At 34.5% G+C, this 107,528-nt stretch overlaps 7 protein-coding genes and 1 long non-coding RNA gene across 14 annotated transcripts; 5 read left to right on the top strand and 3 right to left on the bottom strand.

The window, feature by feature from the left end:
* Positions 1-567: 567 nt before the first annotated feature.
* LOC148617917 (zinc finger protein 423-like) lies at positions 568-36,261 on the top strand. Of its 3 annotated transcripts, XM_088585575.1 has the most exons (12): positions 568-1,168; positions 5,629-5,738; positions 7,732-7,758; positions 8,816-8,971; positions 24,729-24,964; positions 25,269-25,408; positions 26,116-27,501; positions 28,153-28,332; positions 29,065-30,800; positions 31,469-31,594; positions 32,746-32,873; positions 33,418-36,261. In XM_088585575.1, exons 4-12 carry the CDS (start codon positions 8,902-8,904, stop codon positions 33,661-33,663), a joined length of 4,248 nt encoding a protein of 1,415 aa, XP_088441701.1. In that variant the 5' UTR covers positions 568-1,168; positions 5,629-5,738; positions 7,732-7,758; positions 8,816-8,901; the 3' UTR covers positions 33,664-36,261. The 3 variants fall into 3 exon arrangements, with proteins under 3 accessions (XP_088441701.1, XP_088441699.1, XP_088441698.1); XM_088585573.1 differs by lacking the exon at positions 5,629-5,738 and having other exon boundaries at positions 24,732-24,964; XM_088585572.1 differs by lacking the exon at positions 5,629-5,738.
* On the bottom strand, positions 25,408-38,733 carry LOC148617916 (uncharacterized). Of its 2 annotated transcripts, none has more exons than XR_015922564.1 (3): positions 38,677-38,733; positions 27,823-27,928; positions 25,408-25,554 (listed from the first exon to the last, which is right to left on the bottom strand). It is a non-coding gene; the product is annotated as an uncharacterized LOC148617916 (long non-coding RNA). The 2 variants fall into 2 exon arrangements; XR_015922565.1 differs by lacking the exon at positions 38,677-38,733 and adding an exon at positions 33,477-33,672.
* On the top strand, positions 37,916-43,435 carry LOC148617915 (uncharacterized). Its single transcript, XM_088585576.1, has 4 exons — positions 37,916-38,073; positions 41,605-41,687; positions 42,256-42,510; positions 42,813-43,435. Exons 2-4 carry the CDS (start codon positions 41,606-41,608, stop codon positions 43,085-43,087), a joined length of 612 nt encoding a protein of 203 aa, XP_088441702.1. The 5' UTR covers positions 37,916-38,073; position 41,605; the 3' UTR covers positions 43,088-43,435.
* Positions 43,436-46,339: 2,904 nt separating this feature from the next.
* On the top strand, positions 46,340-56,358 carry LOC148617914 (uncharacterized). 2 transcript variants are annotated; one of them, XM_088585567.1, is made up of 2 exons: positions 46,340-46,571; positions 55,018-56,358. In XM_088585567.1, the coding sequence occupies exon 2, from the start codon at positions 55,061-55,063 to the stop codon at positions 55,790-55,792; it is 732 nt and encodes a 243-aa protein (XP_088441693.1). In that variant the 5' UTR covers positions 46,340-46,571; positions 55,018-55,060; the 3' UTR covers positions 55,793-56,358. The 2 variants fall into 2 exon arrangements, with proteins under 2 accessions (XP_088441693.1, XP_088441694.1); XM_088585568.1 differs by lacking the exon at positions 46,340-46,571 and adding an exon at positions 53,602-53,738.
* A 548-nt stretch (positions 56,359-56,906) lies between these two features.
* Positions 56,907-73,270, bottom strand: LOC148617913 (uncharacterized). Of its 3 annotated transcripts, XM_088585569.1 has the most exons (6): positions 72,962-73,268; positions 72,256-72,481; positions 60,589-60,691; positions 59,798-59,950; positions 59,141-59,290; positions 56,907-57,382 (listed from the first exon to the last, which is right to left on the bottom strand). In XM_088585569.1, exons 3-6 carry the CDS (start codon positions 60,627-60,629, stop codon positions 57,187-57,189), a joined length of 540 nt encoding a protein of 179 aa, XP_088441695.1. In that variant the 5' UTR covers positions 60,630-60,691; positions 72,256-72,481; positions 72,962-73,268; the 3' UTR covers positions 56,907-57,186. The 3 variants fall into 3 exon arrangements, with proteins under 3 accessions (XP_088441695.1, XP_088441697.1, XP_088441696.1); XM_088585571.1 differs by lacking the exon at positions 72,256-72,481 and having other exon boundaries at positions 72,962-73,270; XM_088585570.1 differs by lacking the exons at positions 72,256-72,481; positions 72,962-73,268 and adding an exon at positions 64,083-64,272.
* Positions 73,271-88,842: 15,572 nt separating this feature from the next.
* LOC148617912 (uncharacterized) lies at positions 88,843-92,678 on the top strand. The gene is made up of 3 exons (XM_088585566.1): positions 88,843-89,704; positions 90,068-90,136; positions 90,347-92,678. Exons 1-3 carry the CDS (start codon positions 89,425-89,427, stop codon positions 90,475-90,477), a joined length of 480 nt encoding a protein of 159 aa, XP_088441692.1. The 5' UTR covers positions 88,843-89,424; the 3' UTR covers positions 90,478-92,678.
* On the bottom strand, positions 92,596-98,988 carry LOC148617911 (uncharacterized). The gene is made up of 5 exons (XM_088585564.1): positions 98,727-98,988; positions 98,005-98,107; positions 95,560-95,713; positions 94,904-95,053; positions 92,596-93,883 (listed from the first exon to the last, which is right to left on the bottom strand). Exons 1-5 carry the CDS (start codon positions 98,904-98,906, stop codon positions 93,688-93,690), a joined length of 783 nt encoding a protein of 260 aa, XP_088441690.1. The 5' UTR covers positions 98,907-98,988; the 3' UTR covers positions 92,596-93,687.
* Positions 98,989-101,913: 2,925 nt separating this feature from the next.
* LOC148617910 (uncharacterized) lies at positions 101,914-103,991 on the top strand. The gene is made up of 3 exons (XM_088581660.1): positions 101,914-102,625; positions 102,954-103,022; positions 103,241-103,991. The coding sequence occupies exons 1-3, from the start codon at positions 102,232-102,234 to the stop codon at positions 103,366-103,368; spliced, it is 591 nt and encodes a 196-aa protein (XP_088437786.1). The 5' UTR covers positions 101,914-102,231; the 3' UTR covers positions 103,369-103,991.
* The last annotated feature ends 3,537 nt before the right edge of the window (positions 103,992-107,528 follow it).

The raw sequence follows: 107,528 nt of genomic DNA, 5'->3' as shown, positions 1-107,528 counted from the left end.
ATATGTTGTTACTTGTATTTTGCAAAGAGTGTCTATGAATACAAACATTGATGGATGTTGTCAAGACATAGTCGGAAAACTTTTCAACTGCATTACTTGGCTTTTATGGAACAAGATCTTACAAAGACTACCACTAAGTACCAGTCCACATGAAATTCAGACACTGCCAATGGTACAGTGATTCATGGTAAAGAAAAACACACCAAACAAACGAAGCTTTTCCAGTCTACACAAGCTATACTTTCATATCGATAATCATTTCTGCATTCAGATCTGCAGTTTTAAGAAAATCACGACTATGGCCGAGATGGGCTATGGCCGAAAAGTACTGAGGTCAAAACGAGATGACTAGAAAGTGTACAGTTCTATCATAGGCGGGATGGGACTTTATACAAGCTTCAAGTTTCAGTTTTAGAATGATACATGTAGTATATAATAATTGAATCGGTTAAACGTCAACATTCTGAAAAAAAAATGTTTGAAAATTTGTTTCATCGAAAATTTGGCACGAAATTCAGGGGAATTCACTCTAACCTTCCCGCGGAATTAATTCGTAACTTCTCTGACTTTATCTATCGAAGTCAAACAGTGCAGACAAACAAAGCAAGACGATTTATCAGAAACCTGACTAGAAGTCCCGCTGGGATTTGTTCATCGACGAAACAGCATGAAACTTCTCCCATAGGAAAACGCTCAATACTTAAGTGTTATTAATGAATACACCCATCTCAGTTATAATTTTACCTGCGCCAGTATTGGTCGATATCTAAAATCAGCTTGGCACAGCTGCCTATTGAACACGATTCTAAAAAGAAACTCCCAGCGGGGAGCACCCCTGGGGATCTCTTCGCTACAAAGCAATTCAATATTAATACATTGACGTAGCCAAGCTCCACATGGTATGCTTTTAACTTTCTGAAATAACATTCATCTCCCAGTAGTGTATAAGTTTTAGTTGAGCTTAAGATTGGAAAAAATTTAGGTTTGATATTCAAAAGTGGAGTTTTTGGCAGGCATATTAAGGACTTTGCAGAAAAGGATAGGAGAATTGTTCATATTCAAATGTTTGTGAAAAGATGAACTATATTACATTTGACTTTGTTTTCGATTTTCATTCAATCTTAAGTCATGTCAAGAAGGAAGCAGGCCAGGCCAAGATCTTTTAAAAGTAAGTTAATAATTTAAGTGTTGTCAAATTATCGTGGATCATAAAATTAAAAGAAAGCCCTTACAAGTAGAAGCTATAAGTAACTTATTAACATGCTTCCCCCTTTTTTTCTGAATTATGTACATGTACATGTATTAGTGAAAAATGAAGATTACTGAACAACTATTTGTTAATATACAGTGGTACCTTTATTAACTGACACAACTTGGTCTGAAAAAATGTTGAATGTTGAAAAAACTGTTTGTCTGAATTAGAAAGTTAAAAAAAATTGTAATATTCAGAATACTCAGATGTCAGAATAGATGGTATTCACTTATCATTTGGCTTCAAGTGAATGAGTTTCTATTTTGTTGGTATACTAGCAGTAAATCCTCTATAAAACTTAATATACAAGTAATCTGTCTATTTTAATGCACTGTTCAAAATACACACAATTTTAATCTGTTAAGTAACATTTGGAAAAGCAAAGGGCTTGCTTTAAATATATTTTCCTGTTCATGTAAATACATGTGTATTAACTTCCAAAAGGTAACTTAAAAGTTTCAGACTGGAGTCCAAATTTACATTTAGAACTTTTACACGTTTCATATCAATGTTCCACTTGAGTGATATCACTAGTGATGAACCCAGACCTTGGTATATGAAATTTCTAAGTCAGAATTATGAATCCTGGACCTGAGACCACAGTGCTCATTTGAACCTCTCTTTAAATTTCAGAAAATATATTATTGACTTATTAAATTCACCAATATTTAGATGAATATAATTGACTTATTTAATTCACCAATATTTAGGTGAATGTGACTTGGCTTATTCAAACAATCTAATCACAAATTACATCTATACCTCTTGGAAAGATAGGATTATTGAAATAATTGCTAATTTTGAACACAAAGTGATTAACTTGCGGATAACATCATGAGCTTGTAATCACATAGTGGTCAGGGTAAGAAATTCACTCAAGTTCTGGCCAGTCCTGAATACAATTTTTCAATATATTTACTAAATGGTTTTATAGATTTTGCTAAAATTAGTCAGCACTGCCAAAAATGGCCAGTCTTGGGCAGGCTACTATTTCTAACTTTGTAGTGGTTCAGTTTTAATAGATATTACCTCACATCTTTACTCATCACTATTGTAGATCTCAAGTAGATTTTTCCAAAAAAAATTACATTTATTAATTTTTAATTGTTTTAAAAGGGTTCATTTTTCAGGGATTGGTCATTTAATTTAACATTAGTATGCTATTGATAAGTTTATCACCCCAGAGTATGATAATGGTATAATGTGAAAGTACTTTTATTCATGGTTTCAAATTTTCTTGGTTTTGGGGACAATGATTAGTTTTTAGATTCTTGACTTTGTGGGTTAGACAACTCTATCATACAAACGAATAAGAAATTTCCTTTTCTTTGGATACCAAATTTTGTGGTTTACTGAACTCATGAAATCCATGAAAATTGATACCCCATGAACAATAATACTTCAATTGTGTAAAAGTAAATTATGCTTTTTGTGAGATGAGTAAAAAACCAAGATGGCAGTTTGGATTAGACAAAAAAAATTGTTTAAAAGGACCATTTTTGACAATTTTCTCATTACCAGTAGTAGACAACCAAAATTTGTGTGTGAAACTGTTTTCTATGAATCCATCTGCATGTAAATTTTTAAGTATTTTTTATGATTTGTGTGGGGGTTATTGCCCTTGGAATTTGTCTTTCATTGCAAAAAAAAGTAAATAAAAAAATCAGGAAAAGACAATGATTTTTTTTTTAATTTAAAAAATAATTCATTCTTCATATTTTAGTCTCTAATTATTACAAACAATCACTCAAAACATGGTAGTTTCATACATGCAATGCATGATGTTATTTAAGATACACTGTTGATGTTTATTTATTATTCACAAGACATGTATTGAAATCGAGGTTAAAGGTAATTGAAAACTCCTTCATACCTTTATGTTGTTTGCATATGTGATTAATTCAAAGGTGTATTATTTTACTGACAAAACAAAACAAAATAACTGGAAGCCTGTCCAGTACCAAACCCACAGGGACCAGAAAAGGGTTAGATGTGACAGATGGTAGATAGTCCAAGTTGAAAAACAAAAAAAAGTGTTAATTTTAGTAGCAACAAAAATTGTGAATTTATAAAAGATTCTCGAATACTCAGGGTTTAAGATTATGCAGGGTCTAGCTTTACTGAAATGAATACATCCTTAGTTAGGTTGTAACCCTGCCATTCTATACAAGATATGACACAATAAAAGTCATAAGTTGTTTACAAAACTATCCAGTATCAGAATAGACAGGCTTCCATGTTAAGGATGTGCTTGATAATTCAGGTTTCTGTTTACTTGGTGTCATGGTACAGGCAACTTCCATTCCACAAAATTTGTTTAATTATGCAAGTTTTTAAATATACATTGTGATTTTAGTTTGTTCTATTAGGCAGGTTTCCATGTTAAAGCTGTTTTCAGTAATACAAGCTTTAAAGAATTTGGTTTGTGTGCTTGAAAAGTTTGGATCCCTTGTAAAGATGTGATGTTTTAGGCAGGTTCCAAAAGACAAGTTGTGGTTGATTAGGCAGGTTCCAAAAGACAAGGTGTGGTTGATTAGGCAGGTTCCCATTTGCAAGGTGTGATGGCAAAGTCAGGTTCCCAAGTACAAGGCAGATTTAAAAGACTGTTGATGTGTTTGATTTGGCAGGTTTCCATTTTACAAGATGGTTTAAAATGTTCCCATGTACTATGTGTTTTGTAGGGCAATTTTCAAAGACTTACCGGTACATGTAGGAGTGTTTGATTAGGCAGGTTCCAACATATTGGGCATGCATGTATGATAAGCTTGTATAAGGTGTATTCAATTAGTGAGTGATTTGGGATTGATTCATTGAAGAATTGGAATTGATTTTACATACCATGGGGATATAACATTTTATAGGTTTAAACTGATCTGGTGCTGGCATGTCAGTTAACTGCACTGATCTGGTGCTGGCATGTCAGTTAACTGCACTGATCTGGTGCTGGCATGTCAGTTAACTGCTACAGCTATTAGTCCTTAGTTTGTACATTTGTGTAATTTATTTTCAGTTTCTTTATTTTTGTTGTAACAAGGGACTCAGGCCTTTTCGGACTGATTTTTAGGTGTGTCTATTGTGTAATATTTTTTCCATAGCGGCCAGTTTTTAAAAGGGGAGGGTTGTGATCTCGCCTAAGTACTTTAACCCGGCAGCATTTTTTTGTGCCTGTCCCAAGTCAGGAATTTTGGCCTCTGTATGTCTTGTTTCATTTTCGCCTTTAGTTTATTTTTTTATGTTACTTGGGTATATAGGGGCAGCTCTTCTGTTGTATCTGTGTATAATGATGTTTTGGGACCAGCTGCAGCCTATCCTTTATTAATTGAAGACCAGTGAGCGGACTTGGGCTGACATTTTCATCCCGGTGGGGTTATTGTCTCTGACATTTACATGATACCTATTCTCGTTATATTTAATTAAGAAAGTTCCAATGTACAAATAGTGTTTGATTAGGCAGGTTCCCACATACTGGGCATTTATGAAAAGCTTGTTCCCATGTATAAGGTGTTTAATTTCATGAAGAAGGTTTCCATGTATAATTTGTGATAGTTAAGGCAAGTTCCCATGTGTAATGTGTGTTTGATTAGGCAAGTTCCCAAGTATAAGGTGTGTTTGATTAGGCAAGTTCCCAAGTGTAAGGTGTGTTTGATTAGGCAAGTTCACATGTATAAGGTGTGTTTGATTAGGCAAGTTCACATGTATAAGGTGTGTTTGATTAGGCAAGTTCTCATGTAGTTTGTACAAGAAGTGTTTTATTAGGCAGGGTGGTACATATAAGGTGTGTTTGCTTACACAGGTGTGTTAGAAAAGGCTGGTCTCTATGTGACAAGTATGATAAGTTAGGAACCCATGTACTAGACATAATTTCCATGTATTAAGTGTGTTTAATGGTTTTGAAATTTGAATTTAAGTTACATCATGCCTATATAAGTAGTGCAATGGTATATTTTAAACCATTGGGAAAACGTGTATTCAACATTAATTACAAAATTATGGAAAAAATTTCTTTATGTATATACAAATGACGGATAACTTTTCCAGTAATTATAAAATGGTGATATTGATTTTCTATGGAGAAGTCTCCAAGGAGTTTTCCCAAGTTTAGCACTATACATCATAAAGAAAACCCCACAGCAAGTCTGTTCTATGACTGACGTCCCGTGGTGTTACGCTAAATCCCCGGTGTCATTTTCCAATGACATTGCTTCTATCTCTGTAACCATGGTAACCATGAACAATTATATTTCTCACCAACAGGGAATAAAAGATAACATTGTAAAGTTGTAGACAGTGTTAAAGAGTGTTATTGAATTAAATTTAAATTGAGTACTTGTAATTTAAGTTTGTTGAAGGCTTGTAGAAATAATGAACAATTTTAGGTTGGATGTGTGAATGATGAACAGTTAAAAGTACAGCTGTTGGATGGAAGCTTATTGTAATCATATCCGGATACGGTGATAAGGGAGGGATCCAGATATTTTGAAAAGGGGTAGGGTACCAGAAAAAAAAGGAGGGGTTCCAGACTATCATTTGCTATTTTATGGCCAAAACCTTGTATAAATTTGATTTTTGTAAAAATTTTAATAAAGGGGGTTACAGCTCCTGGACCCCCTTGATCCTCCACTGATGTTAACCAAGATCTACATTATTTGTTGGGTAAGCAGTGACAGATCAAGGAGGGTACTTTGGGTTAGAATAACCCCTTACGTTGTAAAATTTTATTAATTAAATGCAAAAGTTTGGCAAAAATGTGCAAATTATAGCCAGGAAGCCCCTTCTTAGAAGCTTCTGGATCAGAACACTCTCCTTCCCTTTTAGAAATGCTGAGGTCTGTCCCTCAAAATGTGTTTTTGTAACCTCCTCCTCCTTATGGAGCCACAGTGCATCTGTATATATATATGTTTGTTTTATACTATAGAATGAACCTATGCCTTTGCTTCGGGATCACTGCGCAACATACAACTTGTAAAACAATTTAAGTGCAATAAAGATGTCTTTATTCCTTTATGCTTGCTTAAAAATCTACTTGCTTAGAGGTCAAAACATGATGTCCCTAACTCAATCAAAAGGTAATAAGATATTGGTCAGAGGTACGATATAAATTTGAATTGCATTTATCACTTGTCGTCCATTGTCTTCATCATCATCATCATGAACAACTTAACCTTGTATAAATGTTCCTTAGGGTATTCTACATAGAACTGATTTGGGGATTTTTGATTCGTCAAAAAACATGGCTGCCATTACTGGAAGTAGAAGAAAGGAGTCAGACAGAAGTATTTTGCATATATCTCCTAAATCATTAAGTTTAGCGAAATTTTGACAGGGTAGAAATTTTAAGCATGATGAGGTCTATCTCTTGTAGAATTTTAATCTTGTTTTAATTTGTTCAGCCCTTTTTTCAATGTTTTTTTCCCCTATTTTAAGTGTTTTTTTCTTTCAAAAATCTTCTCCTCTGAAACTTGCAGACCTGTTGGGACCAAACTTTGTATGAATATTCCTTAGGGCATTCTGAGTAGATATGATGTGGGGATTTTTGATCCGTCAAAAAAACATGGCCATTGTTAAAAAAAAAAAAGAACAAAGGGGTGAATCAGAAGCTTTTCTCATATCACCAAAACTGTTAGGTATAGCCAGATTCTTTCAATTGCCAAAATGATCCTTATTATTAGGCCTTCAAAAGTTTGTGGGGATCAAAGTTGTCAGAAGACTCCTTGTTAAAGTTATTGCCCTTGAAAGGAGAAAAATTATATTTTTAGCAGTTGTTCAGCCAATATCTTGAAAACTATAAGAGACAGAAAGAAATTTTCAATTAATGAAATGATCCTTGTGATAAGTCCTACCAAAGTCTTCTTTTGAGTCAAAATTGTCGGACAACTCCTTGTTAGATTAATTGCCCTTGAAAGGCAAATCAAGGTGAGAGATTCAGGGCCCTGGGAGTCTCTTGTTCTTGTTTTTCTCAATAAGATTAATGGCTCTAACTACAAATTCAAGATTTTGTATTGTTTTCCAAAATTTCAAAATTTAAAGCACTGACACATATATTTTCCTAATAAAATAGGATTGGGTAGTCTGAAAAAGCCAAAAATACTGTTAGATTCGCGTCATTGATTTTCTAGACCTGATAAGAATATATAAAAAAGTCAAGACATTGTTTTCTATAAAAGAGTTTTGAGAAAATTTTTGATTTAAATTTTGAGTTCAGTGAATTGAAATTTCCTTTTTAAAGCCCCATTGAAATGAAATATGTCTTTTTTTAACCTAAGGAGATAGAGAATCTACATTCAATTTTATTTTCAAATAAAGCAGAATTTTTAAATAAAATATTTTTCAATGAAATTTTAGATTTTTAAAATTTGAGAAAATTCATAAAGTGGTTAAACAAACTCTCACTGTTTATTTAATATGTCTGTTTTGCTGTATTCTATGTTAAGATGTATTTGTACATATATATATATATTTAACTGTTAATTTTTTTGTAGGGGAAGATGAAGATGACAATGAGGCTGGTAAGAATATAGTATAAATGTATTATATATCTTGTGTTAATTTTGTATCATTTTTACAGTGAAATCTGTCTAAACTGAACTCTTTTGAAAGGGGGGGTCACTTTTGTTAAAATTTGGTACGGGGGTGCAGCTGGAGCTGGAAAAACACTCCCATTCATATATTTGTCTGCAAGAAATACATACCCATTCATATATTCTACTACTGTGTACCAGGGACTTTATATATTGCACTCCCTGTGTGTACCTTACTTCTTTTTGAATTAAGAGACCATTTAGGTCTCCAGCAGGTTGCAGAAGATAATAAACAATGTATTCAATTGTAGAAATATGGTAGAAAAATGACCTATTGATAAATGACAGCCCATTGACATAGGGAAGAGAAAAAATTTATGACCCAATCATATACTTCAACTCTAGAAAAACAAACCCATTCCAGCGGCAAGTCTGTATATACATGTACTGGTATATAGGAAGTGACCCCCCCCCTTCTGTGGAATTTGCTTGGTTTAGACAGATGTTCAGTTTTCCATGGTTCAAAATACAATCACATAATCAGATATGAAGGGACTTCAAAGGTGTCTTGTTTAGACAGGTTTTCAGTTTGTTCAATGTTTGGTCTTCTGCCACAGGTTTTGATAACACCAACTCAAATAGGGGAGATAACTTATTAAGTTACTAAGTGTCGGATTGGTGTGTTATTTTTTCTGGCATACTGTACTCTTAGCTGGGGTATTTGTGAAGAAATTAAAGCCTTGAAAGATCAGCTGTGATGGATTAGCGTTGACATCCCTCCACTACTAGAAAGGGGGAGATGCATATTTTGCATGAAATCTTGATTTTATAAAGATTTTACTCCCTCTTCTTCCAGAATTTCTAAATATTTTTAGCAAATACATGTATATATTTATTGCATGAAACTGATTTTCTCCAGCATTTACCTCCAAAGACTTTGAGCTTGTCTCCACTGGGCAGTTGATTAAGTTAACACCACCCCCTTCCCCCCAAATCTGAAATCTTCTGTCCCTGATTAGTGCTCATATTCTCTCTGTTTTAACAGATAACTGTGATGATAGGAAGGTCATCTTTGAAGATACTGACCCTGGGGTCAGTCTCAGGGACACATCCTCCCATTTTAACTGTGACATGTGTGGTGATAGCTTTGAAAGTATGGACCAGTTCATGGACCACAGAAATACCTACTGCTTAGCTGTTGGTATGTACAATATATCAAGTATAATTATGTAGGAATAAAATAAAATGGGGGGTGAGAAATCATTGATGAAAGGCTGCAAACACAATTGTTTTCTACTTTTACACCTTATTAAAATATGGTGTCAAGAAAATTCATGTTGCAAGGATTTTGTATGGGGTAGTAGCTGACAGATGCGAGCAATTAAAATTTAGAACTTTTTTCAGTTGAAGTCAGGGGGTTGGATCTGTTGGAAAAACAACTCAAATTTTAAAGAAAAGTACAATCATGAAAAATTAAGCCTTTTCAGGTAGTTAGTGAATATACCTCTTTGAAGTAAAATGCCTTATTAGTTACTAAGCTAGTTAAAAGCTGAAAATTCATGTATATTTCATAATACTGTAAAACAATTCTGAAAGTGGGTAGTGGATTGAGCTTCCACTCGATACATGTAATTGCAAAATGTAAAACCAACAAAATTTAACCATCATTCCATGTCCACATTTTTAACAAAAGCTGTTTCAGTTGGTGGGGGAGGCAGTGGGCAAACACAATGTACCTGAAAAAGGTGGGGGTGATAGTCATACACAATGTATCTGTAGGGGGTGATAGCCATACACTATAAACCTGTAAGGTGGGTTGGTGGGGGGTAGCCACACACGATGGACCTTTTAAGTTAATAAGGATGTAAGGGTTTAATAGAACATTCATATTATTCAAAACTTTCTACTTTCATCTGTAAATGAATACATGCATTTCTCAGTAGAATACCTATGTAATTTTAAATTTGAATGCATTTTAACACATTACTAGGGGTCATTTATCTGTATCTTCCTCGATGATTGTGGCATGCATGCAGAGGAGAGATTGATAAAAACTGTTCTTACTGAGTAAAGAATGATTAAAGTGAGATCAAGGCATTCAGGTGTCAGTTTTATAAATACATACTTCACTGTTTGAGATAGTGAGGAAAACAGGTAAAAATCACATCAAACTTGGCTGGCTTTTTTCCACCTGGGGTGTCCTGCTGTGTATTGTAATTACAGCCTTGGCTGGATAGATACCCACTTAAAGCAGACTTAGCACTCTACTCAGTAGGATATCGTAGTTGCTGGGGAGATTTTATTTTGTTGTATGATCAATCCAATACCTGCCAAGTTTTCTCACACCTTGTTTTGGAATACTCCCTAGACGCTTCAACTGTTATGCATGATAAAATGATAAGCACTTAAAGAGAAAAACAATTTAAAATTTTTGTCTGAGTCAATCTAGTTTTCCTGGCTTATTATAAAGATTGGAAGAGTCTTTTAAAAGGTCATTTATTTTTCTGACATTTACATGTAAATCAAGGATATAAAAGACCATAGATCAAGAGGTCAAAAGTTAAAGACATTTTTACCTTTGGTATATTTTTGAATATTTGACTTCTGTTTGATGATGTACTATGGTATGTAACAGTTTGTCTGTCCATCTGTCTTTCTTGTTTGTCTGTTCTGTCCATATTTCTGTCTTTTCCATCTGTCTGTGCAGTCCAAATTTATGTCTAGTCCATTTGTCTGTTCAGTCCATATTTCTGTCTTGTCCGTCAGTCTGTTCTGTCTTGTCTGTCTGTTCTGTCCATCTGTCATTCAGTCCAAATTCATGTCTTGTCCATCTGTCTGTTCTGACCATATTTCTGTCTGGTCCATCTATCTGTTCTGTCCATATTTCTGTCTTTTCCATCTGTCTGTTCAGTCCAAATTTATGTCTAGTCCATCTGTCATTCAGTCCAAATTCATGTCTTGTCCATCTGTCTGTTCTGACCATATTTCTGTCTGGTCCATCTATCTGTTCAGTCCATATTTCTGTCTTGTCAGTCTGTCTGTTCTGTCTTGTCCAGTGTCTGTTCTGCCCATATTTCTGTTTTGTTCATCTGTCTATTCTGTCCACCAGTCTGTTCATTCCACCTACCTGTCAATCTGTCTGTTCTGTCCATATTTCTGTCTTGTACATCTGTCAGATTTTTCCCTCTCTCTAATCTGTCCATTCTGTCTATCTTGTCCATTTGTCCATCCTGTCCACCAGTCTGTTCATTCCACCTGCCTGTCCATCTGTCTATTTTGTCCATCAGTCCATTGAGTCCGTCAGTCTGTCCTTTTCACTTACCTCATGTTGTGTCCTGTCCATCAGTCCATCCTGTCCACCAGTCTGTTCATTCCACCTGCCTGTCTGTTCTGTCAATCTGTCTATCTTGTCCATCAGTCTGTCCTTTTCACCTACGTCATGTTGTGTCCTGTCCATCTGTGTATCTTGTCCATCAGTCTGTCCTTTTCACCTATCTCATGTTGTGTCTTGTCCATCTGTCTATCTTGTCCATCCTGGCCATCAGTCTGTCCTTTTCACCTACCTCATGTTGTGTCCTGTCCATCTGTCTATCTTGTCTTTCCTGTCCATTAGTCTGTCCTTTTCACCTGCCTCATGTTGTGTCCTGTCCATCTGTTTGTGGTATGCCCACACCTTGTTTGATAGGTAACTATTGATTTTTTTAAAGTTAATCTGGATGGAAGTTTTTTACATTATTTTACAATTTTGGATTAAAGAGTTATGTGACTTTAAACATAAAGAAAGAGAGGGACATGTTTACTGTATTATATGCAGCTGTGTATTTACAATATACATGTACAACATGTAAGAATCTACAATAGTATTGTATGTATCTGTGTATGTACTTTTTAAATAGTTAAATGTAAGAGTAAAAATGAAAATTCATCAATTTCAACATATACTTACATATATTTCTTTATATTGTTCTTTACAGAATATATTGATTTTGTTTTGTGAAATTTAACAAAATAGTACAAGGACAATGAAATTACTGGTAAATGGTAATGATAAATGTATTCAGGAAGATATTAAATGGGAATTGCATCAAATCTCAATTTATCACAAATTATACATGTACCAAAAAAAATCTGTTATACTCCACACTTAAGAAAAAACTGCTCCAACCTGATTTCCTTGGTTTGCCATGATATTGGTATTGGTGAATAAGTTAAGTAGCACTCCAGATAAGAATCAAGCAAAATGTTATTCATGGTTGGAAATCCTACGTATTTTTATTTTTGATATTTCTTGTTAAAATGTTATTGAAACAGAAATTAACATGTGGCTTTTCATATAACCCTTGTTTGCAGTAGATAACAATTATACAGATTGCATTGTAGAATTCAAAATTAAGGGAGACAGCTCTGCAAATGACACAAAAATACAAAAGAAACTGTTGGATTTTCAATGTGTGTTATCTTTTAAGAGCAGACAGATTGGAGTGAATGATTATATATGTCAACATACAGAACTATTGAATAATTTAATAACAAAAATAAAAATATGTAGCCTTTTTAGGGTGTATCACATATTACTGAATTTGCATGATTCTTACAAAGACTACTACTTAAAATATTTATCACAGTAGTATATACAAACCTTATGATAGCAGTAAGGAAGCAGTCCATCAAATGATTTCACAGGAGATGCAGCCACAAAGTGTAGTGGATGGACAGATCATTTGATGCTCTGTATGGAGGGGGCAATTTTTTGGATTGGTATTATCATTTTCTTTAGTACAGCCATTACTTTCAATTGATTTCAGGAAAGAAACACCCTGACTACCTTAAGATTAGGGGACTTTTGACATTCATTACTGCATACCTGTAGGTGAAGTTCTGAAAAATTTGGTCCAAATAATCCCCCTTCAAGCCTTGTTAAAAAATTCAGACTACAGGCCTGTACTGATAAGTGCCATTTGTAGAGATCTACTACTGTAAAAGTACTATTATTTTTTGGGGTACCAATTTTTGTGGTTTTTGTAGATAGACCAAAACAAAAAGATTTATTACCAATGAAAAGGAGATTCCCATTGATGTATATCTTGAAAACCTCAAAACTATGAATTTGAGAATCTGCAAACTTGTGTTCTTCCATAATCCACGAAAATTGGTATCCACAAATTGAGGAACTTTCACACTTGAGTGGTTTTCTTGGGTCAATCAAACACTGAGGAAATAGATAATTTCAATTGAAAATTATGATGCTTCATGAAAATCTCCAAAGTCATACTAGTATGCTTGCAGGTACCAATAAAACAAAATTCCAAAAAAACATGAGGTCATTTCTTTCTGTAATCCACAAAATTTAAAGACCATTGGTCAATTTCACCAAAAAATTGTAAATGTAAAATTAGTCCTGATTTATAACTTTTTTATGTGTGTGTGTGTGAAGGTCTGCTGGTATTTTAATAATTAATTGAAACCTTAAAAGTGATCATTCATGACCTTGCTTACTACTGGTTTGTTCTCATAAAATATATTTAATATCTGCAAAACTAAATTCATAGAAATTTATATAGGAATGGTTTAGTACTGTAATTCACCTTCATTTATAATGACACATTTGTATAGAACATTGATGAGATGAAGTCCCATCTGGTGGGAAGTTCATCAGTGAACTCTGTTGCTGATCCCATGGGAATTCTTTTTTATGTATAGAAGTCTAACTGCTACCAGGTTTCACACAGGAAAATTGGTGGGCAGAAAGGAGAATTAAAATTAAAAATGAATTCTCTTACCTACAGTAATTTACATCAGTTGGAAGGCAAGGGCAGATCAAGAGGTCTTGAGAAGTGTTTTTTCCTTAGGGGGTCTAAGAAAAAAAGCGGGGTTCAGGCTATTATTTGCTCATATTGACAAAATTCTGCAGAAGTAAAAAAACATTTCCAACAAAAGGGGGTTCCAACCCCCAAAAATTCTCCGAGGATCTGCCACAGGAAGGGTGGGTATGCGGTAAGGCTCCTTAAATCCTTACTTTCATTTAAGGTTACTTTTAAGAGGATGATAATTAAGTTTATTTTTCAGACAAAGTTGTTAAAGATGATGCTTTAAGTTTTCTTACAAATTCATAAAATATTTTTGTCTCCCTGATTTTGGGTTACATATACATAACCTTTTTTTTTTTATTAAATTCATGGAAAGAATTTTTATCTCTGTGATAAATGAGATACTCCAATAAATCTTCATGTTTCACAAACATTCACAGACATTTAAAGTCATCAGATGATTTAAGATAAATTGAACAATAAAAAATAATTTGCAGCTTAATTTCGATAAAATTTTTAATCCATGCTTTAAATCGCTCTTGTTGTCATGATGAAAGAATCTCCATATATAGGAGTATACTTTATTGACATGCCATAGAACCAGAGTTAATAGAGAAAGTCGCAGGAAGTTTCATGACATAAAATTTTCCCGCTGTGTTTTTGTCATGTGGTAGAATTAGATAGAACATAACTTTCTAGCTCCCGGAGGCATTTTCATTCGGGAAACGACGGGACACTCCAAGTATTTGCTACCACAATGCAATTACGTTGCTTTATAGAGTAAAAATGTACGACTTAAGGGCATCCTGTTTCATGATCAAAAATAGCACTGAGAATTTCACACAGCAGGGTCTAATTATAGTGCTCCACTGAATGTTTTATATTTGAAATTAAGAATCAGTGGGTGGTTTCAAATTGCAGACAGGAAAAAACTTTTTAAAAGTTGGAAATAATAGGTAAATGCACTAAAGCATTTGTTTTTAAATGCATTTTAATGCATGTTTTTTAAAATACTGTCAGTAGGTATTGTCAAAATACTTTGATTTATGACTTCAGTGAGGTGTGATATATCCTAAATTCTTAAATAGAATATTTCTTATGGTCTTAAAGGACCTTTAACCTTACCTAATCTGAATTTTTCATAATGGAATTTACTAGAGACCAAGCCAAACCCACGTCCATTGACCCCTCATATTTTGTGAAAACTAAAAAAAAACATCAATCGTCCATTTTGTCAATGCAAACATAACAGTACTTGTTTCTCTGCATCACTTCAGGAATAAAATTCCCAAAAGGAGAGGTTACTACTGTTTCTATAATTTAGTATTTAATTCCAAAGCTTCTAAAGTCTAATGTGATAAAAAGAAGACCTAAGGAATGCTTCGATGGGAGTCATTGTTATGTTGTTAAAGTATGAATGTAATTTACATCTTTGCTTGAAAATTCACAATTAAGTGCGCTAATGCTTGCAAAAATTTGTCAATTCATAATTCGAGTAAATGAATGATGTACTTCTACTTAAATAAAAGATAATTATTATGAAGTATTGTTAATTACATTTGTTCAGATGTGTCATATCGAAATTAAAAAAAAATTTATGAAGATAATAAGTTTCAAGGTAATTTTGAAATAGATAAAGGACAAAGTAGGGTAAGGCTCGTGATCAGAAACTAGAAATTTAATATGGAGAACATTATGGTACTTTTTGGAATATTTTTGAAATTTTGTGTGCCTCTGCCAAATTGACCAAAAATTATTGTTTATGATTTCTCAATGCAACTGATAGTCCAAATCAAGGTTTCCATTGGTTACATTGGTGGAGACCTTTGAAAATAACAATATTAGCATTGAAAATTGACAATTTTCTCCATTTTGTTGTTTTTGGCAAATTTTAGACTTCGAAAAAAATTACAATAGATGTAATTGAAAATTTAAAACCATTTTAAAACAATTTAATCATCCATTAAACAGTACATATTGCATTTTTGTAATTTATTTCAAACTTTTTTTTCTTAAAATAGGGGGCCAAATATGGCCCTTATCATACCTTATCCTTTATTGTGAGAGTTCTTTTGTAGATGGATACCAATATTTATTATTTACATAGTTTAGTCAAACCACAAATTCAAGTTTCCCTCCCATGAAATGTAAACATTTCGCAGAAAACTACAATACTTTAAAGAAATCTACAAATTTCAAACTCACTACCTACAAATCTCCATGAACCATGCAGTACTTTCTGATAAAAATACCGTAAGTACAGAAAATTTAAAATGATGAAAATTAGAAATGAAGATTCAAACAAAAGATTTAGTATAAATGTCAAAACTATTTGTTTTACTGATGTTACTCCTGTTTTTTTTCTGTAGGATTCTGTTTTGTAGTTGGTTTATTTTTTGTGTTGTCTTGTTTTCCTTTTCTCTTGGTTTTACACGTATTTATATTTTATTCTACATTGTGTACACAGCCAAATGTTCTACATATGATAATCACATAGGGTTTAGAACATAAGATTATCATTTGAATCTAGCATGATAATTATATTTATCAATTTTCACATTATTATCACAAGATTATCATGTGCTTATTATATGTTTTCACAAATATATGACTATCATTTGTTTCCATGCCAAAATTACCATATGATTATCATCATGAATTGAGCACCAAGTGATAATCTTTTCGGCACATTTGCATGCCTATTTAGATCATGTCTGTTATTTGGTTTTTCTGTGTCTCTGAGTCGTCCTGTTTTTGTCTTGTTATGTCCACAACGAATTGACACTTTGGTATGGTTGCATACTTTTGCTGATATTTAATGATGTCATGGTGTTTTTCTAGAATTTTCATGCAGCATTAGATAAAGTGAAGCTACTTGCTTAGACTTGCTACAAGTCCCTCTCTTTATATTAAAGAATATATGAAAAAGTTTCTTGATTGCATGTATCCCTCTGATAGCAAATCTACTAATTATTACAGGAGAGAGGCCTCTTTCACAGAAATTAGTAGCGGTGTTATTAGAGAGGTTAATTACATAGATTTTCTGTGTCATATAAATAATAAAGAAGGACTTGTAGCAAGTCTAGTACTTGCTTTATGCCGCAAATATTTTCACTTCTTGAAATTCCAAGCAAATGAATTTATTACAAGCAGTACTTGAAATCTGAAGGTTGTTTATAATTAATTCAAAAGATTTCTGCCTTACTGTATGTTTAATACATATGAAGTATCTTGCTTTTAACAAATGAAATTCCCCAGAGATAACACACTAAAATAAAATCATGGCAAAGTAAATGGCATTACAGTCCCAGTGGAAAACTGCTAAAATTCTAAAGGAAATAGCTTTAAAAATGTACATTTACTTCAACCCTCAAGGGTACCTGTAGAAAAGGAAAGCAGTTTTAACATCAAGTCATGTGACATATCCCATGAGCCTTTGAAGGGATAATTATATAAGCAGAATTTTAAATGATTGTTTTAACTTTTCTAATTCTTTCTAAAGGATAGAAAATTACTACTAATTGCAGCATAATGATTGGATGGAAGAAAATTAGGACATCACAACATATTGAAATGATACTAATTTGATAAATAGAGTCCTGCATGTCTTGATAATTTGCTTTTAAAGGCTTACAATTTAGTTACATTGCCCACATAGCAAAGCGATATGTATGACTAAAAGATCTTGTTGAGTCCCATCTAACTAAGTGCAAATTGTGCTTGTAGTCCGAGTGTGTCTGTCAGAAGTTAGTATGTCTGCCTTAATGAATGGCCTTGTGGATAACAAGATTCACTCAACCTATAATTTTTTTTCTGATGCAGTGGGTATAGTTTAGTTTTTTACCCTTTGACCTTGAGGACGCTCTTCTATGGAAACGCAAGTCACCTGATTGCAGTTTTGTTTCCCGATTGGCCAAATACTGATGACATAATTGTTTCCTGCTGCCAGCAGGGTAGGTAGGGTAGGCAGGTAGAGAACTATTTTATTTTTTTCAAAAACATTTTACATGAAGTTAAAAGGGGAAAAATCTAGATAACTTTGATGGAACTTGAGCCAAAATGGCCATAAATGTTTAGGGTAGGTATGTTAGCAGGAAACAGACCTATTATTTTGGGTCTTATAAAAGGTGACTAATTATATTTATTTGACACCTCTACCTATTTCTCCTATTTTCTAGTGGCAGTCCACGTAATTTTCTATTTTTATTGATTCTTCTGTAAGTGCAAGTGCATGTAAGAATCAGGCAAAATTGAAAAAATCAGAAACATGCATGTCAAAACCCTACCGATCTGACAATGTAATATCAGTCAATAATATTTTCTCTATTTGAAAAGACTATTATTTGATCTCTGCATCACTGGCTTTGCGCTGAAATTTTTTCAATAGAACCTTAGGAAAATGAGATTTTTTTTTACAGTTGTCTGCCCTTGAAATGCTCATTTTCTGTGCATTTCAATGAAATTTTAACTCAATGGTCCAGCATGATATGGAAAATCTGGTGTGTTTTCCTTGATTCTGATGGTGCAAATACGATATTACACTATCAAAATGAAGGGTTTTTTCATACCATGTTTCACCAACTGCCTGATTCTTACAGGGACTGACACTTAACTAGTTCTTATCCTGATTATACATGAAATATTTGCGACAACAATCATTTAATCAATTAATCAATCATCCCTCCTACAATCGATAGATTTCAATCAAATTTTGCATCTGCTTTTTGAATATATCTGTCCTGGTTTCACCTGTGGCCATGACTTTGGATTTTAATGTGTTTGAATCACCTTTCTATTTTAATGTTTTGTGTTCTCCACTACTTTGTGGATGTGTTTTGTAACAGACAATCAGCATTCCAATGGGATCAAATTGCTCTGCTACTCACTAACCATTACTTTCATTCTTATGAAGCTGACTTTATATCTGATCATATCTGAAAAAAGATATTGTTTAGCCATATCCTTTTGCTTTCAGTTTCTGTTATAAAGTTGATGTTTTGTCTTTAAATAATCCTAGATTCAGGGATTTTAAACATTGCATGTAGTAATTTAAGTTCAAAAGACACTACAGCCACTATGTAAAGAAAGGATATGGTGAAATGTAACAAATCCACCAGTGTATAACCTAAATACAAAACAATAAACAATTTCAGAGATCAACAAAAGGTCTTCAACAAGTGTAAACACACCTATAAGTCAGCTCTGAAGGGCTCTGAGAAAGAGTAATAAAATTCACGGCAAGGTGACGATGATACTTCCTCAAAATCAAACTAAACTGTAATATAAAAACACGAAGACACATTAATGACAATCATCTCCTGATTCTGGACAGTTGCATTAAATCTGTGGTGGGGTTGAACTCATTTCTTGGCCTACTCTTGGAAATGGATGGAAAGGGAAAACTATATGACATTCCTTATTGTCAATTATCCGTTCATCTGTAGCATCATCCCTTCAGCACTTGTGTATGGAGTTTTTGTACCATGCTAGACTTCTCACAATTAGACTTCTGAAACAGGTTTATGTTGCTACAAGATTAAAGTCATTACTAAAAAGGTTTTATGGTTGTCATCATTAACTTGTGGATCGTTATGGTGTACCCATCTGCATCGTTAGGACCGATTCATTCATTATATCATAGTTTTCCTTTCCTCTTTCCATTACCCAGATGTGACATTTATGAGCAAATCAGTGGATGTTTTTAGAAAAGCAGAGGATGCCTACCTTATCAGTGCACCTGGTCCATGCTCCTTTGTACATGTTATTTTGGTAATTCCTTGTTCATTGTTGTGTGCGTCTATTTTCCCAATCTAGTTGTTAACCTTGGGTAATATTCTTTTTATTACCTTTCTAATCCTGGTTCCCTTGATATTCCCTTAACATTTTTCAATTTTCATTTTTAAGATATTTTACTATAAATGCAAAAATAAGGAGGACAGATTTATTAGGTGCTTTATCACAATATTTTATATACTGCATATAAAATTATAAGTCTAGCCTTTTAAGGCATTAAAATGATAGTCTTGTTTCCTGCCACCAGTAAGAAAAAAAAATATGGTAGATAAGTACGGAAATTATCTTAATATTTCAAAAACACTCTGCATTGAGATAATGGGGAAACAATCTAGACCTGAAGGGTGCATGAGCCAAAATAGTCATTAAATGTTTAGGGTTGGCACAATAAATTTGGGTAGGTAGGATAGCAGGAAACAGACCTATTATTTCTTTTGGCCTAACTGAAAATGCAATGTGAGGATGGCTCTGACAACATATTGGTATGCACATTCAAGTTAGTTTATTGACATAAAAGGTGACATCTGCTATAATTTTGTATTTTTAAGACAATAACCTGCTTATTTTTTATTGCATGCATTTTCAGATGGTTTTTTTTTTCAAATATATGTGTGTCAAATTAAAAATAAAAAACAATTCAGCACTTCCTCTTGAATTTCAATGGTCAGGTTTTAACTATTGAAGTGATATTTACGATGTATGTGTTAGAAATCTGTAAATGGATTCCATAAAAGGAAAACCACATATCAATCCATTTTGTTTTTCCCTTGGGATTCGGAGAAAACAGGATGGCGGAGTTTCTGCCAGCCATTTTATATTTCCCTTGGGTTTGTAAAAATAATTACCATCGCAACGACTATACTTCTCTCTAGTATCAATCAGAGATTTGAACTCTCACATCGGTAATAAATTGGCATTTCTAAAGCCTGGAATTTCAGGAATTCTATGTATGGTCATTATATCTTTCATGATTTTGGATATTTTAAGAAATCGTGCAGACTTATTCTATGCCCAATGGAGCAAAGGATATTGGTCTACTAGAATTACTGCATTTATCATTAAAATCTCAGACTGAATTTTAAAGGATATGTGATGTCTATTTTTATCTCTATAGGGATTTGTGAGTAATGGTTTAGTAAAGCCAAGTTATTAGTCATGGGATTCAAATCCTAATTTTTTTTCTTTACTTAGAAAAAGAAGAAAACAAAAATCCTTAGTTGAGGTCAGTTTCCAGTATTGTGGTTGCTATAGTAACCAGATATGTTTGGACCAGAAAATTCAGTTGAATACATGTTTACAGGATGAAACTTATATAGATTCATACACATTCACTGGTCCATCTTAGACATTGTTTTGGAAACACAATTTTATTGTAAACGGGCAGTTTTGCTTTGACGACAAGGTCACATGCTTTCCTGTTTACTTGTTTTGTGATCCAATCAAAACATTAGGGCCGTCTGTGTTGTGGATTATAATAATTTTGCAATTAGAAATTTTTCCACTTGCTAAAATTTGCTAGTGGAATTCTATACGTTTTATAGGTAAAGTCCAGAAATAACCCAAAAACTTAACATTTTCATTACTTGCTAAATTTAGTTAGTGGAATAAAATTCCATTGACTTTAAGTAGGGTGCTTATTAAATGCAGCATTGAATAAAAGAAATATAAACTTACACTCGTCATTATTGAATCGGAGATTTCTTGAAAATATTTCAACAATTTTACACTAATCCCACATAGCTTGGACAAGAGACATAATTTATCACCATTTGAAAAAGAAAATACTGGTAGGATATATGGTATGAGTTAGAAAAGGCATGCATTGACATAAATGGTCAAAATTCCTGATTTAATTGATCTGCATAACATCTGTGAACACCTAAAATGATTCAGAGTTCACTGTCTAGACAAAAACAAAGTTATTCATTTATTTTTCATTAAAAAAAAAAAAAAACACCTAAAAAACTTATGTTTGTCATATGCTTTTTTGTGTGTTTGGGACAGCCATGAAAACAAATGTTGACAACTTATGGATTAATTTAGGAAAAACAAGTGAATAGAAATCATATGATAATCATGTATGCTTTTCTAAAATGTATTTTTCATGTGTTTTTATATGCACAAAAACATAATATGTGTTTTCATATGTGTTCAAGCATATGAAAACATATGTTACAATTTTGCCTGTGTAAAACAGACGAAGTCATTATATCAGATCCCATAAACAAGCTTTAATTCATCAAAATCTTCAGTTCAAAAGGATTCAAGACATATTTCACTTTACTACAGCATATGGTGTATTTTTTAACTTTATGGCAACCAGGCCCATTCTGTCTTTGACCCATCTTTTTGTCTAAAATTTGTTGTAAAACATGATTTATTGCACAAAAAATATGTATTTTTTTCCATAGTTTTCATTTTCTCTTTCCTCTACCCCTGACTTGACTTTTTATGGACAACTCGGTGGATGTTTCTAGAAAAGCAGAGTTGCTCATAAAACTGGTGCACCTGGTCCATGCTCACAGTTTTTAGTGTAGTTGGAGTTGCTCATTTGCTTTTGTTATTTTGTATGTATTATTTTAGTTACTTTATGCTCTTTGTTGTGTATGTCTGTTTTCCATCAGTGTTCTGGGATTTTTCAGAAATTGAGGTTTCCTCAGGAAAAATCCATATAAAATCAACTTTCTCACAGTCAATGACTGCTTTCCTAACAAAACAAATCCTTACAGCATATGAAGTTTTCAACTTGCCACAGGAAAGTGAAACTAAGTACCTAACTTTCCCTGACCCAAATTTCACTTGCCCCGGGTAATGGGAAATAGGAATCCTAAAACACTGTTCCATGTCTGGTTTTGTCCCTGGATTACATTCTTTTGATTACCGCTAGATCCTTGGTTCCCTTGAATACTCTTTCACCAGTTTTAAGGTTTTGAGAACATCCCCCATTGCCCCCTCTAAATCTACGCTGTATTACATATTACTTAGTTGCTAGCAAGAATCTATTTGTTAGTCTTGGAAATCAGTTAAAATTTAATTTAAATAAAACACTTAATTTATACTTCAAATCCATTCATGATGCATGTACCAATTTTCAAGGTTTTAACCATGTTACCATGAAATTTAAACCCAAATGAAACATTTAGTTTTCATTGATGAATAATACATACATCCAATCATGAATTCATAATAAATGTACCAATAGATTACTGAAGAACTATGAGCATTACTGATGTAATAACCATAAATAATGGAGGACATTGTAATTGTTATAATCTATGGAAATTTAAGAGTAAACTTGATTATTGACACATTTTGTCTGCAAAGATAAGTTTTTATTTTAACAAATTAATAATACATGTACATGTACTAATTTTAAACATTGTAGCAATGAAATTTTCTTCAACCATCAGGTTTCTTTACTGCTAGAGATAGTCTTTTATTTACCCTGATCGAATTACAAAGACCTAATGAAGATAGAGGTTTTTACAGTCTTGACCAACCTTTTTGGCTCTTGAATGACCACTCCTCACAGGGATTCTGATAGTTGATATTTACAGGAGAGCCCAGCTTTAGATAGCTGACCAAAGAACTGTGTTATAGTGTGCCCTACTAGCAGCTGGGGTGCTCTGTTGACACTCTTGTGTCCTCGCAGACCCAACATTGGTCTTGGTTCATTTCCTAAAACTACCTGTCTTTTAGGAACACCAATTGAATAGTCAATCACCAAATGAACTGTCTTTGGACAATATTTAAATAGGCAATTGGCAAGATCTTCCAATCATTCCATAGGCATTTGAATGTATCTGACTAATGATCAAAAGTTTTATGTTTTTGTTATTTTGTTGATTAAGTATTTTATCATATGAGTTTCATTATATCATGTGTAGGCCAGTTCTATTACGTGAACATCATCATTGTATTCACCGTAATAGCTTGGAAATTCTTAAAAAATGTTACATAATTTTATCTTTAACTTTTTTTTTTTGTAGATATGATCATAACTTCCTAGTATAGATGATAAATTTTATGACCACAGTTTTAAACCAGAAATCGTACATTCCCTTACAATTTTACCATTCTTATACCATTTTTTTTCTAGTGCTAAATATATCCTGCCACAAAACTTTTCACATTCTTTCCCATTAAATAGGGGGATTTCAGAATTGTGCATAAATCCTTAACTTTTGTTCTTTAAGAGAATTGAAATTCAAAAACATTGATGAAGTCTGTTCAAAAAGGTTATTGAAATTTTAAAATCTAAACATTTGATTTTCTTTTTTTAAAAAAAAAAAGAGAAATATTGGGGTATCCTTTCATTAGTTTAAAAAAAATGCAGAATGATATGGATTATTCATTGATTTAAGATAAGAATTTTTATTGTTTGTTGTTTGTCCTAGTAGGTATGATTTTTTATACAACAGTTTTTTGTCAGACTATGAACATGTCACTCAGTTCTCACATTATACCATAACTCAAACCATATCAATTTTTAAAAATATAAATGCTATGATGAAAAAATGCTCCTTTATTTGTCAATTGTTTTCCTATATTTTTCATCCTGAGTTGTGGGACTTTAAATGGCAAAACTTGGAAACTGTCTTTGTGTGTGCTGTTCAAGGTTTCTTTAAATAAACCTTGATCTAATTTCCAAGGAAATGAAAATCATGGTTTTAAACCCAATGAACTATCTATGACATTTGCAAAACCTCAAAAGTCAATAAATAAATTTAGTTTCAAAAGATTAAGTGGGTCAAAGGGTTTTGTTATCATGGGACTGAGAAACAAAAACTAGAATAGAATGATGACAAAATTCATAGAAATCTGAAACGTGCAATTTTTTATACCTCCACTCAAAGAATATATGGTAAATTGGAATTACCTCGTCTGTTTCTCGTTCTGTCCATCCATCTGAATTTTATTACAATTAGTATTTTGTGTCCAATGGATGGATTGATTTTAAACTTGTTACGTGTCTTCATATAGATCGGGCATGTATTGTTCAGCAATTTTGGTTGCTTTCTGATATCAACTTCCTATGCAACTGTGGGTATGCCTAACACGACAAGGTGAGCAACTTCATGTTTTTTTTTCTCGGATTCTGGTGAGCTGAAACCTTGTTTTGATATCGTCAAAATCTTTAAAAGGTTGATGAATTTATGGCCTGCTTCACTAAGTGCAGAATAAACAAGAAAAAGTGACAAATTAATAAGAAACAATTACTTACAAACAGATTAGGACGGGCAATTCCTAAATAATAAATAATTACCAGTATGTTTATTTATTTTTTTGGATTGGGATTATCTTGAATATAAATCAGGTTTAAAATTTAATTCAATGTCATTTTTTGATATTTTTTAGGAGATCAGAATGATAGTAATTGGTCAACTAATGATCTCCACGACAACAAACCTGATGATCTTGAGGGGTCACCAGAAGATGGAGATGACCTTTCAGGTGAGGAGGAGGCTATGGACATGGAACTCACCCCAGAGCAAGTCCCAGGAGTTGATGGTGTGTCAGAAACTAACCCCTATGGTTGTCAGTTCTGCACCAAGGCATTTCAAAAACTCTCCTATCTGAAGGTTCATGAACAGGTATGTTTTGAAGGATAAATGTAAAACATAAACAAACACAAAGCAAAAAAAAAAAAAAAGAAACCAGGTGTGAAAAAATAAGATGGAACCAAATTTGATTCATGCTTTTGTACTGTTTTAAGCCGATGAGGACTTTCAAAATTCTTGTGGCAAAACAAAAATTGTCTAAAGGGAGATAACCCAAAATTACTTTTTGTTTTATTAAAAAGGAAAGGAAAAAGTTTGTTTTTTATAAATTTTTTGTATTATATACCATATATTAATATTTGTAATAACTAATGATAAAGTATTATTTCTTTTTCAGATTCATGATGATAAACTCCCATTTAAGTGTGATATCTGTAAGCGATTGTTCCGCCATAAGAGGAGTCGGGACAGACATGTCAAGATGCACACTGGTGACAAGAAGTACAAGTGTCATCAGTGTCCTTCAGCATTTGCTAGGTGGGTCCCCATCTGTGTACTATTTAGATCTTTTTCATATGGGTAGCAAAATACACAGGTTTTCTTCATATATATAATAGGCTTGATGTCATGCATCCTTACAGCCTGCTGGGTTGATATGGATTGGCTGATATCCATTTTCATCCCTGAAAAAGATCCATAACACATCCCAAATGGTTGATTTCACTTAAATGACATTTAATTATGTCCAGATTATAAATCATCCAGTAAATATTATACATAATTTGATTATTTCTATATCACATGCAATAACACCCACATCATCCATATACCATATAGGCCCTCAATCAAACCCACATCATCCATCTACCATATAGACCCTCAATCAAACCCACTGGTTAAAATGGGTGTCCCAAGAATGTCCTGGCTCTTGAATATAATAAAAACCCATGTGATAATTTATGCTTCAGAGTTCAGTTCCATAAGATGGATTTATGTCAACGAAGAGAAGACATTGGAAATAAATTTTTATATGTAAAAAAAATAGATAAATCCACAAATTTGAAAAAAGGGAGAATCTACATACAAGATTTCATTTGGTTTTGAATGTTTAAAAGGACATTGATTGATGTGTTTATTTTTAAAGCAGGATAGATGAATTTCGAATTCTTACTACATTTCATAAATATCAATTAATTAAGAAAATTTGCAATGTAAAAAAGTTTGTCTTTTATAATATTTTACAGGAGTGACCATTTAAAAAGTCATATGAAAACCCATGATAGTACAAAGTTATACCAGTGCCCTTTATGTAATCGAGGATTTACATCTGCAGCTGCCCTTACAGCTCATCAGGTCACACATAAGCATGAAATGGAAAGTTTACAATCAGTACATTGTGTCAAGTGTGACAAGATCTTCCTATCAACTATTGAACTCCAAAGACACATGATGGATCATCATTGTGAGGGCCCTGCCTCTGATAAAGTGGTGCAGTGTTCGTACTGTGGAGAAATTTGCATGGGAAAGAAAGCTTTGGATCAACACATTGAATCCTGTCATTTGAATACACAAAGGAATCCGTGTCCAGTTTGTCAAAAAAACTTTTTATCTTATGAAGCTCTTTGTAACCATTTAAGTGTCAATCATAGAGACAGCCCAGGTTTCCCTACTGAAGTAAGCCCTGGCAAGTCTAAAGAGATGTTGGTTTGCCCCTACTGTTTCAGCAGTGATTTTGACACCCTTGAATCATTAGAACTGCACATGCAGAGTGTTCACAATGTAAGATCAACAGAAGTCTACACATGTAATTACTGCAATGCCCCCTATCATAACTTATACAGTCTACATGAGCACATGAGGGCAGTTCATCAGAATCAACCATGCATGGATATCAAATACCCATGTACACTTTGCTCTCGTCATTTCTCAAGCATTGAGTCACTTTCAATACACAAGAAGGTTGCTCATTACAAAGACAAAGCAGGTGATAAAGGGTCTAGGACAAATTCTATGAGTTCAGACAAGGAGAAAAATAATAAAGCCAAACCAGATATAAGACTGGACAAGACTTCTGAAAGAGGAGTCCCATCTTTCTTGAAAAAGGAGCCTTTTGAGATGGTTGAGATCAAGGTACCAAGTTACCCTGCCAGCCATCTGAGGACACCAAGTAGCAGCAGTAACCATTCGTTCAGCAGTCAAAATGAACAAAGGCCATCTCCTGGTGCTGCTTTCCTTTCTAGCTCTAGTGACTCAAGGAGGACCCCATCTGACACAATGTCTCGTAGCCCAAGTCATAGTCGATCATTTGATAATCAATTATCAAGGAGCCCAAGTCACAGTAGAACACAGCACCAAGATTCTATCACATGTGATCACTGTAATGCTACATTCTATGACATAAAAAACTTCCAGGCACATGTAAATCTACACATTTCTTCAGCCATGGTGCAGTACACATGTAAGGTGTGTAAACAACAGTTTCCAACAGAGGAGCAGTTAGAGAAACATACATCATCTCATTTCCTCAGCATGGCAACGGAGTATGGATGTACTACATGTATGAAGTTGTTCTCTAAACCTGATGAATTACAGAAACATTTGATGGATATCCACGCTCATCATCTATTTAGGTATGATAACTTCAGGATTGGTAGTGAGGTGGAAGTTAAGGAAGTAGACCTAGGGTAAGGGATACAACTCTTAGAAATCATATGAATGTTTGTATTCAGCATTTGACATCATTTTTATGTATGTATTTAAGTAACTTAGATTGATTTCATTCTGTTTCAAATGAAAGCTTGATAATCTTTGATGAAATTGAATATGATATAAACATATCTCTGATTTCAAGAGTTATGTCCCTTATCCTAGGTCTACCTCCTTAAATACAGAATCAAAACTAGTTGTAGAAATTTTACAAAAGTAATTTCTGAATAGTGTATACTACAAACTTCTTGTTATTTCTTGTTAATAAATGACCATATTTTCCAGGTACTTATTGTTGTAGTTATTGACATGATTGATGTCCTCGGGTATCATTTTCCTTATTTGTCAATCCTGAAAAGAGCAAAAATAGTTAACCATAAAAATTAAGACATTTACAGTAAATTAATAAAAAGAATCGCTCCATCCAATTAAAAAATAGTTGTACAACTCACAATCTATGGGAGATAACTCAAAATTCTTAAGATTTAAAACAAATTTTCTATCTCTTTTATGCAAATAGGATGCTTTTTTTTCATTGGACTATAATATTTTTGAAATTTGAATTTTTATTTCAGATGTTCATTGTGCAAAGAGATCTTTGATTCTAAGGTCAATATCCAAGTCCATTTTGCAATCAAACACAGCAATGAGTGCAAACTGTACAAGTGTACGAAATGTGACTCTGTGTTCAGATCAGAAATGGAATGGGAGGTACATGTCAGAGTTAACCATCTACATGTAGCTAAACCATACAGGTAGGTAGTACCTTTTGTTTGTTAAAATTGTAATTTTAATCCAACACTATGATGAACTGGTATAGACAGGGAAACCTGTCTAAACTGAACCCCTATCAGATTTTTAAAGTAGTTCACTTTAGACAGGTATTTGGTTTAGACAGTGTTTGGTTTAGACAGGTGTTTGGTTTACCAAGGTACAAAATACATTTAACCTGATAGAGAGGGACTTTTGAAAGTGTCTAGTTTAGACAGGTTTTTGGGGGTTCATATGTGTTTGGTTTAGACAGGTTTTGTGGGGTTCATGTGCTTGGTGTAGACATGTTTTGAAAATGACAGGGCTTTGAGTAGAAAGGTTTTTTATGTTTGGGGTTTGGTTTAAACAGGTTTGTGGATTTCTCAGGGTTTGGTTTAGACAGGACTTCATTCTATATTGATTCTCCTTTACTAATGAGTTGTTTCAGATATCTCAGGACTTGAGATAGTAAAAATTTAGATTTTCATAATGTGATTTTAAGTAAGCTTAAAAAAAAATATGCACTATTCAGTATTAAAAAAAATCATGCATATAAGTATGTTTGATGCTGAAAAAAAACTATATACAATACTTTTTTATATCCACATTATGATGGATTCACTCACATGAAACAATTTTTAAAAACCTTCTGTGCCCATTTTATATTTTCTATGGATTTTTAAAGAGGGCAATTTTTAAAATACATGTAATATAATCATTATATATGTTTTTTTTAGGTGCCTTTTCTGTAAGGAAAGTTTCACAACTGAAATGGATCTACAATGTCACCTGACCACCCATAACAAACTCTATCCTTGTCCAATGTGTGACCAGTCATTCCATGTTGAATATCTCCTTGACCTTCACATGCAGAATGCACATAGCAACCAAAGTGACAAACAGTTATCTCCCCTAAAGATTAAAGAGGAGCCAACAGTAGCCCCACAAGAAAGACAAGAGCTAACTCCAGTTCCCCAATTTTCTCCAAGTTCAGCTCCTGGAATTTGGAAAAACACAGAGATGCTTCATACTTGTAATATTTGTGACATGAAATTTGCCCAGCAGTCATTTTTATTAAAGCATAAAGCAATTGATCATGGATTATCAAACAAAAGACGCTGTATGAGCCCTGCGGCAAGTAGCGATGATTCTGTATCAAATCCTAAGCAGGAACCAATAGAAATTACCATGGGGATAACATCTTCCTCAATGTCACTTCCTGTTGTAGTAATGAGTGACAAATTTAATATGGCATGTAAATATTGCAGTCAAACATTTAAAAATAGAAGTGACCTTGAAAAACATACAAAAATTCACATGAACAATGGAAACCTGAAATGCAACATTTGCGATGAGGTTTTTGAAACAAATGGTATATTAGCTGAGCATAAATTAACACACTGCAAAATTCAACAGGGAAATGAGTGTGTTCTTTGTAAAATACCCTTAGCAACAGAAGATCAATTTTATTTACATTCACAAGAACATGGGTTCCAAAGTTCATACATGCAGTGTATAATTTGCAGGCAGACATTGGTTACCATGACAGAACTGCAAATGCATGGCAACCATCATTTTCAAACTAGACCCACTAAACATTCTTGCTGTGTTTGTGTCAAGGCTTTTGATTCATTAGAAAACCTTATACCAAGTATTTACAGTAATGGAAAACAATTTTATGTTTGTAAAAACTGTTACCTTGGTGACAGACTAAATTTTTCTTGCAATGAATGTATTTCTCAATTTCCATCCCAAGAGGAACTGAACCGACATTTAAAAACACATAACCAAAGATACCAGTGTATAAAATGTCATGAATCGTTCAATAGTGAAGAGGAAATTCAGGCACATGTGACCCAGCATCTTATCAACGAGGGTAACATACAGGAGTGTAAACTTTGTAACAAGTCATTTGATTCACCAGCTAAACTACAATGTCATCTGATTGAACACACATACCAGAATTCAGAATACGCTTGTATCGTCTGCTTGAAAGTTTTCAAAAATGCTTCTGAAATACAGACCCACTCTTTTGAACATGATCCAGATGCTAGACTGTACCACTGTTCAGAATGCAACAAGAAATTCTTTTTCAGTGCGGAACTTGAAAACCATGTATTTCAACACAAGGCCAAAAGTTTAAATTCTTCAAACACATCCAATGCCGTGTCAAAATCACCCAACATCAATCATAAGACAACAAGCTTTGCTTGTGACAAATGTGACAAGGAATTTACCAATCCGACAAATTTGAACAATCACAAGAAAATTCATGAGAAGCGGGATCAGAATTACAAATGTTCCCTATGTACTGAATCATTTGACTCTATGGCATGGTTACAACAACACTTTTTCTCATGTCATTCCAATGAGGATTTGAATAAAGAGAAGCCAATATATAAATGTTCAGAATGTGATGAAGAGTTTGCTTGCGAGAGTAGTCTTCAAGGGCACATGAGGATACACAAACCAGGTAAGATAATTTAAAGATATACTATTTGTTACAGGAGTGTAGAGGACACTTCCTGTAAAGTAGCCAAAAATAAATTTATATGGAAGCAACACATTGTAGAAAAAGGAGGAGAGTTACATTATGATAAAGCTCTGAAGGAGGAATACATGTGGAAATATAATGAGAATGGATATGATATATTTGTCAAAAAGTCAACAACCCCACCAGGATGAAAAATGTCGGCTCACTGCAACCCATGGGTCTTTGATGAACGATGAGAAAACGCTCACACCTCAGGTTGTAACTGGCTGAAAAAACAACATTTTACACTGTTACAGCGAAGTAGTTGCTCTACTTGTATAGACCTCAGCAACATAAAAGTAAACTGTAAGTGAAAACGAACAGAAAGTACAAAGAATGCTTCTAATGAGATGTGAACTTTGTAAACACATTTTGGACAGACATTTCTTAGATAAATATGTACATTTAAACATTGTTCATCTTGAAAAAGATGGAAATAGGAAAAACCTTAACTGTTGCCGGAGCTAATAGAAAAGTCCAGTACAATGAAATAATCTTATAGATCAATTTATGCTAAGGCTTTTAAAACAGTCATGAAATTTAAAATGAAATTAAAATGCACAGGGATAAGATTAACTAATTTCTGTCATGATAAATTATTATTTCAGGATCAAAGTTTCCCTGCCCTGTATGTCAGAAGGTGTTTGCCTTAGCCAGAAACCTTAACATTCACATGAGATCCCATAGTGGGGACAAACCTTATGAATGTCCAGTATGCCATAAAGCTTTTGCCAGTAAGTATGATGTCTCCTTTTTGAAGGGGCATAGATCTCTGCTTTCTTTCCTGCACATATACAGTTTGTATGTATGATGTCTCCTTTTTGAAGGGGCATAGATCTCTGCTTCCTTTCCTACACATATACAGTTTGTAAGTATGATGTCTCCTTTTTGAAGGGGCATAGATCTCTACTTTCTTTCTTGCACATATACAGTTTGTAAGTATGATGTCTCCTTTTTGAAGGGGCATAGATCTCTGCTTCCTTTCTTGCACATACACAGTTTGTATGTATGATGTCTCCTTTTTGAAGGGGCATAGATCTCTGCTTCCTTTCCTGCACATATACAGTTTGTAAGTATGATGTCTCCTTTTTGAAGGGGCATAGATCTCTGCTTCCTTTCTTGCACATACACAGTTTGTATGTATGATGTCTCCTTTTTGAAGGGGCATAGATCTCTGCTTCCTTTTCTGCACATATACAGTTAGTATGTATAATATCTCCTTTTTGAAGGGGCATAGATCTCTGCTTTCTTTCCTGTACATATATCGTTTTTATTATTGAATGGTGACAGTGAGACCTTTTACAGATTTATGTTATTTCAATAATAAAAAAAAGTATGGGTACCCAGCGGTTTAAAGATTTATAGATATTGTAATAGTTTACAGTACATTCTATACTATTATCATCTTTTGAAAGCAATACGATTTGACATTTTTGACAAAGTAATTCTCTGTTTTGATAAATAATTAGTATTTTATGTTATGAGAATGATATCCTTTTATACGGTTGTAATTTGGTACATGTTTCTTTTTTGTGCATTGTTTTAGGCCAGGGATAAGACTCTTCGACAACATTTAACTCTCAAGAAAATTTGCAAAAATTGCATGTGACTTTAAATGGTTCATTTGCAACTACATGTAATTTTTTAAATTTTATTTTTTTTTACTTTAAGCGATAATAAAAAAAATTCCTAGATTTTCATCCCCACTCAACCAGCCAAATCCGACAACAGCTCTAGACACTGAATACCAAAAGAAATTAACAGTAACTGTAGGAAAAATATTTTTTTTAAAATTGGTTACTGCTGAAATTTTTCAGAAAAATTAGATGAGAATCTAGGAATTTTTTTACTATGCCCTTATCATAACTTTTTTAAAAAATTGCAGGAAAAGAGAACAGGAAAGCCCATATGAGAGCCCATGGTGGAGTAAAACCTTATGTGTGCCCCATGTGTGCCAAATCATTTACCAGGAAGTCACATGTCAAAGAACATATGAGATCACATTTCATAAAGGTCAGTTATCTTTTGTTAAAAATGCATAACACTTTGTTTTTAAATCATAGTTCAATATTTTGAACTGTAAGATAACTGATTGGATTGTCCTAGATATTGAACAATGGAAACATAAGTCAGATCTTTTGGTATAATAACATGTGGAGATGAAAATTGAAAGAAATGACAAGGCAAAAAAAAAACCAAACAAACAAAATAACATTGATCAACGTAATCAAGTTTTATTTAGATTTGGACTTATAACTTCTCCACTATATATCGGTAGATCCAGTTTTTGTGACCATGACAACTGGTTTGCTTATGTCGGAACATAATGCTTTCCTTCAGTCTGTAGTTTTTGTCTATTACATGTATGGAGTCAGCCCAACTGCATGAAATATCAGCAAAATGAATTTTTCTTTAAAATATATACATTTGTATGAAAAATATCCATAAAAGAGAGAAACTTGATTAATTAGTGAAAATCTCAATAGATTCAGGTCAAGGGGTTGTTGTCTGTACGATATTTTTCTTAAATTTAATCATTTGATAAATTTTTAAACAGGAAAGTAAATCTAATGGTGAAAAGCAAGATTCAAACACATCATCAGCAGAGTTGCCTACCTTTGATGATGGCATTGTGGTGGAGCCACTGTCACCAATGGAAGGTGATGAGGACTTGCTTAGTGGAACAAGTGAGGAAAGTCTTGACAATGATGAATTCTCAACTGTTGAAGATATAAACAATGAGAATATTGCCTTTGTAGAAGACTCAGAAATTAACAGCAATGTCAAAATTGAAGCTGTGTAATGAAAATAAGTAAATAGTGATAATTCTCGTTGTTAAACAAAATTGGAGGTTTTGTAAACTTAGTCTTGTGCAGAATAATATTATTAAATTTAATTTCCAAAGGAAGATTTCTGATTGAAAACAAAATTGTTTGTGTTTTATCTAATAGACAATTTTTTGCCATGTATCAGTGATGTCATCTATGATATTTTTGTGGTTTTTACGCTAATATTAAACTACAAGGAATGTCTCTGAAATATGTGGGTTATTTTCAAATGTGTATCCCATAATGGAGGTTATTTATTCATGTAGAGAATTTTTTTCAATTATTCATTTAAGTATTTGATAAAAGTTTAGAAGAAAATAATCTATCCAACAAAGTATATTTCCTTTTCTTGAAATTTATACAATGTAATAGTTATTTTTTTCTATATTTGTCTGTTGTTTAAGTGTAAAATCAAGTTCTGAAGAACATGTATGTGAATTTTATCATTAAGTAAAAGGTGATTTTTTTCTCGCTTCCCAATGCATTTTTTATGCCATAATTAACTTTTTTCATCAATCTCCCTTGCCAAAAAAAGGGGTGCACTGTATACAGAAATGTGCAGAATACAGTAAAGAATATGGTAGTACTTGATTGGTAATGGTATACTTTTGCACAGACTGCCTGATTCTTTTATGGAGTTGTACTTTTTGACTTGTTGACTTGTACTATTGAATATTTTGAAAGTGCTGATTATAGATGTTGCCAATGTAAATGAATTGATTTATTGATGAAAGTTTGTTTCAACAATACTTCTGTTTTCCCCTGAAAAGTTGAGTTAAGGTCAGTGGTGTAAAAATAATTGTCCTTTGTTATTAAGAGTAGGCGTTTTGTATTGAAAAGAAATGGCACAAAGTGCTTTCTTGTGTTTTTTTTTTTCTATTAAGATTTTTTAACATAAAATACATGACACGAAAATACAAGTTTCATCTGGTCCTGTAAGGTATAAGAAGGCTAACAGAAGTGATCTCTAAATGTGGTATTTATGTTAAGAGTTATATTCTATTAGAGATTTTTTTTTTAGTTTTTGAAAACTTAAGTTTCTGGTAATCTTTTATGCTGCCCAGTTGTTTTATAAAACTTGAGTGCAACACATAGGAATTAAGTCTGTAATTTTTTTTTTTTAAAGGAAATAAATCATTATTAAAAATAATTCAAAATCTATGTTTAATGAGGTTCTACTTGTGAAGGGAAAAAACTCTTCAAAATGGAACTAAACATAGGGAAAGCTATGTATTAAAATTATTTTTAAAAAGTGAAGGCTTTAATGTTTTGATATTTTGTAAAACCAGTATGAATTACTGGGATACATGTATCGTTTGTTATTCAGTATTTAAATTGTTTGTATTTTTTATTATTTTGTGATTTTAAGAAGTTAAATGTAATCAATTTTAAGACAGGTTTTACTGTTTTGTATTAGACATTATCCTACATTCCTTCTAAGGAGGGAGACCTAGGGTAAGGGACATAACACTGGAAATCAGTAATATGTTTGTATCTTACAATTTCACCAAAGCCTTTAAAGCTTTCCTTTGAAACAGTATGAAATCAGTCCAAGTTACTTTGATGCTTACATGAGATTGATGTAAATGGTGAATACAAACGTTTCAATGATTTGTAAGAGGTACGTCCCTTATCCCAGACCTACCCTCTTCAGTGGTATTTGTTTCAAGTGCAAGTTCACCTCTATGTAAAGATCATGCAAATACATTTTTTTATCAACTTATTAATCAGTCTAAAATCTTTCAGAAAGTAACATTTATAGTAAAATATTAGAAAAAATTTGCATCTTAGGTGGGAAAAGTAGTGAATTAGCAAAAACAGTTAAAAATATAATAGTCTTGTTTCCTGCTACCAGCAATAAAAAATGGGGTAGGTGTAGGCAGGGAAGAAAGTTGACAAAACAATATATGAACTTCCACCTTCTGCATGATCTTTAGGTAAACCTGTACTTTGTAATGTACTAATTATTTTCTAGCTTGATTCTACTAGGTGTCTAGCAAGCTAATGTTTATTTATTTGATTTGAAATTTAAAAAAAACTATATGCTGCAGTTGGAAGCCAGTATTGTGAAAAAATGAGATTCTCCTTTATTTTTTTCTATAAAATGTAGAATGTGTATTTTATGTACTATATTGTTAAAGTGCTTATTGTTATTTATGAATAAAGAGGTTGATACCACAAGATTTGATTGGATTATCTCCCCTTTTAAATGATTAAAATAACGTAAAATCCCTTAGTGAACATATTAGTGATACAGCTTTATGTTTGGTTACATTGTAGTATTTTTACTGTTGTCTTCATTATGTAATCTTCCTCAGTGAAGAAACTAATGGTAAATTAAGAAAAATGTGCATAATAAATGTTTTTGTTTGTAAATAGACAGAAATCTTCAACAGCCATATCTCTGAAAAAAATCATGTTTAATGACCCGTCCCTGCGAGACCCAAAAGGGTAGTCAAGGACGTTAAAACCCTCACTCACTGTTTAATGCCATGTTCTGAAACCTTTCATTGACAGTTTCTATGTGCTTATATGTTTAATAATTATTATGTTAATAAAATGGTTTCACTGACGTCAGTGGTAATTGCATTTTTTGTTATTTGAAGATTTTGAAGACCAAGAGTTACTGACAAGGCAAATAAATCATGGACAAAAACAATGAATAGGAACAGAAAGAAAACAAACCGAAATGTACAATGAAAAAATCAACATGGAGAAGGTGCGTCCGAGAAGTAAGCGTCCTTTGTTTTTCTTAAAGTGAGTAAGAAAATACAAGCTGTGTTGTTTATGTCATGTCATATCCACTGCAAAAAGATAGAGCGATGATAGAAAATTAAGCGATACCCCACGACGTAATGGTGATAAAAAAGGTTGGCAAAATGTTAAAAATGGCCCTGGTTCAAAAACTACAATTTGAATTTGCTGAAAATTGAACAAAACCTGTATTTTATGGTGCAATGTTTAAAAAATCATTGATCCGTTCTCAAGTTATCATATGGAAACCGTCGGGGTACGGGCAGAGAGACGGACGGACATCCAGCTTTTCGGAGACACGGGAGGACATAACAAAATTTTCACGTAGTGTGTAAAATTGACATCTGACAAAATCTGCCCTTGTGCATGGTGGATATAGACATGGCACTTCGGTCAACGACTTCAAAATTAGATGCGTACGGCGTCAGACAGACCTTGTCAGTCAAAGGCTTTTCAAAGATTGGCAACAAAAACATGCAGACATAAACCTTCCATGTCGACCAAGACCCATAGACAGGTCTATACTGAGACATAATGCGCAAAAAGGCCTAGAGTAGAACAGTTTCAAATTGCCGATTATGAAACCGTGTTCCATATCAATGAATGAACTCAGTGAGGAAATATGACGAAGTTAATAAGATTTCTACGCGTAGCCATATGTCCCCGTCGCTGAGGAAATTCAAATGCTTGATAGTCGTAATGTGCAGACCACTTTCCCTCTCGAGGCTAGGTGGAGGTTTGGACTTTTTGTTGAGTAAGAAATATAATTTTACGCAAGCAATTACCGGTTCTCGTTTTAGTCAGCAGTAGCCTTCTTGAAAATCTACGTTGTTAAATTCAAGCAGTAACTTTTCATGTCACGATCCGGTAAATATGATGGACTTGTTTAAAAAAGTTTAGAAGTCCATTCCAATTTGAGACCCTATTCATATTCTTGGCAGTATCATTTGTTCATTTATGTAGGAGCTCGGACAAGCTGCTTTATAAATAGTGATAAAAGACAGGGACTATATAACGCTCACAGTAACTTATAAAGTCCCTGGTCAAAATATTACTCAGGGGATCCTAACATTTTATAAAAAGGGGTCCGATCCAATTATTTATATATACAGGCTATCATTTGATCACTACTGTGTTGTCCTTGCTCCTCGAGTGCCTTTAATTGGTCAAATAAACTTGTATTTCTTATATTCCTTGTCCATACTTTGTCCAAAATTTTCCAACAAAGGGGATCGGGATCCAACCCCGAGGACGAGCCACCGATATTTATTGCAATTTCATTGAAGAAAAAAATATTTATTTAGTCCCCTCTTTAAGTAAGCGGATTACAAATTAGGGTCTATTCCAGTTCGGACTAGTGTGGACTAACTATAATCCCCAAGGGTTAGATCGAACCATAATGTCTTATGGGATCGTATGATTATCACATTTTATTCACATGTTCTGAATGATAAAAAGAAAACTACAAAATACATGTTATCGTGTTTAAATTTCCATTGTTAAGAGCTTAATCAATCAACCGAAATCGGCGAGGCAAAAAATAAACACCTTCCCACCGAATACGTCACACAGGTTGAATATTCATTGAAGATCGCGATAGACACCTGAATACCCAACACCTGTGTCAAAAGGTAAGCACACGCTTTTATTTTAACCAATTTCCAAGTTGTCTATGATAATTAATTAACTAATTAGAATGTGTATAAACAACACTTTTCAATATATTTATTTCTGGTTTCGCGTTGAAATCGCCGAAAATGAAATATTGCATGTTAAAAGATTCTACATTTTGCCGTCAGTATTTTGTCGCATGACGACATTTTTCAGAAAAAAAAGGTGATTCATCATTTTTTCCTGGTCATTAAACAAGATTTTACATTTTCACACGTTATTGTCAAGAATTATTAGGGACATAAACTGGAATGATGACTTATCACTGTACTTTTACATTTTTTAATGTTTACAAAACTCAAGTGCAAAACTTTAAAAAGAGATAACAAAGAGGTTACAGAAATTTGTTCTGAAGGGGTATTTTGAAATGCTCTAAAACATGCGTCTACTTGTGAGTTGCATATGTATTTATTTAAACGTTATCACTATAATAGTACAAAATTGCATCATCTTCATCCTGGTGAGAGAAGCAATCAAGTGACAACTGCAATTGCACTTAGAGCTCATTATGTTACTCTGTTAATTTGTAAAATTTATCTGACCCTAAATAAATATTGTTTTACTTAGTCACTGAAGTTTTCCATAGAAAATTGTTTATGTACGCATTGTCCTGAATGACAACGGAAGGAGTGTTTAACTTAATTGAGGTCGTTTAGGAAGTGGTAATATTGGGTCTTTAATGGAACTACCGAAAATATTTGTAATATTTTAGCTAGCTTACAAACCAAGATTTCGTTTATACATGTACCAAGAACCAGTGTCACCATTATTTATTTAGTGAACCAATTCATTATTTACCTTCTATTTAGTCCATATCACTTTGTTTTTCCTGTCAATATAACAACTATTTATGTAAGTTCATTCGGTATCATGTTTGTACCCTTAGGTCTTTATCTTACAATCTAGTAACATGGAAAATGTTTGATAAGGGGTATAATAAATTTTCATTCATATCAACAAGGTATATATTCAGGTTCGCGGGACTATGTAAACACATCGACTTCCAAAATCTTAATCTTCTTAAGGTTTATTTCTGTTATCGTGGATTGTATTCTGACATGGAATAAGCCGTTTTCAATAAGACGCTTTTGTTTAAATATTTTTAGGATAAAGTTATTAATCATTTACTTATTTGCTCTTTAAAGTCATGTGTTATGCACAAGTTTGTATTAATATTCCAATAATATTTTGGCTTAATCTATTACATATTTTTTTACATGTTTCTTGTTTTTGTTTGTTTGTTTGTCCTTTTCGGTCGTAATTTTAGATATGACGTAATCCGCTTTGTTGTTGGTTTGTTTTTGTCCGTCTGTTAGTATGTTTTTAACTGATAATTAAGCCAGCACTTGCAGACTGACTTTGTTGATAATAGTATCTTCGACCATGTCTCTATTGTATTCTATTGTCTGTATGTCTGCTCGTACATTCACTTCCTATCTTAAAAGTTCTGTATTTGAAAAGAGTTAACATCACATGATTTCAGTACAATGTTTAGATATACAGCAAATGTACTTACTTCACATTTAAATTATGTGGTTTCACTCTGCAAAAATGTGTAGACAAGATTATGTCTTTGTACCAAAACAATTGTGTTTGTTTGTTTCATCCATGTTCTGTTCCGAGTTTTTATTTACTAGATTTTGGCAAAAGAAAAAGCTGTTTTTCTAGCTTCCTTTTAATTTCAAATTTAACGCTTTATTAGAGGAGGATCCAGAAATTCATAAAGAGAGTTCCGATCCAGAAACTATATGAAGGGGTTCCAGTCTATCATTTGTTCATTTTTGCATAAATGGGGCACAAAATTACCCCTTTTTCAACAAAAGTTGATGGGAGGGGTTCCAACCCCGGACCCTTTGATCTGCCACTGTCTTTACTACTTTTTGCACTAGAACATAAGAGACCGTCAATTTTTCTACACGGTATTCCTTGCGTCTTTTCAACCACACCTCACTGTAATTATAAACCATCTTTACAGAAGATATTTCGGTTTTTGAATATTTTTGGTACTTCAAATATCAAGTTTCGTGTATTTAATTTCTTCATCATAAGCCAAGGGTTAAACACAAACTGATATATGTTTACTTAACATTTGAAAAGAAAACGAGTATCCGGATCGTCTATCCCCTGTACATTCAAACGGAAATACTTACATCTTTACAAAAAAACATTTCTGAAGAAAATCACAGTGACTCCGATCTTCAATGCATGTTTGAGATGTGGTAATCTACCTGTAAACATCATTTGTTATTAGATTAGCAAAATCTCTTGCGATGTTATTCAATTTTTCGAAAACACTTTTTCTCATCCATTTGTCTTTTATATTATTCTAGTTATCAATCGTTGTTGCATTTAATTCTATTCGAATAGTGTATACCATATAATTCGCATCTCAATTCCCCGCAGTTCTTATGGTTTGTTGCATACATTTCTTTCTCCTGTAAGTTTTTACCCGCACGTGATCTAACTCTCAGTTTGTCTCACTCGAATTCTTCATATACAGTATGTGTACGCTTGTTCTCGCAGTTTAACCAACGCGAATGTACCCTTGTCTTTATGCGTACTCTTGTTCTCGCAGTTTCTCCCATGCGTATATACCCTTGTCTTTATGCGTACTCTTGTTTTCGCAGTTTCTGCCACTCGTATATACCCTTGTCTTTATGCGTACTCTTGTTCTCACAGTTTCTCGCATGCGTATATTCAATTGTCTCTATGCGTACTCTTGTTCTCACAGTTTCTCCCATGCGTATATTCCCTTGTCTTCATGCGTACTCCTGTTCTCACATTTTCCGTTCTTATGGTTTGTCAATTTTGTCTATTGCATATGGTATTTACACAGTGGATGCATGGTGCACATTTTTACTTCAATGTTTTGTTACAAGTAGCAGGAAACGGTTTGTTTGTTTGTTTGTTTGTTGGGGTTTAACGTCCGAGCAGCAATATTTCAGCTATATTCAGACGATGAACATGAAATTGAGGATAAAATAAACATGAAATGAAAAATGGATGGGACACAAGGACAATGGGGTCGACAAATTTTGATTGCCACTGGAAATGGGGAGAGGTGGGTAGGGTCGGGCAATTTAGCCTCCTGTGGCGGAGCCCTATGGTTCCTACTCCGGGAGAATACCACAGTAGGGTTCTTTAACGTGCGAGGAACGCGGCATCTTTCCCAACACGGTGCACCACTATGGTTTTAGCCTGACAACCCCAGCATGTAACACGCCAGGGGTACCCCATTCGACCATCTGGGGCACACATCCCAGTTGCTCTGTGGGCAGAGCGCCCTAGCCCCGGCTAGGGTTCTGAGCACTATTTAGTCGCCTTTTACGCGCTGCTGCAGGCCTATTCTTTTAAAACCCGGACCTGCACGGGGCTGCAGGAAACGGATTTTTATACTTTAAGTGTTTAATTAATTTCAATTTCTGTCCTTATGTGTGTATGCTTTTTGTTTTTGTATGTTTATTAATGACATGGTTTCTTTTTATCACCAGAATGAAACTACAGATATTTATTAGTTTGACCGTAGTGGCTATAATTACTGCAAAGAAACATGGTCACCATAAAAGGAAACTCAGTAAGTATTTAAGAATGAAGTATTGCTTCTGAAAGTACGATAAATTAAAGTGGGAAATTTTGGGTATTACTGCATGTTACTTCAAAATATCAGTGCTGGTTAAATGAAATGATGCATGAAGTAAGAAAGAAATGTCGATTATTTAATCGAGATATCATAAGGATAACAACAAAATGACCGAACACTAATCCGATCCATAATCAAGTCAAGTCCAGAATAAATCTGGCAAAATAGATATTACACCACCAGAGCAGCTGCTGTACAAGGAACAACTTTAGCTAAAATGTATGAAATCCCTCAAAATAAACTTTTCCTGTTTGGACTGTTCATGATCTTTACATACGAACCCTATACACCACCTTTATTCTAGATGCGTTGAGGTACACAAGCATGCAATTGATGTCATTGTCTCCGACTGCGTTGACACTCCAATCTCATCGCGGAAACAATACGATTGATCAGACGTTCTCGTTCTGACATGCATGAAATATCTATCATTGGACATCAAATCATATTCATTCAATCAATCAATCAATCCTAAAATATACAAGCTTGGCATTTTTTACAGAATGTCGATATGAGCGCGGAGACTGGGGAGAGTGTGACCTAACAACAAACACAGCCTCGATGACATTGACGGTTAAAGAGGGATCACCTTCTGATTGTGTTCCGGCCCAGACCAAGTCAATCCCATGTGAACACTTAGAACAAATCAAGGCATGGAAAGCAAAGAAAGAAGAGAGGAGAAATAAGATGGGTCATCATAAGCAGGAGAAAAATCGCTGGAAGAAGCACAAGAAGGCTCTTAAGGAAAAATATGGACGTAGGTATTAATAACAAATGGGCCATTATCAAGTATCCGGAAATGCTTACTTGGAAGATAATCTTTATCAGAAAGCATTTTCCCAAATTGAAAATGGATCAGTTGAGGTTAAAAATGTTCTGACAAAGTAATACGTACTTTGGGCTAAAGGTCCTCGAAGGTGTTTAATGCTAATGCGTCAATCAACTCTTCTTGAGTACAAGCCTGCCAGGTCGCCGTGGTATACGAATAGTAACCAAACTAAATGTTAAGATATGGCTTTTTTACAGCTTTCATGCCGTTCTTTTTCTTTTTTGTTTCAGTGGGTTGCAAGTATGATGTCACCGTTACAGAATGCGACAAGGAAACCAACCTCGTGACAAAGCACTACAAGGTAACCTCGGGAGACGCTGCCGCTTGCCATTCGGAATCTATCTCTTACTCTTGTGATCTACACGAGAAACTTATGCGCTGGAAAGAAAAACGCCAGATGAAGAGAAAGAATAAAAACCACAAGAGGAAACAATGGAAAAGAAACCACAAAGAATCATGGAAAAACCACAAAAGAAGCAGGAAAATACGTATCATGAAGAATTAAAAGTACTAAAAATTTATTAAAGCAGATCAAACTAATTTTACAAGACCCGCTGTGTGATTTCTTTACTGAAATTTTATACGTATTGTGACTCTTATATGCTTTTTAACATTTTATCGTGCTTGCAAGATTTTAAATCGTTTTTATCCTCGCCTGTCATTAAAATTGCGTTTAAATTGCCGCATAAAAAGTTCTCCCCATTCATTAAAAAAAATTATACTAATTCAAATGACAAAATGTTGTGTATTGTCAATTGTATATGTAACATGTAGTTGTATGTTAAAATCTGTATTTAATGTGTATGCCTACTCCTTTTTGAATAAAAGACAGACCAATAATTGTCTAACCACATGTACTCTTTTACTTTACTGTAATTGTTGAACGATCTGTCTTTAAAAGCGTTTTCCTCTAAATGTACTAAAGGACGCTCCGATCAAAATTCTTCAGGCCAAATCGTAAATACCACTCTGAAGTATAAGAATGGAACCAGTTACAAAACTTAAAAAAATACTATACAAACCGAACAAAAAAAACAATATGTTCCCCACTTCGTGTTGGGAAAATAGTCATATGCTTTTAAGTGTACATTTGTTTAATGATGTTTCAAATGTAGTTTTATAACTTCTGCTTAATTCAATTGTACAACATTAGAGGTACTTTGAAGTGGACGCGTACTTCGGTGGGATGGCTAGGAGACGCGTACTTCGGTGGGATGGCTAGGAGACTGTTGGTAACCCTTCTTGGGTCTAGGGTTAATATCATTTGTAAATTGATGACTATTTTGACAGACAACCTTGCTTTGTTTGTAAAAGTTTCAGGTTTGCTGTAATTGTAGAAAAAGTAACAAAAATGAACTGAAAAGCTTGTAATTTGTGGTTCACGATCGATAACGTGCTCCATTCATGGTAAAGTTGTATTAAATACTTGACTAATATTATCGAGCTGTCCGCATTCATTTCTCTCGCTTGACAGTGTGACTGGGGTGACACTGGTTACCTTGTTTAACAAAGATTTTAATGTACATTTCATTTTCTCTGTCTGTCTGATTGATTGGTTTATTACATCGACGGACGCCCACCTCGGTAAAATAACTTTAGTTTTTTCTTTGAAGATTATTCATATGAAGATAGAATCTTAGAGGATTCTACTTAAAAAGAACAAAACAACGCACTTTTCATTTATTGGCTGATTGGTTTACTGTAATAGTAAACGTCAATCGGAATGTATTTTTGGGGTATTCTAGGCTTTCTTTTGGATATTAACAATTAGTTGACACTCTTGTGCACTTAATCAACATCCTGAACTGGTTGAACGTACTCTAGCCCAACTCATTCACTTCATTGCAATCGAAACTCTTACGCATGACACTAGCTTTAATCCGAAAGAAGCTGTAACTCACAATAGCATTGTGACCTACGTGACTCGACCGGTAATCGAACCGACAAACTATTTGCAGGCGATTGCTTACTGCTGAGTGGCAAGATATGTACCCGATCAAAATGTTTTAAACAGGTGTACAAGTACTGTATTTTATATTGCTTTTGACACACAATTTCCAATGAAAATCAACAGTTTTTATTGACCACAAACACACGCACACAAAATAATTTCGATTACTAACAAAAAAGAGTAGATTGGTCTGTTCGGAAGCGACTCAATGGACTAGCGGTATTTCGCTTTAAGAGTGGAAGATTGCGGCACCATACCGGCGTAATGCTGCAATAATGTAACTCATGTGACATTCGGCTTCAAAAATGACGTATAAGAGCAGTTACGGAATCCGAGATTTGATAAAAACCGCGAAACATCAAAGTTAAAGTTTCTGCAACCAAAATATATTTTGAGTTTTACAGTTGATCGTATTATAACTTCAGGTGTAACACGTTTCCTGATTGGATGGCAAATTTTGTCCATCATCTCATACACTAAAGTTTGTAATGAGACTGACGTCATCAGCCTTTTTTGCTGATTTACTCCTTAAATTTTGATACTAGAATTAAATTATAATGAATGACTGTTATATTTTTTCGATCTATTTGAAATAACCTGAACTCCCGTGGTGCTCACTTGAAAATAACATGCTAGGCAGGTTATTCAGTGTGCACTATAAGCAAAATACAATTTGGAGAATAACAGGCTACAGTTCACTTTTGACGCCTGCATCATCGGAATAATATTACCGAAGTTAATAAACCCTCATTTTCTATAAACATACAACTTTCATAAAAACTTCATACATCTTGAAAAATGAACATTGAAGGTTAAGATTAAACGTGTATGTAAAAGGTATGTAGTTCAAAAGTCAAAATCTGTGCATCTATGGCTTGATTTAAATCAATTTTAATACATTATCTGTTTCGGATTGATTATTATTTTTGTTCCAGCAATGCTAGAGGTTGTCGGACAAGCTATTTTCTGACTCGGTGCCATCACGGTCCGAGCGAAATTCCAACCTCTTACGTTGTAGGAGTACATTGTCAGTCATGAGAACTTTTTGTCGCGTCGTCGAAAAAGAATGTCACAAGAACTGCCACCAAACACAGTTCAGTTAGGAACATGGTATCACCGAATCAACACTGCTTGATGCCTAACCATAGTTTAAATAAAATGGTACAAAGGAGGATAACTCTAATTTAATCGCAAATCAAAATACGTTGGAAAAAACAACAAACGCGAATATTGCTTTTGGCCATCTGTCATATCCCAGCAATAAAAAAGGAAGTATTCTGCCTAGTTTTTAAGAATGAAAAGAGATCTGACGCTACCCAGGAATTTAAGGGTAATGTAATTGGTAAATAATGCAAGTATATTTGAATTAGAGTGGCACAGATTGGTTAAAAACGATGCATATATAAGAAAAGATTGTGCAATGAAATGACTAGTTTAATTTTTTGTTGTTGAAAACTTTGAAAAGCATCAGTTGCGCTTAGACCCCTGAAAAACTAGATGATTTTCCCGCCATTCCTTAAAAGGTAAAAAAAACCAATACCTTCAAGGAATTATATTCAAATGCGCAGAAGAGTTTCTGTGGAAAAGAAGTAAGAGAGAAGAATTTATACGAGGATTTAGGTGAAAGAATGAAGCTGATATTGCCAACTTGACAAATATTTTATTATTTTGCTTATAAACATGACTTCTCGTCAAACTGTCGAAATGTTTGAATTAAATGACACACACTATGTCTGTTCATTTAAATCACCGTTATTCATACGTTTCGGTTCACCGAATACTTTTAATAGAAGTCAAGCAGCTTAAAACTCTTTTCTACACAACAGTAAACAACATATAACGTCATCCAATCGATTTAATTTGATCAGTATCAATTCACAAACCATAATAATTATTTTTGAACCATTTCAAAAGGACAGTTACAGATCAAATGGCGATTTGTCTTGATGAACAGATCAGATAGCTTCCGGTAACAGTAGAATATCCACGTTTTTTTGTGTCTGGTATCATTTTTTACAATAGATTGCGAACTTTAAAGGTAAGTGTTTCAAGTGTTTTGTTACATTTAGGTTTGATTTCACGGCTTGCATTAAATTCTAAAATGGCGCACAAAAATTCCATTTTAAATTACCGTGGAAAACGTTTACTTCTTAAAGAGCACATATATGTACTTGTCGAACTCAATCGTTATATAACAAGAGACGCCAAAATGGTATATAATCGTTGCTTAATCGTCTACTTTTGTTTCAAATAAGTATTTTTTTAAACATTAGATCAAGATGTAGGTCTTCCTCTAAAAACTTAAACTGTCTTACAGATGGTTTACTTTTATTTCAAATAATTACGTCATATTTTTTAAAATTTGATATAAGGTTTAGCAAGTGTAATATACAATTCCAGAAAGTGTCTTAAACAAAATGAGAGGCCCTAAAACTGTATCTACAACGGTCTTGTATGAGAACCGTTCTAGGAGTATGTAGTAGAATTGTCGGAAAACATTCTAGGGGTAGGATTGTCAGATACCGCTCTGGGAGTAGAATTGTCAGAATCCGTTCTGCGAGTAGAATTGTCTGGAACTGTTCTAAGAGTAAATTTGTCCCAAACTGTTCTATTCGAAACCGTTCAGGGTGTAGAATTGTCAGGAACTGTTTTGGAGTAAAATATTCAGAAACCGTGCTGGGAGTAGAATTGTCAGAGTCCGTTCTGGGAGTAGAATTGCCAGAGTCCATTCTGGGAGTCATGAATATTGTCAGAAACTGCTCTAGGGTAGAATTGTCAGAATCCGTTCTGGAAGTAGTTTTGTAAGAAACCGCTCTGGGGGTAGAATGGTCAGTTTTTGTTTGTTTGTTGGGGTTTAACGTCCGAACAGCAATATTTCAGCTATATTCAGACGATGAACATGAAAAGGATGATAATATGAACATGAGATGATAATGAAATGAAAAAAAAGGATGAGACAGGATAATAGGGTCGACAAATTTCAATTGCCACTAGAAAAATGGGGGATGGGTAAGGTCGGGCAATTTAGCCTCCTGTGGCGGAGCGCAAAGGCTCCTACTAACTATCGAATACCACAGTAGGGTTCTTTAACGTGCGAGGAACGTGACATCTTTCCCAGCACGGTGCACCATGGTTTGCGGTCAGGTTTTCCGTATTATAGCATGACAACCCCAGCATGTAATATGCCAGGGGTACCCCATTCCGCCACCTGGGGCACACATCCAAGTTGCTCTGTGGGCAGAGCGCCTAGCCCCCGGCTAGGTTTCTGAGCACTATTTAGTCGCCTTTTACGACAAGCTTAGCGCTGCTGTAGGCTCATTCTTTTGACACCCGGACCTGCACGGGGATAGAATGGTCAGAATTCGTTCAGGGAGTAGTATTGTCAGAAACTGCTCTGGGGGTAAAATTATCAGAAACCGCTCTGGTGGTAGTCATTGTCAGAAACCGTTCTGGGGGTAGAATTGTCAGAAACCGCTCTGGGTGTAGAATTGTGAGGAACTGTGACAAAATGTTCTGTGGTAGTTTGTGATAAACTGTTACAGTGTTGAAGACTTTGTTGTTTAGTGCAGGGAAAATGTTTTGTCAAATTCGACATTAAATTCGTAAAACATAAACACAAGTGAAGAGATTATTATAAAATATAGATGGGAGTAGGATATCAAGCTGCCCTTCATCATTATGTTTCTACATAATACCAGTTAACAAAGAAGTTGGTCCAGTAAGGGCAAAATATGGCCTCAAAATCAAAGTCTACCTGAGGAAAAATTAACGTGTTACATGTATTTAGTCGATTCAATTTAGTTATGGTAATAAATAGAACATATAGGTCGTAGTCGTAGATGCCCTTCAAAACTTGGCTTGATATTGGAAAAATCTATCAAATAGGCTGGAAAACACTAAGCTTTGTGGTGTTTTTTCATTCTTTTAACGATGGCCACATAGGTGTTTATTCTTAGGCTTGATATATTTTGTATATAATTGTCAGTTACAACTCATGTGAAAATATCTTGAGTGAACAAATTAAGGTTTTTGTAAAAGTTACAAAATTGCATACTGTTATTTTTGGAATAACGTCATAAATATCGTCAAAAATAACTTTTATACAGTGTTTGCGACCATTTCACTATAATACTACAACAACCAAGGAATCAGCTTTAATCAAATTTGAAAAAAATACACACATTAAGAGGCCAAAAAAGCGGTCCTTACTGAACTTTCTCCTTTGAGCTTTGAAGACGGCAATGCAGGTTGATGTCGAGTGTTTACGAATATTTAATGGAAAGAGTAGATTTTAAAGGTTGCATTAGTAAAAGAAGCATTTAAACACTTTATATTTATTTATAAACTTCAGTCTTAACATGCATTATTTCGGTGAAGGTACATGTAGGTCCATAAAAGAAACCTGATCGCTTTTCTTGATAACAAATACGTGTAAATTCGACCAGGTTTTTGTGAATAAAATGCCCAAAAAAATGATTTAAACGTAGTCTATTTTTATCTCCAGCATTTTGTCTGTGTCTGGTTGGTATAAGTAGAAATTGCTGATTTTAAATTTGTTTTTAAAATGTTTGCCTTTTACCACAAACCTTTTTATATATTAGCACAAGCTCTAAATTTGATTAATTGGATATCAGTTTACATTGAAAAACGATGAAAAGTTAACAGCAAAGAGATTATTGTAGTAGAAGTTAAATTATTGTCGCTGAGTCTGAGGAGGTATGGATTGCTGCCAAATAGGTGGGAAGGAAAACAAAACTTAAATTACTGGGGAAATGGCTAAGGGTTCGTTTACACTGGTATTGTAAAACAACAAACAAAACTATTCATTTTGTTAAAGGAGGTAGACCTAGGATAAGGAACACAACTTTCACAAATCATTGGACGTTTATACTCAGCATTTTGCATCAATCTAATGTAAACATCAAAGTAACTTGGACTGATTTCATTCTGTTTCAAACAAAATCTTGATAGGGTTTCGTGAAATTGAATATACCACTATTTCGGAAACCAGTCGCCTGCAAATGCAAGAAAATGACACGAAGTAGTCTCAATATTGCACCATATCATTTTCGTTGTTTAGTGGTTATACAAACTTGGTGTCATATGCAAGTTAAAAGGATCAGCAATACTCTAAAGACTTCATTTTCTTTATTCAATGTACTAGGTAAAACAATTCTGAACAAAAACTCTAGGTCCCTTGATATGGCTAAATTTCAAAACGAAAGTAGTGATTTCTTCACCTGTCTACTTTCACTTTATCATTCTTTCTTAGAAGGCACATAAGGTATGTTAGTATTTTTACAAAAAAATAAATTGAGCCTTATAAAAAGCTAAATTTAGCATAAAAAAGTAATGGAAACTAGAAATAGTGGTATGACACCTGTAAATAGAAAGAAAAGCTGAGGAGTTCCGATTGCTTCTTGAAAGATGTTTGCTATTGTTGGTGTTAATGTCAAAATAGTTATTTATAAATGTTTTCGTCCCTTGGAGACCCTATATTGGGTAATAAAAGTTGTTCTTCGTTTTAATATTTTGGTACCAATAGGCGGTTCTAGCTTTGGACGAGGAAAAAGCTTAATAAAACGGTGAAAGTTCAGACTGACTCCATATTCTCCTTGCATTTGCTCTTACACAGTAATCTTTCGATTTTTCATGGAGAATGGGCGTGGTGATATTTTCAAATTAAGGATAAAGAAAGAGACAAGAATAGAATTTAGGTTGACTAGCATTAAAAATTCCTAAATAGCGAAAAAAAAACATAGCTGAGAAAGTACTCTGCGTAATATCCTTTCTAAAGGTCCCAAGTACTGTGAACCACGCTCCATAAATTGGAATTATAACTTTAAAGTTCTTATGGATGCCGTCGAGGACTATGCAAGAAAATGGATAAAACGAGAACAAGAAGACATTGATTCTCCTTCAGAGTGGTTAAAGGCCGTGAGGTCTTTAATTTTGAAACGAATGAAAGTTTTCAGTAGGTCAAGAGTGTCAAAGCTACATCAGTTTTCAAAGACCCCGATGTAGCAAAAATATTGTCTACTATACATGACAAATATGTTGTCGTACCAGCAGACAAAGCCCAAAACAACATTGTTTTCGTCTGCAAAACGTTTTTCATCAAATGCTTATTATCAGAGGTAGACGTAGAAACTGATAGCAGTGATACGACATATACTGCTACCACACTCTCCAAAGAAGAGATTGTGGAAAACCATAAATCTGTGCTATCGTCTTTTGGTCTCTCTACCAAGGACGATGATTGTGATTTACCGTCTATGTACTGGATTCCTAAACTCCACAAGAATCCATACGAACAACGTTTCATAGCTGGATCTGCAAAATGTACCACCAAACCTCTTTCAAACCTTTTAACTTCTATACTCACAACTGTCAAAGAGATTCTGCAGTCCTACCACAACACTTGTTACTCTCGTAGTGGTATTAATTCAATGTGGATCCTGAAAAATTCGAAAGATCGTTTGGAGACAATCAGTTCAAGACTATAATCTGAAAATAATAGGATTAAACCTATGATTTTTCAACACTGTATACTTCTATTCCCCATACTCAGTTAAAATCCCGACTTAAAAACATTATACATCATTGTTTTTCCAAAAAAGATGGTACAAATATATAGTTCTTAGTAGAGATTCCTCATACTTTGTAGGAAATAATTCCAAATCGTCTTCCAGATATACAGAGGAAGATGTTTACAAAATGCTGGAATTTTTAATCGACAACATATTCGTCCAGTGTGGTGGACATGTTTTTTTTAAACAAACGGTCGGCATTCCAATGGGAATAAATTGTGTTCCTTTACTTGCTGACCTATTCCTTCACTCTTATGGGGCTGACTTTATAGATGATTTGATCCGAAAGAAAGAATATCGTTTGGCTAAATCCTTTAATCTCAGATTCCGATATATAGATGACGTATTATCTTTAAACAATCCTAATTTCGGGGATTTGATACATCGCATCTACCCCAAAGAACTTGAGATAAAGGATACTACAGACACTGTAAGGTCAGCCTCATATCTTGACCTACACTTAGAAATCGATGGTAAAGGAAAACTATTGACCAAACTATTGACAACATACGTGATGACTTTTCATTCAGAACTGGCAACTTTCCTTTCATCTTTGGCAACATCCCTTTAGCATCTGCGTATGGAGTGTTCAGGTACCAGTATCGTATTGCATATCCCTGAGCGGGTGTACGTCAAAACATGGATGCCATAAAAATATAGTGCATTTTCTTTTTGCCTCTCTACAAACTAATGTTTTGTCAAAAGACATGAACAATGACTTAAAAAATAGAGCAAACATCACACTGTAAGATGAAGAACTTTTTTAAAAGAAAATCTAACATAATATCATAAAAATGTTCCACTGAAAAGGTTGGTTAGGTGAGTGCAAAACGAAAGTGAAAATAGGGAAAATGGCTATTTATAGTTCAAGACTACTTTTCTGTCCAATCTTCGTGGACTCACCCTATTTTCTTTGCAGGAAATTATTTTTTCACATGTCCTTAGAAATGCTACATAAGTGAAAGTTTTATTGAATCAATTTACATATTTTTTAAAAAATCCTAAAAACATGCACTTCACTATAGAGGTCTATGGGAAAATTAATACGATACTGAGACCTTCATGTCACAACTCATACGTTATGCCGAAACTACGCAGACTTTTTATATCGCGCTAGAACTCTAACAAATAGGCTTCTGTAAGAGGGTTATGTTGCTACAAGATTGAAGTCATCACTACAGAAGTTTTATGGTCGTCATCATGCTCGTGTATCGTTATGGTGTATCAAGCTGCACCGTGAAAACTGATTTATTCAACGGGTCATAGTTTTCCTTTCCTCGTTTGTCTACCCCGGATTTGACTTTTTGTGGGCAACTCGGCTGGTGTTTCTGGTGGGGGGGGCAAAGGACGCTTGCCCTACCGGTGCACCAGGTCCATGCTCCCAGTTTTTAGTGGAGTCCGAGTTGCTAATTTGAGCTAACCCTCTCCTTTTTGACTTACGTTGGACGTTGGATAGGAAAATCTGACTCCCTTTTCAAAACTATTTTAAAAAATATTGTAGAGAAAGAAGTTCATAAGTTCAGTCTCTTGGTCTAACTACATGTAATAAAAATAAGCGAGCGTGTTTTATGACGTCATTTTTTGTTAAATTGTCCATACATAACATGACCCAGCCTAAAGCCAACGACTTCCGATTTGATTCCAATTGATAAATATAGTCAAAGAAATTGATATACTGCTAAGCATGTCCCCAAGGACTTTTCTTTAATGCGTTGAATACAAATTCGAACGCACTCTGAAACCTTTTATCATAAATAATATAGAAACTGTTGACATTGAACATTGAAAAAGAAATTGAGTTGATATTTACGAATCCCGAAGTCAATAGATATTTAGATCTATTCTGTACCACATTCTACGATTCATTGATTGCATTGTCGCTTAGTCTATCACGGTGTTCAATATAACCAGTCCAAATGTTCCTTTAAAAAGCGGTCGAAATGTGATCCCATTGATTTTCTTCAGTGTTTACTCAGTTTGTAAGGTTGTCACAATAAAAAGAATCGGTCTGTGAAAAGATGTACATTACGATTAGACTCCGTAAAATTTGCTTTTTGGGCTAAAAGTTGAAAAGTGATATAAAAGAAAATAGTTTTTTTTTGCAGACTGATAGTTGCGTCAGATTTATAAAAAAAAAGACAAAAAAAATAATTTTAAATACTCAGGTGGTGTTGCATTAGACAGGTTTAAATTTTATTCATTGTACAATTTTGAGAGACATATAGTTAATGTCAATAAAAACAATCTCGATTCATCCAGAGTGAATGATTTCTTTACATCGAATGTAATCTATAAAGATACTAAAATAAACTTTAAATTGACTTGTATCTAAGTAAAAGTTTAGATAATATATTTTAGGAACCTTGCAAAAAATCTGGATTATATTTCTTTTTCTTTTTATAATTTATATCTTCCATTTCTATACGGAAGTAAATGAGTTAATGTTATATTAATTAGAATTCTTTGATTTATTTAAACTGGCAGTAACACTGTAAATAGTAACGAGAGCTTGGTCATGAATTATTCAATATAACAATTTTCCAATAGTGTAACCTATGATGATGCTGTTTTCTTGTTTGGAATTCAGCATGGCGGCTTAATGACGGCTGTATTAGGTAGGGAATATTTTTTTTACTTTAAAAAGACATTTCGGGTTTGGGGAAGTTTTGATTAAAAAGTATAAGTATTTATAGGAAGGAAATATTATTTCGGGGTTTAATAAGTCATAGTTGTAAAGTAGAACTATGCCTTAATAAGGAAGAAGTTAGTAATAAAAGATTATGTCAGCCTTATGCTGAGTCTTTAACGCCTTTTATCATTTTTTAATTGACAATAGAACCAAGAACTAAATGTGTTTGTATTTGAAAGGCTATTTATTTTGTTTGATTTTCTATCCGACAATATAATATAGAACTAGTAACAAAAAACCTTTAAAACTAATAATAAAAAGGCGTGGTGGAAGATCGATACAGTTTTTCTATTTTTGCAATATTATTGAAAGAAATCTACAGTATACCTGTAGTTCTTGTACATTTTTTTCCAGTTTTTAGTGGAGCCCGAGTTGCTCATTTGCTTTTGTTATTTTGTATGTATGATTTTAGTTACTTTATGTCCTTTGTTGTGTATGTTTGTTTTCCATGTCTGGTCTGTGTCCCTTGATTACATTCTTTTTTATTACCTTTATGACCTTGGTTCCCTTGATTACTCTTTCTGTTAGTAACATTCTAAAATATATCATAAAATAGTATTACAACTGGCACGTTTCCAGACTATACTACAAAATGGAAATATAAAATTAAGGTTTAAAATGCATAGCAAGTTTATTTTGATTACATAACTAGTCTACCAAGTAAACAAAAACATTTTGACCGTTCCTGGTTCCTCTTTCTCCGTCTTTTTTTTTCTATACTTCATTTCCGTCCGGATTTGTTTACTGTTTTAACTGTCATTAACCTCTATTTCATCGTAATTCCTATTTTCTCTAATTTAAAACATCTTTAGCCAGAACCCAAAGGGGTAATCATTTGATATTATGGGGTGGATCGAATCTATGAGCGAACTGCATGACAGGATACCAGGGGCGTATCCAGGATTTGAATTGGGGGAGGGGGCATTTATTGTAAAGCAAGGCAAAAATATTATGGGGGTGAAACTTGTGGTGAAAATTTAAGATTTCATGCAAGCATTTTTCTTACCGATTTAGGGGGTAACAAAATTACGACCAACAAAACATATCAAGGTAGTAAATTATTGAAGGACCTCTAAAAGTAAGTGATTGCCTCAAGATACGTCATACATGTATTTTTTTTTTTTTTATCTTTTTTTCAAAAGAGAGGCGAACGCGCTTCCATTTTAAGGCTGTTGACACTAAAATCTTGGTGATTTCTTTTCTAGTTGAAATAAATGTGATTCGAAGTAGTAGATAACAAACAAGGATATGTCGTCGTTTTGGAGTTTCTTGTGTTTCCCACGAAGAAAATCATTAGGAGGAAAAACACATGGTCGTCATAGAAACAGACGAAAAAATAATGCCGTGACCTTACAGAGACGCAAATTGTTGGATGATAAAGAACAGCAAACACATCCAAATACCGAACATGAAACATTTGACAACAATAGACTTAGTGTTCAAGATAACGTGCCTAATAAAAGACGTAGAATCCAGGACATATTTAACATGGACGATAATACAATTTCAGAGGAACATTACGGAAATTTTACGAATCCTAAAATTCACAGTTTATTCTATAGAGATAAACCAAACCGGAGTAATTGTGGTAATGTTGATAGCATGTATGGATATGTTCCAAAAGCAATGCAGCATTTGTACACCTCAACAGCATTAGAAGGACAGAAAATTGAAGACTATTTTTCTAATTTACACAATGACATATATTTTTCTAAATTTGCTAATTCAGAGACAACCGAAAAGGATAAATCCGGAAGTGTCTTTCAGAAATTTCCTTTTTCGCGCGTGCCCAGTACTTCTTCGAGTATCAAAGAAGACGACAAATTTTCTTTAATGGAAGAAGATAACGTAAATGAAATGGACGTTCAAAACTTCAATGAGTTCGAACAATGGCAAAATGATATTGCACCAAAAACAAGTTACAGTATGGAAGACAGCTTTCACTCAATGTTGAACTCGACAGAAGAAGTTCTGTACTAACTCCAGATGTTGGTACCATTTTTGGATTATAAATCATAAATGCAGGTGGCGTATTCAGACACTTTGAAAATGAGGGGTGCAAGCCGGGGTTCCTCAGGGAAAGGGGTGCTAGGACATTATTTGCTATTTTTGGCAATTTTACACATAGAAATGACAAAATTTCCAATAAAAAGGAGGGGTGACCCTCCCCTGGATCAACCACTGTAAATGATATGTTTAATTAAAAACTATCGCGCTACATTGCAAAACACAAATCGATCTGACACTTTTAAGTACTCAGGTTGTCATTGGTCGATGGATATTTCCGTATTAAACCTAGAGTCCACAAGACAGTACCAAAAACGCATTAAGTGTGGATATTGTCTGGTAATTCAGAATCACCAGGACTAATTATCTTACTTAACAACTGATAGACCTAGTGTAACAACATATCGCAATGGCCTAACAATACTACAACAGATTACTTGTACATGTATTTTAAGAGTATAATTATTCAATTGCTGTGATATCATAACATTGTAAGAAATGATATGTACTTTTATAAAGAATTAATTGTTTTGTTTTCAGATGTAGAATTTAAATATGCCACTTTAGAAGTTACTTTATCTACCGCAGCATTTGGGAAGTTATATTATTGGTATTTTTGTACATGTATTTGGTATTTTCATTTATCATTTTGTCTGCTCTTTTAAATGGGGAGCAGGGGCATAAGCTCTAAATCTGGCCCTTGTGGTTATTTTAAGTTTATTAATATTATATGTACATACGTAAACAGTATGTTTATAACTGTAATTACATGAAACATTTTTGGTATTCTCTTGTATACACCGTCCATCCGTCTGTCCAGCCGAGACCATGGGATAACTCAAAATTTTAACAGTTTAAAATACAATGTTGGTAATTATGATAGGAATGCCCCTTTTGTTTTGTATAATTACTTATTTTTTTTGTTTTTATTTCTGGTTTTTCGTTTATTAGAGTAATGGGACATCTAAAAGGGAGGGTATAGTTCTTCTATATTTTTATTTCAACTGCATTGGAGTGGTGACGCGTTCACCTAGAGTGTGGGATATTTATGACACGCCGTTCTTGTCGAAAGTAGGGGAATAAAATGTAAAACTACACACTCAAAAGTTTATTACGTCCTCAAAATTTCTAAATAGACAGTCAAAATGTATAAATATGCACTCAAATTCCACACTAGGATTTCAAACGTGCACCAGAAATTACTAAATTGTACAGAGAAATGAAATGGTGCACTCAAAAATCGGAAATGTGAGCAATTTTCATGCGCTGGTATAAGCCAATGAAAACTTTCCATTACTAAATAATGTCCCAACATTATATAATAGAAACGGTTTTAATGTTCTTTTTAAACATAAGAATATGTAATTTTATGTTAGGTACAAATCATACACGCAAAACATGGCTACTGGAAGCATGACTAAACACCCAGCTAGACCCTCTCCATTTATTATCCATTGGTCACCGTGATAATACCCGGGTGTGTTCCTATATATACTGCCTAGAACTGTTGGGTTCACTCTATTCCACCACCAGTGCATTATAGAGGCGGGTAACAGAGAGTATCTGAAACAAATAAACATATTTCAAATTTCTTGAACGAATTGGTGGTTTTTTTTGTAATGAGAGGTCGTTTAGGTGTTTCTGATATTCTTGATTTCAGAATAAACTAGAAATTCTGTGAGCAAAGCTCATGGAAGGATACCCCCGCTCCCAACATGATCAAAATATAAACAAAGCTATCAATCAAGAAGTTGATGTCGCACGAGTCTGAAAATTGAATCCAGTAATATTGCATGCATACATTATACATGTACACCAATATGATTGTTCCACAGTCACTGCATGTAGGACCTAACAACACTTAATTCTATTTTCTGTTCTGATGACCTTTCTGATCAGCAAATCAGAATTTTGTAAGCATTATTCAAAGGGAAAACCGGAGGTTAGACCCTACATGCAGTGACTGAATGGAACCATTGATAGGTCTTATTTTAATAAATTGATTAGCATACATGTACCCATATAAAGCTTCAGTCGAAATATCAAGCTGTTGTGTTAAGAATTATATCGTGTACATGTAGTTGCAGAAAAAAATTGAAACGAAACACCATGATCACTATACACCATGATGGGCATCAGATTACATGTATAATAAAAATGTGTACGTACATGAATGTACATAAAATCATATACACCATGCATTGATCTTTTTTACTTATACTATCAAGCCTATGCTAGTCGTTATACAGCTACCGAGACATACAATAAAGGTTAGACTATACAGGGAAAAAATAGCAACATATGTTTCTCATATGTTTTGAAAACACCTGAAAACATACGCTTATCATGTGTTTTTCATATGTTTAGGACCAACATGAAAAACAAGAAAAACATAGGTTCTGAATAACCAATTGATTCATGAAAAACAATTAAATATAAATCATATCGTGGCATCTATATGTTTTTCAATAGGATTTCACATGCATGTATGATAAGAAAAGGGTTTTTATATGATTTTATTTTTTATTTTACCATACCGGTACTTAACATATGTGTCCATATGGTTTTAAACATATGAAAATACGTGTTGCAGGTTTTCCTGTATTGTGTACCAAAATTATCTATACAAATGGTTATATGCAGAATTGTCCAATATTGCCAAGTTTCAGAGAGAAATCACAATTAAAGTATTAACCTATGTAGCAATGAAATAGACAAAATACAAAATAACGTCTTTACCAAACAGTCATATTACGAAACTGAATTCCCGTCATAAAGTATAGCATTTCACTCATTGTTTTATCAAGATTGACAAGATTCCAAGATGCAAATACATGCCTTTGTACTTGAGAATCGACAAAAGTTCGAAAGATCTAAGAGGAAATGATTAAAATAAAACCCAAATAAATCAAGGGAAATGCCACAAAATAAAAATTAAAATGTGTGAGTTGGCACTATTGTTTTACAATGCTTTCTTTAGATATGGTGCATCTCAGATCTCGGATATTCTTGCATTTCTATTACATAAAATAACATTCTAATACAGTTAGGCACCGACCATTTTAAAACTGGGGGTGGGCCCTGGATTTTTCAAAATTTGAGCCATTTTTTCACTCAGCCATGGACAGAAAAAGATATACGTCCCAAGATTTTCAAATTTAACTCCAGCTGCCTCTGAAAAAAATTATTTTGGCGCACGCGCGAAAAAAAAATTCTAACTCAAAATACATTTCCAGCCCATGCCCCACTTCCTTCGCCTCGAGAAAAAATGGTCGTTGCCTTATCCGGTGTATAAATGCATTGTTTTTGTGCAATACTTACTTAGACTTAACAGCAATCCATCCGATCAGAAAGCTCATATGTATACAAGCCATGAATTGGACAAGAATAGTCCGGAATGGTCCTGGAATTTTCAGTTTATGTGTCAATAATACCAAGCCCGGAACATGATATAAACCCCACACGATGCCACTACAAAGGTAAAATATTTCCCTTTATATATATATATTTGTTATCAGAAATTGATGCTCTGAAGGTAAGGTATTTTGAAAGTAGTTGAATAGTTTCCTTAAATTTCATCGTCATTCACTGGCAGATCCAGAGATTTACAAAAATGTGGCCCTAACCAGGAGCCCAATATTTTTCCTCGAGACAAATGTGAAAAATTATGCATCTATTTCGTTTCCGTTAAATTGAGATTTTTTCAATGTTTTAATCATAAATAATATATTTTGAAAAAAAAACTTTTCAAGGGGAGAGGGGCTAAGCCACACCCTGATGTAACTTTTACAAATCATTCGTACGTTTATGTAAATCATTTTATACAAATCTCTTACAAGCATCTTGTATGATATTAATTATTTCATTCTGGACAGGCTTTTATGAATCGAAAATGATGCAAACCTATCACTGATTTCAAGAATTACATGTATGACGATTAGCCTGGTCTTGCTCCAACCTGAGTAGAGCTGGTAATACCTTATCAAGATTGCTAGTGGCATATCGTAGTTTGCAAGTAGACAAGGAAGCAAGAAACATCGCCATCCAATCTCCTCTCCAGCTGCACGCAAAAACTGCCAAATTTTGTGACTGTAGTGTTCAGGGATGGCTTTTGTTGTGTTTGATCGGGTACTATAAAACAACGAATACATAATCGTACGCGAAAACAAGGCACTGCATTTTAATTTCAGTCGTAATAAAGCAGACAGTGTATTTGCACACATATGCACAAATAAAACCAATCATTACCGATTCAAAGTTAAATTGGTATACATGTACATGTATCTGCAAATTAATTGAATTTGTTTATTATTCCTGTGAAACTCAACAGCATTTTAGAATTAACCCTGTTATGCACATTTTGAGTTTGAATTGGCCTTAATCAACGCCTGCTAATGAGTTGTGCGATTTCTCGTGTACATGTAGTTTGATTATATCTTTTTTTTCTGTAAATGCTATTTTTAGCTCACTTGACGTCCGTCGTCTTTCGATCGTCGTTCATTGTTTTTAAAAACCTTTTCTGAAACTATCCCGTGGATAATTACCAAACTTGATCACCAGTATCCTTAGGATATCTACTTCAAAAGTTGTATCGATTATGTACATGGCCGCCGTTGCTATTTTTAGACCATGGGGGTCAAGTCACAAATTCTACATATATTTCTGCTAATGTTATTTTTGTCTACACGCTTCTCTGTTTCTTGATAATTGCGTTCTTGTGTTGGTTTCCTTTGTTATAACATTGATTGAATTACTTGACAAAACTTTACCTTTTTGAGCCCATGACAGAATGAGATTCAGTCCGACACATCCGTATATTATAGCATAAACAGCCACAACAGCAACAAAAGAAAACAAAATAGTGTTGAATATCTGAAAGATAAAAAAAGATTTACGCGTTGTTAGGTCTCTTATTTAATCCGTATAACTTCCGTAGGCCATGTTATCGAATTGATTTCAAACAATTAATTCTCAGCATTCTTGTCATTTAAATTAGAGACATGCTATGTAGAATTTGTTTTAAAGAAAGAATGATAAAAAAAAAACTAAAAAAAAAACTATTTAGCTGTCTTTGGCATAACTGTAACGTCGGACCAAGGATAAGTCGCACCCCAGGTGGGGAATTCCCTCGGACCACAGAGGACATGTATACCGGTGACGTCACAAGGAGATGGGCTCCAAAATCCCAACATCCAACTCACTCTCTTCTACACGTGGTTTCAACGGGGACAGACGTGTGTGACAATGCTCCCGGATAATATTTATTCCATATTAGGAATGTAAGGCGTGATTCTATGTTCATGACTCTCTCTAATCTCTTAGAATTTACTCTTAACCATATTAAGTCCAACAGGCCGGAATTATAGCATCACAATAATAAAAAGATTCCCAAGCCAAAGTGGACAAAAATGAGCATTTTCTAATATTAAAAAAATGATTTTTTAATATTACAAATTCATTTTCTAATATTACAAATTAGATTTCTTATATCACAAAACACTTCTTTAATATTCAAAAATCATTTTTTAATATAAAATATTCAAATGAATTTCTAATATTTAAAAACTATTTTTGAATATTAGAAAATGATTTTCTAATATTAGAAAATGGATTTGTTTTCTAACTGTATTGTCCTTTTTATGGTGACTTGCGAAGGGATTGTATAATAATCTTAAAATTATACTTTGTACAAATGTTAATTTCAATATTTGTGTCAACTTGTCTAAGACATATGTAACCAATTTACTATTGTTCGGTAGTGAAGATCTTCGTGATGAGGAAAATATAAGAATACTTCATCATATGTTTGATTTTTTTTACCAAGAGTAAAAGATTTTGTTAACATTTCAATCAACTTCGTGACATTAAAATATAGACATGACAGATACAATCTTCTCACACTTTGCTATCTTTTTGTTTTTGTGATTGTACATTTTATATCTTTTGTTTATTACTCGGAAGTCACGTGAGTGGCTTCGAGTATTGTAAGTATAAGAAAAGGCTTCCGGCAGATAACTTCACGGACGGAAATGCTTTCTTCGAATTAATGCGTTATTCTCTTTTAAACTTTAAATATTTCACCGATATCAAAAATGAATGATATTTCAAACATTTTAAGTGTTAATTTTCAGCAAAATATTGTCGAACTGGTAAATCTAGACGTCAAACTATTTTTTTTGCCGCTTGGCCGCGTAGTAATTTCATAGAAGATAGTTAAAAGCCAATACAATTTAATTGGAGTTATCTCTCTTTGGGTGTTGTTGAATTTTACCTTTGCCCCGTGAATGGTATCATAATCAAAATCATTTTATCAAGAAGCGTCTCAATCAACATCAAGTTTAAGGTCTCAAGAACGTAAACAAAGGCAATAAATCTTATTTTCACGATATTTGAGTACATCTTTTTTTTTGTTGCAGGTTGCAAGGGAAATATGGGTTCAACACCAAAACATTCTCACACCATAGTCCGTGTCATGACCGACACTCTAGCACATTGCTTAAAAATAACAATCGGGAACCTATCTTGCAGGTAATCTCGCCAAGCGACTTCCTTCGGTGCTTTGATAACTTTTGTATTGTGCATGTCTTGCATTGTCTTGTCTTTTATGTGCATTGTCTTGTCTTGTATGTATGTTGAGGAGAGAGCCACTAGTGGTCTTTGGGCCGTTGGTAATCCTCGTTTAATAAATAAAGCATTAGATTAAATTAATATGACAAAGTATGTGAAGTCAATCTACACTACTGATCACATGTAATAACTTTCTATGTGCTCTTAATATTTCTATGGACATTTGATTTTTATGTTAAGTGGAAAAAGTCACAGGAAAAATACTGATGTGTTACATATATAGTCCTCAAGAACATCATACATCTAGTAGGTATGGTTTAATGCACATGTCAATTTTTGCCATATTTTCTCAGTTATTTTTATTGTAATGAGTAATGATCATTTATTAGTTGTAAAGCAGTCAAATTCCCACGCAGATCTGGTTCTGAATATTGTTATCTTCTGGTAGATGTGGCCTCCCCCTTTTTCAGTACATGTAATAAGTGAATTAAAATAAGTAACTTCCTTGTTAATGAAAAAAAACTGTTTTGTTATCATTCCTTGTATTTATTTATTTATTTATTTATTTTTTGTTGATAAAAATGAAATTTTAAAATTTTCAAACATGTATGCAAATATAATATAAAATTATTTAATTTCAGTATTAAATGGTATGAAATAGATAACAAAATACATTTTTTTATCTTTTACAGTTGATATTTTCCATAAAAGCTCAAAATACATTGTACATCTATAAAACAAAGACGGACCATATAAATACCCAAGAATACACAAGAATACCTCAAAATATACACTTGAACCTCCAAATTGATAGAAATATATTTATTTTATGAAAGTTCATGTTTTTTTATTCAATTTTCATATCATTTACATAAAAATCACTTGCCTTGTTAATCTCATTTGAATATACGAAGGTAAGATAAGTCTTCACGGTTGACTGATCACAAGGCTGGACACACTTAGTTCTTACATATTAAAAGGAGAATACATTATATGAGTACAACGTTTAAAATAACTAATATTATGCAAATGCATTAAAACCTGATAAATAGTGAGAATATACAGTCGTGGATCTGTTTATATGAACGAACAAGTGCTGGGTGCGTTTATTCGTCTGTCGCAACTCACCCGTGTTAAATACATTTGTATATGTTTTTAACATATTTTATATATATTTCCTTTAAAAATATCACGTCTCAATAGAAAATACACGTTTTCTATAAATATCATGGTTACTCTATAATGTTTTGGAATATTCTTGGATATTTCTATGGACCTATAAACTGTAAGATTTTCAGTGACTTTTTCCCTACAAATTATTTTTACTGACACACCTACATGTAATCCTAATGAAAAAAGTAATATTTATTTTAAATTTTTTTTGGTCAATATAACTCAACTGAAATTCCCTTTTAAAATTAAATTTTAGTCTGATTTTTATTTTAAAAATCAATACAATGTTTCCGTTGTTAGCATGTTAGGATAGAACACCAGAACCTCTGCATTTTATGTATTCTTTCAACTCTGGAATAAATTTATTATTTAAAAAGTCCTTTTAAAGTAGAAATAGAAAATACATGAACATGTATTTCAAATATTCATCAGTCTAATTGCTCTTTTCTTATCAATGACAAAATATATTAATTTTATACACACATTTATGAGTTTTCAGGCACTAATTAAAAGTCAGTTTTACCTTACAGGTAAATCACATTTTCTACTATCACCTTTCCTGGTGGACAGGTAAATTTTACCTGAGACAAAAGAATTTGTTTATCAGTTAGTGACTTGTTCATTTGTAAATAACAAAGATTTAATCCTGGTTTGCATACATTTAATTACAGGTTTATACAAACGGTTTATTCCCCGAACGCCTACTGGATTAAAACAACATGTCATTAATTTTATGGATTAAGAGGCCATCTAAAGGGGCATACAATTAAAGTTACCTGTATTTTTTGTGAATTTATGTCAAATTCTACATATCTATATCTAATAGATGAAAACAACAAAAAATATAAAATATACAAATATTATCATCAAAGATTAAAATTTATTGATGATAATATGGCTATATTTTTTAAATTTTACATTTGTTTTCACCTATGAAATATATTTTTATTATAATTATAAAAGACTAAATGTAAGATTTCAATTTTATTTCATTAAATGTCATATGAAATATAAATAAGCATACAACATAAAGTTATAACAATAAATGACATACAGACATACATTATCAGTACAGCACTATTCCACTGTTTTCAATTTCATGTTATTCAAATGTTATATGTAATTTAATATAAATATCAATATAAAACATGAATTTCCAACAAGTAACAACATAATTTTTCTAAGCACATATCACAGTACAGCACTAATGTCACAAATGAAAACATGAATCACATTTTTTTAAGTTCTTAGAAATATTCAAGCAAGGTGAAGAAGTTCGGAAGCAGAGTCAGCATACGTCATTAAATCTATGATTCCTGGTTGGTAACGGTTCTTCAATGTGGCGAGACGGCGGTCGATATTCATGTATTTCTTGGCACGTGGTCTGGTAGTTCCACCGGCTGCTTTCTGTATTCTGTTGATGTCGTTGGCATTTTGAACATCTTTAAACATCTTAATTGCAGTAAATATGTTGGGGTGGGCTTGTTGTGTCATCTTCTTTATTTTGCTGTGCCACCCTTCGATGTTGTTGTTGGTTCTGGGTCCTTGTGTTTATCTGCAAGCCCAAAGTCATAACAGTTACAAAAATGTGTAATTCACTTGCACTTTTGAAGTCCATGTTCTGCCATAAATAATAAAAAGTATACATTATAATTGATGTAATTGTTACTTGTTATCAATTTACAAAAACATATAGGAAATTGCTGTTTTAATAATCATAGTCTCTTCTTCATTGATCACTTCAATTTCACCTAAGTTTTACCTGTAGAATTATAGTTAAAATTGTAAAAATACTGTTATAAACTAAGCACATATAAGAAAAAAAATTATCATTTAGTAACTTAATGGTGTCACCTAAGTTACATGATGTCTCCATAGATGGTCTCCTTCCTTTCATACAAAAACCTCTTGGACCTCATCACATTAGAACCAAACTTTATTCTATACCTCTCACTCTACTACACTCCCTGTACAAAACAAGTCTTGACACTCCTGTTTCTGACCCTAAGTCATCATTGTACAGACTTGTTGCCATCATTTTGGATATTGGTTTCCACAGACTCTTTAGACCAGTTTGTGTGAAAAGTCAAGATGAAGAAAAACGATCATTTCTTCCACTAGCGTTTGTCAACAAAGGTATAGATGCAATTAATTTGGCTAACATCCTCCATCACAAAAATGTTACCAACAAAATTCTCCCATATTTCAAAGACAAATCCATACCAATTATTTCATATTCCTATACTTCACCCATCGCATCCAAAATTTTCAATTATAAAAGGCTATTGCAGAACCTCGAGATTGAGGACTTCAAGGCAAACCACCTGACTGTTCTTCCAAAATCTCTCCATTCAAATATTCAAAACATTGTTTTTGTCTGCAAAACGTTTTATATCCAATGTTTATTATCAGAGGTGGACGTAGAAAATAATAGCAGTGATAGGACCTACACTGCTACCATTCTCTCCAAAGAAGAGATTGTGGAAAACCATAAATCTGTGCTATCGTCTTTTGGTCTCTTTACCAAGGACGATGATTGTGATTTACCGTCTATGTACTGGATTCCTAAACTTCACAAGAATCCATACAAACAAAGTTTCATAGCTGGATCTGCAAAATGTACCACCAAACCTCTTTCAAAACTTTTAACTTCTATACTCACAACTGTCAAAGAGGGTCTACAGTCCTACCACAACACTTGTTACTCCCGTAGTGGTATTAATTCAATGTGGATCTTGAAAAATTCGAAAGATCTTTTGGAGACAATTAGTTCAAGACTATTATCTGAAAATAATAGGATTAAAACCTATGATTTTTCATCACTGTATACTTCTATTCCCCATACTCAGTTAAAATCCCGACTTAAAAACATTATACATCGTTGTTTTTCCAAAAAAGATGGTACAACTAGATACAAATATATAGTTCTTGGTAGAGATCCCTCATACTTTGTAAGAAATAATTCCAAATCATCTTCCAAATATACAGAGGAAGATGTTTACAAAATGCTGGAAATTTTTAATCGACAACATATTTGTCCAGTGTGGTGGACGTGTTTTTCAACAAACGGTGGGCATTCCAATGGGAACAAATTGTGCTCCTTTACTTGCTGACCTATTCCTTCACTCTTATGAGGCTGACTTTATAGCTGATCTGTGCAGAAAGAAAGAATATCGTTTGGCTAGATCCTTCAATCTCAGTTTCCGCTATATAGATGACGTATTATCTTTAAACCATCCTAATTTCGGTGATTTGATACATCGCATCTACCCAAAGGAACTTGAGATAAAGGATACTACAGACACTGTGAAGTCAGCCTCATATCTTGACCTACACTTCGAAATCGATGGTAAAGGAAAACTATTGACCAAACTTTACGACAAACGTGATGACGTTTTATTCAGAATTGTGAACTTTCCTTTCATCTGTGGCAACATCCCTTCGGCTCCTGCGTATGGAGTGTTCATATCACAACTCATACGCTATGTCAGAGCTTGCCGAAACTACGCAGACTTTTTGCATCGCGCTAGAACCCTAATAGGCTTCTGGAACAGGGTTATGTTGCTACAAGATTGAAGTCATCACTACAGAAGTTTTATGGTCGTCATCATGAACTCATGGATCGTTATGGTGTATCCATCAGCACCATGAAAACTGATGTATTCAACGGGTCATAGTTTTCCTTTCCTCGTTTGTCTACCCCGGACTTGACTTTTTATGAGCAACTCGGCGGGTGTTTCTAGAAAAGCAGAGGACGCTAACCTTACTGGTGTACCTGGTCCATGCTCCCAGTTTTTAGTGGAGTCCGAGTTGCTCATTTACTCGTGTTACTTTGCACGTATGATTTTAGTTACTTTATGTTCTTTGTTGTGAATGTCTGTTTTCCACGTCTGGTCTTTGTCCCTGGATTACATTCTTTTGATTACCGCTATAACCTTGGTTCCCTTGATTACTCTTTAAATGAAAAAAAAAAATTTATTACCTCTTGTTGAATATTCAGATTATAGTACAAAAATATGAGTATTAACATGTATCATGGAAGTATAATGTCTAGACTAAGTATTACACTTCCATGCATGTATAAATGAATTTAACAAAATTTAGAAAATGTAAGGTTAGTTTTATCCTGAATTAATACATGTTGAAATTTATTATGTTTTGTAATGTCAAGCTTCCATTATCTGTCAAAGAAGAATTAAAGTATTTGTAATCAATTCAACCTCAGTTGAACATTAATTACAAGAACAAGTCACAAGTTCTCAGTCAGTAGAATAGACTTACAATTTGTTTACTTATAGTACAAACAGGCACTACCTGACAATCCTGCAAAAAGTTTTAACTGGATTTGTTGCTTAGCATGTGTTCCTAATACATGTTAATTCTTAAAAGTTCTTAAATAGAACTTAAAATAGGATATGCTGTGTGCAAAGATTGAAATATGTTGATTGGCATTTGTTTTTTGTTTTTTTTGTTTTTTTTTGGAGGGGGGAGGGTTCAATACCAACGGAAATTTTTCAACAGAACCATAGTTAACTCAATCTTTACACATGTGGCTGGCATTTTAATACTTGTACAACTAAATTTGTCTAGCTGTATTTTTATTTTTTCAGAACTTTAAGTGAAGACTTGTATTTAAAAGAGAGACACTTACACATTTCTTAGAGAAGAATATTGACCAATTAAAAAGAGCGATTATCATTTAACACATTTACTGTAGCAGTAAGTACTTATACATGCAATACTCAGTGATTATTAAATAATTAAACAATTTTTTTCATCCAGGTATGCATTTTTTAACATAATCTTGATGACATTGTCAATAGGCTGAAACAGTTTTGCTTTGAATATGCAGGAAGCTTTCATGACGCACATTTTAATAGAAAGCACACTTAAACTCGCAAAATAGTAGTGGAGATTTTTGATTTTGTTTTTCGTTTAACAGACTATCAGAAACTTTCACGCATACTGTTTGAATGATTAAAAAGTCATCTATTTTTTATATTATTAAAATTGGAAAGTTAGGCTTTATGTAAAGATATAATGTATGCACTAGACCCATAAAGGGAGATAATTAAACTGATTGGTTTTTAATGTGAAAACCTTATTAGCACAGCTCCTCCAAAACCACTCAAGGTATTTTAAAAAAAAATTATGTGAAGAAATGCATCAGTAGAGATTCAATGCAGTACTTTTAGCTTTGTATATTGTAGGGACAACCTGATAATACCAGATGACTATTAATACATTGACCCACGTAATGAATTGGGTTTTGGATCCTGTAGTAAGAGCAACATGTGATAACTTGTAATTACAGGTATTCCTATATATTTATGGTAAAGCATTACTTGTACATGATTTTGATGTTTTTTTTTAGGTAATCAGTTTACTTCGAATTGTTATTAATGTTGTGCACTCTGTTAGTTAATTAAGCACAAGAAGCATATTACTGGTAGTTAGTTTTTCAACTTAGCATATTAAGTTCTGTCTTTATACATGAATGAGTTCCATATAAATCAGAATACATTAATAAGTTATAAATATTTGTAAGAAACCTTTAAGAGTTGAAGACCTACAGATTATGCTTTGCATGGCTTTGAAAAGTGAGGGGGTGGTTGTTGCCTGCTGAAACTGACCAATCACCCTCATAGTAATTAGTCAGCCAGTAACACAAATCATGTTTATATTAGGTTGTTACTTTATTATCTTTCAAGGTAGGTTTTTGATAATTGGCATGTTGTTAAGCATTTTTAAGATGTATAGCCTTCTACATGCTCTAGGGTTAATTACCATTGACCTTGACATCACATTTTTGTGCTTTGTTTGCATTTTTTAAAATTAAAAATCTACCCAATACTATGACATTTTTAGTTCTTAACTATTTTTTAGGTATCATTATTGGTTGGGATTCTATGGTCAGAATAGCTACCGGTATACAGCAAGAAATTCCTGCAAAATTTTAGGAGGATTTTCACAATATATTTAAGAGCAACACTATCATGATCAGATCATCACTTCAAAGTGTGCAGTACATAACATGAGCTTTTACTATTATTACCATCAAGTGAGAAATTGAGAATCTTCTTTTGGTGATACTGGAGTACAGTTGTAAAGAAATCATCATTGCTACCTAAATATGATATATGTACATACATGTACTTGTGACTGCTAATATTATTCCCACTGAAGCTAAAGTGTTGACATTCAAGAAATAGTTTAGATGTATCAGCCTCATTCACAGAAGGGTAAAATTGGAAGAAACTGTAAGGGTTTAGACATAAGCAACAAACATGTAAATTTTGAAATAGGAATGTAGTTACACGTTTATTCATCAGAAGAAATCAATTCATTTTTTTCAAAACCACACTATTGCAAAAAGATTTTAATTTTTTAAAATAATCATTAATAAATGTCTGCCGATTCAGGAAAAACTTAGAACATACATTATTGTACCTTACTATGATTTGATGTGCTGTAATGTGTATCAAGTATTCATTTTCTGTTTAAGTAATTTTATGTTTGTTTACATTCATGACAATATTAGGTGTTTTTATTATGTCTATGTTAGCCAGATTGGAATAGTTTATATGAACTGTGGTTCTTGCCCATGATATAAGGTTCAAAATGATAAGTTAGACTTTGATTCAGACATTTAATTCCTGTCAAATTACATGGGCATCTATTTCATATCCTTGGAAATTATGAAAGAAGGTTTAGGCGTTAATTTGCTCATTTTTGCCAAAATTTTGCACAAAATCAACCCAATTTTTACACAAAAGGGGGGTGTATTAAATAAAGTTGATTTTGCATTTTAACACTTTTTGTTTAAGAATGGACATAAAATGCCAAAAAATAAAGATACTTTTGTGTTGAATGTGGACATGGTTATGAATTGTGATGAAAGACTAACCTTTTTGTAGTTTATCAACAATATCAGTACTTTTGCAATGCAAAAAAAAAAAAGAACTATATTATGTTATAAAGCATGTTCAAGAAATAACACTTATCAAGATAATTTAGCTTCAATTCTTTTTTAAGTTGAATAATTAAATACATAAAAACATGCATATTCCTTGTAAAATTTAATAAAGTAATAAATATACTTACTAAATGTGAGAATGCATTGGTTATTACTTGCTTATAAATAATAGAGACGAAAATTATTTAAATTCTATAGCTTTATGCAATCTACACACACATTTGTACCTTCTGCTATCCTATCATAATACCTCTTCATACACATGTACCCATTTTTATATGTTTCTAACTGTATTGATTAACAAACAAAAAATCCTATGGGACAAAAATAATCCCATGGGACAAAAAAAAAAATCGCATGGGAGAAAAAAAAACCCATGGGACACAAAAATCCCATGGGATAATGAAGAATCCCATGGGATAAAAAAAACCCATGATTTTTAAATTGAAACTATAAGTTTATTTTATCAAAAATTGTAAAATAAAATGCATTTCATTAAATCCCATGCGAATCTGCATCCAATGGTTACTCACATGACAAGGTAGGTTGAAGAAAAAGCGGCGCAAGATTTGCAATTCAGTGTTTTGCAAATTTAAATTGTCTTGTGTTCCAAGCTAATTACATTCAGTTAGATGCAAGCTAAATATGATAACACAGATACCGACAGGGGTTAATTACTGTGATAGGGGACGCAGATGCTGCCCACCTACTGCGTCTTGGAGTTTAACGTCCGAGCAGCATCATTTCAGCTATACTCAGGCACTTTTTGAATGATACATTGTAATATATTTCAACGAGTAATCAAGGGAACCAAGGTTATAGCGGTAACCGAAAGAATGCAATCCAGGGACAAAGACCATACATGGAAAACAGACATACACAGCAAAGAACATAAAGTAACTAAAATCATACATAGAAAGTAACAAAAGTTAATGAGCAACTCGGACTCCACTAAAAACTTGGAACATGGACCAGGTGCACCGGTAGGGTAAGCGTCCTCTGCTTTTCTAGAAACACCCGCCGAGTTGCTCATAAAAAGTCAAATCCGGGGTTCAAGCTTTGTCATCTTTGATAACTGAATCTGATTTTGTATTTATTTGTATTCTGTTCAACTGATTTTATAGATAGAGTTATGCTTTATGAAATTGATGTATCTTATATGTTGTGATTTATTCTTACAATATGTTAATTATTTATTATATTTGTAGTAAATCCAAGCTATCTCAAAACGAAATTGTCATTAATCCTTTGCTATGTGATGTTGCTTTTGTTATTTATTAAATAGATTTGTTACAAATTAGTTTTATTTTTTTTTTCATATTTTTCATATGGCTATAACAGAAAAAAACAAAGACGAAGGTACATCTAAAATTAAATATATCATCAACATTTAAAATGCACATCAATGACAAACTCAAACATAAAATGCAAAAAAAGAATTTTTAACCTCGTATGCATACGTACATTTGTAATATTGTACATGGAAAAACTTTAATTTTATGCATTTTATTGTACATATTTAAAACAAACTAGATCTTCAAGGTATGTGAACCTATTGTCTTTTTTGTTTGTAACTATTTAATTAGTAGGGTAATTAAATGTATGCAAACTAGGATGATAACAGAATCATTTTCAGAGGATTCATACTTGGCATACCAGGTATTGGAGGTATCCCAGGCATTTATCAGACTGTGCTGCGAGCTGTACTGTATATGCTTACCCAATCAATACCGATGATAGTTCTCAGGAAGGCCATATTGTCCGTCACGAAAACTGGCACCACCAAAGACGGGATGAACATGGTTAGAGCCAGAATCTCCGAAGACCTTTCTCTGGCAAGATACACCCATATTGTAGTTAGACCCAACACACTAACTATATATGATACAGTCAGTCATGCTTGTGTATTGCCAAGTACAGAAGTTAAAGTTCCGTTTACGGTGTACCTGTGTAATATCGACAGTTATTCAGTCACAAAGTAGGTAACAGTCTTGTATTACATATTCCTAAGCGAGTGTTTTCAAAACATGGAGGCTAAAAAACATAGTGCGCTTCCTTTTTGCCATTTCCTGTTTTTGTTTCTTGGCAAATGACTATCATTTTCCATCAAAAGTACAGGGTAAATATCAAGCTATGACACAAAAAAAAAAGTATTTTCATAAACTCAAAAGTGAAAGTAGAAAAAGTGTATGTTTAGTTTGACCTCTCCTGGTGTACCAAAGGCGTTCGTGCCTTTTTTTCTAAAATGGATCTAAAAATTATTTTTGACATTTCCTTAATTGAAAAACATGGTCAAAAATAAGATTGAAACTCCTTGTCTATTTAAAAAAAATCATAAAAATTTAAGGTATACCATAGAAGCCTATGGGGCTGTCGAAGATAGGGGCGTGTATGCGTGTGGGCGTACTACAAGCATGCACAATTACCTGTAATATATATAAATGGCACAAACTGGAGTTATCTGATAGGAGTTGTTGGAACACACGTCCGACCAGTTCAAGATCCCAGGAATAACTCGTTGAGTCCAGTTCAGTTGTCCCACAATTCCCTACTTTTTATCTTATATTCCGCCTATCCCGGAACACTCCAACACTCCTCCCCTTCATATCCTTTAAGTCCTGTCAGCAGGTGTCTGGTAATTCAAATATATATTTACAGTTAAATGTTGAAATGCGGAACACCCAACTTTTCCTTGTCCTCTATTTACACATACATTTAAAATTAATGTGCGGATATGTACAATATATACATGATGTACACAATGGTATCTGATATTCACGTGTGGATGGATTCCATAGGAGAAGACCACTGATTTATTTTCTCTGACCATGGAGCGTTCGGCCGAAGACGGGTAACGCTCTGGAAAACAGTAATTGGCCACAGCGAGGGTTAGTTCAGTTCCATACTGTTCAGTTGATCCAGAATGACAGAGCTCATGAAGGCCAGGGAAACCGGCTCTAGCCATGAGCTTGTCATAGTGGAAGTAGGCGTCACAGATAGGGATAAGTGTTGACTCTTCGGATACAGGACACTGGACTAGGTTTCCATTGTGATCCCTTCTCTCTGTGAAATTGATAATCCTTTGTTGATTATCGTGTGGGAACTCTAATATCAATGTTAGGATCAGCTTCCAGTGTAGCGTGGACTGTAGGGCAAAAGTAGCATTAGTCGACAGCACGGAATGTCCAAAATCAGGGTGACCATGGTACACCATAAAGTCTCTAGCAAGTTCCTTCTCCTGATCAGTGAAAACTTTATCATGAAAGTCACCAGGATTTGCTATGGCATTCAAACGCTTACACTAGCCCATATGGAAAATCAGTTGAGAGAAGTCTTGCGATTTCCCATAGACAACCATTCACCAATTGCACCTACTCTTCCTTCTGTGTGTTGGGATCAAATTTCCTGGAATCGTCTCCATGGTGTTTGCCCTTGATGTGCTGTTCTAGTACATTCCCGTTTCCAAACTGTTTTTGGCACTCCCAACAACTCGTCATACAAGCCCAAAACCAAGGCAAATGTGCTGCTATCACATGTCTACCTATGTGTCGAAATTCTTGATGGCAAGCCCCACATGTACTGGTCCTTATCCTTCTCCTCTTCCTTATAACAACTCTTGTATCCGATGGTTTGGCCTCTTCATCGTCCTTATCTCCCAAGTACACTTGTAGTGTTCCACATAATCCAATTCTTCTAATGAGGATGGCCGCTTCGACATACTTCCTCTGGAAAGACAGATACAATCGTGTTGTATATATTGTTTTAGACAAATATTAATAAAACATATTAATCTATTTACATTTAATTAGACGATCCTATGTACAGTCTGTTTATATCTGTATTTACTTATAGATTAGATATCAGAAGAACATACATAGTCGGCCAGATGGGCAGGGGGTCTCCTGGTTCTAACCTTCCTACCATCAGAGCGAGGCACAGGTTCAAAATCATTCGCGACTGAGTAACCTATGGTAGCGTCCAAATCGTCAAAGTCTTGCAATTCTGACAAATCAGTAATGACTTTGCGCTGTCTATCTATGTCCTCTGTATCACCAAGATCCTCCTCATCTAGTTGTGGAAATGCAGCATCCACCTCAACAGAATCTGGGCCAACTTGAATGAGATGTACCTCCTCCGGATCACTCTCATCTTCAGCAAACAAGCCTGACAAGTCCACCTCTTCTTCACAGTCAAAAGTCTCATCAGCCTCCTCACGGACTGCATTGGAAAGCTTGTGACAGACGTATTTTACCCACTGCGGCAAATTCCTGTCTTCACAAGGCTTGAGTTGGTCATGATGTATAGTAATTTCCCGCTTTCGGTTCTTGACCTTGTATAACACTGGTGACAACACTTTGCATACTACCAGAGGTCCCTGCCAATGTGGCTTCAACTTTTTGCTCTGGCCAATCTTGGTGGCTGCATTTAGTCTGTACACCACATCCCCAATGTTGTAGGTTTTTTGAGAGAGGTTTAGGTCGTAGTTCCTCTTCTGTCTCATTTGAGCTACTTTCAGGTTTTCGCGTGCAATTTGATGTACTTCTTGCATCGATTTGCAAAGCTCCTGTACGTAAACACTGGACTCTTTGCGATCTACATTCACCATGGCTGTTCCAAGGACAAGGTCAACAGGCTGCATTACCTCACGGCCCAACATCATCATATTAGCAGAGAACCCTGTATTCTTGTTAAATGAGGAACGAATGGCTCCCGCCAGCAATGGTAAATTGTCGTCACAATTTCGCTGTTCGCCTTTGAGGTAGCACCGGACTGTGCTCATGATAACGGCATTATACCTTTCCACCTGGCCATTGGAACAAGGTCGTATGGGGTTGTCCTTGTTTTTGTTATCTCCAGTAGGCTACAGAGCTCATGAAATAATTGTCCGTCGAAATTCCGACCCTGGTCAGTATGGATCTGAAGAGGACATCCAAATCTTGAGAAAAAGTTATTAACGGCCGTCTTTGCAACTGACTCTGCATTTTGATTGGGCAAGGGGAAGATCTCAATCCACTTAGTATATTGATCTATCATGGACAAGATGTATTTGTTGCCACTCTTACTTTCCACAAGTGGTCCTAGAATATCCATATGGACTCGTTCCATGGGTATGCCGGCATGGTACTGACCTAAACCGCCCTTCGCGTTCCTGGAAGCAGCCTTGTTAACACTACACGCTTCACATGATCTGACATAAAAAATGACATCCTGTCGCATTCCGTGCCAAATGCACCGTTGCTGCAATCTGCCCAAAGTTTTGTCCCTACCTAAATGGCCCGCGGATTTATTGTCATGACAGTATTTAAGGACCTCCTTCTTCAATTCCTGTGGAACAAGAAGCAGGAAACGGGATCCGACAGGTTCGATCCAATGATCCATCGACAATTTCCAGGTGTTGTTTACAGCTCCACCAGTGCTAAATAGCTGCATTGGACAACTGAAGCTCAAGTTGTGAGGGTGGACTATTCTCCTGTAACCAGATCATTACTTTTCCCAGGTCTGGGTCAGCTTCCTGTTTCTTACCAATGTCTGTACTACTAAAGCCAACCATCCAATTGGTGGCTGAACGTCCAGGCTTTTCCTTGGACTGCTGCTCCAGACTTCAGACAGCTAATGGGACAACATTGTCTACATCATCTTCAAATTTCCGCCACTGATGGTGGGCTCTGGAGCAGTAGTTACATCCACCGCAAGGTAACGACGTCAGTTCAGCTCCTGCATAATAGCAGTCACAGGGATCTATGGTATCTGGGATGCGACTCAGGCTGTCAGCGTTTATGTGCTTACGTCCAGATCTGTGTTGGATGACCATATCATACTGGGCAAGCTCCTCTAACCATCTAGCTAACTGTCCTTCTATGTTCTTAAAGCGCAAGAGCCACACCAAGCTATGATGGTCTGTCCTGACTACAAACTGCCTACCCAATAGATAAGTCCGAAATTGTCTGGTAAACGTAGCTAAAGCCAACAGCTCCTTCCTGGTGGTACAGTAGCGTTTTTGGGCAGGTGTTATTACCTTGCTGGCATAGGCTATGACACACTCCTTTCCATCGTGTACCTGTAGTAGTTCGGCAGCAACTGCAGTGTCTGACGCATCAGTGTCCAAGATGAATTGTTCATCAGGGTAAGGAAAAGCCAAGGTGACAGCACTAACTATTGCATCTTTGATGGTTTCAAAGGCAGCTTGTTGTTGGCTAGTCCATTCAAACTTAGTTGTTTTCTTTGTTAAAGCGTGTAGTGGCTGTGATAATTCTGCCAGGTTGGGAATATGATCCCGATGATAGTTCGCATATCCAAGGAAAGATTGAACATCCTTCTTTGTGGCAGGTGGTGGCCATTTTCTAACGGTGTCAATGTTCTCTGGATTAATCGAAATGCCATGTTCCGAAATCAGCTTTCCAAGATATACAACCTCTTTTTGAAACAGAGAGCACTTCTTTGGCTTAAGTTTCAGGTTGTTATCATGGAATCTGGCTATTACCATGGCAAGAATTTTCAGATGATCCTCAAAACTTTTCCCCAAGACGATTACATCATCCAGGTATGCCAAACATTGAGACCAAGTCAACCCAGACAGAATCAATTGCATTACACGTTGGAAGAAGGCTGGATTATTGCACAGTCCAAAACTTAGTCGTACATGCTCAAACAGCCCATACTTTGTTATGAAGGCTGTTTTATGCCTGTCTTCCTTATGGATCTGGAATTGATAATATCCAGAGGACATATCTAGGCAGGGCATAAATTTAACACCACGCAGTTGTTCTATGCATGATTCAATCCTTGGGAGTGGAAAAGCATCCTTCCTTGTAACGGCATTCAACTGCCGGTAGTCTATACAGTACCGTATATTTCCATCCTTCTTCCGTGTCTACTCGATGTTCAATCTTAGTGAAATGTCCTATGTCCATATCATCCTTTGAGAATGTGTCCTGATATGTCGTTAACGGCTGGCATAACTGCTGGATTTGCTCTTGGGTAAGATATTTTTTGGACCTGTCTAATAAGTCACTTAAATGTGGCGGGACAGGAACTTGTGCAAGTGGCTTATCCTCCTTTACTTGGCGTGATATCTGGCTCAACACCAAGCACTTCCTCCACTTCAATTCCAACCCCTATTTCAGTATTCCTTGGGAGGGAAATGCTGTTGTCTGAGAGGTTCTTTATGACCACTGGTACCTTTGAGTTGGCGGAGACAATAGTGTGTGGCATAACAGCTCCTCTTAAATGGAGAGTCGGCTGGACACAAATGTCAGTGCTCACACATCCGTTATTTCTTGCCTGGAGCTGCACCATAGTCATTGGTGGAATCGTAAGCCTCTTTTCCAACTGTACTCTACATATCTAAGCACACCTTTCTCCAATTCTTAAAGCCTTTGCTAACACCCTCTCTTTTCCTATCTGGACGGTGTACTCGAGAAAGTCAATTATTGCGTGCAGATGGTGCAAAATGTCTAGTCCGATAATTAAGCTGTCCGAGATGTTAGCGATTATAAGTTTCCACTTTGTTTCTGTCTTCCCTATTTTGATGGTGGCATGATTACCAGACCTGGCCATGATTTTACTCCCACTACCTGCACCTTTAAGGTTCAGTAGTTTTGCAGTGGACTCAGGTAGCTTCAGCTGTCTGGCAAACTCTTCACTGACAACCGTAACCTGGGAGCCCGTGTTTATTACTGCTTCCACTGTCACACCATTTACCTTTACTGGCAGTATGAGATTTATTGCTCCATTGTCAGTGTCTGGTGTTATTCCTCTCACCTCTCTTGTTTCTGGTGTAACTGTAACCTCGGACACTGGTGACCCAAGATTATCCACCGGAGGTTGGCCAGGGAAACCGGCACATAGCCCCAGGGGGACAGATCTATAGGTGGACGGCCTGTGTCAACTGGATGGATCGAGGACTGGCCTACATCCCCGATCCTTGCCTGTTTAACGGCTTAGGTGGAGGTGATAATATGACCTTTTTAGGACACTGGTTGCTGTAATGTCCTCTCTCGTGGCAGGTGTAGCATTCGACATCTCTTATCGGACTTCGGCCTGGACTAGGGGACCTAGATCGATTTCTGTCCTGTTGTCCCATGGACAGTATCGACAAAATCTTAGACACATCACCTTTTATGCTGTCCACATCATGTTCAGTCTTGGTCATCCTATCCTCCATATTTTGTTGCCATGTCTGCTTGTAGGTCGGTTTATTCATGACACGGACGCTGGCACCGGACTCACCATCCGAATCTTCGTCTTCAAACTGCACTTTCCTTACCTCTGGCTTCTTATAGCCTAGCAATATTCTTTGGTTGTGAATAGAGCTCTTCACATACTGTAATGCCTGATCAATCCGAGTAGGATTCTTGTCTATAGCAGACAATGCAGCTTTCTTATCGTTGCAGCCCTTCAGGAAAGCATCCACAGCCATCATCTCCACAATTTCTTCTGTTGCATCAGCGTACCCGTCTGTTGCCAATTCTTGCACACGTTCCGCATATTCCTCTATAGATTCTTCCATCATTTGCCGAACATCTTGTAATTGTCGTCTCATTGAATGAGGAAGCTCTTTGTTCCCAAATCTTTGTGTCATTTTCTCCATGAGGCACTCAAAATTAGTTTGTACCGAATGGGGACGAGTACTAAAAAATTTTAGGGCCTTACCCCTAAGACAAAGCAAGAAATTGTCTAACTTCTGCGCTTCATCCCAGTCAAACCGATTTGCGGTGTGGACAAATTGTAAATGGTACGATTTCCAGTCGCCACTACCATCGTAGGTCAACAGCTTTGGAAATTGTGGCTGTTGTAGATAAGAAGATTTCTTGAATTCCTTCTTGATGGAACTTACATCTGAAGACTTATTATTTACCCTAGCCTCATCCGCTGTTTCTTTCGGTTCTGATGTGCTGTCTTTAGTATGGGTCCCATTTGACGATAAAGTCTTCCCACTATAAACATTCTGTGGTGCTAGTGCCTCAATAGTCTTTGTTGTTTTGAGGTGTTTGAGCTCCTCCTCAAGTTTTTTAATGAGTGTGCTTTGTTCGCAGAGTCTTTTTGCGTGTAGCTTTATTGTATCCTTAGAATTCTCTAATAATTGTTCTTGCTGGTCTAATTTCTCCATTAATTATTTACGGTCGTCCTTTAACTCCAAGATGCGCTGTTTTGACTCGTCCAACTTTTGTTCATGTAACTGTCTTTGCGCCTGTAACTCAGTTTTTTAATTTTGTTGACTTATTTCTTCCTGGCTCTTAAGTTGTTTTGTATATTCTTCCAACCTGTCTTTATTTTCTCGTAACCTCTTGTCAAGCAGTTCATTATGCTTTTATCACGTTTGAATTTCATCGTTTAAATCTTCGACATGCGTCTGATTTGATATTTTTAATTTTTTAAGCTCTAATGTAGTAGCTACCCCCCCTTGTTTTGCTATTACTGCTTCTATGTTGTATTTTTCAACCAACTGTTTGAGATGTTTCATATCTGTTGTCTCTTCTACAGGTATGTCAAAGGTTATTCTACCTGCTGCAACTAAGGGATCCCATATTGTAGAAGGAATTTCCGAAAGTAACTTTAAATCTTCCAATGTCAAGCGTCCTTTAGTTTTCCTTTCTTTTAATATGGTAGTCGCTCTCTTTTCCCCGATGTCACGGAGTTGCATCAATTCCTCTTTTGTTGCCGTGTTGACGTTTACCGATATACCCGACATGATGTTATATTAAAGTATTAATGTTTATATACACTAATATTATTTATCAATATATATTTTTAAACGTTGTTATGGTTTATTTATTAAATTAATATATTTAATATCAATGTTGCTTTAAATTATATTCTAGTAAGGCAAGGAAAACCTGCGCAATAACAAGAATATCGATAGTTATTTAATTTTTTGTTATTTTTAGCCGGCAAGGGAAACCTGCACACAGCTAAATTAATATTTATTCTGGTTTTGGTAAGGGAAACCTACACAATAACCAGATTCGGTACGGTCACATAATTATTTTAATGTTTATTATTGTTTCAGCTAGACAAGGGAAACCTGTACATAACCAAAACACTAACTAGAGTAAATATGGATTTATATGAACACAAAATTGCAAAGTTTAAATGTGTTCTTCAGTATAGATTATAAACTAATCAATACTGTAATCACTATGACTATCCATAATGATTAAGAACTAAATTTTAATTATTATTAAATTTTAGTTGTTATTAAATAATTAATAATAAGTTAAAAGTTTAATATACTAACCAAGCAAGGAAAACCTGCACTATGGTCAATAATATTCACACAAAAATATTACATATATGTACTATGTTAAGCCGCGGACTACACAATTTGTAATTAAAGACTTTCAAAATATTATTCAAGACTAATAACAATGTAGCCAGGGAAACCGGCAGTTTGTTACAATTGTCCTATTGTAATGGACCAAAAAGAAAAGCAAATGTTTGTTTTCATTTTGTTGTGTCTGTGTGAATGCAGATTTAATAACAACAGGCCAGGAAAACCGGCACTGAATTGCTATATGTAGGCCTAATTTATTGTCCTGCTAAAGAATACCAAGGGTGAAAACCTTTTCAAAAATAGTTTGTTAATAAATAATTATCAACATGGTAAGTATATTGATACTGAATGTACAAAAAATTTGCAGACTTTCACCCAAGTTTATAACATATGTGTATGCACTAACATAATGGGGTGGGCTATTTTAATTGGTGCGAAATTGTGTAGGCATACAACAAAAATAAACACAATCCGTATCAGAACTAATTCCTGACGCACTACAATACTGGCAGCAGACTTGCTGACAGTCAACCGGTATTAAGCTTTATTGACAATATAATTGAGGATATTTATACATTGTCATTGTGTGTATGCATACTATTTGATTGTGTGTTTTATTTGCTGTTGGAAGGGGTTACAGCGAAAATGTAACCTGCACGTATAAAGTGGCAAATAAATATCACGCCACCAAAACAAATCTGGTGAAATGAACAAAATACAAAATCGATTCCAAACACGAGAATCAAAATAAATTTTTACACATTTTCCCGCGTAAATTTGACAGGTAATGAAAACAAAGAATGACAGTTATGTCACCGTGAATTTACACCTGACACCAATGTCGAAGATAGGGGCGTGTATGCGTGTGGGCGTACTACAAGCATGCACAATTACCTGTAATATATATAAATGGCACACACTGGAGTTATCTGATAGGAGTTGTTGGAACATACGTCCGACCAGTTCAAGATCCCAGGAATAACTCGTTGAGTCCAGTTCAGTTGTCCCACAATTCCCTACTATTTATCTTATATTCCGTCTATCCCGGAGCACTCCAACAGGGCAAAGGATATAAGACTGAGAACTGATAACCACAGTTTCAGTGGAAAGCGAGATTTTTAGTCAGTGAGTTTCAATTATCCTAAAACCTATCTAACAACAATATATCATATTTTATACTTAATAGAAAATTTACAGCGTCTAAATGGAGCAACTTTAAATAGAAGAAAATGATGCAAGGCCTCAATTTTTACTTTTATGGCATATGTTTACTAAATTTGGAATGAATTGAATTTGAATTGAAATGAATTTTCTTCAATAGTGTGTGAAGCAAGTAGAATTTTGATGTTTTATGTGCATATTATTTACCTTTCTTGCAAAATATCTATCTGTGTCTGTGAGATACCGTAATTTTTGTAATTACCGAGTACATTAATTCATGCCCAGGGTACCAAATTTGACTGAAAATCAGCATTTTTGGCAATTAAGATGTCGTTTTCATTAAAATAATGATAAATATACAACATTCTGACTATATTTTACCTTTGAGTAAACAAGAACTTTTAAATAATTAAGAGGCTTCCTTGTGTTAAGGCTAAGAAAGGGGGTCCCGACTTGACATTTTGTGAATATGAGCCAAAACATTTTTGAAACAATTTGGTGTTTATGGAATAGTTAAGGCATTTGTCTTATCAATACAGACCACCTATAATTTTTAAAAAAAAAAGTATCTAATTTTTTTTAAATTAAAAATTGTCTTTTTTGCAAAATTGAGATATTTGACTTAATACTGTTAAAGGGTACCAATATGAAAATTGGAATAAAAATTCACAGGAAAGCAGGAGGACAGAGATATTTTGTCTTTAAGTTGGAAATTGAATACAGTTATAGAAAAACAACAACATTTAAAGGTATCTAATAGTTTTTATTACATGTACATGTCAAATACATATCATTGACGTTCATAAATCACATAATTCTGATAAAAACTTAGAACGATATCATTATGCCAATTTGGTAACTATTCCAAAATTTCATTATTAAGAGGCTGTCCATATAAACATAATATGGTTAGCACATGGTAAATTTCATATCACTGAATATTTTGTTCTAATGTAATGTTTATATCACATGTTTATCAAATAGCCAAAAGATTTTTTAAATGCGACGATTGATGGCTTGGAAAACAATTTTAAAATTCCCTAACAAAGCAACCAAATTTTGAACAAAAATTAAGAATTATCACCCTTTTTTCAATGAATGTCAATGCTTTCTATATATTTTTGTCAGGGAAGTCAATTTATAGACTGAACTTGACTTTAGAGATCGTCGGCAACCAAATTACGTAACCAGGGTGGACATTTCTACATATAACTACCAAAATAACACTACGCGGGTTATTCTCCTTGCAAAGTTTACGTAAAAATATCGCTCCGCCGCCAATTATACCCCATATAAAATATACGATGTTTACTTTACGTACGACATGGACGTATAACAGTATTAAAGATATTTAATATGACTGTGTTGAACTATAATATTTCAATAATTATATGATATTAACTATTTAAATTTTGACACAGAGAGCTGGACTATTTTGTCAAATTGACCCGAACATTTGCAGAGAGGAAAGCTTAATCGACATTTGCCAATTTATTCCTGTTAATGAGGATGTCGGGAGCTTCTAATGATGGATTTTCGGAGCTGCAATGTACACTTTTTTGTGTTGTAAGTACAGATTACAGTGGCGGATCCAGGGGAAGGTGAATGGGGTTGGTACCCCTCCTTTTAATTCGAAAATTTCATGTGTGTTTAATTTGATCCCAGGAATTTACCTTATGTACATAAATTGCACTGTGTACAGGTATGTTAATTACTGCATGTACATAAATAAAATAAAATAGTAAACATGTATGTACACATACATACATATAGCATGTACACCGCTGAGTATCAAGAAATCATACTAAATAACTAATTTGCTGGATTACTATTGTATCGTACTTCTTTCTGAGTGTTTTTTGTTGATTTAACACGCACAATTTTTCAACAATTTTTAAAAATTGAAATTTTCAATTTTCTAAGCGGGAGATCGCCACCCACCCCCACCCCCGGATCCGCCACTGATTGACCAGTATAATCCATCGTGGAGATATTGACCAGGTGGTTTAAAAACCAGTAAAAACCTGGGTCTGTTATAAATACCCACTTTTAGTTTTGCAATCTTTGCACAAAATTATATGTACATGTTAAAATATTTCCCACCAAGAGGAGGTTTCTACATATCATATGGTTAAGATACGTGCATATTTTCATGAACTTACATTGTAACATTTTACATATACATGTATCAGACATTGATTTTTTCCCTTGATTTCCTTTCAGTAGTTATCACTTAAAAGTTTCACTAGATGAAGTGAGAAGAAAAAATCACTTAATAAAAAACTATACAAACATGAAGCCTGGTTCCTTAACACTTATATATTTGCAAAACATAGGAGTTACTTGTATTGAAATCTAACATTATATAGCACACTAGTGATTCATCATAAAAAAGTGGTACTCATGGGGTATGGGTTCACTAGTAACTTTTTTGTTTTGGAGAGAAAAAAAGATGGATTTATACTTAGGTGCATTTGCGACAAAAACATTATATTCCCTGTATTCACCACATCTCTATATCATTGACTTTCCAACTTAATTGGAATCTTAAATTGTTCATATCTATGAGCTACAAAGTTATTTTTAGTTTAAAGATTTTTTAAATTGCACAGCAGTTTTTATAACAAGAGTTTGTGTCCTTGTTTGAATTGAAAAATCCCTAAAGAAAGGTAATCGTTTCTTGTAAATGCGTGCAGAGTTTCGACGAGTTTAACACAGGGCCTAATCTAGATAACAATGGCAAGGACAAATTTTAGTTTTAATTTATTACAAAAAAAAAAAAATAATAATAATAATAAAATAAAATTCCACAACAAAGTGAACATAAACAAGAAGTTTTTTACTCATTTCTCCTTTGAAATTAGTCCCTTGTTCAACTTCCTCCGGTGCGGGATTCATTTCTACTTCATGCATCTCCAAGCCTACGGTAAGTTTTGAAAGTGTGGTTCCAGTTCGTGCTTTGAAAATTCATCGAATATTGATAGACAGTGATTCTCAGTGGAAGTCATGTTTTGTAAGAAACGCTAGTTTAAGTGTAAAGTGTTAAGAAATTTGAAGACATAAACGTACGTATACAGCCTGGAATACCAAAAGCAATAGTACAATAGAAGATCCAAAAATACATTGATAAATGGACTGTATAAATAAGCTCTGCATTAAAAAAAAGGTTATTATTTAAAAGGAATAAGTTTTGATCGGTTTACTTAGCTTACAATTTGGTTACATGAACGTTTTTGATTACTTTGAGGTCTTCCTTGACTCAGTGCCTCAGCACTTTGATTTTCTCTTCAACCATTGCAGTTAATCAAAAACCAACATTCAGCATCAACATTTTTTTAAACAGAATTTGCCCTGTACAACACACTGCCTGGTTTCTGCACTGACATCATTTAAGTTTAAGTTTAAGAATAAGGTTTCAGTTAAAATTGTAACAAACAAAACCTAAAATTACGGGCTTCATATAAGCAAAAGGATGACGAAAATAAAAACTTGTGAAAATTTGTCCCGTCTCTACAAGATTATTCAAAGATCAATCACAGGGTATTATTATTCGTTGAGTACCAATTTTCGTTGTTTTGGTAAACTTTAAAAAAAAAAAAAAAAAAGGTTTCTAACGAAGAGGATATTTCCCATTCATTTGTATGATATAGTTGTCAAATCCGCGAATTCAATAATCTACGATCTAATAATAGTTCCCTTAACCACGAATATTGGTACCCACGAATAAAAGTACTCACAGTATCTTAGGTAGTTAACTGGACGATTAACAAGGAAATAATTTTCCCTCATTTCATACGTTTGATCTCTCTCATTTAATTTTCCAGTTCACTGGGTATTGTTAAAATAAGCAAGAGCCAACTTATTCCCTGGAAGTTACTATATTACTAGCTGTAATATTCGAAATATCACAATTCGCAATTAAAACATCTCATAGTTCTGAAAACTGACAATATTATCACACTAAGTAATTATACAATTCTTTAGGCAAAAACTTAATATATTTGTTGTCCCCCCTACTACAGCTAGGGTAGGTATGAAGGTATAAGGGACATAATTTTTTACCTGGGAGGGGGTGTAGTCAAATTGGGGGGGGGGGTCTTTTTTTCTTGTAAGTGGAAAAGGGGGGTCATTTTTTTGTACATGGATTTCAAGTGAGTGGGGGTCAAAATTTTTAGTTAAGCAGAGCATTACACCAGTCAAATGAAAACATATTTTACCACCATTAAACATTTATTTCATTGTCACATACATGTACAATATTGTATATATGTATTTTATATGTCACTGGTAAAATCAAGTTCACACATCAACATAACCATCACGACCTAAAATCTTTACAGTTATTAAATCAAATGATTCCGACTCATCTCCTGACGATTCAATTTCCTTGTCTATATTTAGAATTTCAAGAGGTGTGTCTGATTCTGCTTGATTTTGACCCGACTTTTCCAAAGTATTAAGTTTTGGAATTGAAGACGTGAATTTAAAAAAAAACAGATAATTTTTTAATAGCAGCCAAGTCTTGTCTTGGTCGAATTTAATCTAGACCATTTGTTAATAAATCTTCAACCTTGATTGAAAGAAAAACACATCTGAGGGAAACACTTGATATATGTTTCCTGTGACACTAATCTTTTTAACAATTTCTCACAAGCTGTGAAAAGTCTTTTCTACTTATGTTTCTTAACCTATGTTTTGTTTTTCTTTTTTCTTCTGTTAATAAATATGGAAGGAAAGCAACAAAATTTCAATTTGAATAACATGTGAGATTCATTTGGATCATTAAAATGTGTCTTTTACTGTTTACTTACCTTATCTTTATTAAATGGAACATTTGAGAACTTTTTAATCTTCAAGCATATCCTACATGTCATGTGTGTCAAAGGTAAGTGTTTTGCATGTTAAAATTTTGGGATGTTCAATAGAAAGGGGGGGGGTAAGATTTTTTAATGTTTTTTTAGGCGGGATAACAAAAATTAGTGAAATATCATGGGGTGGGGGATCCGGACAATTTTTTATTTCAAAATGACCATCCCCCTTCCCCAGGTAAATAATTAGAAGTCTAAAAACTTTTGTGGACAGTATTATATTTATTACTGCTAGATTCAGACAAAGGGGAGAAAAAAAGCAGCAAGTTGCTGAGAAGGGACCTCAGAGGAACAGTAGTAAATAATACAATTTTAAATTTATGCCCTTTCTAATTTCAACCTCTAGCTATTGTACCATTAGCAGACCGTCTATTGGTCTGTCTTGTATTCTTTGCCCAGAGGCTTCTATAGTATACTTTAAATTCTCATGATTAAAAAAAAAATAGACAAGGAGTTTCAATCTAACTTCTGATCATGTTTTTCAATTAAGGAAATGTCAAAAATAATTTTAGGTCCATTTTACAAAAAAAGGCACGAGCTTTGGTACGCCAGGTGAGGTCAAGACTTTTTTTTCTACTTTCACTTTTATTTTGAGTTCATAAAATAAAACCCTTTTCTGAAGCATTTTTTAATGAAAATACTGTTTTTCCTCAAAAACAAGTTTTTTTTGTGTCATAGCTTGACCCTGTACTTTTGATGAAAAATGATAGTCATTTGCCAAGAAACAAAAACAGGAAAAGGCAAAAAGGAAGCGCAATATATTTTTAGCCTCCATGTTTTGAGTACACCCAGCTCAGGAATATGTAATATAAGACTGATACCTATTACTACATGTAACTATACACATGTGGAGGTTTGCGTGAACATATTCTGCTTTCAACCAACTTTATTGTACTAATTGTACAAAGAAACTTCTCGGGCATTTAATTTCAGATGTTTTACTTATAAGTACCATTCCACATAAAATTCACCCACCGAATTCAGTTTTATTTATTGTTCAAAAATAGTTACCGATCACATAACCAGTATACGTTTTTCGTTTGGTTGTTGTGCTTTTGAGATAAAAATTGTATAGATTGTGCATTGTACATAACATTGACACGAGTTATTGTTCCTGATTTTGTTTGATTTGCTTGATTATAGTGGTACATGAATGTATGTTTTTTTCTCGGAAGTGCATATATAAATAAGGAAATGATTATTCTAATGTAAGAGTAATCAAGGGAACCAAGGTTATAGCGGTAATCAAAAGAATGTAATCCAGGGACAAAGACCAGACATGGAAAACACACACACAACAAAGAGCATAGAGTAACTAAAATTATACATACAAAGTAACAAAAGCAAATGAACAACTCGGACTCCACTAAAAACTGGGAGCATGGACCAGGTGCATCGGTAGGGTAGGCGTCCTCTGCTTTTCTAAAAATACCCGCCGAGTTGCTCATAAAAAGTCAAGTCCGGGGTAGACGAAAGAGGAAAGGAAAACTATGACACTTTGAACAAATCAGTTTCCAAAAAACTTTTGTAGTGATAACTTCAATCTTGTAGCAACATAACCCTGTTCCAGAAGCCTATTTGTTAGAATTCTACGGCGATACAAAAAGTCTGCGTTGTTTCGGCAAGCTCTGGCATAACGTATGAGTTGTGATACGAACGCTCCATACGCAGGTGTGGAGGGATGTTGTCACAGCTGAAAGGAAAGTGGACAATTTTGAATGAAAAGTCATCACGTTTGTCGTAAAGTTTGGTCAATAGTTTTCCTTTACCATCGATTTCTAAGTGTAGGTCAAGATATGAGGTTGACTTCACGGTGTCTAGTATCCTTTATCTCAAGTTCTTTGGTGTAGATACAATGTATCAAATCCCCAAAATTAGGATTGTTTAAAGATAATACGTCAACTATATAGGGGAAACTGAGATTAAAGGATCTAGCTAAACGATTTTCTTTCTTTCGGATCAGATCAGCTATAAAGTCAACCTGATAAGAGAGAAGGAATATGTCAGCAAGTAGAGGAGCACAATTTGTTCCCATTGGAATGCCGACCGTTTGTCGAAAAACGCGTCAACCACACTGGACAAATATGTTGTTGAATAAAAATTCGACGCCATGATTGACTACCATTGGCACTGTCTGAACTTAATATGGACTGGTACTACCATTGGTATTGTCTTAACTTAATATGGACTGGTGCTACCATTGGCACTGCGTGAACTTAATATGGACTGGTACTTGAAAATTATTAAGTAGCTTCTCACAGCAGCGAACCAATATTTCATAGGCTAATACTGATACACGTACATAAAGGTCGACCACATCGGGACCTTTACAAAAGGTTTATTTGCACGAACAAGTGCATGTATCAACGATCGACATGCAACATTTTGTCCATAATGTAGACTGTATCCCACAATGCTTGCAAAAAGCAAGAAAAAGCCTATGTTTAACAGTCGTCATGTGACCAAATATGACTTCTCACCGAACTACCAATCAAAACCTCGCCGCCGACGTAACAATCCGACGTATATAGATAAAACAATCGGTACTGAGTAACGTCGCTGCACTTTCGTGAAATCTGCTTCAAAGATGGGAGCGCTTTTTGTGAAAGCTGGTTGCTTGCCTTGTTTCGACAGAGATATACGCAAAATATCACCAGAAATGATTTGTGAATTGCCTCTGCCGGAACGCCGACTGTCTGAAGAAATCATTAAGGAATTGAAAACATGCGGGATAATTGCTACAGAGACAACTAGAACCCGAGGCGGTTTATCCTTCGACATTGTTCCAGACGGGGACAAAATGCCAAGGAAACCACGTCGCCTGCCATCTATCACTGGCAACAAAGTTCATCCATCAGGATCAAAGGGTATATACTATTATAGATATCAAAACATGGGGAAGTGGAAAACAAACAAAACTCATGCTAATAAGAGAGGCCAACTTCGCTTGGATGTTCGGCATTGAAATATTTATAACAAAAAAAATCTTTCTTATTTACATATGTTTGATTCTGTCATCAAAATCATCATTACGGTATGTTCCGATCATGTAGCTGCAATTTCGCATACTTCAAGGGATATCTTAACTTCAGACGGACGAATTTATTTTTAATACATGTCAATAATTGCGCGTATATAGGGACACTATCCTAATTTGTTATATTGATATTTATGTATTAAAACTCTTGCATTGTCAAAGCTGTTACATTTCATTTTATTCATTATTCCAGTCGCAAAAGACAGCAGGGAAAGAGTAAAGGACGCAGGCATTAGGCGCCAGGAAGTTCTAGATAAAAAGGGTAGGTTTCATTATCTTGCTGAGAAAATAATTAAATTCTTAGCTGGTGAATTTTATACCTACTTGTAACTCCTTAAATGGCCATTTTGGCTATTATACAAATTGAGTAAGGTAGAGTTTGATTAGTGGGTGGGGTGGTGATTAAATCCATATTAATTCTTTGCACGTGTAATTGAACTTTGAATATAATTCATTTTACTCTAATTTGCAGCCAAAAGTGGTAAAGATTATGACTTCAAGAGAATGACCGTTCTTGAAAGGCGTGAAAGGAAACTGAAAGACAAAATCCGAAGAACGGAAGAGAGATTAAGAAAAAGCACAGCAGGGGGAGCTTCAAAATAAGTAGCTACTTTAAGACTTTTAAATAATATATTTTCGATCTTCATACAACTCTTCTAGTTTTTATTATGGAAGAATTGTTTTGCCTGTCATCAATCTTGATAAAGAAACTTCTCCCAAGTCTTCAAAATGATCTATTTATTATGGTAGTATTTCTTTGTCTTTTCGTGCAGTTCCTGAATTAATTGGATTATCTTCTGAGTAAAAGACTAACTAAATACGAAAACAAATCTACCCGAAACAAACATTTGACGACAACAATCCGGTAAAATAAAGGGTTGGAAGAGCGCTCCTAGTAATAAAATAGAAGAACGTTCCAAGTGTCCTACCAGTCGGTTTCACGAATCGAACCTTCAAGTGTTCTTCCAGTCGGTTTCAGGGATCGAACATATTAACTGTTTTATTACAATGGACAAAACGTGACAAAAATAATGTTCTCCGGTGGATCTTCTGTCGCTATGTAAAAAATATAAATTTTGTAAATAATATTCTTGAGATGTACATTGAAATGAGTTACTTATTGACGGTTCCCTGTCAACTACCATTGGAAAACTCTGATGAGAGCATACGTACAAATCATATCTGCTTTGTTGATCAAAATTACTACATCTGCTGGTCTGTTATTGTAAAATATACTTAAGTATCTATGGAGCTCAATGAATTGTAAGCTCAATAATATCCCCCTTTAGGATAAATTAAAGATTCCATAATATTTACATGATTAACCTGACACACATTACCTTACCAAGAAGGTTAATTTAAAACAAGACGACGCGCCGACTAGTGTGCGCCGTCGCGCTTCAGTACATTTGGGTCTATTTTGCTCCATATATACTTATACCGCAATCGTCCTATTTGAGCAACCAAAATGCTTTGACAGTATATTTGTTGATGATATACGGTTAGTGGCAGTATATACAAAAACACACAAAATTGTTATTTCCACTAACAAGGTCCCACAAGCGACAATCAGTCGTTACAATGATTTAGCACACACACACACACACACAGACACACACAAGCACACACACTTATATGAATGTCAATTATGGAAAACAAAATAGTGTTAGCATATTCATGTTTGTTTAAATAATACAATTTACAGTTAGCATACAATTCATTGCATGACCTGAATTACAATATAAACAAAAGCTAAATTCAAATAAAAAACCCAAAAACAATGCGAAATGAGAAATATACCGTAAAAAAAATTCTCAAGGGCAAAGCAACTACCAGAGAAGGTGCGAATATAGGACCTTGTTGAAAAGTTTTACAACGAAATGGTGGTCCTCCTTACTAATTGAAGGTAGGATTTCAGTATTTAAGTACTCCTCCGTCATGGAATCAGGCAAAATGTGTATAAGCTGTGGCACATGAAGAAAAAATACACAGATAATGTATTGCATTATCCAAGTTTTTATACCTCATAACCTCAAGAAATTACTGTCAAAGTATTTGTAAAATTTGCTTTTTCAAGATATTGATAGGTGAAATTTAGTTGAAATGCACTATGAAAAAATGGCGGTAAATTTTCCCCAAAGTTTTCCTTATATAAGCAGTCAAAAATATTTACGTCACCAATACTTCAGGAGAAATTTAAATAGCTTAATAGTTGTATTGTAGTTGTTTTCGTATGTGTTTGAGACAAAAAAGACCTAATTGAGAAATATGATGTGCCACCCTTTTCCTGATTCTTACACAGAATGCTACTTTAATGAAAGTAAAGGAATTATAAGACAATGTGTAAAAATGGATGCATGTTTCCATGAATGCAGGCCAATATGGAGGATAAGCCAAATAATTAAGTAGCAGTCTTTATAAAAATCAGAAAAAAGGTGATTCATGTATGCTGAAAACCACCGAATTTACTTATATTTCTTATTCGGAATCAGATACAGATCACATAACCAGTCTTAGTTTTTCATTTCAATGTTGTGCTTTTGAGATAAAATTTATACATGAAATTAACACTTATAGTAGCAACTTTGTATGTATTATTTTGGTTATTTTTTGTTCTTTGTTGTTTGTTTTCTATGTCTGGCCTTTGTCCCTGGATTACATTTTTCCTATAGAATCTTGGTTCCCTTGATCACTCCTTTGTAAGAGTTATTGTTCTTGATTTGGTTGATTATAGTGGAAGGTTTTAGTGTGATTTTCTCAAAAGTACAGATCTAAATTACAGAGAGGACTATTGTCACATAATATATAGCATATGTAGAAAAAAAGCAATCGTTTGTTGCGTGTTTTTTTTCACACCATGAATCAGCTAACCATAGGAAATGTCTGAATTTTATAGGGACAAGTACTTAAGTAGTTATTTTTTAAAGATGCACAAAATAAAGGAAGTCAATCTCGTTCCAGTTTTTCATTATCTTGTAAAAAGAAGCATAATTCAGAAAGATTGTCAACATCTTCACAATTAAATAACCACATCATATATCTTTCGTTTTAGCGTCTTTTTCGTCTTAGAGACTTAGCAAAACATTTCATATCTATTATTGATATCTTTTGTTTTCTTTTTCTGTGACGGAAAGAAAATGCACCTCCAACCTTCAACGCAAGAATATTATTGATGGATAGATTTTCTGCAGGATAGCATCGCTGAAGAACAGTATTGATGGGTAGCTTTACACGAATAGGGAATTCCTCCGAACTTGTCAGCATGACAATCTGTCTCGTGCCATACGAAACGCAACCTTTAGAGATTTTAATAGTTTATGTGGCTAATTATGAAAGGAACCTCCCTTTTTTGTTTTTGCTTTCTGGTTTTTCGCTATAATAGAGTGATGGGACATCAAAAAGGGGGACGAGCGGAATAATGATGCTGTTTTTATTTCAACTGCATACATTGTAGGAGTGATTAAGCGCTCCCTTTAGTGTGGATACCTAATGATAAATATATTTTCGTTTATCTAATCTGTACTCGAAAGCGCTGAAATTTCTACTAGCATAATCAGCAATCAGAGCTACTCGGTCATTTCCGCTACACTTAAAAAAACCGAGAAAGTCTGAGGAGTTCGGATACAGCTGGTATAAAACAGGCTAAAATTAATGTTCCTTTCTGAATACTTGAACTGTCTGTAAGTAGATCTGAAAATAATCAGCCAGACTTGGAATCGGGTAATGAAGACTTTCTATCGTGTAAAAATGTCTCAATATTATAGAATAGAAACGGTTCCTATGATCTTTTTAAAGATCAAATCAAATATAGTTTCACGTTAGGTACAAATCATACAAACAAAATATGGCTACTGGAAGCATGACTAAACACCCAGCTAGACCCTCTCCATTTATTTTCCATTGGTCACCGTGATAATACCCGGGTGTGTTCGTATATATACTGCCTAGAACTGTTGGGTTCACTCTATTCCACCACCAGTGCATTATAGAGGCGGGTAACAGAGAGTATCTGAAACAAATAAACATATTTCAAATTTCTTGAACGAATTAGTAAATTTGTTTAATGTGAACTCGTTTAATATTTGTTTCTTATATTCTTCGGACTTTAAAATAAAGAGCGAGCCATACAAGGAAAATATAAAATAAACTACACTGTGCTCTAAAACAATAAGGGAGCAAAAGAATCTGAACTGATAAATACTGTCAAAGTACATGTAGAAAGCATAATCAAGAAAACCAAGATTAATGCGGAAATCAAAAGAATGTAATCCAGGGACAAAGACCAGACAGGGAACGCAGACACTCACAACAAAGAAAATAAAATAACCAAAATAATTCGTACAAAGCAAAATAGTAAATGAGCAACTCGGACTCCACTAGAAAACTGGCAGCATGGACCAGGTGCACCGGTACGGTACCTGGCCGATGCACCAAAAGCAATGGAAAGCAACAAGCCTGAGCAAGGAACAATATAACAGGTTATATGCAATTCCGTGCCATTAACGATCAATCGCATTTCGAAACACCATTTTCATGTCATTTTTGAACACTCATTGTTTATCATATATTATAGTGTCTCTCTGGATTCGGACGGTGCTTGCATTTTTATTTGATGAAAGAACATATGGTGATTCGATGGATCACTTGTTTTTACAAATACATTTTGTACTTATATAACCGTGCTGGTCGTTTACTGGTTTGTGTGTAAACTGGAGAGCCTGCGTAATGGCTGGTGGTTACTGGGTTGGTGTAATCCCCTCCATCACACCTCTGGTGAATAAGGATAGGCGGGTGACTGATAATTAATCGGTGTCTGCTTACATACCTTGGTGCTTACCGGTGGTGCTTTGACTGTGCATATCGCGAAGAATAATAAACGCAGCATGGAATACTTTTATTACAGATGGACAGTATTCAGGTGCAGTTCCTGATCCAATCTCCCTTACTAAAAAATGCTTACAAACTATTTATACCATTTTAAGACAAATTACAAAGTTGATTAGCATGACAACATGACTTTTATACTTACTTAGACTTGACAGCAAGCCATCCGATCGGAAAAGCCATTAATACACAAGCCAATGATTGGACAAGAATAGTCCGGAATTGTCCTGGAACTTTCAGTTTATATGTCAGTAATATCATAACTGGAACGTGGAATAAACCCCATACAATGCCGCTAAAAGACAGAAAAAGCAGCATTGTGAAAGCCTCTATCAGATATTTTCCCTTTAGAATTTTGAAAACTAAGCACTCGACTGTTGTTTAAAATTTTCACATTATGGACATCTTGTGAAATATTTTAGTTGCATTGGAGGAAAATGACATTTTTTTTTTTTAAACCGGGTCAGTAGTTGAATATTCGAATATTCTGTAAGAATACTATTGCGTGTCTGTGACGGATCCAGAAATATACAAAAAGGGGGAGGGGCAAGCGCGTGACCAATAATAAAATGCTGAAAGAAAAGAATTCCTTTTACTATAATTTTTGGTCTCTAAGTATATTTTTGATATTTTAATTAAAAAGATAAGCTATTTTGAAAAACAAACAAACAAACAAACAAAACAAAACAAACAAACAAACAAACAAAAAAAAACTTTCTACTTCATGAGGTGGTGAGCCACATTGCTCATATGCCTATATCCTTCAATAAGCAATATAAACCTGAGAAAAGTTTGTAATACCTGACCAAGAATGCCACTGGTGTATCGTAGTTTGATAGTAGACAGGGCAGTAAGAAACATCGCCATCCAATCTCCTCTCCAGCTGCACGCAAAAAACCCATTATTTTGTTTGAGTTGTGTTCATGGATGGCTTGTTCTGTGTTTGATCCGGGTACTATAAAACAACGAATACGTATGCTAAAACTAGGCAAAGGAAACGAGAACAAAACAACAAACATACATACCGGTACACCCGAAAATAAACTTTGTAGTAATTCGAAAAGTATGAGTTGCTCGGTCTAGGAAGTTGGATCAGGAGACGAACTGGTTGCGCAAGCGTCTTCTATTAACCTAGTAACACATATCGCAGATTTGTTCGTTTTATACATATTTCTGGTATACGGGAGAAGAAAACTAAAATGTCTTACGTGCAAGTTTCTGTAAGAATCAGGAAAATGGGAAAAATCAGAAACAAGCGTGTCAAAAGCCCACCGATTTGACGATATAATTTCACTCGAGAATGCTTTCTCTATTTGAAAAGACAATTGATCTCGGCATGACTGGATTTGCTCAGAAAATTTTCAATAGAATATTAGAAAAAAATAGGTTTATGACATAATTAGCTGCTCTTGAAATGTTCATTTTAACTGGGTTTCAATGAAATTGTAACTCAATTTACCAAAGCGATATTGAAAATCTTGTAATTTAACCTTGATCCTGATGAAGCAAATAGTCAAAATAAACTTTCAAAATGGAGGGGTTACAATACCATATTTCACCTACTACCTGATTCTTACCGAGACTGACATGTAATGCTTATAGATTGGTCGTCATTAGAGGTGGACCAAGGGAATTATCAGAGGGAGGCCTTACTTAGGCCCCAAATATTTCTCAAGAGAATGTGAACAGTATGCATTTATTCACTTCTTTAAATAATGCAATGCTTAATAAAGACACTGTTCAGGGGCGGATCCAGGATTTGAGTTTGGCGGGGGGGGGGCGGGCGGGCGGAAATTGAATTAAATGCCGTGCAAAGCAAGGCAAAAAATATTATGGGGTGAAACTTGTGGTGAAAATTTTTTTTCTTACCGATTTAAGGGGGCGTACGTCCGGTACGCCAGTCCTTCGATCCGCGCCAGCTGTTTGGTTATGTATTCAACTACACTGTTTTCTTAATTTTACTATTTTGAAATAACATTACAAAAATTCATTCCAGTCTTTGAATCTGATTTTGAAGGTAATTCAACACCACGACGTTACAGGTTCATATTTAAGTGGATAAATAATGAAGAGATAAAAAAACAAAAAACAAAACAAAAACAAAAAAAAAAACCAAAAAAAACCAAAAAAAAACCAAAAAAAAACTGAGTAAATTATGTCATTCTTTTTAATATATCATTTTTACAATTAACTATTTAAAAAAAATATTGCATTACATGACAACCTATGTGTACTTGAAATCTAGGTTACGTAGACACGAATAAAATGCTCCTCGGAGTACAGCTTGACACAGTGGTCTAACTTCGAGGAACTGTGGATCGTGAAGCCTGATACTACTCTGACTTGTCTGTGGTCAAAGTGAGCAATTTATACAGAATGGGAGTGGTCTCCGCACTTGAAAATGAAATGGATAATTTACCTTTCACAGTCTTAATACAAACTTTACAGTTTAATTCAGCAAATTAAGGATTCAAGTTTTTGTTGACATAAAAAAAGCTAAATTCAAAATGAACATGATATGATGATGATGAAATAAAAAAAGGGATGGAACACAAGGATAATAGCGTCGATTTTTTATTGCAACAAGATAAAAGGGAGGGATGTGTAGGGTCAGGAAATTTAGCCTCCTGTGGCGGAGCGCAAAGGTTCCTACTCCTATCGAATACCACAGCAGGGTTCTTTAACGTGCGAGGAACGTGGCATCTTTCCCAACACGGTGCACCACCATGGTATGCGGTCAGTTTTTCCGTATTATAGCCTGACAACCCCAGCATGTAACACTCCAGGGGTACCCCATTCCACCACCTGGGGCAGACATCCCAGTTGCTCTGTTTGCAGAGCGCCTAGCCCCCGGCTAGGTTTCTGAGCACTATTTAGTCGCCTTTTCTTTTGACACCAGGACATGGGGAGCAAATTATAAGAAAAGTGTTAAAACCTTTTGTTTATTTCAGCACATTCTGGTTAGTTGAAACTCAACAGCAAGGAATGGATCCTATCAGTGACAAATTATGAGTTTGAGTTTATAAACCGACCACTCAGCGATGTGTACAAAGAGTTTTGGAACGTAATCAACGCGCGCTTGTAACTCGCGCAGGCTTCTCGTGTACATGTAACTCGACCAAGATTCATGTGCGTTCTTTTTGGTACATTGTATTTCCTGTAATGTTATTTTTTCTATATGCTTTTATTTCTTGATTAACGCTTTCTTTTGTTGGTGTCCTTTGTTATAACTTGACCAAACTTTACCTTTTTGAGCCCATGACAAAATGAGATTCAGTCCGACACATCCGTATACTATAGCATAAACTACCACAACAGCAACAAAAGAAAACAAAATAGTGTTGAATATCTGAAAGGAAATTCAAATATAACATATTTGATAATTACAGTCATATTGTTTGGAAAATACTGTCTTTGATTTGTGATACTACATGTTAATGATTTATGTTCTTTTAAAAGAACTACATGTTATGTAACCCGAATAATCCAGTCCCTCTCCGTATCCATTTCATCGTAGGGAACGTAGTATAACGATTGGATTATTCGGGTTACATGTTAAGAACTGAATTTGGACAGGGGGAAAACCATTGAATTTTGTAAGGGCACAAATCAGAGCCCTGTACAGTTCCCTGTAACCCCCAAATAAATATTTTCCGAGCCTGTCAGCGAGCACACTTTAGCTTGAATCGTTATTTAGTTGCCTTCAATATCACAACAATACTGACTAGTGCATTGTATATTAACGTCAAATGTCAAATAAGGATTTTTCATGTCTTTTCAGGTTAATATAAGCTATTGGTGGGTGAAAGTCTCAAGCCCCATTTGGTCGGTTTAAACAAAAACTATTGTTCAACATTTTGACTAATATGAGTCAGTAATAGATACATTTATATCTGAATCCTCCCTCTAGTCCATACATGCAGTAAAATTTTATAGGTTACACATAAACATACACATAACATGCTTACCCAATTAATGCCGCTGATGGTTTCCAGAAACGCCATATATTCCGGCACAAAAATTGGCAGTAACAGAGTCGGGAAGAACATAGCCAATGCTAGATTCTGCAAAGACCATTCTCTGGCAAGATACACCCATATTGTAGTTAGACTCAATACACTAATTATATATGATACACAGTCAATCATGCCTGTGTATTGCCAAGTACGAAAGATAAAGTTTATTGGATTTTTCTTCTGTTTAAGGTGTACCTGTGTAATCTCGGCGGTTATTGAGAGTCACTAAAACGATCTGATAAAGGAACACATGTGGACAGGTCATAAATTTAAAATTATGTTATTATTTTACTGCTCCCATAGTGTCCCTTCACAGCAAACTTAATGGCTTTTAAAACAGAATTTCATTTTTTTCTCTCCCCTTGATCTGGAAATAAATAATACAGTTTTTAGCATTATAATAGGTTTTTGGAGTCTGTTCATAAATATTTTATACCCACGTACCTACCCTAGCTGTTGTAGAGGAACAACACACAAAAATATATTTTTAAGTTTGGTCTAAAACATCACATTACCTATTATGGTAATATGGCCAGTTTACAAATCCTAGATTTTAGGGTGTCATCCCAGTTGTCCCACATTTTATAATTACAGGTAAAAATGTGTGGAACAAGTGGGAATTGTGTACATGTTAATTAGTTGTTTTCACACCCTTATTACAATAGGTAATTATGTATAGTCTTTTTCTGAATATTATCTAATTGTATTATGTAGTATCTATAGATAAATTGTTCCTGAAGTATATTTATTGCTATAAAATATGTAACTTATTATAAAATAAAATAGATCTTATCCAATCCTTTGTACTGATGCCTGGTAACAGAGGGAGATATTCCATGTGGATAGTTTGAATGCATTTTGAACTGTGCTTTTCGATGATGCTTTTTCCATATTAATATTTTTCTCCTTGGGTGATAATTGAAACAACAATAATTTTTTTCTAATATTTATTAATTGCTTTATGATATATTTCAATATTTATGAAAATAACAAGTTCACAAAAATTAACAGAGAATGATAATAATGCACTATTACAGTATAAAACAAACGGTAAAATGTTCATACACTTCTACCCAAGGTGAATAAGCTGAGATGCTGCATCAGCATAATTAATAACTGTGATTTCCCCGTTGCGTAGTCTTTGTTTGAGTAGTTGCAGTCTGTTGTCAATATTTCTGTATTTGCGGCGCTTTCTTGTTGGTAGTCCCCCCTGCTCTAATTTGGATGATATTTACTTCATTGGCTGACTGGATCTGCTTGAGATGAGTAACGAATGTGTAGATGTTCGGATGTGTCTGCTGTATTTGTTTCTTAATCTTGGAATGCCATCCCTCTAAATGGTTGGTTGTTCTGGATTCATCATGGTCAAAGTGGTTCCAGATTTGCTGATCAGACTCTACCCACTGCGTTGTTACATAGTCTGTAAATGGTATTGTGTTGATGTTAATATCGGCATTTTCCAAGTCAGTCAAAGCATTAAACCACACATCTTCTACACTCTGCAGAGGAACTAAGGGTAGCACTGCTGCTCTGCGTACCAGTGTCTTGATGACTTCATTTTCTTTGTACTGTGTGTGTAGTCCTGATTGCTGTGTCTTCCTCCAAATACACTGCGTGAAATGAAAAAAAAAACACCCTCGAATTGCAATGTTAGGAAAGACAGTTTGCTGCATTGATTGCCGCAGTCTCGAAGTCCAGAACAAATGTTGAAGGCTGAAGTTGGAGTTGCTGGTTTGTGCAGTTGGTATGTACAATACTAAAAAACCTTCTGTAAACGTCTTCACTCTTGCCAGGGAGTAGACCATAAACAAGAGGATACATCTGACCATTTACTTTGCCATGAATTGTGTAGAGTTGAGTAAATACAGAAGGGCAGGTGAAGAATGTACCATCTCCAAAGATGGTGTCGTTATTGGCTAGTAGTTGAAGATTCTGTTGCGTTGCGAAGACCAATATGCGTTGTCCATTGTTGTCATCTGCAAGAAGGAACTGTTCACCAGCTGATGTTTGGGTCCATTGACCTTGTCGTTGGTTGATGTTGGCAACTTTGGTAGTAGACGGGAACGTTGTCTATAAAGTATGCTTCTAGAAGACTGGAATGTTGGTAGTTTTTCAACCATATTTTGTACTTCTTCATTCCATTCAGGTGTTCTCAATTTTGCTACCTCTTCATCATAGAGTTTTGGTACAGCTGTTGCTTCTTCTCTACATCTTTTTTGATTGTGTTTAACACAAGAGATGTATTACAGCAAGGAATATTAAAAAGAGTTAATTTCAAGAAATAGTAAGTAGACAATAAAAGTGTCTTAATTTCACATAGAAGGAATGAAAGGATGAGGCGGATACGGGGTAATTGCGAGGCTCCGCCAAGCAGTTACTCCGTTTCGAGCCCCAGCCTTTTATTCCTTTAATGTGAAGTCAGAACATTATTATTATGTTAATACTGCAATAAAAATATATTTAGATGATCGGGGAATGTTATTCCCATTACGAATTCTATAATATTTATTAATGTGATCCCTGTGCGGCGCCTCCCGTATGGGCGGAATAATATAGATGACGTAGACAGGGGTAAAATTAGTTAATCTATTCGCGATTGGAGTGCGGCAGATTGTGCTACTTATTTGCAAATAAATAACTCATTTTGTAACAAAGACATGTATTGTTGTTAACATATAATAACAAGTAACAACTTTTTTTGCCTTTGAATCAAAATATTGTCCAATTGTGCATTCTCTTTAACGCTTGACTGGTTTTATTGAGCGTGTCACATTGTGTATTCAATCAGAATCAATGACGGTCGGACATGGGTGTGGCTTTAAGGCTAAAAACCACTAATTCAACTTCCCATAGGCTTCTATGCTAATTTCACAATATTCAATGGCTTCTCTGGACTTTACCTTAACTTTAACCTGCAGATGACTATATATCAGCATGATTCTACATATGTCAGCTCACAATCCTTAGAATGGCATGTGGGGTTAGCAGACTTGCAGTGCAGTACTGGTCACCGGAAGTGAAGGGTCTATAAATAGCATGGGAAATCCCAGTGTTTTCACAAGATAGGGGTATATTTAAAATTCATTATGGAGATTAGGCTTCACATCACAAGAAGCAAAATGCACCTATAAAATGTACAGAAATGTTTTTCCTTTCAGAAACTGTTTAAATTTTTTAAATAAGATGAGAACTTTTTTCACAGCACTATGAGGAACAGGGGTAATTTCTGCGTAGGACTATTTTTGCGTACGTTCCAAATGCTCATTGGTTGAATTGGTGGTCTGTAACCTAAAGTGATATGACATTGGCATATTAAAGCTTTATGAAAATACAGTTAATATGTTGTACTTGCGCAAATAGAGAGATTGCAGTTTAATGTTCCTTACTATCTAAACAATGTTATGTATACTCATGTAGTCAAATGTGGGCCCTTTCAGCAGTTGTCATGTGACAAAATATGACTCATTACCGAACTGCCAATCAAAACCTCGCCGACGACGTAACAATCCGACATATATGTAACAATCGGTACCGAGTAACGTTGCTGCACTTTCATAAAATCTGCTTCAAGATGGGAGCGCTTTTTGTGAAAGCTGGTTGTGTGCCTTGTTTCGACAGAGATATACGCAAAATATCTCCAGAATTGATTTGTGAATTGCCTCTGCCGGAACGCCGCCTGTCTGAAGAAATAATAAAGGAACTAAAGACATGCGGGATCATTGCAACAGAGACAACCAGAGCACGTGGCGGTTTATCATTTGACATTGTTCCAGACGGGGACAAAATGCCAAGAAAACCACGTCGCCTGCCATCTATCACTGGCAACAAAGTTCAGGCATCAGGATCAAAAGGTATAATTAAAGATATCAAAACCTGTAGTGCTGGAAAACAAAAACAATGCTAGCAACTGAAGAGGGTACACTTTAATTAGATTATATGTCTCTTACTTATCTTTGATTCTGCAATTAAAATTACCATTATGGTGAATTATTCCGATTATGTAGTTACATTTTTGCATGCTTCAAGGGAAATCTGATCTTCAGACAGATGGACATATAAAATAGATATTAAATGCTTGTTTATGGGAAGTATATCGTTAATAGTTTATCTTGATAGTTATGTATTAAGACATTTGTATTGTCAAAGTTGTGTTTATATTTTTGACTTCTTGTATTTCAGTTGCAGAAGACAGTAGAGAAAGAGTAAAGGACGCAGGCATTAGGCGCCAAGAAGTTCTAGATAAAAAGGGTAGGTTTCGGTATCCTGCTGAAAACATTAAGTTTTAAAACTGTTTTAATATGATAATTTGATACCGAAGTATGTTAACAACCATTTTGACTATTGTACAAATTGAGCAAGGTCGTTTGTTAGAGTTGTTTAGGGTTTGGATGGGGTTTAAACCCATATTATTTTTTGCACGTGGTTATTGAACTTTGAATATCATTAATCTTTACTCTAATTTGCAGCCAAAAGTGGTAAAGATTATGACTTCAAGAGAATGACTGTTCTTGAAAGGCGTGAAAGGAAACTGAAAGACAAAATCAGAAGAACGGAAGAGAAATTAAGGAAAACCACAGTAGGAGGTTCCAAATAAGCAGCTCCGTTTACAGTACTAAATTATTTATACTTCTCCAAGTTTTTATAATGGTAGGATTGTTTTGCCTATTCGTATCTTTTCTCTAGTTAATTAGATTCTCTGCTGAGTAAATGACTTAAGAAAAAAATACCTTAAACATTTCACCTGGACAACCCGCTTTTATTTTTTGTTACAACAAAGGATAGGAAGCACGCTCCAAGTGTCCTACCAGTCTGTTTCCAAGTGTCATACCAGTCGGTTTCACGGATCGTCTTCAAAGTGTCCTACCAGTCTGTTTCCAAGTGTCTTACCAGTCGGTTTCACGGATCGACTTCCAAGTGTCCTACCAGCCTGTTTCACGGATCGTCTTCAAAGTGTCCTACCAGTCTGTTTCCAAGTGTCTTACCAGTCTGTTTCACGGATCGGACTTCCAAGTGTCCTACCAGACTGAGTCTGTTTCACGGGTCAGACTTCCAAGTGTCCTACCAGTCTGTTTCATGGATCGACTAACTTCAACTTTCTTCGTTATAATGGACAAATCTTAATTGTGGCATGGATAGTCTATTGTTAAATACGAAAAATCTAATATGTGTAAATATTGGTCTATCGATGTACATTATATATGTATTTGATATTAAAATTAGTAGAATCAATGCCTGACTTCTAATTCACATTAACAGATTCATAGTGAAGTACCATTAACATGTTGAGAGGACATACTAAGCATACTTCAGATGTAACTTTTTTAAAAGTTTGATGGATCTCCATAACTGGTTTCATCTTCGTAAATTACTTCGAATTTGCGAATTATAAATTCATTCGTATCGAATAAAGTGTATATTGAGGCATTGGAATCGAGCCTATTTTACTTCTTTTGTTCAATGTGTCATAGTTTTCCTTTCCTCTTTCGTCTACCCCGGACTTGACTATTTATGAGCAGCTCGGCGGGTGTTTCTAGAAAAGCAGAGGACGCTTACCCTACCGGTGCACCTGGTCCATGCTCCCAGTTTTAGTGGTGTCCGAGTTGCTTATTTGCTCTTGTCACTTTGTATGTGTTATTTTAGTTACTCTATGTTCTTTGTTGTGTGTGTCTATTTTCCCCCCTTTTTTTCGGACAACCATTTTTTCTTCTGTCTTATTCGTTATATCTGAGTTGAGTTTTATTTGCTATTTGCATAATACCCTTTTTGTTTATTTTCTATGAGTGGGGACAGAAATCAGCAAAAATACGAATTTAAATAAGATTAACAAATCGGACAGAATTAATTGTGGTTGAGGAAGAAAGGGGATTGTAGTCTTACCGTCTCGCCCTAAAGTACTTGTGCTCATACTCTGTCAGAGTTATCAAAGGAACCAAAGTTAAAGCGGTAATCAAAAGAATGTAATCCAAGGACAAAGACCAGACATGGAAAACAGACATACACAACAAAGAACAGAAAGTAACTAAAATCATACATACAAAGTAACAAGAGCAAATGAGCAACTCGGACTCCACTAAAAACTGGGAGCATGGACCAGGTACATCGGTAGGGTAAGCGTCCTCTGCTTTTCTAGAAACATCCGCCGAGTTGCTCATAAAAAGTAAAAATGACTGTACATCCCGTACATCAGAGCCTATGGCGCTAGCGGAGTGTGCTCGGTCAAAATGTCTGTACATACTGTGCAGCAGAGACTATGGCGCTAGCGGAGTGTGCTCTGTCATAATGGCTGTACATCCTGTGCAGCAGAACCAATGACGCCATCGGAGTGTGCTCTATCAAAATTGCTGTGCAGCTGAGCCTATGAGTTATCAGAGACTCTGAGTGATACGAAGTACAAGAGGGTAAGTCTGCAGGGAGACTTTTATCTAGAGTCATTGAAAGTCACAGAAACGGTCTGATTATGTGACTATATCTAACCCCTTCAATTAGATAAAACATTATGGAGTTTTCATATCACAACTCATACGTTATGCCAGAGTTTGCCGGAACTACGCAGACTTTTTGTATCGCTAGACTTCTAACAAAGTGGAATTCTGGAACAGGGTTATGTTGCTACAAGATTGAAGATTGAAGTCTTCACTAAATAAGTTTTACGGTCGTCATCATGAACTCGTGGATCGTTACGGTGTATCAATCTGCGCCATGAAAACTGATTTGTTCAACGTTTATTGTTACTTTGTATGTATTATTTTACTAGTTGCTTTATATTCTTTGTTATGTATGTCTGTTTTACATGTCTGGTCTTTGTCCCTGGATTACATTCTGCTTCCGCTAGAACCTTGGTTCCCTTGATTACTCTTCAAATAGGCGTAAGTTACCTAATGTGATAATTTGTAAGTTTATGCTTTCTTGCTTTTGAGAAATGAGATGTTTCAATCGCATATATTGTGATTTTTTTCTAGTATTAACCAATTTGCTGAGTAGAGACACATTTTCACCAAATTTCCAGTCTTGATGTATCATTACTTTTAATTAGGTTCTGTTTTTTAAATGAAAACTGATCACTGGCAACTTTTGATCTTTCTGAATTATTAAAATAATAAAAAAGAGCCTTCATCAAATCATTAAAGTAGACCATACATCTATTACACGGAGCATTATCTTATATCATCTTGCAAAATCATACAGATACATGTATTTTCTATTAACTAACAGAGTTTGAAACGATGTAAAAATAATATATTTAAATTATTTCAAATTAGTTTTTGACATAAAAATGTGAATGGTAAAATTAAAAACATTTTTTAAAGACCTTTAAAGGGGGGACAATTGGCGGGAGAATGTTCTATTGAAGTGTAACGGGAATTTTATTTTTTTTTAATATTGCAAGAAAAAGAGTTCGTTGACCCCCAATTTTGAAATGAAAGATTAAAAAATGACAATTAAGTGTTCTTTATATAAAGTTGTAAGCAATTTTATCTACCAGTTTTTTTTAAGTTTGCGAAATTTTGAAATTCCTTACAGAATCCATATAAAATGTGGTAAAATATTGGCTAGGCTCAATTATTTCAAAGTTCTGTTCGGTGACCTATGTTTTTACATTAAAATTCTACAGTATGTTCATTCTAGCTTATCTTTGAGAGAAATTACGAAAATTTATTTATCAGAAATATTAGATACCTTAAGGGACGGATGGAGAGATTTTGGAAAATGGATCCCAAGCTATTATTTGCCATTTCCCCAACATTTCCACGGAACTAAAAACAATTCCAACGGAGGTGCATCCTTTAGCGAGATGCGCCACTGATATTAATTCGAAAGAGTTCATGCAAATCTGATCAATAAATGTTTTATATAAAAAGCCTATAAAATATAGGTTCACTACAATCATCTTCAAGAAAGACCTTCTCGCTTAAGCGCATTCTCACACAGAATCCATAATTCACAGGGTATATACAACAAAACTCATTGAAACAAAGATGCATGTAAAATTGCAAATCGAGACTTTCAGATACGCAGACTAGGTTTTGCAATACCTTACGGATGCAATGACAACAGATACGCAGACTAGGTACTGCAATACCTTACGGATGCATTGACAACATCAAAAGTATAGGAAACCTTTCAAGCCAATATAACAATATCATAAATATGATGAATTTATTTGACAAAAATCCAGGACGGGAAAGGAGTCATGGCCATCGCCACTATACGTCACCTAAGTTACATGATGTCTCCATAGATGGTCTCCTCCCTTTCATAGAAAAACCTCTTGGACTTCATCACATTAGAACCAAACTTTATTCTATACCTCTCACTCTACTACACTCCCTTTACAAAACAAGTCTTGACACTCCTGTTTCTGACCCACCTCATCATTATTCAGACTTGTTGCCATCATTTTGGATATTGGTTTCCACAGACTTTTTAAACCAGTTTGTGTGAAAAGTCAAGATGAAGAAAAACGATCATTTCTTCCACTACCGTTTGTCATCAAAGGTATAGATGCAATTAATTTGGCTAACATCCTCCATCACAAAAACGTTACCAACAAAATCCCCCATATTTCAAAGACAAATCCATACCAATTATTTCATATTCCTATACCTCACCCATTGCATCCAAAATTTTCAGTTATTAAAGGCTATTGCAGAACCTCGAGATTGAAGACTTCAAGGCTAAACCATCTGACTGTTCTTGCAAAACCTCTCCATTCAAATATGGTCCTCCTGGTCACGTCGTTACGGGAGATTTAAC

The sequence above is a fragment of the Perna viridis genome, chromosome 5, assembly GCF_037379345.1.
Source record: "Perna viridis isolate PV_CMFRI_1.1 ecotype Kerala chromosome 5, ASM3737934v1, whole genome shotgun sequence".
In the NCBI taxonomy this organism is placed as follows: Eukaryota; Metazoa; Mollusca; class Bivalvia; order Mytilida; family Mytilidae; genus Perna; species Perna viridis.
This window is presented reverse-complemented; position numbering and strand designations above follow the sequence as displayed.

Bases quoted from the DNA above. Each gene is read 5' to 3' on its own strand.
- LOC148617913 (XM_088585571.1), bottom strand. From the start codon at position 60,629: ATGTGTCGGACTGAATCTCATTCTGTCATGGGCTCAAAAAG. The intron at 59,951-60,588 runs GTAAAGTTTTGT...GTTGTTTTATAG, and splicing joins TCTGTCATGGGCTCAAAAAG to TACCCGATCAAACACAACAA. The intron at 57,383-59,140 runs GTAAGTATTGCA...TATTTGTTTCAG, and splicing joins TGGATTGCTGTTAAGTCTAA to ATACTCTCTGTTACCCGCCT.
- LOC148617912 (XM_088585566.1), top strand. From the start codon at position 89,425: ATGGGAGCGCTTTTTGTGAAAGCTGGTTGCTTGCCTTGTTTCGACAGA. The intron at 89,705-90,067 runs GTATATACTATT...TCATTATTCCAG, and splicing joins TCATCCATCAGGATCAAAGG to TCGCAAAAGACAGCAGGGAA. The intron at 90,137-90,346 runs GTAGGTTTCATT...TCTAATTTGCAG, and splicing joins GGAAGTTCTAGATAAAAAGG to CCAAAAGTGGTAAAGATTAT.
- LOC148617915 (XM_088585576.1), top strand. From the start codon at position 41,606: ATGAAACTACAGATATTTATTAGTTTGACCGTAGTGGCTATAATTACT. The intron at 41,688-42,255 runs GTAAGTATTTAA...CATTTTTTACAG, and splicing joins TCACCATAAAAGGAAACTCA to AATGTCGATATGAGCGCGGA. The intron at 42,511-42,812 runs GTAGGTATTAAT...TTTTTGTTTCAG, and splicing joins TCTTAAGGAAAAATATGGAC to TGGGTTGCAAGTATGATGTC.
- LOC148617910 (XM_088581660.1), top strand. From the start codon at position 102,232: ATGACTCATTACCGAACTGCCAATCAAAACCTCGCCGACGACGTAACA. The intron at 102,626-102,953 runs GTATAATTAAAG...CTTGTATTTCAG, and splicing joins TCAGGCATCAGGATCAAAAG to TTGCAGAAGACAGTAGAGAA. The intron at 103,023-103,240 runs GTAGGTTTCGGT...TCTAATTTGCAG, and splicing joins AGAAGTTCTAGATAAAAAGG to CCAAAAGTGGTAAAGATTAT.
- LOC148617911 (XM_088585564.1), bottom strand. From the start codon at position 98,906: ATGATTGACTGTGTATCATATATAATTAGTGTATTGAGTCTAACTACA. The intron at 95,714-98,004 runs GTAAAGTTTGGT...GTTGTTTTATAG, and splicing joins TTTGTCATGGGCTCAAAAAG to TACCCGGATCAAACACAGAA. The intron at 93,884-94,903 runs GTAAGTATAAAA...TATTTGTTTCAG, and splicing joins TGGCTTGCTGTCAAGTCTAA to ATACTCTCTGTTACCCGCCT.
- LOC148617917 (XM_088585572.1), top strand. From the start codon at position 1,129: ATGTCAAGAAGGAAGCAGGCCAGGCCAAGATCTTTTAAAA. The intron at 1,169-7,731 runs GTAAGTTAATAA...ATTTTTTTGTAG, and splicing joins CAGGCCAAGATCTTTTAAAA to GGGAAGATGAAGATGACAAT. The intron at 30,801-31,468 runs GTAAGATAATTT...TTATTATTTCAG, and splicing joins CATGAGGATACACAAACCAG to GATCAAAGTTTCCCTGCCCT.
- LOC148617914 (XM_088585567.1), top strand. From the start codon at position 55,061: ATGTCGTCGTTTTGGAGTTTCTTGTGTTTCCCACGAAGAAAATCATTA.